The sequence below is a fragment of the Zea mays genome, chromosome 5 (assembly GCF_902167145.1).
Source record: "Zea mays cultivar B73 chromosome 5, Zm-B73-REFERENCE-NAM-5.0, whole genome shotgun sequence".
Taxonomy (NCBI): domain Eukaryota; kingdom Viridiplantae; phylum Streptophyta; class Magnoliopsida; order Poales; family Poaceae; genus Zea; species Zea mays.
This window is the reverse complement of record NC_050100.1, coordinates 160,582,722-160,726,900: the sequence shown is the minus strand read 5'-3', so window position 1 is coordinate 160,726,900 and position 144,179 is coordinate 160,582,722. Positions and strand designations below refer to the sequence as shown.

At 44.0% G+C, this 144,179-nt stretch overlaps 3 protein-coding genes across 10 annotated transcripts; 2 read left to right on the top strand and 1 right to left on the bottom strand.

The window, feature by feature from the left end:
• Window positions 1-23,968: 23,968 nt before the first annotated feature.
• Window positions 23,969-30,118, top strand: LOC103627127 (death-inducer obliterator 1-like). The gene is made up of 5 exons (NM_001346577.1): window positions 23,969-24,233; window positions 25,154-27,319; window positions 28,178-28,298; window positions 28,759-28,818; window positions 28,912-30,118. Exons 2-5 carry the CDS (start codon window positions 25,224-25,226, stop codon window positions 29,881-29,883), a joined length of 3,249 nt encoding a protein of 1,082 aa, NP_001333506.1. The 5' UTR covers window positions 23,969-24,233; window positions 25,154-25,223; the 3' UTR covers window positions 29,884-30,118.
• Window positions 30,119-35,969: 5,851 nt separating this feature from the next.
• On the top strand, window positions 35,970-50,437 carry LOC100216932 (NSP (nuclear shuttle protein)-interacting GTPase). Of its 2 annotated transcripts, none has more exons than XR_566524.3 (14): window positions 35,970-36,289; window positions 36,408-36,533; window positions 43,105-43,166; window positions 43,335-43,422; window positions 45,345-45,406; window positions 45,490-45,583; window positions 45,699-46,220; window positions 46,341-46,799; window positions 46,885-47,055; window positions 47,633-47,737; window positions 47,829-47,978; window positions 48,072-48,212; window positions 48,293-48,365; window positions 49,786-50,437. XR_566524.3 is itself a non-coding variant. In NM_001359522.1 (14 exons), the coding sequence occupies exons 2-14, from the start codon at window positions 36,435-36,437 to the stop codon at window positions 49,904-49,906; spliced, it is 2,127 nt and encodes a 708-aa protein (NP_001346451.1). In that variant the 5' UTR covers window positions 36,124-36,289; window positions 36,408-36,434; the 3' UTR covers window positions 49,907-50,313. The 2 variants fall into 2 exon arrangements, 1 of the variants encoding a protein (NP_001346451.1); NM_001359522.1 differs by having other exon boundaries at window positions 36,124-36,289; window positions 48,092-48,212; window positions 49,786-50,313.
• Window positions 50,438-64,174: 13,737 nt separating this feature from the next.
• LOC103627124 (beta-1,2-xylosyltransferease XAX1) lies at window positions 64,175-73,708 on the bottom strand. Of its 7 annotated transcripts, XR_002262404.3 has the most exons (11): window positions 73,320-73,680; window positions 72,959-73,246; window positions 71,440-71,550; window positions 71,136-71,224; window positions 70,928-71,047; window positions 70,656-70,851; window positions 68,533-68,727; window positions 68,175-68,365; window positions 67,919-68,077; window positions 64,572-66,791; window positions 64,175-64,444 (listed from the first exon to the last, which is right to left on the bottom strand). XR_002262404.3 is itself a non-coding variant. In XM_020538523.1 (3 exons), the coding sequence occupies exons 1-3, from the start codon at window positions 73,549-73,551 to the stop codon at window positions 71,608-71,610; spliced, it is 549 nt and encodes a 182-aa protein (XP_020394112.1). In that variant the 5' UTR covers window positions 73,552-73,708; the 3' UTR covers window positions 71,231-71,607. The 7 variants fall into 7 exon arrangements, 1 of the variants encoding a protein (XP_020394112.1); XR_004849591.1 differs by lacking the exons at window positions 72,959-73,246; window positions 73,320-73,680 and having other exon boundaries at window positions 67,919-68,097; window positions 71,440-72,236; XR_004849592.1 differs by lacking the exons at window positions 72,959-73,246; window positions 73,320-73,680 and having other exon boundaries at window positions 64,637-66,791; window positions 71,440-72,235.
• Window positions 73,709-144,179: the final 70,471 nt, after the last annotated feature.

Here is a 144,179-nt window from a genome sequence, read left to right as displayed (position 1 = left end):
CACATGGCTTTAATTAAACAACAAAATGATCATATAGCAAAATTAGATGCTAAAATTGCCGAGCATAACTTAGAGAATGAAAAATTTAAATTTGCTCGTAGTATGCTTTATAATGGGAGACGCCCTGGCATCAAGGATGGCATTGGCTTCCAAAGGGGAGATAATGTCAAACTTAATGCCCCTCCTAAAAGATTGTCTAATTTTGTTAAGGGCAAGGCTCCCATGCCTCAGGATAACGAGGGTTACATTTTGTACCCTGTCGGTTATCCCGAGAGCAAGATTAGGAGAATTCACTCTAGGAAGTCTCACTCTGGCCCAAATCATGCTTTTATGTATAAGAGTGAGACATCTAGTTCTAGGCAACCAACCCGTGCTAAGTTGGCTAAAAAGAGAACTCCTAATGCATCAAATGATCATGACATTTCATTCAAAACTTTTGATGCATCATATGTTTTGACTAACAAATCCGGCAAGGTCGTTGCCAAGTATGTTGGGGGCAAACACAAGAGCTCCAAAACTTGTGTTTGGGTTCCCAAAGTTCTTGTTTCTAATGCCAAAGGACCCAAAACCGTTTGGGTACCTAAAGTCAAGAACTAAACTTGTTTTGTAGGTTTATGCGTCCGGGGGCTCAAGTTGGATCATCAATAGCGGGTGCACAAACCACATGACAGGGGAGAAAAAGATGTTCTCCTCTTACGAGAAAAACCAGGATCCCCAACGAGCTATTACATTCGGGGACGGAAACCAAGGTTTGGTCAAGGGTTTGGGTAGAATTGCTACATCTCCTGACCATTCTATTTCCAATGTTTTTCTTGTAGATTCATTAGATTACAATTTGCTTTCTGTATCTCAATTATGCAAAATGGGTTACAACTGTCTTTTCACTGATATAGGTGTTACTGTCTTTAGAAGAAGTGATGATTCAATAGCATTTAAGGGTGTGCTAGAGGGTCAGCTATACTTGGTAGATTTTGATAGAGCTGAACTCGACACATGCTTAATTGCTAAGACTAACATGGGTTGGCTCTGGCATCGCCGACTAGCACATGTTGGGATGAAGAATCTTCATAAGCTTCTAAAGGGAGAGCACATTTTAGGATTAACCAATGTTCATTTTGAGAAAGACAGGGTTTGTAGCGCATGCCAGGCAGGAAAGCAAGTTGGAGCCCATCATCCACACAAGAACATCATGACGACCGACAGGCCGCTTGAGCTACTCCACATGGATCTATTCGGCCCGATTGCTTACATAAGCATCGACGGGAGTAAGTATTGTCTTGTAATAGTGGATGATTATTCTCGCTTCACTTGGGTGTTCTTTTTGCAGGAAAAATCTCATACCCAAGAGACCTTAAAGGGATTCTTGAGACGGGCTCAAAATGAGTTCGGCTTAAGGATCAAGAAAATAAGAAGCGACAATGGGACGGAGTTCAAGAACTCACAAATTGAAGGCTTCCTTGAGGAGGAGGGCATCAAGCATGAGTTCTCTTCTCCCTACACCCCTCAACAAAATGGTGTAGTGGAGAGGAAGAATCGAACTCTATTGGACATGGCTAGAACCATGCTTGACGAGTACAAGACTTCAGATCGGTTTTGGGCCGAGGCGGTCAACACCGCCTGCTACGCCATCAACCGGTTATATCTACACCGAATCCTCAAGAAGACATCTTATGAACTCCTAACCGGTAAAAAGCCCAATATTTCATATTTTAGAGTCTATGGTAGCAAATGCTTTATTCTTGTTAAAAGAGGTAGAAAATCTAAATTTGCTCCTAAGACTGTAGAAGGCTTTTTACTAGGATATGATTCAAACACAAGGGCATATAGAGTCTTTAACAAGTCCTCTGGACAAGTTGAAGTTTCTTGTGACGTTGTGTTTGATGAGACTAACGGCTCTCAAGTAGAGCAAGTTGATCTTGATGAGATAGGTAATGAAGAGGCTCCATGCATCGCGCTAAGGAACATGTCCCTTGGGGATGTATGTCCTAAGGAATCCGAAGAGCCTCCAAATGCACAAGATCAACCGTCCTCCTCCACGCAAGCATCTCCACCAACTCAAAATGAGGATGAAGCTCAAGTTGATGAAGTAGAAGATCAAGCAAAAAAGCCACCTCAAAATGATGGCAATGATCAAGGGGGAGATACAAATGATCAAGACAAGGAGGATGAAGAGCAAAAGCCGCCACACCCAAGAGTCCACCAAGCAATTCAACGAGATCACCCCGTCGACACCATCCTCGGCGACATTCATAAGGGGGTAACCACTAGATCTCGATTTGCACATTTTTGTGAACATTACTCTTTTGTTTCCTCTATTGAGCCACACAGGGTAGAGGAAGCACTACAAGATTCGGATTGGGTGGTGGCTATGCAAGAGGAGCTCAACAACTTCACTAGGAATGAGGTATGGCATTTAGTTCCACGTCCTAATCAAAATGTTGTAGGAACCAAATGGGTCTTCCGCAACAAGCAAGATGAGCATGGTGTGGTGACAAGGAACAAAGCAAGATGAGCATGGTGTGGTGACAAGCAACAAGCAAGATGAGCATGGTCTTCCGCAACAAGCAAGATGAGCATGGATGTTTTTGAAATCTTGAATCAATTTCTCTTGGAATGACTCTCTTTATGTCTTAACAAGTATGTTTGACTTAGAGTTAGGAATTTGAGGTCAATTTGCAAAAACAAATCAAGTGGTGGCAAAGAATGATCCATATATGCCAAATTTGATTCAAAATAAATTTGAGTTTTCATTAGCATTGATACTGCACTTGTTCTAGTTGCTTTATGTTATGTTGGCATAAATCACCAAAAAGGGGGAGATTGAAAGGGAAATGTGCCCTTGGGCCATTTCTAAGTATTTTGGTGATTGAGTGCCAACGCAAGTGCTTTTGTGTTGATCTATGCAATGTGGTGGACAAAGTGCAAATCATGTCAAAAGGTATGTTTCTAGACTTAGTACTTTGTTTTTTGGACTAATGTATTGTGTCTAAGTGCTGGAAACAGGAAAGATTGAATTGGAATTGAGATGGCTCTGTTCTGTCTAAGTCAGCTCGTTCTGGGTGCACCGGACTGTCCGGTGGTGCACCGGACAGTGTCCGGTGCGCCAGGCAGGCTCTTGCGAACTCGCTGCTCTCGGGAATTCAATCGGCGGCGTACGTGAAAGGGAATTAGGCTTACACCTAGTTCCTAAATAATTTTGGTGGTTGAATTGCCCAACACAAATAATTGGACTAACTAGTTTGCTCTAGTGTATAAGTTATACAGGTGCCAAAGGTTGACAACAAGCCAATTAAAAAGACCAATGTTGGGTTCAAAATAGAGAGCTAAAGGCATCCCGAAAGGCTCCCTGGTCTGGCGCACCGGACTGTCCGGTGCACCAGGGGACTTCGCACTGAACTCCTCAGCCTCGGGAATTTTCAGAGCCGGCGCGCTATAATTCACCGAACTGTCCGGTGTACACCGGACAGTGTCCAGTGCTCCAAGAGGACGCGGCTCTGGAACTTGGCAGCCTCGGGAATTCGCAACGGCTGCTCCGCTATAATTCACCGGACATGTCCGGTGTAACTGCGGGGCAACGACTACTTCGGCGCCAACGGCTACCTGCAAGTGCATTAAATGCGCGCCAGCGCGCGCAGAAGTCAGGCACGCCCATGCTGGCGCACCGGACACTCTACAGTACATGTCCGGTGCGCCACCGGACATCCAGGCGGGCCCAGAAGATAGAGCTCCAACGGTCAGAACCCAACGACTTTGGTGACGTGGCTGGCGCACCGGACATGTCCGGTGTGCACCGGACTGTCCGGTGCACCATGCGACAGACAGCCCCACCAAACGGCTAGTTTGGTGGTTGGGGCTATAAATACCCCCAACCACCCACCATTCATTGCATCCAAGTTTTCCACTTCTCAACCACTTACAAGAGCTAGGCATTCAATTCTAGACACACCAAAGAGATCAAATCCTCTCCAATTCCACACAAGGCTTTAGTGATTAGCGAGAGAGATTTGTCGTGTTCTTTTGAGCTCTTGCGCTTGGATTGCTTCTTTTCTTTCTCACTTGTTCTTGTGATCAAAACTCCATTGTAATCAAGGCAAGAGGCACCAATTGTGTGGTGGCCCTTGCGGGGAAGTTTTGTTCCCGGTTTTGATTTGAGAAGAGAAGCTCACTCGGTCGGAGGGACCGTTTGAGAGAGGGAAAGGGTTGAAAGAGACCCGGTCTTTGTGACCACCTCAACGTGGAGTAGGTTTGCGAGAACCGAACCTCGGTAAAACAAATCCTTGTGTCACACTCCTTATTTGCTTGAGATTTGTTTTTGCACCCTCTTTCGCGGACTCGTTTTTATTTCTAACGCTAACCCGGCTTGTAGTTGTGTTTATATTTGTAAATTTCAGTTTCGCCCTATTCACCCCCCCTCTAGGCGACTATCAGTACGGCTAAAATTCACCGGACTGTCCGGTGTGCACCGGACTGTCCGGTGAGCCAACGGTCGGCCGGGCCAACGGTCAGCCGCACGATCCGCGCGAGACACGTGGCCGAGCCAACGGTCGGGAGGGGGCACCGGACTGTCCGGTGCGCCAACGGCTCCCAGGCGCCAACGGTCGGCTTCGCCAAATAAGGAAGGAGATCCGCGCCGGACAGTGTCCGGTGGTGCACCGGACTGTCCGGTGCGCCAGGCGACAGAAGGCAAGAATTGCCTTCCCGGATTGCTCTCAACGGCTCCTAGCTGCCTTGGGGCTATAAAAGGGACCCCTAGGCGCATGAAGGAGTACATCAAGCATTCCTTGAGCACTCTTGATCACTCAAACTCCATTCTTGCGCACTTGTTCGACATTCTAGTGATTTGAGCTCCGTTCTAGTGTGCTAGTCTTTTGAGCTTAAGTCTGGGTCTTGTGTGTGCGCAATTGCTGCGATCTTTGTGTCTTGTGTGAGTTGCTAATCCCTCCCTTACTCCGTGCTTCTTTGTGAACTTCAAGTGTAAGGGCGAGAGACTCCAAGTTGTGGAGATTCCTCGCGAACGGGATTAAGAAAAGCAAAGCAAAACACCGTGGTATTCAAGTGAGTCTTTGGACCGCTTGAGAGGGGTTGATTGCAACCCTCGTTCGTTGGGACGCCACAACGTGGAGTAGGCAAGCGTTGGTCTTGGCCGAACCACGGGATAAACCACTGTGCCATCTCTGTGATTGATCTCTTGTGGTTATTGTGTTTTGTTGAGACTCCTCTCTAGCCACTTAGCGATTATTGTGCTAACACTTAACCAAGTTTTTGTGGCTTAAGATTCAAGTTTTACAGGATCACCTATTCACCCCCCTCTAGGTGCTCTCAATAACCAACCGATCTCATGTGATTAGATAGATAACCACGCACGAGATAAGGATGATCGCCTGAGTTAATCTAATCATGGGGCGCCCAGACTATCTGGGCCCTAGGGTTGGATCGTCCGCCACTTTTGATGCTCAACCCATGCCCCTGCATTTTGGTGGAGCCTGGCGAACCAAAAGCACCAGCGCACTTCGGAAACAATAGACCTCATGAGTTATTTTGTTCCCGAAGTAAGGACTCAGCTCCATGCAAGTCATTGACTCTTGTGATCAGATAATATAAATATTTGTCGCACAGAGGCAGTTTCGGATTACATTTGTCGGGGGCGATAATTAGGGACACCTGAATTATCCCCCTAGCAAACGCACTCAGAGAATATAAGGACTACACTTTCGAGGGGAGACAATCGAGCCACCTATAAAGATCCGAGACGTCCTCCCGAGGGTCTCCCACCTCGAGCAGGGCTCTGTCTCGCCTGAAGTCGACGCCAATCACTCTGCCTCGCCCGAGGGCGCCTGTGACGGAACCTCCCAAGTAATTAGGCCCACCTACAGTTGTCCTTGTCTCACAGACATCAGACAACCCTGTAGGTGCCCCTGAACTACTTGACAAGTTCGGTATCTTTCTTTACCTTACCAGGAACGTTTCACCCATCTTGTAGACATTACAGCACATCGGAGATAAAGAAATGCGGAAGCGAATTACATAATCTTACATTTATTTCAAAAGCAAGCTTGAGTTATGTTATTACAGACCAAACTAAAAGTGAGTGCATAGAAGTAATATTATACAAACCAGGGAGGCACAAACTCCTCCCGAGAAGCTAAAAGCAAAAGATCTTAAGTGGAGGACCGAGTCCTCCCGCACTTCAGTCTTGATTTTCTTCTTTTGGAACCACCTTGGCACAGAAGCAGCAAAAGTCTGCTACTTCCTCACCTAAAAACAACGAAGGGATAAACCCTGAGTATGGAATACTCAGCAAGTCTTACCCGACTAAAGAAAAGACTCTCAAGGGTATGCTGGTTATATGGGAGTCAAGGTAAGGCTTTTCAATATTCAAAGACTCTGTTTTGCAGAAATGCTTACTAAAGTGGATCCTTAAAAATCCAGTTTTAATTTGTCAAGTTAAGTAAAATTACCTGCACTAGAGTTCTTTCTACCCTAGTTCAATCACTGGTCCTGCACTAGCCATTTTCTTAACAAGAGCCCATCATCTTTAGTGGAAAGCTACGTGTAGGGCAGTGACCAAGTCTTCATAACCGCGAAGGTACGGCGATCCGAATCGATTATACTCAGCTGAGGATCTCCAATCACACGACATATGTAGCACTTAACCCTTGCATATGTCAACCCGCCACCGGGGTTCTTAAGACCGGATCAGGTTCACGCAAACCGAGAGCACAGCTACACCACCGTCCAGCCTCTTGCCACGGAGGGTACACGCTACTCTCGCCACCGCTCCACGCCCATTTCGTGTTATCTTATTCCGGCCTTAGTCTGCCCGAGGCAAGGCTTACCCATGACGAGGCATGTGACCAGTTAAAGGGTCCTCGATCATCAAGCCTACATCGAGACGGTCCTTAATCGACTCAGACGGAGACACTACACCGAGACTCTCTTCTCGTGCAAGTCACCCGCCCGGTCTCAGCTTAATCATTTAACCCAAAACTTGGTACCTGGCAGAGGTACATCTGTTTCGATGTTGAATCCATCACGGCCATGATGGATCCATCATCAAGTTTTATTTTTGAAAACATCCCACCCACTTTTGCCACAACATCTTTTGTAAAAACAAAACCTTTTGTTTTTCTAAAGCAAAGCTAAGCATCAAAAAGCTTTTGTAAAACAGGTGATTAAGGAAGGTAATCAAATTCAAGGAAGGTAATGCAGGAATGGTTTTAGCAATCAACTCCTATCACCTAATGCATCAAGCAAGTGAGAAAGATTTTAAAAGTATCAGGGGAGGTGGCAAATGCACCGGGGCTTGCCTTCGTTCACAGGTGAATCAGGCTCAGGTCCACAAATGTCGAAGTAGAAACTATTCCCGGCCTGAGTGTCCAAAGGTGGTTGTGGTGTCTCCTCTTCGGTAACTTCTACCTCTTCTTCTCGTTCTAATCATAACCATACATATGTATAAGAATGGATGCCATGGGATGCTCATGAGGATGCAAAGGCAACATAAACTTATTATTTATGTCTTGAATACAACTTTCCTTCACGGAGTTCCGGGAACTTAGGGTTTCCGGAGTTGGTAAAGGAGTTCATAGGGCAGGGGGGGTGTTTTGGGGTTTGGTGATCAAACAAGGTCCAAATCAATTCAAACTCTACCCAAGGCTTCTAAATATTATATAACACTCTTATAAAAATTTTGGGCATTTTAGGACTTATCAATTATTTTCTAAAAATCTATAACCAAGACTTTTAACTACTTTAAATACCCTAAAATTTCTTACTTTCACTAAAAATCACCAACTTATTTTTATTAAATACTATGGAAAATAACAAACCTAGGAAAATTAGTTTCATAATTTTAGCATTTTTCTACATTTTTCTACATATTTTAAAGCTCTGCTGGAAAAAGAAAAAGAAAAAGATTAAGGGGAACTGGGCCGGATTCAGCCCAGCGGCCCAAGACCAGGGAGGAAAGCGCCCGCGCGCGGCCGCGCCCTGGCGGCTTTGCACAGGGGACCTTGGGGTTTTGGTTAATTTGAAGCAGGTTTATTTACTGTGTTTCTCAGTCACTGACAACTTGCAAAAGAGACCTCCGGTTTCTGTTTCTTCGCAGGGGGAGGTCCCCGACGGTGCTCACGCGGAGGACGAACTCCGGTGAGCGCACAGACCGGCCGGATGGGGCTATTACCGGCGCTCCCGAGCGACGAACATCACATCGGGCCTACCCCGATCATTTTCCCAGACCTAATTGCACGAATGGCGACCTATTACGCTCTGTCCACGTGAACCGAGAACATTGCGGATGGGTGAAGGTGTTCCCGGTAATCCATGGTGGCTTGGTCCAATCAAAAGGGTCAGTGAGCATGTGGAAAGCCTAGGGACGTTAGAACAAGCAACGGTGCAGCTTGAACTAACCTGGGTTGAGCTGGCCGCGGTAGGGTGTAGTTCTTGGCGGCGGAGAGGGATTTGGGGGAAACCAGAAATTCGAGCGTGCTGGTGGAGGATTGAGGGTGGGAGCGGGTGCAATAGCTTCGGGATGACCTAGCGCAGCTGCTCAGAGGCTCAATTTATAGTGTTCGCGGGCGGTGGTGCTCAATTTGGATGGAGATGAGCGGCGGCCGGAGATAGGGAAGAACACAGGTGTGGTGAATGTGTGGCTATTGCCGTGGCAAGCTCCCCGGCGACGATGGGACGGGTAGAGGGAGTCATGGCGACGCTGTAAAACGGCTAGGCCACGCGGCGCACGGTCGGGAAGCGGCGGTCGACGGCGAACCTATCGGGTTTCCACCGCGGCAACTCTGTACGGTGGTCGGGTTTACTTTTCCGGCCGGACTTATCCACGGCAACGTGCACCAGGTGTTATCCACTTACCCCAAGCTCAAGTTGGACCGGCGGCGGCACGAATCGCGGCGGAAATCGGTCGCCGGCGGTAAGAGCAGTCGCACTGGCGTCCTGATCCATTCCAGTCTACTGTACCATGGTGGCCATCAATTAGAGCACCTGACAGACGATGTTCAACTTGAATTTTCTCCAAATTTGCTGTGGTAACCGATTCAATTCTCTGCATCAAGTTTATAGACCTATAGTCCATCTTCAACTTTGCCATGGAGCTTACCATAAAATAGTTACCAAATTCTATTCAAAATCGGGCTCAAAGTTTACCCCATCACACTGTTACTGAAGATTCAGTCCAGTGATTACCTGACAGCCTGACTTTGAGCTTAATTATCTCCAATTTACTATTAACAACTATGCTTACACTCTTAAGCAAAGTTGTTCTCCTATGATTGAGCTACAAACTTGATGTGGTGACCTAGGGCAAAAACCCTATATTCTGAAAGATACAAGGCTCCAAAGTTGAGCCAATATCACTAAAATCCAGACTTAGACTATATAGAGGTCAAGTGATACTTTTTGCAAATAAACCCAAAACTTAGGGTTTTGCTTTCAAGTCCACATATTTGTGAACCAAAGGACTTAAGATACTTATTTGGCTTGATTTTTGCACTTTAGTCCAAAAGTGGACTAATTTTGCATATAAGCCCCTAGGGTTTGGTTTTAGGGTTTTCTAGGGTTCCAATTAGGGTTTCTGGTATCTCAGGGGTACAAAAGTGATTCAAGTTTATTCTCTGGGGTCATTTTATGACTTTTACCCTAAAGCTTTAGGTTTTCTTAACTTGGGTTAAGTTTTACCCCTTTAACCACTATTTAGGGTTAAGTCCATTGACCAGGGTTTCATTTGCAAAAACATTAACAATACAACTTGTTTGAAATTTTTGCCTAGTGAATGCACTCTAGGTGTGTCAAACATATGCAATGCCAATGCTCATGATGTCATGCTCAGGTTTTAGTTATAGTAACACCAGGGGTGTTACATCCTCCCCCCCATAAAAGAATCTCGTCCCGAGATTAAAAGTCCTAGGGTAAATAATGGAAAAGGAAACGCGGAATACTTTTATTTCCTTAATTTTGGTACAAGGCAAGGGTGATGTGGGGGTTACTTCTTCATTACAACCGCTATACAGACTTTACAATTTACATGAGGCTAGGAAGTCTGGGAAATTTTTATTTAAAAAGTCTTGGGTTTCCCATGTAGCCTCATCTTCCGAATGCTGGTTCCACTGTATCTTGTAGAACTTGAGAGTCTTTCTTCGGGTGACCCTGTCCTTTTGATCCAGAACTCGAATAGGATGTTCCGAGTATGTTAAATCTGGTTCCAGGACAACATCAGTCACTTCAACGGTTCGATCAGGAACCCGAAGACACTTCTTCAGTTGTGACACGTGGAACACATTGTGCACAGCAGACAATGCTTCGGGGAGTTGAAGTCGATACGCCACTGGCCCATATCTTTCCAGAATAAGAAAAGGACCAATATATCGTGGTGCAAGTTTTCCTTTAACTCCGAAACGCGATACGCCCTTCATTGGTGAGACCTTCAAGTAGACATAGTCTCCTTCCAGGAAATATAAGGGCATTCGCCGTTTGTCTGCATAACTCTTTTGCCGTGCTTGAGCTTTCTTCATATTATGGATAATTCTCTGAACCTTTTCTTCAACCTCTTTCACCATATCAGGTCTAAAGAAGTATCTTTCTCCAGGTTCAGACCAATTTAGCGGAGTCCGACACCGTCGTCCATATAAAGCTTCAAAGGGTGCCATCTTGATACTTTCTTGGTAGCTATTGTTATATGAAAACTCCGCTAAAGGTAGACATTCATCCCATTTTAGTGAGAAATCCAGGACACATGCCCGTAGCATATCTTCAAGTATTTGGTTCACTCTCTCAGTTTGTCCACTGGTTTGAGGATGATAGGCCGAACTGTGGAGCAGTTTAGTACCCAGGAATTTATGAAGTTCTTCCCAGAATTTAGATACAAATTGAGGTCCACGATCCGACACTATAGTCTTTGGAACACCATGCAAACTGAGAATACGGGTAATGTATAACTCCGCATAGGTAATGACGGGATATTTAACTTTGACCGGGAGAAAGTGGGCGATCTTCGTAAGTCGATCGATGATAACCCAGATGGAGTCAAAGCCTTTTGCGGTTCTGGGCAATCCCACAATGAAGTCCATGCTGATGTCTTCCCATTTCCATGTTGGGATTGGCAAAGATTGCAATGGACCAGCAGTTTTCATGTGTATGGCCTTGACACGTCTGCAGGTGTCACACTTAGCCACATAGCGTGCAATTTCAATCTTCATCTTAGTCCACCAGTAATGTTGTTTTAAGTCTTGATACATCTTAGTGCTTCCGGGATGAATAGAATAGCGACTAAGATGTGCTTCATCCAGAATTTGCTGGCGGAGCTCTTCATTCTTTGGCACAACTATGCGGTTTTTAAACCATATCACACCTTGATCGTCTTCTTTGAAACACTTGGCTACTCCAGCCTTTATCTTCTCTCGAATGTGCTTCATACCCAGATTATCCTTTTGAGCATCACTTATCTTTTGCAAAATGATTGACTCGAGCTTTAACTGATTTAGAGTCCCTTGCTGAATGATCCCCAGGTTTAGCTTTTCCATTTCTTGACACAAAGTGTTCTCGAAGATCTTCGCCATAAGACAGTGGCAGGAAGTCTTACGACTCAATGCATCTGCCACCACATTGGCCTTACCTGGGTGATAATGGATCTCCAGTTCATAGTCTTTAATGAGCTCAAGCCATCATCTTTGTCTCATATTCAACTCTGACTGGGTGAAGATGTACTTCAAACTTTTATGATCTGTATACATGTGACAGATATTACCCAGCAGATAGTGACGCCAGATCTTTAGGGCATGAACCACAGCAGCTAGCTCCAGATCATGAGTTGGATAGTGCTCCTCATGCCGGCGCAACTGCCTTGAAGCATACGCAATCACTCGGCCCTCTTGCATCAGTACACAGCCGAGCCCACTGCCAGATGCATCACAATATACATCAAAAGGTTTAGTGATGTCCGGTTGAGCCAAAACCGGAGCAGTGGTCAATAGTGTCTTCAGTTGCTCAAAGGCTTCATTGCACTTAGAAGACCAATTGAACTTAGTGTCATTCTTTAACAAACTTGTGATTGGCTTCACAAGCTTAGAAAAATCTGGTATGAATCTGCGATAATACCCAGCTAGTCCAAGAAAACTCCGGACTTGGTGAACAGTTGTTGGGGGTTTCCACTCCAGAATATCTTTGACCTTGCTAGGATCTACCGCAATTCCTTTAGCTGATAATACGTGCCCCAAGAATTGAATTTCTTCCAGCCAGAATGCGCACTTACTGAACTTGGCATAAAGCTGATGTTCCCTGAGGCGCGTCAATACAATCCGTAAATGCTGAGCATGGTCTTCTTCATTCTTAGAATATATCAAAATATCGTCGATGAAGACTACCACGAACTTGTCCAACTCGGGCATGAACACCGAGTTCATCAAATAGGTGAAATGGGCAGGAGCATTTGTGAGCCCGAAAGACATTACCAGGTATTCAAACAATCCATATCGCGTAGTAAACGCGGTCTTCGGTATATCCTCGAGCCGAATACGGATTTGATGATAGCCCGACCTGAGATCAATTTTGGAAAATACCCTTGCCCCAATCAGTTGATCAAATAAGATGTCGATCCTTGGGAGAGGGTACTTATTCTTGATAGTGACCTCATTTAGGGGTCGATAATCCACGCACATTCTCAAGGTTTGATCCTTCTTCTTAACAAAAATGGCGGGACAACCCCACGGGGACGAGCTTGGCCGGATGAATCCCTTATTCAGTAGATCTTGTAATTGAATCTTCAGTTCCGCCAATTCATTAGGGGGCATACGGTACGACCTTCGGGATATGGGAGCCGTACCGGGCTTTAGCTCAATTACGAATTCTACATCTCTTTCAGGGGGGCAGTCCAGGCAAATCTTCCGGAAATACATCTGGAAACTCACATACTACCGGAATGTTCTTGATCTCCGGTACAATGGCTTCATAGACTCTACCAGAAGCTTTGGCTGGATTGGTTGCGGGGAGAGTCAAGAGAATCTCTTCTTGGTTATAGCTCAACCTGACGGTTCTGAGCTCAGTGTTGAGGATTGCCTTGTGTTGGGTTAGCCAATTCATACCCAAGATTACATCTATATCCTGGCCTTTCAGAACAATCATGTTAGCAGGAAAGTTCCGTTCGGCCATAGTTACTGGCACTCCATAGGCCACTTCTTTAGTATAAATGTGTCCCCCAGGTGAATGAATTTTAAATCCCTCCTTTGATTCATGGTATGCAATATGATGTTGTTCCACAAACTTCTTGCTAATAAATGTATGTGAAGCACCAGAATCAAAAAGAATAATTGCTGGGTGACTGGCCACGGGAAACGTACCCATCATCACCGGCTCTCCTTCCGGTGTAGTAGCCATTTGAGTATAATACACACGCCCCGTTTTCTTCATATTCTTCGCCGTAGCATTTCCTTTAGGCTGAACTGATTTCCCAGATCCTTGCGGAGCATTAGATTGATTTTGCCTAGGATATGGGCAGTCTTTGATGAAGTGTCCCGACTTGCCGCAATTAAAGCACCCAGTTGAGGAACTAGGCAAGGCAGGAAATCGAGTGCCTGGGGCACCCGGCTGTTTTGGGGTAGTGGGGGCATTACTGGGGCGGATAATGATAGGCTGCTTGAAGGGAAATGAAGGTGGACGAGAAAAAGTACGGTTTTGGCTAGAAGGCCGGATGACGAACCGTTGCTTCTTTGCCTGGCCCTGATTAGGCCGCTCACCACCGAATCCCTTATTCTTTCCAGAATTTGTGTATTTGGCTTCAACAGATAAGGCTGTGCTGACAGCCTTTCCATACGTGAGGTCTATGCATGTGGCCATTTTCCTTTGTAGCCGATCATTCAGTCCCCGCATAAAACAGTTCTTCTTCTTTAAATCCGTGTTCACCTGGTCAATGGCATACTGCGACAGGTGATTGAATTTGTTGAGATATTGAGTAATGGTATCTCCGCCTTGTTGTAACTTCATAAACTCCTCTTGTTTCATGTGCAGCACTCCTTCGGGGATGTAGTGTTCACGGAAAGCTGCTTTAAACTCGTTCCAGGTGACTTGATGGTTGTCAGGTTGAATAGCCATAAAATTTCCCCACCAGGTACTGGCAGGACCACGAAGTTGTTGTGCGGCGAACAACGGCTTCTGCGTCTCTGAGCAACGAAGAAGACCAAACTTTTGCTCGATAACCCGAATCCACTCGTCAGCTTCTAAGGGATCTTCTGCCTTGACGAATAGGGGTGGACGAGTTTCTGAGAAATCCAAATAGGTGGTCTCACGGGGACCCTGCGGATAACCTCTTGCTGCTTGCTGCTGGAATTGTTGCTGACCCGCCATTTCCCTAAGGAAGCGGGTATTATCGGCGGTGGCATTCACCAAGGCGGCGATCGCCTCGGCTAACGTGGGAGGAACTGGAGGTGGGTTTGGGGTAACATCCTGTCCCCCAGAAGTTCCTGCTGCATCCTGTCCTCGAGTCCTGGTCGGCATCTGTGGCAAAAACATTTGAAGTAAACATAATGTGCCAGAGAAAACCTTCCATTTTACATTACTATAAAAAGTAATGATACAGACTCGATATTACATAACAGGATACAATACCCATTATACAACAGTACATCCTACAATACCCTACAATACACTACTCTACTTCTATTACACCCTTATTCCTGCTTGCCATCAGTCTTGGCGGCTTCATCGTCAGGTGTGGGAGTCCAGACATCAACCAACCTCAAAGAAGGAGGGGGCTCAAAAAGGTCTAACTCCCCACCAGCGCACGTCCCGCAACGTGAGATGGTCCAGCTTCGGCCTCAGCAGGTGGTGCAGGCTCACTTGGGTGTAGTTGTGAGTATAATACATGGACTTCCTCGTGCAACGTATTGCAGTAAACCTGCAGGTCATCGACAGTCGAGCTAAGTTCTTTAATTCGGGCCTGAGCCCTTGCTTCCTTAGCACACATTAGCAAACGAGACTGTACGGCCCAGTCAAGTGCTAAGTCTCGATCAGCGAGTTGATCCTGCAAGTGTCGGATGTCCCTTCTCAGTTCGTTGATTCTATCTCCGTCAGCAACCCAAGCATCGGTCCTCTGTTGAAGACCTGCTTGAAGTCGACTCACACGAGCTTCAAGGTCTCCGATAGGGTCGTTGCTTCCACTGCTGCTACTTTCATGTCGGGGAGCCAATTGATGCCGAGGCACCCCAATTGGTCCCGTAGACTTGCGTGCCGTTAGCCTGGTACGTGGCGGCATCTTTTCTAAGGGGAAAATGTTATTAGTATGATTCTTAGCATGATGCATGTATAATTACAGAATCAACCTTAGTCGATTCAATCTTCTATATGTTGCACTCTTCCTATCTGGTCTTTAAGATAGACTTCTTCAGAATACTTAGGTAAGAAGAGAAAAGAATTTCTAGGTAAGACTTTTAAAAATCCTTTTGAAGATGCCTCATAATATCTGCCAAGAAGGGCTACGCTCCGATACCAGCTGTGACGGAACCTCCCAAGTAATTAGGCCCACCTACAGTTGTCCTTGTCTCACAGACATCAGACAACCCTGTAGGTGCCCCTGAACTACTTGACAAGTTCGGTATCTTTCTTTACCTTACCAGGAACGTTTCACCCATCTTGTAGACATTACAGCACATCGGAGATAAAGAAATGCGGAAGCGAATTACATAATCTTACATTTATTTCAAAAGCAAGCTTGAGTTATGTTATTACAGACCAAACTAAAAGTGAGTGCATAGAAGTAATATTATACAAACCAGGGAGGCACAAACTCCTCCCGAGAAGCTAAAAGCAAAAGATCTTAAGTGGAGGACCGAGTCCTCCCGCACTTCAGTCTTGATTTTCTTCTTTTGGAACCACCTTGGCACAGAAGCAGCAAAAGTCTGCTACTTCCTCACCTAAAAACAACGAAGGGATAAACCCTGAGTATGGAATACTCAGCAAGTCTTACCCGACTAAAGAAAAGACTCTCAAGGGTATGCTGGTTATATGGGAGTCAAGGTAAGGCTTTTCAATATTCAAAGACTCTGTTTTGCAGAAATGCTTACTAAAGTGGATCCTTAAAAATCCAGTTTTAATTTGTCAAGTTAAGTAAAATTACCTGCACTAGAGTTCTTTCTACCCTAGTTCAATCACTGGTCCTGCACTAGCCATTTTCTTAACAAGAGCCCATCATCTTTAGTGGAAAGCTACGTGTAGGGCAGTGACCAAGTCTTCATAACCGCGAAGGTACGGCGATCCGAATCGATTATACTCAGCTGAGGCTCTCCAATCACACGACATATGTAGCACTTAACCCTTGCATATGTCAACCCGCCACCGGGGTTCTTAAGACCGGATCAGGTTCACGCAAACCGAGAGCACAGCTACACCACCGTCCAGCCTCTTGCCACGGAGGGTACACGCTACTCTCGCCACCGCTCCACACCCATTTCGTGTTATCTTATTCCGGCCTTAGTCTGCCCGAGGCAAGGCTTACCCATGACGAGGCATGTGACCAGTTAAAGGGTCCTCGATCATCAAGCCTACATCGAGACGGTCCTTAATCGACTCAGACGGAGACACTACACCGAGACTCTCTTCTCGTGCAAGTCACCCGCCCGGTCTCAGCTTAATCATTTAACCCAAAACTTGGTACCTGGCAGAGGTACATCTGTTTCGATGTTGAATCCATCACGGCCATGATGGATCCATCATCAAGTTTTATTTTTGAAAACATCCCACCCACTTTTGCCACAACATCTTTTGTAAAAACAAAACCTTTTGTTTTTCTAAAGCAAAGCTAAGCATCAAAAAGCTTTTGTAAAACAGGTGATTAAGGAAGGTAATCAAATTCAAGGAAGGTAATGCAGGAATGGTTTTAGCAATCAACTCCTATCACCTAATGCATCAAGCAAGTGAGAAAGATTTTAAAAGTATCAGGGGAGGTGGCAAATGCACCGGGGCTTGCCTTCGTTCACAGGTGAATCAGGCTCAGGTCCACAAATGTCGAAGTAGAAACTATTCCCGGCCTGAGTGTCCAAAGGTGGTTGTGGTGTCTCCTCTTCGGTAACTTCTACCTCTTCTTCTCGTTCTAATCATAACCATACATATGTATAAGAATGGATGCCATGGGATGCTCATGAGGATGCAAAGGCAACATAAACTTATTATTTATGTCTTGAATACAACTTTCCTTCATGGAGTTCCGGGAACTTAGGGTTTCCGGAGTCGGTAAAGGAGTTCATAGGGCAGGGGGGGTGTTTTGGGGTTTGGTGATCAAACAAGGTCCAAATCAATTCAAACTCTACCCAAGGCTTCTAAATATTATATAACACTCTTATAAAAATTTTGGGCATTTTAGGACTTATCAATTATTTTCTAAAAATCTATAACCAAGACTTTTAACTACTTTAAATACCCTAAAATTTCTTACTTTCACTAAAAATCACCAACTTATTTTTATTAAATACTATGGAAAATAACAAACCTAGGAAAATTAGTTTCATAATTTTAGCATTTTTCTACATTTTTCTACATATTTTAAAGCTCTGCTGGAAAAAGAAAAAGAAAAAGATTAAGGGGAACTGGGCCGGATTCAGCCCAGCGGCCCAAGACCAGGGAGGAAAGCGCCCGCGCGCGGCCGCGCCCTGGCGGCTTTGCACAGGGGACCTTGGGGTTTTGGTTAATTTGAAGCAGGTTTATTTACTGTGTTTCTCAGTCACTGACAACTTGCAAAAGAGACCTCCGGTTTCTGTTTCTTCGCAGGGGGAGGTCCCCGACGGTGCTCACGCGGAGGACGAACTCCGGTGAGCGCACAGACCGGCCGGATGGGGCTATTACCGGCGCTCCCGAGCGACGAACATCACATCGGGCCTACCCCGATCATTTTCCCAGACCTAATTGCACGAATGGCGACCTATTACGCTCTGTCCACGTGAACCGAGAACATTGCGGATGGGTGAAGGTGTTCCCGGTAATCCATGGTGGCTTGGTCCAATCAAAAGGGTCAGTGAGCATGTGGAAAGCCTAGGGACGTTAGAACAAGCAACGGTGCAGCTTGAACTAACCTGGGTTGAGCTGGCCGCGGTAGGGTGTAGTTCTTGGCGGCGGAGAGGGATTTGGGGGAAACCAGAAATTCGAGCGTGCTGGTGGAGGATTGAGGGTGGGAGCGGGTGCAATAGCTTCGGGATGACCTAGCGCAGCTGCTCAGAGGCTCAATTTATAGTGTTCGCGGGCGGTGGTGCTCAATTTGGATGGAGATGAGCGGCGGCCGGAGATAGGGAAGAACACAGGTGTGGTGAATGTGTGGCTATTGTCGTGGCAAGCTCCCCGGCGACGATGGGACGGGTAGAGGGAGTCATGGCGACGCTGTAAAACGGCTAGGCCACGCGGCGCACGGTCGGGAAGCGGCGGTCGACGGCGAACCTATCGGGTTTCCACCGCGGCAACTCTGTACGGTGGTCGGGTTTACTTTTCCGGTCGGACTTATCCACGGCAACGTGCACCAGGTGTTATCCACTTACCCCAAGCTCAAGTTGGACCGGCGGCGGCACGAATCGCGGCGGAAATTGGTCGCCGGCGGTAAGAGCAGTCGCACTGGCGTCCTGATCCATTCCAGTCTACTGTACCATGGTGGCCATCAATTAGAGCACCTGACAGACGATGTTCAACTTGAATTTTCTCCAAATTTGCTGTGGTAACCGATTCAATTCTCTGCATCAAGTTTATAGACCTATAGTCCATCTTCAACTTTGCCATGGAGCTTACCATAAAATAGTTACCAAATTCTATTCAAAATCGGGCTCAAAGTTTACCCCATCACACTGTTACTGAAGATTCAGTCCAGTGATTACCTGACAGCCTGACTTTGAGCTTAATTATCTCCAATTTACTATTAACAACTATGCTTACACTCTTAAGCAAAGTTGTTCTCCTATGATTGAGCTACAAACTTGATGTGGTGACCTAGGGCAAAAACCCTATATTCTGAAAGATACAAGGCTCCAAAGTTGAGCCAATATCACTAAAATCCAGACTTAGACTATATAGAGGTCAAGTGATACTTTTTGCAAATAAACCCAAAACTTAGGGTTTTGCTTTCAAGTCCACATATTTGTGAACCAAAGGACTTAAGATACTTATTTGGCTTGATTTTTGCACTTTAGTCCAAAAGTGGACTAATTTTGCATATAAGCCCCTAGGGTTTGGTTTTAGGGTTTTCCAGGGTTCCAATTAGGGTTTCTGGTATCTCAGGGGTACAAAAGTGATTCAAGTTTATTCTCTGGGGTCATTTTATGACTTTTACCCTAAAGCTTTAGGTTTTCTTAACTTGGGTTAAGGTTTACCCCTTTAACCACTATTTAGGGTTAAGTCCATTGACCAGGGTTTCATTTGCAAAAACATTAACAATACAACTTGTTTGAAATTTTTGCCTAGTGAATGCACTCTAGGTGTGTCAAACATATGCAATGCCAATGCTCATGATGTCATGCTCAGGTTTTAGTTATAGTAACACCAGGGGTGTTACAGCGCCTCAGCTTAGTCTGTCTCGCACGAGCTAGCCTCAGGCAAATAAGACAAGGGCGCCCGAAAACAGGCAGGGGACAGGCACATTTAATGCATGTGCCAACCCGTGTTGTGGCAGCGGAGCACAGTGGTGGACAAGACAATAATCGTGTTGTGGCAGCGGAGTCGCCAAAAAGTATTTGGCGCTGATTTGATCACCGAACACTAGCATGAGCCGATGGCGGTGCTTGGCACGTTTAGATGATGTAGGGTCAAATAAAGTTGCAAATTTTTAGACCACCGAGTCACCTCTGATAACCACCACCTATTTGGGGCCAAACAGCAATGAACCCTAGGTCCTTCTCGTGATGAGCGATACCTTGGTTTTTGCTCGGCGAGGTGGATGGAGGCGGCGGTCTACGATGGGTCACTAGGTCGCCTAGCGGTGCTCCTTGCGTAGGCGCGGACGGTTCGTGGCACGGGGCCGGACGGTCCGCGACCTGGCGGAGGCGCGGACGGTTCGTGACAGCAATCTTCTGTAGGACCGGTAAGGCGACTAGAGGGAGTGAATGGGAGCCAATCAGATTTTGCTTCCAAACACTGAAAATGAACACTTCACTTCAATTGAGATGGAGCAAGTGTTCAAACCATGAACACATCAGCGAACGAGTTATATCATGATTACAAAACGTTCCTAATACTCACATGAGACCAACAAAACAAACGGATCGCAAATCGGACACCAAAAAGTCCAAAACGGTCCAATACAGTATCGTCAACAAGTGTTGTTTTCGGCAGTACGAAATTCCGTTCTTGAATTCAAAAATGAACCAAACGAACTCCGATTGAAATAAAATTTTACGCACACCTGAGCAAATACGTTTCCAATATCTTCCCAAATTTTGAGCTCAATCGGACTTGTGAATCACCCGCAGATTTCAAAATACAACCAGACACTGGGGTTTCGTTGGGGTTTTCTAGAACGAGTTTAAACTGAGTTTTTCTCGAATTGCGACCAAAATCTGCAACAACTAGGTGTATGCAGTGGTCCGAAGAGTGCAACTCACCACCAATCAATCCCAAAACCAAATCCTCTCATAGGAACCAAAGGTTTTTCACCAACAACACAAGATCGGGAAAATGAGAAACCAAGAATATAAAACTTTAGAAATTCCAGCAAGGGTACAAACTGAGATTTGAAGCAAAGAGCCATGTGGGCCGGACCGATACCCTTCCTCTGATTAAACTTGAAACTCAAGAACACAGTTGAAGTACAAAATCGCTGCGGAACCCTCGGCTCAACTGGTGTCTACCTAGAGAGAAAACTAAGAGCTTTAGAATGAGTGCTCAAAACAAATGACAACCAAGAGATGCTAAACTAATCAGCCCTCTCCTCTATTTATAGAGGGTTATTCTCACTTTCTAAACTATCCCTATTTACATAGAGCATATCCACTCCACCGAGGGCGAAATGGACCAACTCCTAGGTTTTCGATCCGACGACCACGTCCTTCACACGGAGTTGCTTCGCCTTGACGCACCCTCCGCGATCACGCCGCGTGCCGCCACCAGTTCCCTCCAGAACCGCCACCGCCGAGTTTTGAGGCCCAAACTCAGCAAAACCCACCATTCGTAGCGTTGGGTGGTTTTGAGGCCCAAACCACCAAACCTGTCGTGAGCACCGCACCTCGTGCACGTCCTCCACGATCAGACGCGTGTTCCTCCAGTCCTCGACCACGCCGACAACACGGTCCACTCCACCACATCCTCGCACAAGTGCGTGTCCCAGATGTCAGCCACCGCGGTTGGTCACCTGCACGAGCACACATGACCTTCACCTCAGCCGTCGACCACCGTTCCTGTGCTCCACACATGCACACCACAAGTCGACTGACATGGTTGCACAAGCATAATCTCACACTCTGGTCAGTCCACTGACTACCCTAGAGTGCTACCCATTGACAATTACTCATCATCAACTTGAACCACAAGGGACAAGTCAACCTTGTGTTCACATCTTCCCTGTGTCAAACCAGACGATTTGTGCTCTGGGTCGGACGGCCCGTGATGGCGCGGGGTCGTCTTCTTCCTTGCGGGAACCTAGATCCCGCCTCCTAGGGGGAGATCTTAGGGTGCTCTAGGTTGGTAGGTCACCCGGAGCGTCCCATACGACATAGAGTCTCTTAAGAGTTATGAGATCATTTGAGGAAGAGATCTTGAGTGAAGTAGATGAAGTAAATCTTGGCCCTCAGGAGGGGTAAGATCTTAGGGCTGTCTTGAAGTCGACAGACCACATAAAGACAGATCTAGACGACGTAGAGTCGGATATAGGTGGAGGTGGATATGTGGAAAGCTATAACTAAAGCTACGTCACATCTATTCCTATGACAAGAAAGGTAAATAAAATGGATTGATTTGATTGGAATGTGTCCAGTGGTTTTCAATCGGATGTACCCCTTCATATTTATAGGGAGAAGGTCCGGATCTGTTTGTAGATGACAACCAATAGACCGCACGTGATTTGATGGATAACCACGCACGAGATAAAGATGATCGTCTGAGTTAATCTGATCACAGGGCGCCGGAATCTCTGGGTCCTAGGGTCGGACCTTATCACTTTTGGTGCTCAAAGGGACTCGACACCCAAAATGGCAAATTTTGCTAGCTATGAACAGGGAACGATATGACAATAAAATAAAATGTCATATAGGCAGGTCGATAGATGGGTCATATGTCTGCACCATGCTGCAGGGTGCTAGGTAGCTAGGCTCCTGGTTAAATAATTCATCGAGCATAATCGAAGGCTAAGATACATCACGGTGACATGCCACCAAATGAGCGACAGCTCCTTGAAATGTAGTATTGTTTTCGCATGTTATTTTCAATGACTCATCCGTGTGTCCCAGTCTCCACTCTCCACTACATGTAAACATCAATCTTGGTAAGTAGGATTTAAAAAAAAGCTCGAGGCTCACGAGCTCGCTCAAGATCAGCTCGATCCGGAGAGGCTCGCGAGATTGAATGAGCTCGAGTCGGTACAAGCCCGATACAACTTAATGGCATGATGTTATATCATATTACATTATTATATTATTGATTTATTTTCTTATTTTTATAGACTCAATGCTAGATATATTTTAAAATATGTTGCTAGACTTTTAGTACATAATGTTTATTATATATATAAAGAAAATATATAATTTATACTTTAAATAAGGTTTAGTGTGCTGGCTCGTTCAGCCGATCTAAGCCACATTTTTTAGGTCATACTGCGACCAAGCCTAGTCTCATTTCGCCTCGTTTCCAGCCCTATCGGCCAGCAGTATGAAATGGTGTGGCTTAATACTAGGGGTGTGAGGTGTCCAATTAGCAATATAGCTAGATACATCGCACGAATCAGATAAGCTACCGTGTGTGGTTGCATAACAGCCTACTTTCCAGGCATCAAAAGGTCAAGGTTCACATAATACATATCACATCAGCGTATCTCGTTTCTTCTGGTCTGTTTATATTACTTTTTCTCTGAGTTGAACTAGCACTACTCCCTCCATAACTGTTTCCTAGCAACTTGCCTAGTGCCCACAACATGATTTCACCGTGTTTCAAACAGAATATTGTATAGGAATTTCCCCTAAAGAATTCAAATCCAATTAGATGTTTTTGAACGAAAGCAGCTGGTCCTAATTTCCAACTCAGTTAGGACATGTTAGTTTTAATCCCAATTCATATGAATTGGTGAAATTAAGTAGGTTTAAATTTATAGTAAGTCAAAAAATTCTCCTAATCCCTCTAATTCCTATAGAGGACTTGTTTGGTTAGGAGTGTATCGAGTGGGATTGGAGGGACTTCCAATCCACCTCAATCCGAACAAGCCTATAATGAGGATAACCGAAAGGCCTTGGTAGTGTGCGGGTCAGCGGGTGTGGACTAGACCATCATGGGCCACCCGACTCGACGCGCCCGAAAAAAGTTGGCCCGACCAGACCAATGCAACGACGGGTATGGGCCATAATTTTTGACCCGCAATAATTCAGGGGTCAGGTACAGCCTGTAATTTTTGACCCAAAACCCGACCAACTCGAAAAAAACCTAACCCAAACCGAAAAATCTGACCCGACACGTCAAATAGGGACTCGACCCGACACTAGACACGGATCAACCATGGACCATGATAAGTGGCTTATGATCCAACCTTAACCCGACTTGAACTCGATCAAAATCAGACCAGACGTTTGAACATGTCTAGAGTGGATGTCCAATTTCAAGACAGTCGGTGTGGAGAAATATTTGTAATTTTTTTGCTGGTTTCTAGACAGAGCACAAAATGATGCATGGAATAGAAGTCTTTTATTCTTTAATCACTTCTTGGGCCTGTAGTCCAAAAGGCCGAACGGTGAAGGCCCAGCTATCATTACAAGGCCGAAATAAAAGGATAAACCGCCTGGCTGCTTCAGAGATCGTGCTGCACGGCGCACGCTGTTTGCGCGCAGCACCTAGCAGGATGCGGATGCACAGACCTGCTCGCGCGTCTCATCCGCACGCACGCACCCACCCACAAGCAAATGGAAAAATAAAATCAACGAGACCTGCTCTCACATCGCTAACCCTAAACCCCCAAATCGCCCACCTTCCGATCGCCATCTTCGCCGCCGCCGCCACCACCACGGGGCTTACCGGCTGGTGCCGCTGAGCGCTGTGCTCGCCGCGGGCCACCGCCCAGCCCCACGGCTTCCCTCGAGGTACGGTGAAAGCCTATCCTACCAAACAAATCCGGTTTGCGCACAATCGGTGCTTGCAGATTCTGTTGCGTGTATGCCTCCGTGTGACGCTCCGTGTCGCGGGTTGGATGCGTGGAGCGGGGCGAATTTTCAGTTGGATTAGTGTTCGGGATTGTGCCTGGGGGATTTGGGGGGAGATTTTGCCTTGGGCTGCCATGTCTCGCGAAAATTTTCGTCATCAGCGCGTGTCTATGTTCCGTTCTAGAGTGGATGTGAGGTCGTGAGGACACCCGTTTTGCAACCTGGCGCGCGGCGCTCAAGTTATGTGGTGGTTTTGGGCTCGTGATGTTGCAGATGCTCTTTGTTGACGCTTTCGGCTATTTATTGAATATCTTGGGTCTTTTGTGGACTGGGAGCGTAGATTCAGCGTCTTTGCTATGTTGGGGATGTTCCAGATGCAATTTTTTTACTGTGCTATACTGTTGAAAGGTCGATCCTTTCTATGCCATGTTATCAGAAGAAACCAACCTGAGTCACATTTCTTTTTCGGCTAGCTATCGGAACTTCTAGTATCCTTCCTGTTTATGTTGAAAGTAGCATGACGCTTTTGCAGTACATGCTCATCTTAGCACAGTAGCTCTCTAAATGATGTATTGGTTTAATGGAATATTTTTACAATTAAACAGACTGCATTGTTTGTGTTCATCTTTTAGTAATTGCAATGCTCCACTCTACTGCCATTTGGGGTTCACACTATATGCCACATCGTCATATAAGACTGCTTTTGATTTCCTAGTTAGGGCTATTTGGACAAGTATTTAGTTAAAAATCTTAAATAATTTGACTTATGCACTTCAGACATTTGTGATGCAAATACTCATGTTTACTTTTTTTTTGTTCCATGAATCTAAGGTGCCTCCACTTATTTGACTCATTTTCAGATATCTGCATTTGAAGTTGCAGTAAACAACACTGCTATTTGTGCCAAGAATTTTGGGAGTTATTGGCATAATGGAGTTTTCAAAGCAAGGGCAGGCACCCGTGCCAAACAACATCGGATCACAACCGCTGCCCTCTTCAAATGTCCAATCTAATCAAACAGAGCGTCCATCAATGTTTTATCCATCATCATTGCCTGGTGACTGGAGTTCGCAGCAGATGTTCTCCATGGGAACCTCAGTACCAGTTAGCTCATATTGTATTGTCCCCATGAATCAGCAACCAGTCCAGCTAGGTGCTTCCAGGCCAGAGATTTCACGTCCTTTGGGGCCACAACCTTTGCTAAGTAGGGTATCATTGAGGCCACCCCAGCAGGTGCTAAATATTCATACATCTTTGCCAGGAATGGCTGGATCGCAACACTCACCATCTATGGCAGGCAGGAGATCACAACAGACAATTGGTTCTCCAAAGGTTCAAATGCTGAAATCTCCATCATTCCAGTCATCTAATAAGCGATCTGCACAGAAGGAGCCACCGTCAAAGGTTCAGCATCAGCAACTTGAATCTGTGAGGTCCAAGTTCAGGGAGTCACTTGTTGCTGCCCTGAGTTTGGATTCTGATCAGCAGAATAAGATTCAGTCTGATAATGTGCAGTCTGCTGGGTCTATAGATAATTTCAAACCAGGAGCAGGAGATGCGGTACAGGATTTAGTGGCAACCACATCAAAAGATGTGTGCACAACCAATTCAGGTGTAGACACAACTGTAGCTCCCAGTAGATGTGAGGAAAATGAGAAGTTAAGCAGTGATTTAGCTTTAGAGATGACCACAAGCATAAATGATGGCATGCAGCAACAGTCAATTCAGGTTTCCTCAGAAGATGACTTATTGGGTCAGTGTATGGTTGCAGATGAACTTTTGCAAGGTCATGGGCTTAGTTGGGTTTCTGATCTTGATGCTGGGATTTCTGAACTTAACGCAGAACCTAATGCTCTAAAAAGGCCGCGGACTTCTAATGTGGAGTCTGAGTCAAAAAGAATAAAGTCTGCCAATGAGTTAGCAATGGAGAAGGAGAAATTTAATCAAAGAGCTGAAATTCTGGCGTTTAGAATTGAAGAGGAGCTGTTCAAGTTGTTTGGTGGAGTAAATAAGAAGTACAAGGAAAAGGGCAGATCTCTTCTGTTTAATTTGAAAGACAAAAGCAACCCTGAGTTAAGAGAGAGGGTCTTGTCTGGAGATATTGTGCCTGAACGACTTTGTTCAATGACTGCAGAAGAACTTGCCTCCAAAGAACTCTCAGAGTGGCGGCTGGCTAAAGCTGAGGAGTTTGCACAGATGGTTGTCCTTCCGACTATGGAGGTTGACCCTAGGCGTTTGGTTAGAAAAACTCACAAAGGAGAGTTCCAAGTTGAAGTTGAAGAGCCAGATGGTTTCTCAGTGGAGGTTGAACTTGGGAGTAATGTTACTAATATTCCATCAAAAGCTGTTGAAGATCAGACAAAGTCTAATGGAACAGCTGGTAAAGTAGATGTTCAAGAAAAGGACAAAGCATCTGATAGCGCTTCACACGATGAGGATGGCAGAACAGGCAACAATGGTATACCAGGTGATGTAGAATGTATCGATAATGAGAAAGCTGATCTCATGCAGGAACTTATCTTGGATGATGTGAAGGACACTGTAAACCTCCCACCAATTCCTTCGTTAGATGAATTCATGCAGGGCTTAGATTCTGAGCCACCTTTTGTTGATATCTCAGTTGGGACTCCTCAAGAAGATGTCAATGACTCTGACGAACTTGACACCACCATGGAGCCTTCGGATCTTCCAGAGACAGAAGATAATGCATCTGCACCAGAAAAAACTGAATCTAAATCTGATAAGTCATCTGCACAGGTTAACAGCGAGCACAGGTTAGAGTCACCAGGACATATAGCGGTTCAAAATTCGGATCTTACTGAACCACGTGATGGAGAGCTGAGCAAATCCTCCCCATCCCCTGACAAAGATGAAGCAAAGAAAACAACTGTTGATAATGCCTCTAATTCCGATTCTGTTCATCACAATCAGGCAGCCAGTCTCCCTATGATACGTGAGAGCATTTGGGAGGGTGCAATTCAGCTGACCGTATCTTCGCTCTGTAATGTTGTTGCTATTTTCAAAAGGTATGTGTCATCTACATGTTTTGTTTTTTATGACTATTGTCATTTGTATGTAATGTTGATTTAATCCATTCTTCTTGACATCTTCATATTTTCTTCACTTTCAAATCAAATTGATTTTCTGCTATTTGTCTTGATATTCTTGTGGCCTTTGTTAGGTCATTGTTAAGTTTAGAACATCTGAGTAACATCTCTTGGCTCTTGCTTAGGAAAACAATTTGTAAACAAATGCTCATGTCATGGTCCTTCTGTTTAAAGTTATGCAATTGCACCACTTTATAAACGGAAGTTAAGCTACATTTTTGTAGTGCAACCAACAGAAATGGAGTTTTACATTTCAGCAGCTAAGAGTCACTCATAATGTCATTATCTCTTACCTTGATATTTGCTTTGACTTTCTGCGTTCTTTTGTTTATGTACCCCTGGACATTCTAAATTGGGCTATTTTTCTACCTAGCCTTGTGCGAACTTGGTAGATATCATATGCTGGTCCGTGCTAAACTGCTAATTCTAGTAAGGTCGAACTGTTTCCACATTTTTCCAACCAACCCAGTATTTGTATACTAACTCTTGTGAAGGAAACTGAGTGCAATTGCAAATATTTTAAATTATTATTATTGTGTTCACCCTAGTAATAGTTTTTATATAACATACCATGGATACATTAAGTGGTTTTAGGTTAAAAATGGATGCAGTTTGTGTTGTTTTGTGCTAAATATTGGTTACTTTGTATATGATTTTTTGTACTCAGTCTGAATTAATTGCTTGCAAACTATTGAGTGCATGGAAATGTGTAAATGACTGAATGTATTTGTTCTATTTGGACTGTGGCTAACATGTCTTAAAATTTGAACTTTTCAGTGGTGAAAAGCCGTCATTAAAAGATTGGCGTAGCTTTATTGAGATAAAGGGAAGAGTTAAACTTAGTGCTTTTCAAGAGTTTGTCGATCAGCTTCCCAAATCTAAAAGCCGCGCTATAATGGTATTTCTTTTTCTTGCTGTAGTCTGTTTATGTATTCCCTTCGTAACAGGTTTAATATGCCGAGGCTGGTGAAAATATCTTATCTTTGTGTCTAATTACCTCATGGATATTATTGCCATGTGGCAAAGTATTATATATATTCTGAGTTGGAGCACAAGCACTTATTTGATATTTGAGATTGAACAATGGTTGAACTTAGCTAGTTGGGATAATCAGTGCTAAAAAGAAAACCACATCATTGCTTGTCAGGTTTGTGTCGGCACACCTATATGCAAATGGAATTCTAAGCAATTACCAGTTTCTTAATACCTGGACTCTAAATTGACATCATGTTATATAATGTCATTTGGCTTTGTTAGCCAGAGTATTCATAGGGTCCTAGAAGATATGAACTGTTGTTTCAGATTAGCTGTTGGTTATCTATTTCGTCAATTTAACTACCCGCTAACTATTTTGATAGATAACGGAGCTGTGTTGGAAGGAGGGTTCATCGGAAAGTGGCCGCCAAAATATCTTGCAGGTTACATTCTACCTTTTGCCTCTCACTACTGTTGGAGCAATCTTAATAGGATATAGAGGATTGGGTATACTAAATTTGGTTCTTGTTGTGCAGACTATCGATGCATATATTTCAGATGAGAGAGTAGGATTAGCTGAGCCTGCAGAAGGAATAGAGCTGTACCTGTGCCCTCCTCATGGGAAAACCGTGGAAATCCTCTCACGGCACTTGCCAAAGGAGCACCAAGAGAGCCTTGCTGTGGCGGGATCATCCTTCATCGGAGTTGTGGTATGGCGGAGGCCCAGCATTTCCAGGGCACCCACCTCCCACCACAACAACAGGCATGATGGTTCCAAGAGGCAGTCGATCCTAGGGAAACCACAGGTTACAAATCCGGCCGCAAGGCCCTCCCTACCTCCCAACTCATACGGCGCACCACCAGGCTTTACCAGCCAGCGCGAAGAGGAAGATGTAACTGATGACGCCCCTCCAGGCTTTGGACCCGGTGTTGCTAGGGATGAGGATGATCTTCCTGAATTTAATTTTGTTAAATCGTCACACCATGCCGCAAATGTAACTGCGCATGCATACAAGGGCCCGTGGCCACATGTACCACCACCCTCTGCTCGCCCAGCAGAGCAAATGAGGGAACTGGTTCAGAAGTATGGTAAAAGATCATCTGTTCAAGAAGCCCCCCGTGCCTGGGATGACGACGACGATGACATACCGGAGTGGAACCCCACCCACCAGACGATTAAGCAGCCTCCACTGCCGCACGCCCCACAGCAACTGCCGTTGCCTCCGCCTCCCGTCCAGCAGATGAACGCCGCCTACCAGCAGCAGTACCACATCCCAAGTGCTGTGCAGCCTCAGGTTCCCATCACTTCGCTTCCCCATGCCTATCTCCGGACCCAGCAGCCTCAGCCTGGGCAGGCATGGCAGCAGCCGAGCAATGCTTGGTGGCCAGCGCAGGGCGTTGCTGCCCCTGCCGCACAGCAACCCCAGTATGGGGTAGTGCCTGGCAGCAGTGGCGTCCAGGGCTACGACTCTAGCAACGCGGGTGGTATGGCATGGAGGCCGAGATAGAGCATTGTAAAATTCAGCTGGTTTTCTATTGTAGCTGTGGTCAACCTGACGAGCGTCCGTTGTAGGGTGTCTTTTTTTTTTTATTATGGTTGGCTGTTCATGTAAGTATAAATGGTGTACAACCGTACAAAGGATGTAATCTTGATAGACTAGATAGATAGTTGCTGGTTGTACCCGTTCATCCGTTAGGACTTGCTGCAATCGTTTTGAACAGCAGTCGCTCTTCACTTAATGCTCTTATTAGGCACTGCCAACAATAGCAATAATGTACCGCAAAGTTTCTAAATCATTTTATGCATTGCATGGTATTTGGTGGACTGGGATATACGCATCGAGGAAAGGCATTCTGCCAGCGGCTGCTGCTGCTGCATTTTCACTATCTATTTAAGCAGTAGTTGTATGTTCAAGTGGAAGCCGGCTGAGGCTGTGGCCGCTAATAATGCCTTCCGGACGGATTTTGAGACGCTTTATCACTTGTGGGTTGTAACACATTCGTTTTCTCTTTTTTTCCCTAAGAAATGCAACTGGTATTGTTGGAACAACGGGTTTCTCCAATATAAATTTGCTTTACCATAAGTCGTGACAAATCCCCCGCGTTTTAAAGAGTGGTGATTTTCACAGGCTTGTTATGCGGTTATGCCTTTGGATGTAAAGTTTAGTTTAGAACTACATTTTCTCGAGAGATTTCTATTTTTCCCAATAAATTTCACGAGGAAAGCAATAAAGGCTAGTTTAGTTTAGAAACTACATTGTTCCAAGATATTTCCATTTTTCCAAGCAGAATTGGTTCATTTCAAACTAGCACTAAGCATTTAGCTTGTTCGGCAATATTATTTCCCCGCTTTTCTGTGAACAAACATTGTTTTTCTTTAAAAGATTAAAAAACATTACTTCGCCGGTCCAACACACTAATACACACAAGCTTTATAGTGGTTGTTCTAGAACTCTTCGCACTATTTTTTCGGTACCGCCAGTGCTAGGAGCCTTCCATTGGCGATTATTTTAAAACCTTTAGTGAAAATGCATTTTCCACTAGCGGTTTTCTTTATTTAGCCGCCAGTTGTAGTTTTTTCGACTTTTTCAAATTTTGAAACAAAACTATATATATATATATATATATATATATATATATATAACAACATAGAAATAAATTTATCATACATTTATATACATCAAATTCTTATATTTACAACCATATATGCATCACACATTCTATACATAAAAGTTTTCATCTAAGCTCTAATAACTATCTTGACTAAGAGATAGTCTACTAATTTCCACTAGCAGTTGCCTAGTCAGGCCCACCAGTTTATTATCACTTGCACGCGATAACTGAAACAACTTGTAAAAAGTTGAACGCACCGCATACCTAGAGCTCTTTTTTACTAGTGAACAATTTGGTTAAAACAGAAGTTCCGGGCAGTTAGCGTTAGAACAATATACGGAGTATAATCAATATGTGATGGTAGCGGTTTAGGTGTCTAAGTGCAACTCTAATAATTCTCTAAAACACTCGTAAATCAATAATTTAGGTAGTTAAACTAAGAGCAACTCCAGTAGTTCTCTAATAGACTTCCTAAATCAACAATTTAAGTAGTTAAAACAAAAACGCATCTCCAACAGTTATCTAAATGAACTTTCTAAATTTAACAACTTCTCATCTAACCTTATTTCCTCTCTACATTTGGCAACCATTTAGCAACTCACTAAACAAAAATGTTTACTGCATTATATAGATAATGAAGCTAATTGATGACATTTGTGACTTTATTTTTTATGTGGATAGATACAAAACAAAACTACAACCTATATTTAGAGAACTATTGGAGAACTCACATTTTTTTACTCCTAAAGTTATTTAGCAACTTCTTAAATCTGTGATTTAGAGAGCTAAAATTTACATAACTATTGGAGTTGCTCTAAAAACTCCTCTCCAATAGTTTTCTAAATGGACTTCCTATATTTAGCTAATTCTTATCTAACCATTTTTTCTCCATACATTTGGCAACCATTTACTAGTCACTAAAAATCTGGTTGTATTATGTAGGTAACGAAGGTGGTTGTTGAATTTATGACTTATTTTTTTACGTGAATAGATTAAAAACAAAACTACAACATAAATTTAGGAAACTATTAGAGAACTTATATTTTTTTACTCCCAAAATTATCTAGTAACTTCTTAAATCTGTGATTTAGAGAGCTAAAATATACAAAACTATTGGAGCGAACAACTCTAAGAGCACTGTTAAAGCAGCCGAAAAAGCAGTTTTATAGGTAAAAGCATGTTTCCCCGTTCCAACGGCTTCTTCAACTTTTCCCAATCTTTTCGCCATCACCAATCAGTTGCGTTGGGTCCCGCATATTTGCGTGAGGTGGGATCTCCCCCAATCCCCTCATTCGCGCGCGTCCCTTGATCCCAAAGCTTCGAGCTCGCACGGGATTCAATCGAGGACACCATGCTGAGCAGGAAGTCTCTCGCCATGCTGAGTAGGAAGTCTCCCACCATGCTGAGCAGGATCTCCGCTCCCCAGCAGACGCTCCTATATCTGCCGGTGGAGGTACCGCGAGAGAATTCTGGTATGATAGTTGGAGGAGTGATTCGTCGCCGAACCGGAATGTTATCATGGTTGATCTCGCCCCGCAGCTGCGTTTGAGTAGGAACCCCATGTCGACGTTTATCCTGCACAACACAGCTCGCGCGGCTTGGCGCCATGGCACGACACCGCTGTTCCATAGCCATGTCTCCTCTCTGGCTCCATGAATATCCTGTTTGTCCTGGCCCATCACATATGTAGCTTGTTTCAAACTTTTTAAGGGACTAGTTATTAGCAGTCTGCTGCAGATTTCAATTTTTTGGCGATTTTTTTACAACATCCTCCAACAACAATTTTTGGGGAGAATTTTTTTAGCAACCTTTTGAAGTTTCTCTAAGTAGTTTTTTAAGGATAGTTGGTTAGACAATGTGTATATGAACTATTAGTACATATTTATAATTTTAAATATGTTAATAGAACTAACGGTTGTTAGTGGCATTCTAGTTAATAGTTAGTTGTCCGTACATTGCTACGGTTTCTATATATTATATAGATAGATCTTAATTAAATGAAATATTTTTATTTAAACATAATATAATTTTTATTTTCAAATTACCAATAGATTTATATATTTACAAACACATTGAGACTCCTAAATCAATGTTTGTGCTGAGGCCATCGCGAAAAGTATACTCTATCCACCATTTCAGGCCACCCCACTGTCCCATTGACTATAAATTCATCTCCATCGTCTAGACACCTTGACACCGCCACCGCCAGTAAACCTCTTGTGCCGAGACGCGGTCAGAGCATCTCCTATGCTGCCTTCATGCCGTCGCCACGAGGACCTCCATGCACGGTGTGTGTTTGTCGCTACGACCGTCTGGTCTTCTATCGACAACTCTGACTTCCCAAGACGTTAGGGAAAGTTGTTAATACTGATTTCTGTCGCTAGCTCAATTAAAAATAGAAAGCAAACCGCTTGTTTTTTGTTGACATGGACAATTTAAAAAATTAGTAATTAATAAATAGAGAACTGTTGGAGCACAAATATTTTTTACTTTTTAAAGTATTTTAGCAACTTTCTAAACATAAAATTTTGGATCCTAAATTTACATAACTATTGAAGCTGCTTTAAGGGAGTATTTGTTTGAGATTATAATTTAACCAGATTATATAATCTAACTTATTTTTGAACTATCTTAGTTTAAAATAAGTTAGATTATATAATCTAGATAAATTATAATCCCAAATAAACAGACTCTTATATGTGACCATCAAAGAAAATACTCTATTATCCATACCCGATACACATCACATGTACAAAATTATTCCATATCCATTATCCACGTGGGTAACGGTTACCTACAGGATACCCGTAATCACATTATTTCAATAGACATGTTTATTTTAATCGTAACAATAAAATCAAATATAAAACACAGAAGTCTCAAACCTTATCAATAATGAAAGATGCTAGAATATTCAGCATAGGAGTTTAACATTTTATATAGAGTGCTTCTATACTCCAGACCTATATGTCATATGGTAGCGTCTTCACCATCAGATAGTGGTACAGGACAAGGGAGCGCATGCTCACACTCACCATACTCGATGAATGTAGAAAATAGCTCAATAACATACAACGTGGGCATCCAAATTCATCATATCTGTACCTAATAGGGGTTTTAAACCATCGAATATCAAGTACTCATTGACACTTTTAGGATCAAACGATCTTTGCTTGACCACTGTCCTGATTGCAGTTTGTTGATTGGGCCATCTCCAAGATGTTCACCAGAGCGAATTGTGATTACTAACGCATGTTCCATTGTCGACGACAAGAACTTTTGGGGGATGATTATCCTAAGTTTGCCAAAAAAACAGCTAAGGTCTTGTTTGTTTACACCGATCCAGGTCTAGATTAGCACAAATTTGAATTAAATTCATGTCATAATCCAAGCACCAAAATAATCTAAACATACTTAATTTTATATTCGATTAAACCCATAGTCCAAGGGTCTCGGAATTTTTTAAATTATGGAAGACATAGATTCTATCCATAGTTCATTAGGTATGGAACAAATCCATAAAGATATTGCACAAGTTTATATTAGATTTAATGGATCAAAATAATAACTAGTTTTGAGAGATACATGAATTAAATGATGGATTTAATCTCACCATGAAATTGAGTGTGAGGTATGGATTCACCCAATTCAGACTCGATTATATGGTGGGATTTCATCCCTTAGAACCGAACAAGACCTAACAATTGCCAAAGATCACAACCATACAGTCTGTACTACTTGCGGATAATGTCCTTGTTTGTTTCAGCATTTTGTGATAATGTCACTGTATAGTTTAATTATAAAACTAATTATAGAGATAAAGACTAAACGATAAGATAAACTTATTAAGACTATCTATAATTGCAAGTGGAGGGGAAAGTCACAAAGTTGAAAAAACGAGAGATAAAGTTACAATTGCAAGGCTCGAGAGAAGTATAGTCACAATTGCCATTTAAAAAATTAAACACACATCCACACAAGTAGGGATGGAGGTGAATATCCAATTGTTAGAACAAATCTAATATTTTAAAATAGATACACATAAAAATTGGCGATGATCTTTTATTATGTTATTAAGCATATTATTGCAAACAAGAATAATTTTTTCCATAAATTGTTTTCTGTGTTATTTGCTTCTCACAACGAAAAAGGTGAAAAATATATATGTATTTAACTCTGAATACAGATTTTATATTTATCATTTGAGAACATATATGGTAAATTTAAGACTTACTTTTTATGGATCTTTATAAACTTAATGCTTAAAATAAGCATACAAATTTGTGTAACAGATACTATATCATATCTCTCAAAGGAAAAAAACTAAAAATGATATTTGAATAAATAATAACGTTTCCATCCTGGTAGTCTTTCTCATCACCTGTCGGTAGGGCTGGAAATGAGCCGAGCCGAGCTCGGCTCGGCTCGGTGCAGCTCGGTGGCTGACCGAGCTCGGCTCGTCCATTTCACGAGTTGAGGAGACAGGCTCGGCTCGGCTCGAAGGTGGCTCGCGAGCCAGCTCGGTTCGGCTCGCGAGCCACACCCTGATATATATAATTGCATTATATAGTGAATTATTAGTATATAAATATAAAATATATAGATATCATTCATCATTATGAGTCATCTAAATTATCAATTGTCATATATCTATCATGAAACACCGATGAACAAACTGACTATCTATAAAATTAGTCAATATCCATCACTATTTTACATATTTAGTAATTTGGCAAAGCTCGCGAGCCGGCTCGGCTAGCTACCACAACGAGCCCAAAAGACAGGCTCGGCTCGGCTCGCTCGAGGCTCGAGCCGGCTCGCGAGCCTCGAGCTTATTTTCCAGCCCTCCCTGTCGGTGATTTAGCACTCCCGAGGCAGTTAGCTTCCCAAACCCAAAACAAGCAGGAATCACCACGTTCAGGTCCAGCTCACCGCGCACCCACCAAAACCGAACCCGAACTGTCTCTGCCACGCGGGTCCCATAAGCCCCGCACTCTAGAAACCGCCTCCCCGGCGACCGGCTGCACCCGGTCCCAGCCAGCGGCTGACCGGCAGCCTTCCCGCTCGGCGCTCCCTTCTTCTCACCTCTCCGCAAACCCCACGACGAAAAACTTCTTTTCCCCCTCCCCTGTTAAACACGCGCAGCGAAGCAACGCAGCAGCAACAAACCTTTTCGCTCGCAGCTGCCACCACCTCGTCGTCTCGCCTCCCCCTCGGCCTCCGCACGCGCGCGCGGGATCTCGCCCTCGCCCGCCTCGCCGCTCGCGCGCGCGCACCGAGGAAGGGCGCACCCACCCGCAGGTGAGGCTGGCTCGATTGGGCAGCGGTGATTCGGGGGCGGATCTGGCTAGCTTGCCGGATCTCGGGCCATTCCGTCCGGGGTTTTGTGTGATTTTGCTTGCTCTGCTGCGAGTTTCAGGCTTCCTGGCGGGCCGATACGGCGGCGATGGCGAGCCGGGTCAAGGAGGACGAGAGGCACGAGAAGATCCTTCGCGGCCTGCTCAAGCTGCCCGCCAACAAGCGCTGCATCAACTGTAACAATTTGGTGAGCCTCTCGTCTCGAGTTCTCTTGCTGAATGTGGACGGGTTTCGGGGCCTGAGAGCTAGCAAGCAGGTAGGAGCTGTTTTTAGCTTGTTTGGCTTCATCTGCCACAATGCTCTGTTGCCATGAATGGCGCACACACGGCATATTGGGAGGTAGCTGCAGAACTAGGTGTTTGACCGGAGAGCGCCGCTATATTGAGTGGGTTTCGAGGTCAGCAGTAGATTCCTCATTCAATTTGTGCCTGTAATGAAATGTAGCCTTATGCAAGCGGTTGGAATTCGGTCTGTCATTATGGTATCACACATTATTGTTTTATTACTGCAATGTAATTTTATAGTTGGTGATTGTAGCTACTGCTTGCAACAGAAGCAACCTTTATGATCCTGTCTCACTTCCACCGCTTTCCTTGATCAAGCTAACAAGAATCTAAGCTGATAGTTAGGGAAGTTTTATTGTGTTAGCTAACAGGAACCTAAGCTGATAATTAGCAAAGTTGTATTGTGGTTATCTCTGAGGCATTGGCTAGCAATGCAGTCAAATGTTAAGGTTGTGGATTGTGATGTTTAGGTAACAAAATATGGATCTTTCACTTATTTTGGGCATCACTTTCATAAATGAATAATGATGTGGAAATTTCAGAAAATGTATTTAAGAAAGGTCACCGTATCATCGATAAGTCAGATAGCATATCAGTTTCTTTTTCTTGATATAATTTGCCACATTTGTAGAGGATGTGGCACATGGATTAAGATAAAGAATAAACTGATATGTGAGCAACAGATCTCATGATGCCCGCTATCCGTGAACTGCATTTGATTGCTTAAGAACCTATTAAATTTGTTAGAGGTAAACAGAGTGGTTTTGCCGGAGGTACTAACCTCAGCCATCATTGCTTGATTATATAGAAAGATGAGATGAGTCATATTGATTACATAACAGCTCATTAGAGCTTAGCTAATCAGATAGGAGCCTTGGCAGCCGCACACACCTGTTGAGCTGCCCAAGGTCTTTAATGACTATAATTAACTAGCACAAGTAACTAGGAGAGTGCTTAGGAAACAGGACTTAATAACAACATTTCTCCCCCTAAGGCCTGTTTCAACTGATCTTGATCTCCTTGATCCCAATTCTGCTTCTCATATCTTCCAACTTGGTCTTGCCCAAGGCTTTGGTCAGTATATCAGCAAGCTGATCTGTAGTGGGAATAAATTCTGTTTTGATGCTACCTTCTTCCACACAGTCCCTGATGAAGTGATGCTTGATTCTAATATGTTTGCTCCTGTCATGGAAAACAGGATTCTTTGCCAAAGATAGAGCAGATTTATTGTCTACTCTAAGTTCCACCACCTCAACTTCTCTTCCCAATAATGCTGCAAACAACCTTGACAACCACAAGGCTTGGGTTGCAGCTGTTGTCATTGCCACATATTCAGCCTCACAGCTTGATAATGCAACAACTCTCTGCTTGATAGATTGCCAGCTGACCAGACTGTTTCCAAGGAAAAACAAACATCCAGTAGTGCTTTTACTTGTATCAATATCTCCAGCCAAGTCTGAGTCACTATAACCCACAAGTCTTGCCTTGCCTGTCATTCTAGTATAGCATAGCCCATGATCTAGAGTACCAGTCACATATCTCAAGATCCTTTTTACAGCCTGAAGATGTTCAGCTGTTGGCTTCTCCAGAAATCTGCTAACATACCCTACAGCAAAAGCCAAATCTGGCCTTGTGTGCACTAGATATCTCAGACTACCAACTAGTCTTCTATACTGAGTTGGATTTACCTCCTTTGCTGTACTTTCCTTGCTCAGTTTCAACCTTTCTTCCATGGGGGTGGTAGCTGGATTACAGTCTGCCATACCACCGAGCTCAAGTATCTTCTTAGCATAATGAGTCTGTTTCAGAGTAATGCTTCCCTCTGATTGTCTTACCTCAACCCCAAGATAGAAAGACAACAGACCCAAATCACTCATTTCGAATGTCTGCTTCATTTTTGCCTTGAAAGCTTCAATCTTCTGCTGATTGACTCCAGTGATGATCAAATCATCAACATAGACTCCAATTATCAGCAAAGAATCACCTGAACCTTTCCTGTACATGGCAGCCTCATATACATTCTGCTCAAAACCCATCTGCTTGAGAGTCAAGTCAAGTTTGGCATTCCACGCCCGATGAGCCTGTCTTAGGCCATACAATGCCTTGTGTAACCTGTACACTTTCTTCTCTTCTCCTGATACTTCAAAACCTGGTGGCTGAGTAACATAAACCTCTTCTTTGAGTTCTCCATTCAGAAATGCAGACTTCACATCCATGTGATGTACTGTCCAACCTTCTTGTGCTGCTAGAGCAAGTAAAACACGTACTGATTCCATTCTTGCAACTGGTGCAAAGGCATCTTCATAGTCAATCCCTTCCTTCTGAACAAAGCCACGGGCCACAAGTCTTGCCTTGTGCCTGATCACAACACCATGTTCATCCTTCTTCAATTTAAACACCCACTTCAATGAAATTGGGCGATGACCTGGACTAGGAGTAACAAGTTCCCAAGTCCCATTCCGCTCAACTGAGCTCAGCTCTTCCTTCATTGCTGCCTGCCAATCTGGATCATCTTTTGCCTCTTCATAGCTTGTAGGCTCACCGACATGAGTGAGGTTTAGTTCTGCAAACAACCTCTGTGCCGGCAAAGGGGTTGGCTGATTACCAATAATATCATGGACCTTCCTATAACGAAGCTCTTCACCATCATGATAAGCATCCACCCTTTCACTATCATTTTCCAGAGGAGTCACATGCTCTATCTGCGGGCTTGCTGGAGCTGGTGTAGGTGTTCTAGGTGACACAGGCACCTCTGTCTCCACTGCGGATTCCTCTGCTTCTGCTGCAGACTCTCCTGCACTCACCAAAGGGAGACTAGGTGATGTAGGATGTGGCTGAAGAGGTGGTGAGGGTAACACTGAACTTTCTGCTTCAGGAAACTCTTCTGCCCATGGAAACTCAACAACAAAATCGCTGCATGCTGCCTCTGAAGTACCTGCTGCCGCTGATGCCCAGTCCCAGCCACGTCCTTCATCAAATACCACATCACGGCTGACTCGCACGCGCTGGGACACTGGATCAAATACACGATATGCCTTGGCCCCTTCTGCATAGCCAATGAACACTCCAGCCTTACCGCGATCATCAAGTTTCTGGAGCTGAGTAAGCTGCCGGGTATAAGCCACGCAACCAAATACCTTGAGATGGCCAACTGTTGGTGCGCGGCCATGCCATGCCTCATACGGAGTTACATTCCTCAGTGCCTTTGTTGGAGATCGATTCAGAATATGCACAGCCGTCATCACAGCCTCCCCCCAAAACCGAGAAGGCATCTGGCGTTGCTTGAGCAGAGCTCGTGCCATGGCCACCACAGTTTGATTCCTGCGCTCAACCACACCATTCTGTTGCGGTGAATAAGGAGCACTGAAATGCCTTTTAATACCTTCATTGGCGCAGTATGCGGCGAACTCCGCGACGGTGAATTCCCCGCCATTGTCGGTGCGCAGGACCTTCAACTTGCGCCCACTTTCCACCTCTGCTGCCGCCTTGATCTTCTTGATTGCTTCCGCCGCTGCGTCCTTGGATGGCAGCAACACAGCCCACATAAAACGGGTGGCATCATCGACGAGCAGCAGGATGTAGCGGTTGCCCGCCGGTGTTGCTGGCGTGACTGGGCCGCACAGATCACCGTGCACCAATTCGAGTTGATTCTGGGCACGATATGCTGCTGCGGCCGGAAAAGAGCGCCGCCTCTGCTTCGTGGTGACACAAGTGTCACATACCTGCTCCACATGATCGACCATCGGCATCCCACGCGCCATCTCCTCCTTGCTGAGTCGTCGGAGTGCATCGAAGTTCAGATGGCCGAAACGTTCGTGCCACTGCCATGCCTCAACATCCTTGCGCGCCGCGAGACAGATAGGTTGTGCAGCCTCGAGGTGCAAAATGTACAACCTGTTCTTCCCTCGATGTACCTTGGCCAGCAATCGGTGATGATTGTCCCAAATGTGGAGCACGCCATGGTTAATCACAACCTTGGACCCTCCTTCATCAAGCTGTCCCAAACTTAGTATGGAGTTCTTCAGCGCTGGAATGTAGTAAACGCCGTGAAGAACTCTCTGCTCACCGGTCTTGGCTTGAAAAATGATGGATCCAACTCCCTTGATTTCCACCTTCGATGCATCCCCGAACCGGTCCGTTCCTCGAACGCCAGTGTTCAGATCAGCAAAGAGTTCCTGACGCCCGGTCATGTGATGTGTTGCGCCAGAGTCTAGGTACCAACCGCTGTCCATATCTTCTTCATCCACGCCAAGGTAGGCACATGCACGTGGCTCAGAAAGCTCGACGTGCTGCGCCGTGTAGCTGTGCGCCGGCGTGCTCTGCTCTAGGCTGATAAAGCCCTGTGCCAGAAACAGAGCACCATCTTCTTCACATTCGGCGTACTGGACGCGCGCCTCATGCCTTCCTTGGTTCCCGCCACGCTGTCCAGCCTGATTTCCACCGCCGCGACCTCCACCACGGTTGCCACCGCCGCGGCCAGCACGGTTTCCACCGCCACCGCCGCGCTCTGCATCCTCACGACGCGGCTGCGGACACTCACGTGCCCAGTGGCCTTCCTGGTTGCAGTTGAGGCAGGTGTTGGGGCCGACACGGCCAGCAACATTGCCGTCTCCTCGTCCGCCACCACGTCCACCTACTCTGCCTCGTCCTCGTCCACCACCGCGGCTGCGTCCACCGCCACCGCGCTGGTTCCTGGAACCAGAGCCACATGCATCGTCTCCCTTCTTTTCCTTTCTGCATCGCGCTTTCCACTGCTCCTCAGTGTACAACAGCTTGCCATTGATGGCCACCGGCTCAGTCAGTATTTGTTCTTCGCGATTGTCCACTGCCTTAAGCCTTCCAGTCACCTCCTCAAGAGTCAGTGCCTCAAAATCAAGGAACTGCTCAATGGCGACGACGATCTGCGAGTACTTGGCCGACACCGTGCGCAGGAATTTCTCCACCACGCGCTCCTCGGTGATGTCCCTATCGCCATGGATGACAAGCTGCTGGTGCAGAGTTGACAACCGCACAGCAAAGTCATCCACTTGCTCACCAGGATTGACGCTGATGTTCTCCCAATCACGGCGTAGGCGCTGCAGTGTTGCTCGACGGACCCTGTCCACGCCGATGCGGGTCGCAGCGATGGCGTCCCACGCCTCCTTCGCCGTAGCCTTGTCGAGCAGTGGGAGACCCATCTCCTTGGGTACAGCCCCGACGATCACCTCCAGTGCGCGTCTGTCATCGCGGAACTGGACAGGACCGCCTTCAATGGCGTCCCAGAGATCGCGCGCCTGCATCCTCAGCTTCATGGTCTGGCTCCACTCGTAGTAGTTTGTCTTGTCCAGCATTGGCCACGACGTGCCGCTGCCGGAGTCGCGGTACACCACCCTTCCTTGCGGCGACTCGTAGCGAGCGCCGCCACGGCAGCGCCTTCGGTCCCGTAGTGGTGACTGCGAGCGCCTCCTATCTCGCGGTGGAGTCCTCATCCGCCTGTTCCTCTCTGTCTCCTCTTCCTCCTCCCAGTCCTCCTCATCTTCTCCCTTCTCGGCGGCGATTTCGGCCCGCAGCTCCTGCGCCGTCCTTGCCGCTGCCTCTGCTGCAGCCGCTGCCTGCTTCGCTGCCTGGACTGCCAGCGCCGCTGCTTCCTCTGCAGCCTTCAGGCGTGCAGCCCTGCTGGAGAAGTCGCCCAGCTCTCCTTCGCTGGTTCCCTTGGCCTTGAGCCTGGCAGCGCGCTCAGCAGAGGTCGACATGAGTAGAGAAGAGAGGAGTCGGCCTTGAGACTCTCAGGTGTCTAACCTAAGCTTTGATACCAAATGTTAGAGGTAAACAGAGTGGTTTTGCCGGAGGTACTAACCTCAGCCATCATTGCTTGATTATATAGAAAGATGAGATGAGTCATATTGATTACATAACAGCTCATTAGAGCTTAGCTAATCAGATAGGAGCCTTGGCAGCCGCACACACCTGTTGAGCTGCCCAAGGTCTTTAATGACTATAATTAACTAGCACAAGTAACTAGGAGAGTGCTTAGGAAACAGGACTTAATAACAACAAAATTCATGTAGTTAGGACTACCCTACTGCTCTTTTCCTTCTTTTTCACTTTCTGTCTGGGGCTAAGTCATCCTGCGTGGTGAGAGGTGCACGCCTCACTTCAGGCACTGCACTTTAAGAACCTTGAAGTAACCCTACTCCCTCAGTGCTCAAGTGAATATTGTGTGTGCCTTTGACTGAACTGCTATCTTGTATCTCATCAAACTTTGGGCATTACTATCTTTCATATGTCCCATTTGCTTCGTAAAGTGAATACCTTGTTTATTTTCTTTCATCTTTTGTACTTATTTTTTTACCTTGTCGACTTAGAAGTGTCTTGGTTCTGGGATCTTCTGTACATATCTTGCTAATATATTATGAGAATAATGTTTTGTTATTGCCTTCCCTACTGTTCCACCTGAAGAAAAAAGCAAGAACACTGATATGCTGATTTGAACAGGGACCACAATATGCCTGCACAAATTTCTGGACCTTCGTTTGTACCAATTGCAGTGGAGCACAGTAAGTATTTTAGTGTGCCCTCTTTTAGTTTAGACGACCAATCTATCGAGCCTTCCCTTCTTTTTTGTTTAACAGTATATGGCATGATGGAGTGAATTATTGGGCACACCAGTCCCCTGGTGAAATATGCCAGTCTTTTTCCTAATATAAATCACTTTGTTTTCCTAGTCGGGAGTTCACGCATCGAGTAAAATCGGTTTCCATGGCCAAATTTACTGCACAAGAAGTTACTGCCCTTCAAGAAGGGGGGAATGAGGTAACATGTATCTGTTTTTTTTTCTACTTTTCCCATCAATCCCATGTCTTCTATTCAACACGGCATTGATTTTGAAGGAGAATAGAATTGGTGTAATTGAATGGATGTATTGCAATATTGCATTGAGCCCTTAGTCAGTTTATGTAGAGTACAAGACTTGGGAGACAAGGAACACATGGATACATGTGGCGGTCTACGATACACAATATCTAAACTACCAAATATACTCTAACAACCCTCCGCAGTCGTAGCGGGAACATCGCAGACGATTGGACTGGAGAAGAGGAGCCAAAGGCTAACATTCTCCTGAAGTCGTAGTGACATTGCAATGCAAATGTTGCAACTAGAGTAGAAACCAACAAGGAGCTTATGTGGTTGTGCCAATGCGAGGTAGCCGAGCATAAGGCACAATTGATGTGGTTGAAGGAGTCGTGCTGAAGATAGCGAGGCCGACATAGTTGTGGTGAGGTTGCTGTGTTGGTGTAGTTGCAAGCGCATAAGAGGTGTCAAGGAGATGATGAAGACATGTCTGGGTAGTCGTCGTGGAAGGAGGCTATACTGAGGTTCATACAGTCAGGGCTGCCAAAGACGAAGGTGAAAGGAGACGATGCAATCGAGGCAGATGGGGTGGGAACATGAGAGTTGATGCCGATGTAGATGCAGTCAAGTTGCCTGAACCGAGGCTTGGGCTGGATTTGCCAGACTCAGCAACGCGCCAGACACGAAAGCAAGTGTCGTTGTTGCCAATACCGGACGTACAAGGTAGAGGGACCATCATAGAAGTAGTAGCGTTGATTGTTGTAGAACAGTAGGGTAGAAGGTATGGATGCAGCACACAGTTAACGGAATAGACGAAGTGGTGGGGACAAGACGAAGATGCTGGTGATGTTGTGTTGGACGGAGAAGCAGTGAGGGAGTGGATGCGTTGAACCCGAAGGCAAGCAGTCCGGGCTGGCGATGGATGGGCAGCGGTGCTTTCGCGCACAAGGCCTCACGCTCACATGTAGTGCTCTAAGTCGACGACAAAGGCGATCAATAGGACAAAGGCCTTGTGCAGACGGATGGTGCAACAGATTGTGCAGCACAGTCATCGATGCACATGGGATGATGATGTATATGCAACCACCAAGCAGACCTTGATGATGGTGTGGCTCGACGAGGCGACACAGCAGCAGCCCTGTTGCTCGAAGAAGACGTGCATAGTACCCTGCGATGGACGTCACGGGAGCCAGGTGGACCACACAATCAATTGTAGGGAGTTGGGACCAAGTACGCGCGAGATGGAGCGACGACGGAAGAGGTCAGCAGAGGTGTCTTGAATCCTGATCTATGCTGGTGATGACAAACTGACAATATAGACATGCAGACGGGATGGTTGAGAAGCGACGTGGGAATGCATCCCCACAACATCGCACGCTTGGCCAAGCCGCACAGTCGAAGATGTAGATGCCGGTGTTGGAGTAGCACGTGAGGTTGGCAAGCAACGGGTGACTTAGTCCCGATTAGTGATCATGCAAACCAAAAAGGGTGCAACAGCAGCAGTGGGATCTTCCCTGTGCAACTCAACGGGTGCACCTACAACTTGATCGCAGACTAAACAGTGACAACGAGTGTCCAACGCCCGGCATGAAGAGGTGGGCGCCTAAACAGTGGCGTTGCCCCTGGTGGAGATAAATCTCTCCCCGGGGGTGCGTGGTGCAGAATCTATCGCTGGCTAGGGTTAGATCTAAACCGAACCCGGGCAATTGATACCATGGAGGAAAATAAAATTGTTGTAATTGGATGGATGCATTGCATTGAGTCCTTAGGTGGTTTATATAGAGTACAGGACTAGGAAACAAGGCAACCCATGGATACATATGATAGTCTACGATACACAATATCTAAACTACCAAATATAACAGATTTTACTTGACTTGTAGCGTGCTAGAGAAGTATTTTTCAAGGAGTGGGATCCTCAACGAAATGGATACCCTGACAGCAGGTGATCTTTTTTAGCAATTTCTTTTTGTAAGTCACAATGCTTAATTATGTATGGGAAGTATGACATGTTTCTTTTGGTCTCAGTAATGCTGACAAATTGAGAAATTTCATTAAGCATGTGTATGTGGAACGGAGATACACAGGAGAAAGAAGTACTGATAAGCCACCAAGGGCAAAGGTGATGTTGTATCCTTACCGCTTTAAATGTTTCTCCTCAGTAACCAATCCTTATTTCTGGAAATGTAATTTTCCCTTTGAAATTCACTGTGTGCTGGTTGATCGTCATCTTGCAGGATGACAAGGATGAGTATAGTGAAAATAGGAGATCTGATGGAAATTGGGGTGGTTCAAGAAGTCCGCCAGATGGAAGTTACTCTGATCGTCGGAGTTATAGTGGACGGAGTGATGACAGAAATTCCAGATATTCCTATGGGGACCGTAGTCCTGGCTATGACCAAAATGACTATAAGAAAAGTCCTCGCTACTTTGAGGTTGTCGATGATAGATCTGGAAAAACAACTCCAGTTCAAAGGTTTGAAGACCGTTGGTCTTCGGAGCCCAGAAAACCAGATAGTGGATCTCCAGATTTCCAGAAAGAAGCTGATGGTTCTAGTCCTGTTGTACGACCAGTTAGGGATATATTGGGTGACAATACTCCTCAACTTCGGGTTGGTGAACCGTCAAAGCCAGCTACTGAACCTCCAAAGCCAAGCGTAGTCAGACCAATTGATCCTCCAAAGCCGAGTGTAGTCAGACCAATTGGTCCTCCAAAGCCAAATGGAACCAGGGCAATTGATCCTCCACCACTGACAAAGGTTATTCTTTGTTACTCCTGACATTCCCCTTCTTTTGACATTGCTTTTGTACACTTGAAATATCATCGTGTTCTTGTGCATATGTTCGCTTAATATTCCTCTTGCTTGTTCATAATGTAGACAATATCTAGTGCCAGCAGCATTGGTTCTTCAGAAGGCACATCAGAACAGACAAAGGTGGCAAGTGCTGTAAGTTTAATTGATTTTAGTGCAGATCCTGAACCTGCGTCCACAGCACCACCACAACCCACCCCTATGCCACAACAACCTCCATTTAACGCAGCAGCACCACAGCCTATTCTTGAACAAGGGAAAAGTGATCCTTCTGTCAGTGGTGGTGACTGGGCATCTTTTGATTCTTTTGGCCAACAACAAACACCACAAACAAGCAGCAGTGTAAATCCTCTTGAGTCTGCACTTGCACAGCTGTCATTCTCTGAAGCACCCTCTGCACCAAATGCGTCAGCTTATCCTGTTTCTCTTGATCCCACTTTGAAAGCAAATGATGGAGGACATTCATCTGTGCTAGACCAGTCACATTCCTTGTTTGATGCGCCCTTTGGAATCTCAGGCAACCAGGTAGTTGTGTTTTCATAAATTTTTAAGCTTTATGCACCTGAGCCTTTTTTCCTAAAAAATAGTTTTCACTGGATTCCTTCCCCAGGCCTCAACAGTAATGTCCGGCCAAGGATCATCAGTTCAACAATCTCCTCTAGCTGCCCCAACAGCTGGACCTCCATCTCAAGCTACTGCAAATCCACAAGGAACCAGTGGTATTCAAGGAGCAGCCTCTTCTACTGACAGTAAATTCAGTAGCAGGAAAGAACTTCCAGTGGTATGTCATACATGATTAGCTGTGTGTTTTGCGTCTTCTAAAAAATAATGAGCATTTTCTTGATTGAATGTGATGTCACTTAGTGGAGTTTTATTTGACAAGCACTGTATATGTTATGAGGTAGTTAAGTGAAATCATGGTCTACATTGGATTCCAAATGAAAATGGGTAGCCACCATACAAATGTATAATGTTCAGCAATAATTGTAGTTTCTCTTTAGATTCATGGTTTTGTTTTGATGTGTTTCGTTTGGCTGGCTTATGGGAATGAACTAGTTGCTAGATTGAAAATAATTTGTGCAAACTTCATTTGCTTTGAGCCTTTGGTTTCTGTAAACTTATGGGTTGAATGCCATAAATGTTGTTAATGTTTTTGTACTTGTCAGTGCATGTGTTCTCACGGTCGTTCATTTGCAAGATCATTACCTATTATCAATAGAAGACAACTGGACAAGTTTCTTCTATTCGATTCTTTGCAGAGTGTTTTGGAAAAAAATGATGAACTGATGGATCTGACACTGCTTTCCAACGGACTCATTTGCATGAGCATATTTGACACTGGACAAAACTTATTGCAGGATATCTTTACTGCACTATATCCACCATCAACTCAAATGATGCCTGGCTGGCAGAGAGCTCCCCATTTTGGAATGGGATACGCCATGCAATATCCACCTGGAGTGGTATCCATGTCATTCTAATTTGTGTAACATATTATGCACCTGAGCTGTTACTGTCTTTTTATCTTACATAAGGAATGCTCTTCAATTCCAGGGATTGCAATCATATCTTCACGGAGCATTTCCTCAGCCTACATATCAGCAACCTGTATATTCACAACATGCATATTCCCACCCCCAACCTGTGAAAGCTTCAAACCCTTTTGATCTTGGGAATGAGTCAGCTCATATTCAAGCTCACATGGTATAACTAAAATGTCTACTGTAGACTTTGTTGTCATGCATATTCTGCATTCCTATTTTGTCAACATGCTCATTACTTCTCCAATAACATCAGTTTGTTTTATCTATGAGCAGCCCCCATCTGGGCCACCTGGAGCATCAGCAGGCTCAGCTCCCCAAACCTTAATTGGTAACTCTAGTTTTGGTGTTCCTCCACAGCAGCCTCACCAGCTCTATCAGTCAGAAGCGCATCTAAGTAGTTGCATATCTCGCCCTCACAATCTTTCTCTTTAGTACCTCCTTTTTGCGCACTGTGCTAATTATTGCTTCAATCAGGCCATTTTATGATGCAGCAAGTTCCGAACAGCATGCCCATGCCTGAACAACAACCTAATAGCATGCTTGCAACGTGAGTAAATGTTGTATTTACTATATCTTCCAAAGTTAAAACATGCAAATAGTGTTAGGGCCCAAGAGGGCCCGCTACAGTGCCACTACAGTTGTGGCGGTGCTGTAGTACGCCCTTAGTTTGGTTAGATAAAGATAAGGCTAGTTTGGGATAAGATTAGAATTAGAGATAAGATTAGATCTAGTGCTTAGAGCTCAAGTAACCCTCTCTATACAAGGAGAGGGATTATATCAGTTGAAGGTAAGCAAGAGATTAGAAGGAAATCCCTTCTCTCTCTTGCCGGCCGTGTGGAAATCCCTGCGGCCGGCCTCCCCAGCACCCCTAACCCTAGCCATCAAGCGCCCCTAACCCTAGCCGTCGCCCTCAAACCCCTCGCAGCCATCTAGTGAACCGCACTGCGGGTACTGCAGCACTGTTCATAAGGGCCTTTATCTCTTTAACAATTACCGCGCCTCCTCAGCCAACAGACAGACGAAGCTCAAGCGTCGGGGTCCTGGTCCTAGACCCCAAACCTACCACTCGTACTACCTCCGTAACCCTAGATCCATATCAGATAGACTGTTTAAATGAGGTGTCTAATTATTTATGATATGTATCACATCCCTTATATGAGGGGACCTTTACTTAAATTATAAGAACTGCCCTTGGATCAAGGATTTATGTATTAAAAAAAGGTCGACCTGCATGGGGTCGCAGATTTAAGTAGCTGATATCGACTACACAAAGTAGCCACATTTCACAATTGAAGTATCTAAACTTAAATTACCGGTTAACAATTCACCTATTCTGGTAAAAAGAACCGTTTTCCGTAGCTGTGGTGCTGTGACAGCCTCATTTGGCTTGTAGCAAGAGGAGATGAATGCGGGTGTCTGGCTGAACTTTTTTGCCTTTTGTAGTCATTTTTGTATAGACTTGTATCTGACTGGGTCTTTTGTTTCTTTGGTGTGCATCTCATCTGAACCCTGGGCATTCAGTGAGGACAGCAATAGTCGTTTCAGGGCTTTGAACGTTTTAAGTTTCACAAACTCTTGTAGTTTCGTTGCTCATGTGCAATGCAATTTAGTTAGTGAGGCGCAGTTCACAAACTGTGTTGGTCTATTTTAGACCTTTTTTCCCTATCTTAATATAATGTGGCGCAGTTCTCGTGCCCGTTCGAGAAAAAAAATCAGTTAGTCCGTTGTCGAAGAAAATTCACCTTCTATTCTAGTGGCATGGAAGTCCCTTGGTTTGCATCTTCAAAAAATTAAATACAGCAACCCAAGCTGCACTCACCAAATTGTGTCATCTGTGCGTCATGAAAGTAGACGTTTTTTTCACTGGTACTGGTGAACTTGGGATCTTAAGGGCCTTTATCTCTAACAATTTGGTTGCTTTAGGATGGTATATTAGCAACACTGATGTCTGATGTATGACATCGCAGGCAACAAGGTTTGGGTTCCTTCAACATGGGTTTTGATCAGGAAGCTCCTCTCGGATACCCCCAGGCAAACACCTCACCTTCCTACGGCTCCGTTGGTGGTGGTAGTAATCCATTTGGCTGAAAGAAGTGTGGAAATACCTGATCGTTCATCACTAGACGAAGGGTCTGCAGCACTCAGGGGGACAGACATGCATCGAAGCCCTGGAGAGATTGTGTTTCATACAACAAGGTGGTGTATCTTGTCGGCCGTAGTCTGTTGTACAACTTGTTTCCAAAGGCTTAATGATCGAATATAACTCTGTTTTGGAGGGCCTAAGCTGATTTCAGCCTCATTCCATGTACATTGTGTCTGGCGTTCTGCTTGGATTGCACAGTATGTATATTGTGTTTCTTCGTTGTTGTCATGGACAGTGTCAGCTCCTGTTTTAGTACAAGTTGTTTCTAGTGCACTTGATTATTCGATTTAATGTGGATGATTAGTACACTATAGATCAGATGTAGAATCGTGATCGATCAATTTTGTGGTTTCTTTTTACTTGCTATCTTAGTACCACTTAATTTTGTGGTGATCTTTTGTAAGGGTTATTTTCTTGTGGAACTCATTACTTGTTATCTACATTTTGTAATGCAATTCAAGGTATGTTCAACTTAACTAATTTCTCCCTCAGTTCCCTCTAATTTCCAAGAGGATTTGAGTTTCTAAACTACACGGTGTACAGTTTGGTCCAAATCCTAGAGTAGAGTTGGTCTTTGCATAGCGTCCTGTCGGCTGTCGCGGAGCTATACACCCCATAGGAAACTGTATGATTATTGTATCCCGTTTGTATCATGTAAGTGTTATGGGCTTTAGCCTAGTTCACGTAACTTTGATTTCTAATATACATGCAATTCCCAACATACTCTTGAGGGTTAGGGTTTTTTTTCTAAGGGCTAGTTTAGAAACTCTATTTTTTTCAAGGGATTTCTATTTTTTCAAGGGAAGATGAACTGATTTACCTTGAGAAAATAGAAAATTATTTAGAAAAATGAGGTTCCCAAACTATCCCTAATATGGTATCCATCTAGGGTTTCTTCTATCCCTCCCCTAGTAGTCACTATAGGCACTGTTGCCAGTCGGCTGCACCTGCCACCATGATCGGTCCTCCACCTCCTTTAGTTTTCCTTCCTCTCTTCTTATGCCTTTCTCGTCGATGGTCCTCGTTGGTTGCCGCCCCCTCCTCCCCTTCCTTTTCAGTTGTTATCGTTAGATCCACCCCTCTAGTCACTAGCTCGCTCACCCCCTCTTGAGGGTGATGGCTCCTAGGCCTGGTCGACCGTCGCTATCGTGGACCCAACCAGTGTGAGGCCTAGGCTTCCTGCATCGCCTCTCCCTCCATCAATTGGCCCACCTGCTCCCTCTCGTGCATGGCAGCTCTCAAGCCTGATCGGTTGTCGCTGTCATGGGCCAAGTGTAAGGGAAATGGACATCATACCATTTCAATATTGGTTTTGGTGTTTGATGACCAGACAACTAACTGGACTAACAACTTTGCTAAGTAATCATTTATATAGTCCAAAGGCTGGAGCATATACTTGGAGAAAATATGCAAAGCGATTCAGATCAACTTAGATCAAAAATACTTTAAGGGGCATATTGAATGTTTGTTAAGGTCACACAAAAGTCCAAGACACAATACAAAGCAAGCCCAAGCAAAAGAACTCGAAGAAACAACCCTGAACAACCCATGGAGCATCGAATGTATCCGATGGTGCACCAAATAGCTCATCGAATACGACTTGCAACGAAGGCTAAAAAATGGACTTCGGGAAGGATGAGCACCGAACGTATCTGGTGGCGCACTGGATGTCCCACCAGATATGACACTCAAAAAGGGTGTTAAAAGGACCAAGTCAGATAAAGGACAGCTGGCGTGTTTGGTGTAGCACTTGATGGCATGCCATACACGACACTCAGAGAGCTTGTATTTTGGACCAAGTCAGGCGATACGCACCTGACATATTCGATGGCGCATCGGATGCACAATGTCAATGGTCGCTTCGAGAAGATTTCAATGGCTATTTGTTGTGGCTTGTCCAATGGCACGCCGGACATATCAGGTGAACTCTGACAGCTGATGGACCGACAACTTTATCCAATAGTTAACTCTGAGACGGTGCCGGTCATGTCTGGTGCACCATCAGCATGTCTGGTGAGTATGCAAAAATATGAGTGGGGTTCAAACGACTATATTTAAGTTGAGAGCCTATATATACCATCCCAATCGGACACAACCCAATCTAAGAGCTAAGAAATATCAGATACAAGTGAAGGGATAATCTCCATGAAAACATCTAGGCCCCTGGTTGGTTTTAGTGATTAATGACAACGTAATGTTATATGTGACTAACGTGTGTTTTGTAGAGACAAATGGTAAGTTAGGTCGCATTACAGGTAGATGTACTACAACGGTGAAAACAATCCCGGAGATAAGAACTTGAAGCGATGGCTAAAGAGACGAAACAAAAAGTGAAGGTCTTCGTATTCCGAGTGTCAAGGAGTTGCGGACACTCGTGATATAGTTAGGTCTTTTATTTTGTTTTAGTCGTACTATAAAGAGGGGTTGTCGATGAGTATTTTGAACAAGAGAGTTCTAGTGTAGTGTTGGTGCATATTCACACTCACATATAGTGCTAGGTGTCACTCTAGAACATACTCACGAGTTAGAACAAAAACCGAATTGAAAAACAGCAAAAATAGAAATCAGGGTTTCTGTCTGTGGGGCACCGGACTGTCCGGTGCTCCCTCTGTCAGGTGGGGCCAGGCTGGCCTGGGGAAGGGTTTCCCCCTCGCAGAAACCCAAGAGCGCAGGGTTTGAGAGTTGAATTTTAGTGGCGCACCGGACAACGCACCGGACCGTCCGGTGCGCACGGACAGTAACTGTTCACTATCCGGTGTGCCATCTGCCCAACTGCTAGCTGTCAGAACTAGCCGTTGGAGTCAACCATTGGCACACCGGTGGCGCACCGGACTGTCTGGTGCGCCCATGCGCAGCACATTGCTGGTAACGGCTAGTTGGTGGGTGAGGGCTATTTATACCCCCTCCACCCACCATATTCATTGTCTTGCTTCCCACATTTACTCCTACACATTGGTAGAGCATTGCAAGCACCAAAAAGCCTAGTGAGGTGATTAGAGAATCTTAATCCCGCATTTGGACCTCATTAGCGCTAGCGAGAGCCACCTAGAGCACACACCACTTGCATTAGGCTTCTCTTGGTCAAGCGAAAGTCTACGACTTGTTACTCTTGGTGACCGGCATCACCTAGACGACTTGGTGGCGTTGGGAGCTCGGTGATCACCGTGGAGATCTTGTTGGTGACCCGACTCAAGTTTGTAAGCGGTCATGAGGGATCCACCGCGCCGGAGTGGCAAAGGATCATCTCATAGTGAGCACTTGGTTCTTGCAAGGACCAAGGGGGAGCGATACCCTTGCGCGGGTGCTCCAACGAGGACTAGCGGAGAGTGCTGACTCTTCGATACCTCGGGAAAAATTGGAGGAGTCTTCTAAACCTTGCTTTACATTCCACACTTAATTTAAGCATTTTACATTGTGTATTTGTTTAGCAAGTATTTGAAGTATTGTCTTAGCATTATTGTATTTCTATTATTATTCTCTTAGTGCTAGTTGTTGGGGTGAAGTTGGGCTCTTGCTTAGGTTTTAATTAGTGTTGATTTTTAGAAAAGCCCAATTCACCCCCCTCTTGGGCATCGTGATCCTTTCAATTGGTATCAGAGCCTTGTTGCTCTTAGATTAGCTTAACCGCTAGAGTAACGATGTCCGGTGGGGATGGACATCCTCCCGTTTTTGATGGTGACGATTTTCCATATTGAAAAATTCGTATGGAAGCATACTTAGAGGCTATAGACATTGGTGTCTACAAAGCCGCCACAAAAGGATTCCCCGAACCTAGAGATCCCACAAATCTTGTAGGTGAAGAGTTTAACTATGAGAAATGGAATGCTAAGGCCAAAACACCCTTTTTAGAGGCCTTTGCAAAGATCTGTTTAATAGAGTTAGAAACCATAAAATGCTCATGATTTGTGGATGGACATATGTGCTCTACATGAAGGAACTAGAAGTGAGCATGAAGAGAGATATCACATTGCTATGAGAAAATTAAATTCCTTTGAAATGCTTGCTAATGAAAATGCCAATGCTATGTACTCACGTCTCAATATTCTTGTAGAGGAAGTAAATGGCTTGGGGCTTACACAAATCTCACAACCGGATGTTGTGAGGAAGGTTCTTAGTGTCCTCCCAATTGACAAATATGGACAAATTGTCACTGTGCTGTATCAGATGGATCTTTCAGTTACCACTCCTACATAGATATTGGGAAAGATCAATGCTCATGAGATGTACATGCACATCAATGACAAGGATGAGTCATCTTCCAAGAGAAAGGATTTGGCTCTCAAAGCAAATCAAGAAAGAAAAGGAAAAGCTAAAGTACAAATTTAGGAAGAATCCTCAAGTGATGATGACCTTGATGCTAACATTGCCTTGATGGTGAGGAAGACCACCAAAATGTTTAAGAAGCTCAATAGAGAAGGCATCAAATTTGACTCAAGAAAGAAGAAATTCTTTTCCAGCAAAAGAAAGCCCATTTCTGAAATGGATTGCTACAACTGTGGAGAGCTTGGTCATCTTGCTCATCAATGTAACAAGCCCAAGAAGAACAAGTTCAAGGGCAAGAAAGAAGATGACAACGATGATGAGAAAAAGGAAAAGAGATTCTTCAAGAGGAAGGATGGGAAGCACAAGAGGTTCTGTAAAAAGAAAAATGGAAAGGCATATATTGTTGGTGACTGGCTTACTGACATTGAGTCATCAAGTGGATCTTCTTCAAGTGAAGAAGAAAATGATGAAAAAGTTGTCGCCATCGCTGGGGACTTCTCTTCACCACCACCATCGCCATCATCGACTTCTCACCTATGCCTCATGGCTAGAGGTGAACAGAAGGTACAAAATGATAATGATATTACTGATGATAGTGATAGTGATAGTGATGATGAATTTGCTTCACCTTCCTATGATGAACTAGCTGACTTGCTTAAAGAATACACTCAAATCATTAGGAAGTCAAAAGCTAAATGTGATAAGTTGAAAAATGAAAATGAATCTTTGAATGCCAAATATGACATAGTTATGAAAGCTAGTGATGAAATGAAAGAAGAAAACAAAAGTATGTCATCCACTGTAAATGAGCTTACATCCTTCCTAAAAGATGCTAAGGATAAATGTGACAAGTTAAATGAAGCTAATAGGGAGTTGAAAGATAGACTAGTGAAAATTAAGGAAGACTATACTAAGATTAAATTTGATCATGATAATTTTCTTGTTGAAAATGAACTTTTATCTTGCAATACACATGAGGCTATTAACCCTGTTGTTAAGATTGATGTAGCAACCTCATGTGATGATTTGAGTCAAGGTGATCAAACTAGTCTACATGATGAACTGACCGAAAAAGTTAAAGTCTTGACATTAGACAACAAAAAATTGAAGAGATACTTGACTAATGCAACTACTAGAGGAAAGGTTGCCGTTGAGAACAATGATTTCAACAATGAGTTGGCAGTGGATAATGAAAGGCTTAAAAATGAGGTCAAGAAACTTAAGAGTGAAAATGAACATCTTGCAACAAGTGTGCAAAAGTTCAACAAGGGCCAATACCTCCAAAATGAATTGCTCATGAACACTGTCATGAAAAACAACAAGAGTGGTATTGGATACAATTCTTTAGTGCAAAACAAAGCTACTACTCAATACAAGCCAAAGCAGACTCATAAGCCTATCAAATACTTTGAGTGTGGAAAAGAAGGTCACTTTGCCCACAACTGCAAAGCCAAACCACCAACTCCCTTGCCTAAGCACTCAAGACCATTTGATTTCAATGCTCATTATGTTCTAAGAAAAGTAGCAAATGGAAAAGTCAAGGTTACATTCCTAGGTCCACCAAGCAAGAGTAGACCTAGACAAATTTGGGTTGCAAAGTCCTTGATTGAGAAAGTCATTGGTCCTATGCAATATAGGGCCCTCAAAACTCAAGCTTGATTTGTCTGTGGATGTAGGTGAACTACAAGACCGGTGGGAACCATTGGGTTATTGACAGTGGATGCACACAACATATGACAGGCAACCCACGGATGTTCACCTCACTTGATGAGAATGTTGATGGACAAGACAAAATCACATTTGGGGATAATTCAAAAGGGAAAGTTCAAGGACTTGGCAAGGTGGCAATTTCAAATGATCTATCAATTTCAAATGTTCTCTTGGTTGCACCTTTGAGCTTCAACTTATTATCAGTGGGTCAACTATGTGATCTTGGACTTCAATGCTTATTCACTCCAACAGAGGTTATTGTATCAAAAAAGGATGATGAATCAATGGTGTTCAAAGGATTTAGATACAACAATCTCTATTTAGTGGATTTCACCTCTGAAGATGCAGACCTAAGAACTTGCCTCTTTACCAAAGCATCACTTGGATGGCTATGGCATAGGAGGCTTGCACATGTTGGAATGAGCACACTCAAGAAAGTATTAAAGAAGGACATGGTTAGAGGATTAAAGGATGTTGTATTTGAAAGGACAAGCCGTGTAGTGCATGTCAAGCTGGTAAGCAAGTTGCTAACACACATCCTACTAAAGCTTTCATGTCAACATCAAGGCCACTGGAACTACTTCATATGGATTTATTTGGACCTACAAATTATGTAAGTCCTGGTAGCAACCTCTACTGTCTAGTGATAGTTGATGATTTCTCAAGATACACTTGGGTGTTCTTTCTCCATGATAAATCTGAAGTTGCATCTATATTCAAGAAATTTGCCAAGAAAGCTCAAAATAAATTTGATTGCAAGATCAAGAAGATTAGAAGTGATAATGGTAAAGAATTTGACAACACCAACATACATGAATACTGTGATGAGATTGGGATCAAACATGAAGTATCTGCAACATATACACCTCAACAAAATGGAGTTGTTGAAAGGAAAAGCAGGACCTTGATCACACTTGCAAGAACAATGATTGATGAGTATAACACATCGGAGAGGTTTTGGGCAGAAGCTGTCAACACTGCATGTTATGCATCAAACAGGCTATTTTCTCACCGACTACTTGCGAAGACTCCCTATGAACTGCTAAATGGGAAAAAGCCAGATGTCTCCATCTTCCGGGTGTTTGGATGCAAATGCTACATTTACAAGAAACGCCATCACCTAGGGAAGTTTCAAAGACATTGTGATATTGGTTTTCTATTGGCTTATTCATCAAAGTCCAAAGCATATCGAGTATTCAATCATGCCACTGGCGTGGTAGAAGAAACATATGATGTGGAATTTGATGAGACTAATGGCTCCCAAGGAGCACTTGAAAATCTTGATGATGTAGGTGATGAGCCACTTAGGGAAGCCATGAAGAACATGCCAATTGGAGCTATCAAACCAAAAGAAGATGAAGAAGAGGTGCAAAACATTGACAGACCTTCTTCATCAAGTGTACCACAAGATGATGAAAAAGATGAGAGGCATGCAAATAAAGATACATTTGTTTCTCATGAACAAGCAAGGGTACAAGCCGAAGATGTTGATGTTCCAGGATCTTCTTCCCAAGTGGTTGACACGAGAAACTCATCACTACTTCAAGCACACCCAAAAGACCAAATCATTGGGAGTCCTTCACAAGGGGTTATTACTCGATCACATAAACATGCTTTTTTATTGAACATCACTCCTTTGTTTCTTGTGTTGAGCCTACATGTATAGATGAGGCGCTACAGGATCCGGACTGGGTAAACGCCATGCATGAAGAACTAAACAACTTCACCCGTAACCAAGTTTGGACCCTGGAGAAGCCCCCACAAGATGCAAGAATCATTGGAACAAAGTGGGTGTTCAGAAACAAACAAGATGATCAAGGCGTGATTGTAAGGAACAAGGCAAGGACTTGTTGCAAAGGGATTCTCTCAAGTTGAAGGCTTAGATTTTGGAGAGACCTTTAGACCAGTTGCTCAACTGGAAGCCATCCGTATCCTACTCGCATATGCATCATGCTATGATATAAAGTTTTTATCAAATGGATGTAAAAAGTGAATTTTAAATGGTTTCATAAATGAACTTGTATATGTTGAGCAACCACCCAGGTTTGAAGACCCTAGATATCCTAACCATGCTTACAGGTTGTCCAAGACGCTATATGGGTTAAAGCAAGCTCCAATGGCTTGGTATGAGCGTCTTCGCGACTTCCTCATCGAAAAGGGCTTCAAGATCGGGACCGTCGACACAACTCTATTCACAAAGAAACATAACGATGATATTTTCATTTGTCAAGTATATGTTGATGACATAATCTTTGGCTCGACAAATAACTATCATTGCAAGGAATTTGGTGAGTTGATGTCGAAGGAGTTCGAGATGTCAATGATTGGTGAGCGGACGTACTTCCTTGGCTTTAAAGTCAAGCAAATGAAAGATGGTAACTTCCTCTCATAAGAGAAGTATACCAAGGACTTGTTGAAAAGGTTCAACATGGAGAAGTGCAAACTAATCAAGACACCTATGCCAACAAATGGACATCTCGACCTAGATGAGGGAGGTAACCCAGTTAATCAAACTCTCTACCGTTCTATGATTGGTAGTTTATTGTATCTTACCACATCTAGGCCCGATATCATGTTTAGTGTCTGCATGTGTGCTAGATTTCAATCAAATCCTAAGAAAGCTCATCTTCGCGCTGTTAAAAGAATTCTTAGGTATCTCAAACACACCCCAAGCGTTGGCCTTTGGTATCCCAAAGGAGCTACTTTTGACTTAATTGGCTATTCCGATTTGGATTATGCCGGTTGCAAAATTGATAGAAAAAGTACTTCTGGGGGATGCCATTTGCTTGGGAGATCACTAGTATCATGGACATCCAAAAAAGCAAAATAGTGTTGCCTTGTCAACCGCCGAAGTGAAATACATTGCCACAGGTGCTTGTTGTACACAAATTTTATATATGAAACAAACTCTTCTATACTATGGCGTAGTTCTAGAAAAGGTACTGTTGGGGGTCTACTTCGTCGCCGAAGGTCCTGTGAGAAGAAACACCTTCGGGAGATCAAAACAAAAGCGGCGCCGAAGCTACCAATCGGGGAGCTTCGGCATAGTGACACGCCTTGAGACGAAGGGTGGCACCGACTTAAAGATGAAAAGACTGATTGGCCCATGATAATCTGTGTCATGATTGTAATCAGTTATAAAGGACATGAATGTAAATCCACACAGGTTGCATCCTGTGCCTATAAATAGATGAACAGTATCACTGTACTGTTCACGCTGACTTGTATTCACTCGCACGTCGCACTTGGATTTTTACCTTCTATCAAGCCAAAGGTATAAATGTAATTCAATATTGTTTATATTCATTCATGATTAAATAACAATAAATATATATTATAACATCATTTCATTATTCATGTTGTTTCCCATGTTTTATATGCTTCGTCTTTCATCTAAGTATACTATGATCATGAAGGTATGTCCTTCATGACCTTCGTCTGAAGACCGTTATATCCTCAGGGAAATAATGTTTCGAAGGACGAAGGGTATTAACCTTTAACCCATTTTTTGTGTTGCCTTGTTCTTAATTCATAGCAATTGAGAACAAGTCCCCAACATTGGCGCCCACCTCCGGTGAACTCACTTCCACCGATTGAGCTGATGGCTTCGTCCAACAACCAAGCTGAAGTAGCTTCGGCTACGAAGCTGCTGGTGCTTCTGATAACAGGCGGCTCAGGTTCAGAGCCGGCTAACAAGAAGCAGAAGAAGGAAGCACAGAGAAGGGTGCAACATGTTGGGGTGCAGGGACCCTTCATCAAGTCAAAATGGTCCCACATCCCAATCACCTTCTCCTAGGAGGACCTTAAGCTCAAAGATTACCCTCATTATGATGCTATGGTTATATCTTGTGTCATTAAGGGATTTTTTGTCCATAATGTTCTGGTTGATACAGACAGTGCAACAGATATCATATTTGCTAAGGCTTTCAGACAGATGCAAGAACCAGAGGACAAGATCCATGATGCTACACATCCTCTATGTGGCTTCGGAGGAAGACAGATTACATCACTCAGCAAAATCACAATGCCAGTTACCTTCGGCTTTGTTCATAACACAAGAACCGAACAGGTCATCTTTGACATTGTTGACATGGAATATCCTTACAATGCAATCATTGGTCGTGGAACACTGAATGACTTCGAAGCAATACTTCATCCAGCATATCTATGCATGAAGATACCTTCGGAACAAGGGCCCGTTGCTGTTCATAGAAGTTAGGAAGCTGCCAGGAAAGCCGAAGGAAACTGGACAGATTCAAAGGCAATTCATAACATAGATGGAGTCGAAGCCTGTGAACAGTACAAATACAAAAGAGAGAAGGCTGCTTCAGTGGATCAGCCGAAGCCTATGCTTCTATGTGAAGACATAGTAGAGCAAAAAGTACTGCTGGGGTCTCAGCTATCTGAAGAGCAAGAGAAAACTTTGATAAGATTTTTATTTAACAATAAAGATGTCTTTGCTTTGTCAGCCAATGATCTTTGTGGTGTCAACAGAGATGTCATTGAACATTCACTCAATGTGGACCCATCCTTCAGGCCAAGAAAGCAAAGGCTTCGGAAAATGTCTGATGATAAAGCCGAAGGTGCTCGGAATGAAGTGAAAAGGCTTCTCAGTGCTGGTGTAATCAGAGAGGTGAAATACCCAGAGTGATTAGCCAATACTATCATGGTGAAGAAGGCCAATGGCAAATGGAGAATGTGCATTGACTTCACAGATCTTAACAAGGCATGCCCAAAAGACGAATTCCTGCTACCAAGAATAGACTCTCTTGTAGATGCAGCAACTTCTTCAGAGCTCATGAGTCTATTGGATTGTTATTCAGGCTATCATCAAATCTGGATGAAGAAGGAAGATGAGCCGAAGACTAGCTTCATAACTCCCAGTGGCACCAATTCCTATCTTCGGATGCCTGAGGGGCTCAAGAATGCTGGAGGAAGCTTCAGCAGAATGACAACCAAGGTCCTTCATTCCTAGATAGGCAGAAATGTGCTGACCTATGTTGATGATATTATAGTGAAAAGCACGAAGCAAGAAAATCACATTGCTGATTTGCAAGAAACATTTGCCAATTTCAGGCAAGCTGGCCTGAAATTAAATCCAGAGAAATGTGTTTTTGGAGTGAAGAAAGGCAAGTTTCTTGGCTGTCTGGTATCAACAAAAGGAATTGAAGCTAACCCAAGCAAGATTGAAGCTATCCTTCGGATGGAGCCACCAAGCACGAAGAAAGGGGCTCAACGGCTGGCAGGAAGATTAGCATCATTAAACAGATTCATATCCAGATCAGCGGAAAGAAATCTGCCATTTTTTGAAATACTGAAGTCAGCCGAAGTCTTTCAATGGGGCCCGGCACAACAAAAAGCTTTTGAAGAATTGAAACAATATTTGATTGATTTAACAACATTAACTCCACCCGCGCTAGGGGCTCCATTGCTCTTATATGTGGCAGCTTCGCATTCTGCAGTGAGTGCGACACTGGTACAAGAGAAGCTAGATGGTCAGGCTAAAAAGCAAGCACCAATATACTTCATCTCTGAAGTTTTAAGTCCATCAAAGAAAAATTACATAGAATTGGAGAAGGTATTATATGCTGTGTTAATGGCCTCCAGAAAGCTTCAGCATTATTTTCAAGCATACCACATAATTGTTCCTTCGTCACAACCTCTAAAGGACATCATGAGGAACATAGAGGCTACTGGAAGGATTGGAAAATGGGCTGCAGAGCTTAATGAATTCACCATTGATTATGTGCATAGATCTTCAATTCAGTCCTAGGCGTTAGCAGACTTCATCGCTGACTGGACGCCAGAGGCTCTGGAAGAAGAGATAAATAAAGATGCCGAAGCTTGGACAGTGTTTTGCGATGGTTCTTGGGGAACCTTCGGTGCAGGAGCAATTGCTGTTCTAGTAGCACCTTCAAAAGTCAGAACATGTTATGCAGCCAAGCTAGAGTTTAGTTGTACAAATAATATTGCCGAATATGAAGCACTCTTGTTGGGGCTTCGGAAGTTAAGGGCAATGGGAATAAGAAGGGCTATTCTAAAAACTGATTCTCAAGTCATTTCTAGCCATGTAGATAAAAGTAGCAAGGCAAGAGATCTGAAACTTGAAAAATATCTGGATACAGTCCGAAGGCTAGAGGCTTCTTTCGATGGTTTCTCTGTCAAGAAAATTCCAAGAGGCGAAAATGAGCATGCAGATCTGTTAGCCAAATCAGCGGCTCAGGGGCTCCCTCTACCTTCGGAAGTATTTTTTGAAACAATAAAGGCACCTTCGGTTGAACTCATTGAGAGAGCAGTGCTCGCCATTTCTCCAGTACACAGTGAAGATTGGAGGACTGAAATCATATCTTTCCTCCAGGGTAATTGCCTTTCGGACGACGAAGTTTATAATAAAAGAATAGAAGCAAGAACAAGACCGTATATCATAATAGAAGGGGAATTATACAAACATGGAGTTTGCTTCCCCCTTCTCAAGTGTTTATCCAGAACCGAAGGTATAGAATTAATGAAGGAGATACATGCAGGATTGTGTGGATCTCATATTGGGTCTAGGCCTTTGCTGGGAAAGGTTTTTAGACAGGGATTTTACTGGCCGAAGGCAACTTCGGATGCAGCAGATCTGGTCCAGAAGTGCGAAAATTGTCAAAAATGTGCAAGAGACCAAAAACAACCTTCGTCATTAACTCAGTTAATACAACAAACCTGGCCATTGCAAAGATGGGGCCTGGACTTGTTAGGCCCACTTCCACCAGCACAAGGTAATTTGAAATATGTCGTGGTGGCTGTAGAATATTTTTCTAAGTGGATTGAAGCAAAGCCTTTAGCTACAATAACTTTGGTTACAATCCAGAAATTCTTCTGGCAAAATATCGTTTGTCGCTTCGGCGTGCCGAAGGCTATAACTGTGGACAATGGAACACAGTTTGATGCCGAAAATTTCAAAGATTTCTATGACCAGATTGACACGAAGATTCATTTTGCATCAGTTAGGCACCCGGAGTCAAACGGGCTGGTCGAAAGAGCAAATGGTATTATAATGACAGGAATAATGAAGTTAATCTTCAATCAACCCAGAGGAAAGTGGCCAGATGAGTTGATTAAAGTGGTGTGGAGCCACAATACAACTATATCAAGGTCAACAGGTTTTACACCGTTCAAGTTATTGTTTGGTGACGAAGCTATAACCCTAGAAGAAGCTAAGGCAGGGTCAATTAGAACAGTAGCTTCGGCAGAGGACGAAGCTGATTATTCTGTGGCAAAAGATGCTATAGAAGGGACCAGACTTTAGGCTGTGGAGAATATCAATAAATACCAAGCCAAAACAATAAAATGGCGTGACAGAAAAGTTCGGCTGAAAAACATTAAGCCAGGGCATTTGGTACTTCGGAGAGTGGCCAATCCAGATACAGTAGGCAAGCTACAACTGAAGTGGGAAGGACCCTTTCTGGTGGTATCTTCGTCAAGACCCGATTCTTACAGATTAAAGGATATGGATGACAACAACATTCCTAGATCTTGGAATGCGGATGAGCTTCGACGATATTATGTGTAACTTGATGTAATCTTTTCCATTTTTCCTATGGCACCCTTTTCCTTTCCAAAGGGGGAGAAAGGTTTTTAATGAGGCCATAGTTTGTAATTTTTCCTTTCTTATCCAGCTCTACGAGAGTAAAATCCCCCAAAATTATGTAAAATGTAAAAGCTGAGCATGGACCATCGAGTGCAGAAAAGAAAAAAATAGGGAGAAGCTCGAAAGTCGTCCCTAAGGGGATGCAGAGCACGACGAAGCTATAAAAAGTCGTTCCTAAGGGAGCGCAGCGTAAGTTTTCTGCTCAAAAGTCGCTCCTAAGGGAATACAGAGCCAAATACCGCCGAAATATAAGGCGAAGAAGTTCAAAAGACGTTCCTAAGGGAATGCAGAACTTACACCGAAAAGTCAATGGTGATACCGCTGAAATAGAAGGCGAAGAAGTTCAAAAGACGTTCCTAAGGGGATGCAGAACTTAGACCGAAAAATAAGCGGTGCAGCCGAAAAATAAACGACAAAGAGATTTCAGTCATTCCTAAGGGAATGAGGAGTTTTGATGTGGCTTCGTAAGCGTGTGTCTGGACATTCATTTGCACAATACATCACATCATTCATTGCATTCATATACATTCACTAGGTGAGTGCCCGTGCGTTGCAACGGGAATATATAATACTATAATAACTTATGTATAAACATGTGTTATATTGTTAAGATAAAAATGTTTCGTAATCCATTTATGATCCTATCTATATATAAATTTTATTATCTTAATCTAGCTATTTCACCACTACATAGTACAGTGTTAGTTGTTGTCTCTCTTTTCTTGAAAAGCTATTCTATTCTTAGTGCCTTAGCCAATCTAGGTCCCAAAGTCTTGCTGCTCGTCCGGCAAGTCAGGGGCATGCTTAACGTGCAACCTTATATGGTTAACAGACACAAACTCATCACATCCTTCATTGTCATCATGAGTCCTGATGTTTGCTGGAAAAATTTCAAGGGTACTCGAGGTTAGACGAGATTCACCAAAACATATGGTACAACGACAATGTACAGATATCTATAAGGTTAACAGTGGATATGCGAAATGAAGAAAGCACACTACTTCTACCTTAATATAATTATGATCAAAGTGGTAAAGACTTGTCATAATCATTCTTCAGACATGTGACCAACCTTGATGATTTTCAGTGCGAGAACACGTATGAAAAAGTTTACCATTCTCTGTAGCAGGTGATATTATATTCAATGTGTGACACAAGGTGCTAGCATGACCAAAAAAAACTCAGCAAGATTACAAATACACAGTATCAGGAACCTGAAAAAAGTAGAATTCTTAAGTAATGAAATGTGAAAGAGAAACATGTCAATATAGATGGAAAGCTGTGGATTCTACCTGATTTTCAGGTCACACAAGATCACACACCCTGCATCCTTCTGAACACATTATAAACAGATGAGGGATCTACATCACACCTGACACCCTCACCTCCATACTGTACAGAGGTATTCTCTCGAAGACACTTGAGGGGGCAAAAGATCTGATACCAGGGCTAGATCTTGGTCGGGAAGTAAAGATTCCCTTTGGTTTAAAGGCCATGGCTGCATGAAAAAATCAGATTAATTTGAGTAGTTTGGTCAATCAGGCAATAGTTGCAGCAGATTCACACCAAGAATCGAACTCAAATTAGTAGTAAATAGAAATAGTTTCACCATGGTGTAAAAACGAAGAAAAGAAGCAGCTTGGGGGCAATATTTACCTACGGACTGTAAAAACGAAAAAAGGAATAGGATTCCTGTCAGGGAGAGAAGAAAATGAAACTTGCCTTGAAGCGAATGGGAGAAAATGAAGATGCCTTCCAGCTCTGCTGGACGAGTGGCCGAGCAGGCTGACCGGCGACGTGGGCAACAGGAAGCGGGAGGTCTTGGTTCTGGGCAGCAAGAAGCGGGAACTGAAGATTGGGATGATTGCTTCCCGCCTTTTCTTGCTAAAACGGTTGATGGAGGCCCATTTTAGATGGTTTGTTGGAGAACCAACAATTTGGGTCCCCATTTCAGCAGACCCATTAAGACGCATACGGCGTATGGGTCTCCTGTTTGAGACTCCACTATTGGAGACAGCCTACCTCAGGAAGGTAGCATACAATCAGGTTAAAGTTAGAGAAAAAGCAGGTACCCCATAAACTAAATGCAACATTAAAACTCTAGTCCAGGAGCCAAGAAAATATAAATGTCTATAAATTTGCTGTTTATTGACTAATACTCCCTCTGTTCCTTCCACGAAAAATTAAATCTGCATGCAGGTGAGCATGCGAGCGTGAGTACTGAGTATGATGCAGCATCAATTGCACGGAGCAGAAAAAACAAGGATTAACTCAGCGTTAATCTCATCCTTGTCTGTGCACTAAGACAAATATGATATCTAAATAAAAACGAAGGGAGATGTCAAAAATCCATAGATATCTAAACTGACCACTATAATTCCTGACCCAAGCTCAAGCATATAAATTAGGATAAACATTTTCAAAGAGAAATAATGGCACTTATTGTTTAGTATATTGCTGCTCAGAATATGATGCACAAGGATAAAGATAGGATCATTAGAGGCTTAAGACTTAGGAATCATAGGAGAATAACTAACTCCAATCATGACATTAGAGCAAGTTAATAGCTCACCACTTGATCATCTCCAGTTCTGATCACTGAAATAGCTTGATATCTCAAATAGCAATCACGATATATGGAGAATAGAACAAGAAAGGAGCGCACTAATTGAGTAGTCGGCATAGAGAAAACATAAAAGATTAATTGTGTTTTCATTAATGGTCGGGTAGGTTGGTAAATACCATTTCGAAAGCTCATTGCTCATATTAATAGCACACAGACACAAAGGAATCATTTCATAACTCAGCAGAAACGCAACTGACTTCATGATCATCGAACTATATATATTCCCAGGTAAAAGGTTGAGCTTTATTTTTAAAAATATATCTGCTATAAAAGAAAAACAAATGAATTTCAAGCCTTCATCAAAATACATCACTGTCACATCTTCAAACAACTATTGATGTTTACATAGGGATGCATAGGATTTAAAATCTCAGTTAGATTATTTAATCAGCAAGACTGGAATATGTATCCAAAATTCCAAATTGATAACCTACACACCTCCCGACACTCCAATAGAAATCTATAGCCCTTCTTAGTTGTCTTAAATTTCTTACCTTCACAAGAGCATCGATCACACCCAGGCTGGTAAGCTTCAAGAACTCATACTCTCTTGTTTTGTAGACAGTGTTCAAGAAAGGGTAAAGGTACAGTGCAACCAGTGCTGCAAGAAGAGATAGTTACTGAAAAATGTATGTTATAAACCAGAAGACTAAAAAGTGAAAAGTAAAATCAGTGCAGGGGAAATTTTCTACAGGAAACACTATCTATATGTGATACATACTTTCTACAACTTAGAATCAAATCTATGTTAAACAAGAGAAAATCGGGGATAACAGGGGCACATTCTTTAAAGTACACCATCATAAAGGTATTCATATTTTTGTCATAAGCATGGTAGCAGTCATTACCATTTACGAATGGCATCCTAATATCAAGGTGCAATGGTCAGGCGGTCAGCAACCCCAGACGGAACAATTAATTTATGCAAGTTATGAAACAATAGTTACAAGTCATTTGTTTCTATCACTTTTCTGGTTTAATAGGTGAGTGCCCGTGCGTTGCGACAGGAACATATAATATCATGATTATATATATGTGCGTGTGTTATACTAAAAGTTTTCGTAATTCATTGGTGATTCTGGTCATGTAAATTTTGTTATTTTAATCTATTTGTTTCACCACTACATTGCAATCATCAATATCACGCAGGCTTCTATATATGATAGTTAGATGCTCATTAATAAAACGTTAGTGCACAACGATTACATGAAAAAGAACAACACATTATCATCAACCTCAATATCTCACTATTGTTTTGCAAACAACCAATACAGAAATACACTGGAACAAATCAAATTATACTGCAATGTGAAATCTCAAAACAATACGCTAGCCAAGTTCCAATTCTTTTTGCTTAGTTGCAACCATCATATCTTTCCAAAGCCCTAACCAATATCTGGTTTCTTCGCCCTTCCCAATAAAATAAGTTAAAGTAATTTTGGATGCTTGACCATGATCTGTTGCTTCATTTTAAAATGATTTTGTTGCTAACCCGAGCATTTTTGCATTTGTATATAAAAAATAAACAAAATATAATGGAAGTATAGGTATGAAGTAGGTCCAGTGAGAACTGGGAAACAGATAGGCTGTGAAAACTTGAAATGCAGTAAGTGACATTCTTCTATACAATGAGCACACTGAATATGAAAAAAATAAGTTACTTGAAGCAATAAATTCACAGTATATGACGATGATCACAAGAGTTAAAAATAATAGAATGTGTCATACATGTATCTGGTAATAGATGGGAGCACCCAACTTTTCTTGTATATGGACTTCATCATCTACAAGCAACCAAGAACATTGGACTACAACTCCACCAGTGAGGCAGTGAACCAGTTGGTTCCATTAAAGCTTCACACTATATGGCTAAAGTGGAAGAACAACCTTCAACAGTATAATTAATTCTAATAAGATTATAGGACCAAAATCTCAGTAAGGATCTGTCTGGCATTGTATAGTGGCTTTATGTATGTTGTTATACCTGTTGTCCAGTTGTTAGACGTGGAATTTAGTGATGGGGTTCATGTCGAGAATACGAAGAGATGTCAACATCTCCCCTTATCCCCACAGCTGCAACACAGGCCCTTGGACATTGCCTTGTGTATACTGTATAGTTTAATTCATTGTCCAAATCAACTCCATCCTCCTCATCTCCCCAAACTTGAGTGCTTCCTAAATTTGAACATGGAGATTTTAAAGACCACATAGTGATGATGTGCATAATTTATTTTCCATTAGAAAATTTAAACAGATGTTTGCAATATCCAGTAACAGATTTCATCAAGCAGTTTGAACTTGCAAAGTATTGAGTAAGCTCAGTATGTACACAAGAAACAGACCTTTGTGCCTCTTGTATCTAGTTTTGCATTGAGGACAACATTGATTCCCCTCTTTGCGCTCATACTCATAGCGTGTCCGACACACAGGGAAGGCACATTCGTTGCACGCAAAAAAATATCGCCTGTTGCTAAGAACCCGACAGTGTCACCATAGATTTGACATTTGTGTTCATTCACATTCTTCAACTGCTTAGCCTGCACACCAACAACGTAGATGTAGGTGAGATTATGACAGCAACAAGACCACAATCAGAGATTTTGTATAAGAATATCATAAAATCTAACAAGACTGCAATCAATTCCCCTCATGGCCCACAGATTTAGGAGAAATGGATATATTAATTAAGACCAAAGTTTGATGCATTAGCAGGTCAATAGCTTCTTAATATCAACAAACTGGAGCGTTTGAACTATGCCTAGAAAGTACAGATGACAAACCGAAGCGAGTTGAATAATCCATCTCAACCAAATCCTCTCTACATTTCCTTACAACACCGTCGCGAGCAGGTGTCAAAGGGAACACTGAAACTAATAGACTCGTCAGCGACCAGCACACCGCCCCGAAAACCCCCCACAATTACATGTACCTATTGCTGGACTCAAAGATAAAATCGTGCTTCGCAAGTTATGTAGTGTGAAAATGAAACTCCTTCCTACAAAACTTGGAACATGAGAATATGTTAATCACTTCGAATATATTTAACATTATATAGGAACTAACCATCACATTCACATGAAAATTAGAACAAAAGCATAGTTGAAGCAGAAACCATCACATTCACATGAAAAATAGAGAAAAAACATAGTTCGGAGCAGTAAGGTAGACCATAGAACAACACCTGAGATGACTGCAACTGTCATACGAACCGTGCACGACATCAACATGAAGAACGACCTTATTCTACACAAATTTTAGGGGAGTTTTTGTTGTGGTCTTTTGACTCCTTTATCTCTTTTAGAACTGGATGATAGTGATTAGACACGTGTGTTAGGACTTTTCCGGATGTTTGGAAGTTCAGTTATAGCAACAATTATAGATCATTTTTCTCCTTTTTATGTAGTATGAGAGTAGCTATCTAAAATGACTAAACCAAGTAAGTAATGTTGCTGAGTACCTATATCCATCATCAAGCGATTATATTTAGATGGCTAAAGTGTCTAACAACAGCTGCTTCAGTGGGCTTTAGTTAGGTAAAGATTGGCTCACTTTTTTCTGTTTCGGCGACACACTTGTGACCTTTGAAATTCAATGTTCCAGAAGAAGATTTTTTTTGAGGCTGCCATGATTTGATCAGGGTTAATCTACAGACGATATATACTCCATACCCGACAAATACCAAATAATAAGGAAATAAAATTTTAGTATCATAATTTCCAAAGGACAAGGAGTGCAGCAGAGTCAACTACAAGAATACATGTCACAATTCATTTTAGATGTGAGATATTTGAATGCTCCATAGATACACAGATATATAAATCCATCAAATCTTCAAAATTTATTGTATAGGGACTTAGAGACTCGAAATTTTGAAAGCTAAGGTAGTTGGTACAAACCAGTTATCAAGTTCCAAGTTTTTTGAATGTATGAATTCCTAGCCAAACCAAGGTTAATTAAATTAAAGAACCATTGTTGTACTAAAGACAAAATTCTCTAACTGGTTTGAAGTGTGTGCACAAGAGGAAAGTGTGTTCTGTTCCTAATTAAGTGCGGCCTTGGTGCATATAAAGATCTAACCTAACATAATTATAAGGGGACAAAAATAATATAATAGCACAAGAAGTGTTGTAAGAGTATGCTGTAAAAAACCAAATCATGTGATAATAGACAAAATCATTTTCACCCATTCACTTCCTTGGCCTCAAATTAACATAGGGCAACAATCACACACATGGATTTTATTGAATGGAAGGAAATTGAATCAGTAGCAGAAATCTAGTGAGCGGAATATGAGGATTGAGGATCCTAGTACCAGAGGTTCAAGTAACATCGATAGCCATAGCAATCCAGGTTTAACAAAAACCAGCGACTTTCTATTTACCTTCGACCTAGTTGGGTATGAATGAATAAATTAATATGACGATGCAAAGAAATAATAGTGCAACAGAGCCTTATGGAAATGTACCCTCTCCACGAGGTTATGACAGTCCATCGCCTCGCCATGCCTTGCTCGCCACGCCTTGCCCAGACATGGATGTAGTCCTTGGGCAGCTAGGGGGGCTTCGTTGCGTTGTCCTTCCCCTGCTTCTTTCCACCATTCTCGGGTTGTCCTTCGTGCCACCGCGCTTGGTCGATCTGCACCGCTTCCCATTGGATTCCTCCTGTAGAAAACACAACCAGAATGAAATACAACAGGATGATTTTTTGCTTCTATTGTTGATCAAGCAAGAGATAAACCTCATATTTCAGATAACATTCGAGAACATCTAAAAACATTGGACTACTTTTAGCACTCTTGCTCCCCTCAGCTTCACTTTTGTTAGAGAAGTCTTTCAGTTCATTCTATCAGAAGTCCGGCTGATTTACAAACAAAACGGGGAAACATATTAATGGATATTGATATCCAAAATATAAAAATGAAATATTATGAATGGTCACCAGTTACCAGGTTACACTCTGGAAAGTAAAGTTTCATTGTGTGACTTAGTTGTGGTCACTCCAAGTATTCACAAACAAGTGCAGTCAGTAACCAACCTGCAAGCAATAGAAATCTTAGAATGTAAAACCATTCCATGTTATGAGCAGCTTGCAAAACGCATGGCTAAACTTAGTATTGAAGATCATTTAAAGCCAGCATAACAACCCTAAACATTTGAGATATCCTAGTTGGGACTTAAAAACAACATAAACATTAACAACTGAATACAATAGGGGAATGCTTCTGGGACAAGGAATACCAATTTTGTTACCTTTCCAAGGAGCTGCACACTGGAGGCCCTAGAGTAGGACATGCCGATCTCGAGGAGGGTGCCCCTCATACATGAACTCAGCACAGCTAGTGCTCATAGAAACTCATCATGCTGGACATTAGCACATTATCTGTTACAACCTATGGGACTAAGCTTGTGAAATGTATCTCAAGTTATTGATTTGTTATGCCAGTCACCTATAAGAAAGGTACAAAGTCTTAAAAGCCATGCTTAAATTGGATGTCACTGTTTAGGTCTATTTAAAGGGTGAACATGTTGGACAATGATATCACAGTTAGGAAGCCCATCGCCAAACTACGTAACTTTAGTTTAAGAATTGGTCACGAAGACGTGAACATGATGTATCAAAGGAAGATCAGCAACGAAAGTATACAATCCAAAAAGGGCTTAATCATCATTCAAGGATTAAAAACATAGTATCTACTGTCATATGAACAAGTATCTGCATTTAGCATGTACGCCAATACAAATGTCGACCAACTGATACTTGACACTTAGGCATCAACCATATCCAATGTAACATAGAATTTTTTAAAAATGCATGGTCTAGCATATACATCACCTTCTAGGGAGAAATTTCGTCAGGTAATAAGGCTTAATAGATAGAATGAAAAGAAGAGAGGGGCATAGATTCACACACTGTGCCAATTGCCGAACCTCCTATAAATTACTACTGAATAGGTAGCACATCCCGTAAAAAACAGAAGGAAAGAGTCGGTATGGCTCCTAGTATGAGATAGAGATTTGAGTTCTGAACCTGGCAGAATGAGCAATTATCTAAGAGAGATAGTAATCCACTATGCGATTGAATTCTTTCGTAACTAAATTTTTTCTTAAAGCCTTCTTAAAAAATATCTGCAAATTATTATTCAATAGGCGGTTACAACTTACTAACAACGAAAAAATGATGCACTGCTACACCAGTTCAGCAATCTACCAGAACATACTTGATATTTTTTCCTTCAGATTTTCGCTATTCTGAAAAAATAGATACACGACAGATGTTCATGATCTTCAATTTTTTTGACAGGTTCATCTGATCTTCCACCCGAAACCATGATGCATAATGTTTGAAACAAATTATTCAGAAACAACAAATTACATTATTTATTGATGCAGTGTATTTGCACGCATAGTGAAGTATGCTTAGTCAGAACTTCTGAAATTTTGTCCAAAAGTTGTACCCCCACCAAAAAACACGCCTTTGCCGTTAATGAGTATAATTCATACCGTCCAGGTTGAATGGAAAAAATCTCCGAGCTTGCGAATCGGATCTACTCGTTACACAAAATTTGCTACTGATGTTCTAACGTCGAAAGTTTATTTTGCCAGCTAACAAGATTTTTTTGGCAATTACAGAACTTTATTAAAATTTTGGATCGTTTGTTGCCACTGCCTTGCTTCCATTTAAAGTTGTGTTGTGCGATAAATAAAAAAGGTTCCCATTTGTTAATGCAAGGAAAAGGAAAGGGAAAAGAGAGGTGATATTAGTACATACATGGCTTGGTGGTGGGCTCGGACGCTGCATCCTCGTCGTCGTCCTTCCTGGTGGGCAAGCCATCCTTGTTGGAAACCGCCGCCATGTCCTTCCTCATAACGGCAGCTTCTGGCAAGCCGGGTTCCTCGGAGCCTGTAACACTCTCACGCGGATCGACGAGATCTATGTTGTCGTCGCCGCCGCCTAGCGTCTCTTGCGGCGGGATGGTCTCCGTCTCCGGCACGGGCGACTTGGACAAGTTGGGAGGCGAGTTCTGCTGCATCAGCGCAGACGTGTCGACTGGGCTGGCTGAGAAGAGAGGAAGGCAGCTACGGTTAGATTCATGGGGAGGATGGATAAAGGGGAACTCGAGCGCACGCACCGAAGTCTGCGAAGAGCTTAGCGAGGGAAACCTCTGCGATCAACTGGATCCGGTAGGGCACAAACTCCCCAGCCCCTACACCCGCACCGCCACGGTCGCCGTTGTCAGAGCGCCCGCTGTTGGGGTAGGTGGCGGCGGTGCCGAGGAGCACCACGCTGCACGCCAGGTTATTACGGAAGGAGGAGGTACTGGGAGGTGAGCGAGCGGTGATGAGCATGGATCTGAGAAGCATCGCCAGTCTTGGCCGCTTGCAGTTCTAGGCCAGGTGGGAGCGGAGTTGGACGGGAAGAGGTGGAGGATGCGGGCATGCGGGGCGTGGACGGTTCTGCAGAAGTGCCGAGGCTGAAACGGCGCATGGTCGTGGTCATGGGGGAGGAGGTCAAGGTCGTGGGCAGAGTGCGGCGCGCCGTCGTGGAGTGGAGGGCACCACCGCACCGAAGAAGATGACAGGCGCCGTAGTCTGGGCTGCACAATGGGCCGCGCCAACTGTTGGGCCGCACGAACCACTGGCTGCATAAACCGCTCGAACACAGACGCTGCTACGGGGTTTTTTATTAGTGCCATACCGGCCACTGAAAGCTTTGAAACGTAGCTTATAAACGTCAGTATGTGTTGTTTGTTGTTCATACTAACGTCTCTAGTGCCGCATCAAAATGATTTTTTGGCTTGTACGACCGTCGGTGGCAGAACAGGTCGGTGGCAGAACAAGTGAGAGGCAGAACATGTCAGAGGCAGACTACTATTGCTTACTTAATAGGTAGTAGAGATTTAGACATACATAGGATCATCATCATCATATCATACAAATACAGACAATTGCTTCGGCTCTAATGATAAGACTTCGGCGAAAGGAAAGGAAGCAGATTTATGCTTCGTTGTGTACGAAAAGAAGGGAAGGTGTTTTTCGCCTTCGGCTCAAAAAATAAAAGTTTCGTCCACATCAAAGCAGTTCATACATGGACAGAAAGGTAAAAATATATTACAAGGTATGGACAAATTTACAGAGTAGTATCTGATTCTTAAATTACAATATTCTTTACAAGGATAATTCAAGAGTTTCTCTAGAGTTTTTTTCACAGCAATGTCTTCGGCTTCATCATCATCCATTAAGCTTCGGATCATCCGCCAAGCTTCGGATCATTGCTCTTTGGCTTCGCCATCCTGTACATAACAAAGCGTTATAAGGTAAATTCAAGTTTCAAAGAAAAGGTATGCATAAGGTATGAGTTTATTACCGGCTTAAGGCGACTTCGAGCTTCGTCACCAACCAAGCTTCGTCCACCCTTTGGCCAAATTTGAGTTACGAATCTGTTCCCAATGCTTCGGGCCAGGCCGAGGATGTCATTCAAGTCCGCTGGTGATAAGCTGAAGTTCGGCCTGTTTACAATATTCCCGTGCGTGCAACCAGCCTTCATAAAAGCAACAGCTGTGCCACGAGAAGCTAGCAGAGCGATGAAGTCACCATGCCCAGCTATGACTTCATCAAGAGCATCAACTTCGCCTTCAATATGATCAAAGACGCCTGGCAGGTTTTCAGCTGAAGGTTTAAACTTTTCAGAACTGGCTCCAACAGAGTTGAATACCTGCTTCAGTCGTTGCACGCAACGGTTGCCAAAGTTCAGACATTTATCTTGAAGTTCCTTCAATGACTTCTGCAAGTTCGAACTCTTTGCAAATTCAGCTTCAAGCTTTGCATCAAAATCCTTCCTCTCTTGTTTGAAGCTTTTTGATTTCGTGGAGAGTTCACTGTTTAATCTAGCAATCTCGGCTTGGGCTTTTGCCAGCGAACCCTCCATTGTTTGAAGCACGAAATCCTTCTTCTCCAGAGCAGCTTCGTGATCTTTAATTTTGCCCTCTAAGCCCTCAATTATAATCTCATTTTTCTTGTCCTCGAGGTTTTGTTGCATCCTCAAGGTTTTACTTTGTAGTAGACTCTGAAAAAATAACCTTCATCAGAAGTAACCTTCATCTCAAAAACAATAAAAAGTTAAGGTAAGATCTTTACCTTGAAATTAGAATAAAACAAGCTGCCGGCGATATGCTGCCGCCAGTATCTGCTGAGGTCGGCCTCAAGTTTCGGAAAGCCAACACTCTTCGATATAGTGCCGACAACCTTCGCTCCAGTCCGAAACTCTCTTTGTCAACGCCACCGAAGAGCAATGCTCCTGGTTGATAGCCGCATGATATTGCATAATCCCTCAGCTCTTCTTTCTCAGCCTTAGACAACTTTTGACCAAGTATGTTTTGAAAATTAAAATTCTTTTCCTCCGAAGTATCTTCGGCAATCTCCTTCTCTTTCCCGGGCACTAGGGCCAGGGTCTCTTCGGCAGCTGTAGCAGCTTCTTCCGCGACCATGTTCAAAAGCATCTTATCAATATAAGAAAAAGTGCCCTCCAGATTTATATCTTCGGCCGTCTCAGCTTCGGCAGTTGCAGCTTCGGCGGGGGCAACCTCGGTAGCTGCAGTGTCTTTGGCAGTCGGTGTTTTTGACGCCGAGGCCGGCGGTGGCGTTTCTTCAATAGCATCAATAACAGTAATGATCCTTCGCCTTTTTTCAGCAGGCTTCTTGATTGCCACAGGCTCCTCCTTCTTCTGTAAAAGCCTCATTAGATGTGGCCCTAGTGGACTTAGCTTGAGAGGTAAAGATTCAGCCATTACCTTTAAAATTTCCTCCACGTCAGCAGCAGGAGGCGTTGAAGGAATTTCTTCCTCTATATCAGTTGTTTTTGGCTTCGCAGCCAAAGCTTTTCTTTTCTTCGGAACAACCACCTTCGGCTCAGGGCTGGATTTTTTCTTTTTCAAAGCTTTCTCATCTTCTTCTATCATTCTAGCAGCTTGCCTCTTCATAACACTGACAACTCTTTTTCGCTTTGGCCCTTCGGCACCCTTGCTTAACCGTTCATAGTTAGGGTATTCAAATTTCAGGGCGTCCATTACTCGGTTCAGCCTTCATTTCGATCGGGTGCCGAAGGCCGCGTTCATCAATTGATCTTCTTTCTTAGTATAGTTGCCCAAAATTTCATTGCACGTAGCTTCAATCAGTTCCAACCATTCTTGGCAAGGCTCTTTGAAATGTTTCTTGAACTTGAAGTGATAGGGCAGTCGAACAAGTTCATTCTTTTTCTTTTCTCCTTTAAGCTTTGGCATATTCCATTCCTTTAATGTCGGAAATACTCTATTGGGTAAGTATTCCTGTACTAAATCTCTAGTACCGATATGCTCAGACATAACTCGGAATTCGCCCACAGCTGTTCGGCATGGTGACCCTTGCAGCATGTCGCACAGGGGCCTAGTTAACCCGAAGGTTAGGTCCAGTGGGCTCTGAACTATCTTCTCCTTCTTCTCATCAACCTGAACATAAAACCATTCATTCTTCTAACCGGTTCGCCATTTGGTACGATAGCTGACCACTGGAGTCTTCATATCTTTGCGATAAGCAAAGTTGTAACAGCCGAAATTCTCGTGTAGCCCATCTTCTCTAGCCTTCGTCTGATAATGAAGCTCGTGCACTCGACAGAAAGCTTCAGCAAGCGGGTCCACTCCTTGGCTTCGGAGAGCCCAGATAAAGACGTTGTGCCTAACGATTGCGTTAGGAGTCAGCTGATGAAGATAAATTTTGAAATCTTCCAAAACATCCCCAATCATTTCATGCAAAGGAAACCTCAATCCTGCTTTGAAGAAACTTCTAAAAACTAGCACCTCATCATTTTCTGGCTTCGGAGTGGTTTCTTCCCTGCCAAAATGAATCAGTTTCTTCTCGGCTTCCCCGAAGTATCCTAGCTTTATCATCATGGGCATATCAGCTTCGGAGACAGTAGACTTTCCAAAGTCCAAGTGGCTAGGTTTGGATGGCATAATGATGTTATAATTTCTCTTCTTCAGCATCACCCTCTTCAATGTCAGCCTGTTCAGCTTCGGCAGCAGGTGCACCTTCGTCAGAGGCACCCTCTATCACAACCAGTCCTGATCGCCTCATTACTTTGGAGATTGGGGCAGTCTTAGCAGCTTCGGCCTCCTCTCCGTCGCGTGTAACTCTAGCTGTTGAACGCACTCTAGCCATTTGATACTGAATTCCTTACGGTTTTGATGAATGACTTTTTGCAATTTTGCCGAAGCTCCCTCTTATGACGAAGCTAAAACAAGACGATGCTTTGATTGAGAATACGATGAATAAGCTTCGGCTTTGGTCAAATTTTTCAGCACCACAACAGTGCAAATAGTAATAAATGCTGTGGTAACTTCACACCTACCCGTCTGTTTATATAGTGCTGCAGGTGGGAACGTGAATCGTCAAGCCGCTCGCACCGGCTGAACAGTCGCCCGCAACCACTGAACGGTGGGCCATAATGCGCGAGAAGGTGAATCACCAGATCACGCATGCCCGTTGTATGGTGGGACGACCTCGCACTCGAAATATTTAATCGTTTCTCGACAACGAGCTCAGGGAAGGTGTTTTTTGAACCTTCGGCATTCTGAAGCCTAAGAGAATTTTTCACGGGTCGAGCTCGTTACGAAAAACGATCTGGCACCGTGAAGGGGCTACTGTTGGGGGTCTACTTCATCGCCGAAGGTCCTGTGAGAAGAAACACCTTCAGGAGATCAAAACAAAAGCGGTGCCGAAGCTACCAATCAGGGAGCTTCGGCATAGTGACACGCCTTGAGACGAAGGGTGGCACCGACTTAAAGATGAAAAGACCGATTGGCCCATGATAATCTGTGTCATGATTGTAATCAGTTATAAAGGACATGAATGTAAATCCACACAGGTTGCATCCTGTGCCTATAAATAGATGAACAGTATCACTGTACTGTTCACGCTGACTTGTATTCACTCGCACGTCGCACTTGGATTTTTACCTTCTGTCAAGCCGAAGGTATAAATGTAATTCACTATTGTTTATATTCATTCATGATTAAATAACAATAAATATATATTAACATCATTTCATTATTCATGTTGTTTCCCATGTTTTATATGCTTCGTCTTTCATCTAAGTATACTATGATCATGAAGGTATGTCCTTCATGACCTTCGTCTGAAGATCGTTATATCCTCAGGGAAATAATGTTTCGAAGGACGAAGGGTATTAACCTTTAACCAATTTTTTATGTTGCCTTGTTCTTAATTCATAGCAATTGAGAACAAGTCCCCAACATGTACCTTTGTTGTGTGACAATGAGAGTGCTGTTAAAATTGCTAATAACCCTGTACAACACTCTCGCACCAAGCACATTGATATCCGTCATCACTTCCTTAGAGATCATGTTGCTAAAGGAGACATCATTTTAGAAGGAGTGAGGTCGGAAGATCAATTAGCAGATATTTTCACTAAGCCACTTGATAAAACCCGCTTTTGCTTGTTGAGGAACGAATTAAATATACTTGATCTCAGAAATTTTATTTAAGATCTCAAATGGTGTTGTCAAGCTTGCATTGCATATTTAAATTTCTTGTATTGCATCTAGGGAATGTCTAACCTAGTTAAGATAACCACCAACAAAGCGAGTGAAAAAGCTTAACTCGGGCTCAAACTTGACAAGTCTTAGTTTTAAGCTTTTAGTACTTAAATTCCTACTTACCTTGCAATTGTTGGTTCCTTGTTGGCCTCCAACGGCTCCTAGCTGCCTTGGGGCTATAAAAGGGACCCCTAGGCGTATGGAGGAGCTACCCAAGCATTCACTAAGCATTCTAAGTCTCCCACACTCCGTCTCCGCGCACTTGATCGATTGTGTTAGTGATTTGAGCTCCGTTCTAGTTGTGAACTCTTTGTGCCTCATTTTGAGCTCAAGTCTTGGCTTGTGTGCGTGTGTGTGTGCTGCGGATTTGTGTGTGTTGCTCCCCAACCTTACTCTTGTGCTTTCATTGTGATCTTTGTTGTAAGGGCGAGAGACTCCAACTTGTGGAGATTCCTCGCAAACGGGAAAAAGAGATAAGGAAGAAAAGCCGTGGTATTCAAATTGATCATTGGATCACTTGAAAGGGGTTGAGTGCAACCCACGTCCATTGGGACACCACAACATGGAAGTAGGCAAGTGTTACTTGGCCGAACCACGGGATAAAATCGTGTGTCTCGTGTGATTGTTCCTTCTTTGATTGTCTGTGTTCGCAAGAGCTTGTCTCATTGACTTGATTAACCCGCACTAATATTTTTATAATCTAGGTTGTTCGAATTTAGTGTTGAATTCTACAGGATTACCTATTCACCCCCCTCTAGGTGCTCTCAAGTTGCTCCTGGTACAGCTCACGTCGCGGCTTTGTTCCGACCGCCCTTCTCAGATGGGTCGCGACGTTCTCCGACAGATTTCACTACAGCGGCCAAGTTTTTATATCAGCTCATGAGACGGACGCTTCTGCCGCAGATGGGTTATAGGGAGGCTGCCACTCATATCCAGCTCTGGCTACTTGGTGCCCTGGTCTCTCACTCAGAGTTTGATGTTGTTGATGTAACACCCCAGGTGTTACCCAAGGGCCTGGCTCAATACATGCACTTATGGCCTATTATCACAAGTGTTTAAGTGGGGGAGAAGGGGCACCAAAACTTTAGAAACCATGGATTAATTAAGGAATGATCATGACAAAAGAAATACCCAATATTTTCATGCATCTTCACCTTGGAAAAAGATGCTCACACCCTAGACCCCCTCTTGAGCCATTGGACCTCCAAGCATGGGATTAGTGGGAAAGCTATGCAAATTACCATTTCATGACTTAAGTCCTTTACCAAAGTTGAAGTACATTAATATATCTACAAGAAATAGTAAGGAAGGTATTCCAAAAAGGTCCCACAAAATTCTCAAATTCAGCCCCCAAGTGAAGAGCACTCAAGACTCATGAGCAACCAAATTTTCTCTAAGTTAAAAATCAGCCCTCTTCCAAAGATCAGAGATGTTCACTTAGTTGCTGGCGCCAAATCCATATGGTCCAATTGACAAAAGGGAGCCAAATTACCCAAGGCACACCTCTGAAAATTTTGAAACCAATCCAGAACCGTTTGACATTGTTTGACACCAGTTTTGTCGTGGGTTGAACAGTGCCGACACTACTGACTTGGCGCCATCATATCTCCCAAACCAGACCCAATCTTCCCTTGGAACTCACATGAACTAGGTAGCCCTAGGTGTAGAGATGAGATCTCACAAAAGTCTTATGGCGAGATTCGCACGTTTGGCTGCTCAGCAAGGGACAAAACTCGGGCAGAAAGAAATGGCCACGTGTTCGACGCGCCCTGGCAACACCAGAGCACGCCCCGGCGCTCGGCCCCGCACGCGCCGTGCCACACCACGCCAGACCCTGTGCCAATGCCCGCGCCCGCGCCTATAAAGCCAACCTCGGCCTTGACCGTATGCCCCCGCTCGCTCTCAACCCCGCCCGAGCGCAAGTTCACCGGCGATCGCTCTGCGCACGTTGTGGCAGCGGCCGCCCGAGCCCTGACAACCGTGGACCGACCACTCTAGCCCTACTCCATCCCAACCAATCCCTCAGCTAGCCTCCCTGGAACTCAGCAAAGCTCCCCGAGCCCTTGGACCGAGCACCACCTCACCGGAGGTGCCGGATTAACGTCGCCGGACTTCGCCCGACCGTCGGCGTGCGTAGACCAAGCTACACGGTGAGCCGCTCTTCGATTCCGTGCGCATACAACACTAGTGACCTCCCATGAAGCTCCCCGTGCGGTTTAATTGAACTCTACCACCGTGAGCAGGCCAGAGCATACGCCGCCGCCGAGCCTGACCGCCTGCGCACGTGGCCCGACTGATTCCGTCCATCACCGTCGATGAGCCGCACCTCGACGTGACCGTCAGGACCTCTCGGAGCTAACCCCACCCCTCACCGGACCTTCCTCGCCGCAGGTAAGCCGCGCCACCCTGTTTAATCCCAGTGGTTACTGTTTTAAAGGGGGAGGGAGCTCAGGGAAAAAGAAGAAGAAGAAGCTGAGGGGTTTTTTGAATAGTCAGTGACTCATGTGAATAGTCCCGCAGGGGTATAAGTTAAAGATTTGGTTTAGGAAAAGCCCAGGGGTCTCGGTGTAAACTGGTTTTTCTTAAAACCTTTAAACATTATTCATTTAAATGTAGACAGAGCTTGTAAAATTCATAACTTCAGTTTTGTTCAAACAAATCTGGTCAAACTAATTTTGCTAGGTTCTAAATAATATGGACTACTTAGGAAAAATACCAAACACCCTAAGTATTGCAGGAAATTTTAAAGTTTAGATTTAAATAGTAAACTGGCCAAAAGCTAAATAAAGAAGGGAACAATAGCTACACTTTTAGACTGGGGTTAAGAAAAATCAGAGAGCTACTAAACCACCACCTAGCCTGTTTAAAAATAATAAACCCCTCAGTACACCAGATTAGGGAAGGGTTTACCATTTAAATTTACTTTGGTTCAAAACTATAGAAAATAGAAAAGGGATTTTAAAATAAGAACCAGGGGCAACCACATTTTTGCTAGCTTACTTCTTACCATAGTTCACTAGAAAATTTTGTTAAGCCCTCTGTTAGTACAAAAGAAGTGCACCACATTTTATTTTATGAAAACAAGAAAAACTCAGAAAAATCATAGAAAAATAATCCTGAGGAGAACCCACCCCAATTCTTGAGATAACTAATAATATGCTTATATGAATCTAGGAATAATATGAGTTCTGTTGTTTGATATTTTTTAAATAACAAGTTAGTTATAAGTACCTTTTTAGCATTAAATTTAGAAAATCACAACTAAATAACCAGTGGGTCTTTTTCTGTGATTTTTTAACACAAAGACCTATTATCACCTAGGGATCATTGCAAAAATAAAATTTAGTCCAGAAACCTCACCTAAAGCAGAGCTATAGTGTAAAGTACCCTTTTACCCTTACTTTTGTTAATTTTTCACAAGGAGTATCTGAATTAATTTCAACCTCAAATTTTTAGAATAAACCACAGAGGCCAATGTTTAACCATTGTAATTTTTTAACCTTTTTGGAAAATGTTAACTTGCCATGATAGTTCAAAGGAACTCAATAAGAAAACCAAATAGAAAGTAAAATGGTAATTTTTTTGGGGAATTTAGTGGAGTGCAACCTTAATTCCTCGAAGAGCCACAACAAAAAAATCCAAGGGATGACTGAAATTGTAAGTTCAATCAAGACCCTAAAAATGAATGCATGAAACTCTTAAGGCCAACAAAGGAAACCCTAGTATACCACTTTTTTGGTACTGATTTACTATACTTAGTATTTACAAAATGCCATATCATTAATATGCATATATCTTATTCATTGCATTCAATAGACTGTAATCTCGCTGACGGAGAGTGCATCCTCGTTCTGGAGCAAGGAGTTGCTCAGGAGGTAGTCCAGGAGCCAGCACCAGAGCCTGCCATCGAGGATCTGCCTACCCCAGCTGTGGAAAGGCAAGCCCCGGTTTTATGCATAACCATTATATATATGCTATTTTACTGCACTTAATGATTGTAGGCTTGTATTGTGCACTTAAGTGTAGGAGTTGTCTGAAACCCTAGTGGCATGATCTCAGGAGTCCTTTTGAGATGGATACTAGTATGCTAGGTCGAGTAGCTGCTTTACTAATTAGGGATCTCGGTAGAAGTCGAGTGATTTTTCTAGCACTCACGCGAGGTCAGGACTTGGTTGTATACATTTTGATATCGTAATGATGATGGTCTGTGGACAACGATACATGGGGATGCTTGTCTACGAGACGGAAATTGGAATAAGGATTAAGGTGTGGTACCGTGTGTCAAACGTTTGAACGTACTAAGCACATGCCGAGAAATATGGTAAATCGGTAAGCCTAGTACCTAAGTGAACCTGCCCGCAGATTGCCCTCCTCACGCGACCTGAGACGTGGTCTCCCATTCCGGTTATGGTGGGTACAAGTGCGATCACTGCACGACGACATTCGGGGTCAGTGAGGCATTGTACGCCAAGGAGGTGAGCCCCTTTCTGTTGCCAGGGGATCGATGGGGACAGTTGATGTGTGTGGGGACGGAGTGCCTCGCCACATCGTGTGTTTAGGTTTACCTTGCAAGGATAAAAACTTGATTCGAATCATCTGCTTCTCGCAGCTAATGAGACTGCTTGATCCATGCTGCTACATTGAGTAACAAGTGGAAATGTGTTGATTTGGCAAAAGATATTGATTGCTAAATGTTTGATACCATGTATGATTAGCTAGGTACACATTTAGTCTTAAGAGAGTCACATTAAAACTTGAACAGCTAAAACTTGATTTTAGACTCAGCTAGTGCTTTTGGCAAACCAAACCCCTCAGCCAAACAGTTGCATGTCTAGAGGTAGAGGAGTAGACTCCTCACACCGGGTAAGTCTAGCTGAGTATTAGTATACTCAGCCTTGCTTGTGGCATAATTTTTTACAGGTTCTCTGGAGGACATGGTTGCTGGAGTGACTTGGCTGTCCATCTTGCCACCGGGGTGGACAGTCGAGTGGGACCCTACCTCGGCAGAGGAGGAGCATGAGAAGTGATGGGCCAGGCTTCCCCATCCCTCCGTTTATTTACGTTAGTTATATTCCGTTGCATTCCGAACAATGATCACTTCTTTTGATAAACTTCAATAATGTTGTAATAAATTAAGTACTCCTTAATGTTTGGTTTTATGCTTTATTGTATTTGCTCTGTGCCTCACCTTCGAGTGAGTACGTGGTACTTGATCCTGTTAGAGGCCTCGTCGGACTAGATCCGAGGGACTGACTGTTTATTCCTATTTAAGTGGGGTCTAGCCTCCAAGGCGGGACTTAGGTACTTAAGTTGGAATAATTCGGGCGGTTCCGCCACAGCTGGTATCAGAGCTTGTACCACCACAGATGAATCAATAAACCGTAATTACCATCCTTTTCAAAAAGTAAAACTTGTTAGAAACCAATGTTGGTAGATCGGTAAGGCGACAAGGATGGACCTAGAGCGTGAAGCCTTAGGATACTAGATGGGTAGCTAGGTGGCTATTTGAATGTGCCCTACAGGCTACTATAATGGATGGAGATTTCTATCCTTATAGGTTGATGTGAGGTCGCTTAGAACGAGCATGCATGCATCATTATGTTCTAACTACTTAGTAAGTGGTCAAGAATTTTAAAAGCTATGTAATCCAAGAGGCACCGTAATAAAAATTAAGTATACCTCAAGGATCTCAACGTAACCTTGGGATAGCCAAGCAATAATTCCCTTTTATTTTTGTAATTCTTTTCTTTTTCGCTTACGCAGGCTTACCCTTGCACAGATGACTTCTCACGAATCCTCGAAAGGAGGGAACGCACATTCCCACACAGACGGACTCGCACGAGAGGGTTTTCCCCGCATTTTGTGGGAGGTGCTGCAGGGAGCCGGGTATATGACGCCTCCCCGGTATGCGGTGCAGTTGTTCGAGGAGCACCGAGTACCCCCACTGTAGGGTGAGGATGACCTTGGAGCCTCATCCCTTGCAGCCGGGCTGGCGTTCGTTGGACTCCGAGTCTTTTGGGTTCAGGGCTAAAGATACCATCGAGTCCATTGCTCTCCACGGGCTGATGACCTTTTGTGTCTTTCACCCCTTGGAGCTGTCAACTCATCCCATTGGCTTATTCCCCGCTGAAAAGGAGGACGACCCAATGTGGAAGGATAGAGTGGAGCATGCTAAGGATGTGTGGGCTCTTTACCCAGGGCAGACTGCTCACCTGACAGTGCGATGCATGAATGCCCTGTATCGTTTGCAGGCAGTGCGAGGTGAGGCAATGTCACAACTGATGGGATTGGTTGAGTCTACCAAGATCACCCTAGATAACAGGGAGGACCTTGTGGTAGACTTGTCCACCGAATTGGTGGAAAAGGACCTCCAGGTGGAGCAGATGGCCACCCAAATCCAAGAGCTTGAGGAGCAAGTAGGAGCCAGGGAGAACACCATCGAGGTTCTCGAGGATCAGCTCCTTACTACGCAACAACAACTTGAGGAAGCCAACTAGCACTTGGATATGCACCATCAGAAAATTCAAGACATGGAGGCAGAAGGAGCCGACGAGAATGTCGACATCGAGGGAGGAGAGGAGCCGGTGCCAGCATCCAGCTTGGACACTGCTGGCTCAGGAAGACCACCTTCCCCCGAGTCTAGTGTTGCCTCATTTGCCCATTAGGTTTCAGAAATTGGGATAGAAGAGTGCGGCAGTAGAACTCCTCGAAGCTAGCTTAGCTTTTGCACCTTTGGGGTACTAGGCTAGAAAGAGTTGAGTCTTTTGAACACTGTTGTAACCGTTAGAAAACTCTTTTGGATTTATGAATGATGGATGATGTCAATTTTAAGTTATGAAGAAGATTTAGGTCATGTGGTACCTCTTATGAAAATGCAAGGAAATGTTTGACACTTTACAAACTTTGTCCTTTAAAAATCTCTTACCATGTACAACCCCTGATTTCCAAAGCATGATATTATGAGCATCCTAAATTCAAATGGCAGGAAGAGCGTGCCGTGGACAGAATGAGCGCATTCCTCCACCACCGCCGTCGCCTCCTACCATGCAAGAACTGATGGCTCAACAAAATGAGATTCTGCGATAGTTAGCTCAGCATCAGCCACCACCCCAGCACTATGGTTGTGGTGATCACCATCAGCGACCACCTATCAGGAGTTCCTAAGCACTCAACTTCCCTTGTTCACTAGGGTAGAGGATCCACTTGATGCTGATGTATTGCTCAGGGTGGTGGAATCCAAATTCCCACTGCTTAATGAAGTTTGTTCAGATGTGGCCAAGGTTCGTTTCGCCACCCAGCAGCTTCGCGGACCCACGCGAACATGGTGGGATCACTTCCTCGCTATGCAGCCAATTGACCACTTGGTGGAATGGGGATAGTTCAAGGCAACATCCAGAGGGCATCACATACCGGCAGACATCATGGACTGCAAGCTCAATGAGTTTCTGGCACTCACTAAGGGGAATCGTACAGTGTTGCAGTACGCCCAAGCCTTCAATGACATGTGTCAGTACACAGGTTATCATGCTGACATAGATGAGAAGAAGAGGGACATGCTTATGAGGGGCCTTAGTACTAAGCTCCGCGACCGTCTCAACACAGTCAGGGCCAACAGCTACAATGAGTTAGTCAACATGGCCATTTCTCAGGAAGACTACATCACAGCCCGCCAGGAAGAAAAGAAGAGGAAGACCCCTATGGCAAGACCTTCAGCTCAGCCTCAGCGCTTCAGGATCGTGTCCGACACTCAGAGTAGGGGACCTCAGCAGCAAGGCCAGTGGGTGGCACCCAACCGCTCTCAGCCCTCAGTTTAGAGGAACAACAACCAGCCACAGCAGCAGTACCGTCAGGCCAATGACAATAGATGTTTCACTTGTGGCAGCACTGGACACTACGCCAAGAATTGCCTTAAGAACCAGCAGAGGCAGGGGCAGAATTCCAATCAGAACCAACGCAAGAGGCAGAAGGTGCAAGTGAGGCAAGGCAGGTTGAACTTCACCACTATGGCTGACATTCCAGAGGGAGCACCCGTCATGACCGGTATCTTTTCTGTTTTGAATTATCCTACAACCATTCTTTTTTATTATGGTGCATCACACAGTTTTATCAGTGCAAAATTTAGTGCCAAATGTTAGTTACCTTTCCATCACACAAATGGGGGCATTACAATTTCAACACCAGGAGGCAGGGTTGCCACCTATCAAATCAACAGGCAGGTGCCTATAAAATTTGGTAGTCTTGTAATTAGAACCACCCTCCTTATCTTGGGATTGGATAGTGTGGATATCATATTAGGAACTGACTGGTTATCAAGGCATCAGGCAGTGATTGATATCGCAGCAAGGGCCATTGAGATACACTCACCTACTTGTGGTGAAATCACGTTATATTTGCCTAACCAGGGTTGTACCCGTTCCTGTGCCGTCGCCCTAATAGAATCACCTATTGAGATAATTCTAGTGGTCTGTGAGTACCCAGATGTTTTTCCAGATGAGTTGCTAGGGATGCCGCCCGACAGAGACATAGAGTTTGCAATTGAGCTACAACCCAGAACTGCACCTATATCCAAGAGACCCTATAGGATGCCTCCAGTAGAGTTGGCAGAATTGAAAAAGCAGTTACAAGAGTTGTTGGACAAGGGATTCATTCACCCAAGTACTTCACCATGTGGATGTCCAGCCTTGTTCGTGAAGAAGAAAGATGAGAGTTTGAGATTGTGTGTTGATTACCGCCCTCTCAATGCGGTGACAATAAAAAATAAGTATTTGTTGCCTCGCATTGATGTATTGTTTGATCAGTTGGTGGGAGCCAAGGTGTTTTCTAAGATAGACCTTCGCTCTAGCTATCATCAAAATCAAGATCCGAGCTAGTGATATTCCGAAGATAGCTTTCTCTACCAGATATGGACTTTATGAGTACTTGGTGATGTCATTCGGGCTGACCAATTCCCCGACATATTTCATGTATTTAATGAACTCAGTGTTCATGCCAGAACTAGACAAGTTTGTGGTGGTTTTCATTGATGACATTCTGGTATATTCAAGGAATGAATGGGAGCATACTAAGCACTTGCATACATTACTTCAAAGACTGCACGATCATCAGTTGTATGCAAAATTGTCCAAATGTGATTTCTGGCTAAGGGAAATTAAATTCTTGGGTCACACCATTTCTCAGGATGGGATATTTGTTGATCCTGAGAAAGTACAAGAAGTGATGAATTGGAAGCCTCCTACCACCGTACGACAGATTCAGAGTTTTCTGGGATTGACAGGATATTATCGGCGATTTATTCTGGATTTCTCCAGGATTGCAAAGCCAATGACTGAATTGTTGAAGAAAGGAGTAAAGTATGAATGGAGTCAGAAATGTGAAGATGCCTTTCATACATTGAGGCAGAATTTGACAACAGCACCCGTGCTAGCACAGCCTGACAACACCAAATCTTTCGATGTTTATTGCGATGCTTCAGGCACTGGATTGGGATGTGTCTTGATGCAAGACAATAGAGTTATTGCCTATGCATCCCGAGCACTCAGGCCTCATGAGCAGAACTACCCCACCCATGATCTGGAGTTAGCAGCCGTAGTTCATGCTCTGAAGATATGGAAACATTATTTGATGGGAGCTCATTGTAATATCTATACTGACCATAAGAGTCTCAAGTATATTTTCACTCAGGCTGATCTTAATATGAGGCAGAGAAGATGGTTGGAATTGATCAAGGACTATGATTTGGAAGTGCATTACCATCCTGGCAAGGCCAATGTTGTGGCAGATGCCTTAAGTCGAAAGGCCCAGTGTAATTGTGTAACTATGGACTCTAAGGTCGCCACTCTGTGTGATGAGTTGCGCAAGCTGAACCTGGAAGTTATTTCCCTAGGTACCTTGAGTTATATCTCAGTGGAACCCACTCTACATGAGCAAATAGTCCTGGCACAGATTGGTGACAAGGGTGTTCAAGTCATTAAGGATATGCTCGAATAAAAGGTAGATAAGTACAAATGCTTTCGTCAGGACAACAAGGGAGTTCTATGGTTTGAAGACCGATTGGTTGTTCCTAAGAACCCAAAACTCAGGCGGAAAATATTGGATGAAGCTCATCTTTCAAAATTTTCCATGCAACCCGACAGTAATAAGATGTATCATGATCTCAAACCTTTGTATTGGTGGACCAGAATGAAGAGGGAAATTGCTAAGTATGTATCCGAATGCGACACTTGCCAAAGAATCAAGGCTAGCCATTTGAAGGTAGCATGTACCTTACAGCCTCTTCCCATACCATCTTGGAAATGGGAGGACCTCAGCATGGATTTTATTGTGGGTTTGCCCAATACCTCCCGACACCACGATTCTATTTGGGTCATTGTGGACAAGCTAACTAAGACAGCTCATTTCTTGCCAGTACATACCACCCACAGGGCAGAAAAGTATGCAGAAATCTATATTGACCAGATAGTGCATTTGCATGGAATACCAAGGACTATCGTGTCAGACAGAGGAGCACCGTTCGTAGCACATTTCTGGGAGCAACTGCAAGAGTCACTTGGAACCCATGTGATAAGAAGCTCATCATACCATCCTCAGACAGATGGTCAGACAGAAAGGGTAAATCAGATTTTGGAAGACATGTTGAGGGCATGTGTGTTGCACTATGGGAAGAATTGGGATAAATGCCTTTCGTTGGCAGAGTTCTCTTATAACAACAGCTACCAGTCCAGCCTAAAGATGGCACCTTTTGAGGCCTTGTATGGGAGAAGGTGTAGAACACCGCTAAATTGGTCACAAGCTGGAGAGAGGGAAATTTTTGGACCAGACTTAGTACTTGAAGCTGAGGAGAAGGTCAGGGTCATTAAAAAGAACTTGGAAGCTGCTCAGGCCAGACAGAAGAGCTATCATGATAAGAGAAGGAAACTTCTACAATTTGAAGTGGGAGATCATGTATACCTTAAGGTGTCACCCACCAAAGGTGTTCAGAGGTTTGGAATCAAGGGCAAGTTAGCTCCTCGCTATATTGGGCCCTATGAGATCAAAGAGACTTGTGGACCTGTAGCATACCAGTTGAAGTTGCCACCTCATATGTCAGCAATTCATGATGTATTCCACGTATCTCAGCTATGGAAGTGTGTCTGCTTACCCACGGAAATGCTACCTGAACCAGAGTTGGAGATAGAACCGGACTTGTCTTATAAAGAGCACCCCATCAAGGTATTGGACCAAAAAGAAAGATCCACTCGAGCAAGGTCAATCCAAATGTATAAGATTCAGTGGAGCAACCATTCAGTAGAAGAGGCTACGTGGGAAACTGAGGATTTTCTACGCTCTCGCTTCCCTAACTTTCTGCCTAAAGGAGTCGGTACGTAACCCAAAACACTGTAGAGCCCAAAAATTTGTATCAAAGAAAAACAAGGATATAAATAAATAAATAAATGTAGTTATAAGTTAATGTCTTGAGAAATTATGGAACCCTGAGAGATTAATTGAATTTCTTCTATGTGTGCATATTCAATTGATGGGATTATATTGCTCAAATAACAAATAAATAATGAAATATGCATCTCATGCCGATAATTTTGTCGTGGTGCATTTTGTTTGAATAAAGGAATCAAGATTTAATTTGACCTCAAATGATAAATGAGAATATATAAAAAAATGAATAAAAAAAGGAATTTTTCTTTTAAGAAAACCACTTATACCTCCCATGAAATAAATAACAAGGAGAAGAATAAATATTGACATTGTAAACAATAAAAGTTATATTCACATACTAGTAATAATTTAATTTTCTAAAGAGAAATAATATGGGTGCATGTGGGATTATGTTAGGGAGCGTTTAATTCAATAAATACTAATATAAGTATAATACAAAACCTTTGCATTTTTATGCTGGAGTCTATACTGTGCATAGTAATTTGAATTGAAAACTGGAAACCTAGGTTTAAAATTTGGATTTAATCCATATTTAAACTTGAGGGAAATAGAAAAGTAAAAATGAAAATAGGGAAAAGAAAAGAAATGGCGAACCGGCCAATTGGGCCGAATTTCATCAGCTGGCCCATTTCCACCGCCGTGCTCCACTATTGCCGAGTCGTTGACATGTGGGGCCACCCCGTCGGTCACCTTTTCTGTCGCATGGGCGGGTGCGCGCCTGGTTGAGTTATCACTGGCTCATGGGGCCCACCTCGTCATTCTCACGCGCCTCCACTCGTTTCTCTGCCATGTGGGGTCGCACTATCAGACTTCCTTCAACCTCCCACCGTCGAGTTTGCCGCGCGGATTCCCCTCCCCGTATCTCGCTCCGGCCGGGTATATCGGACTTCCCTGACCCTATAAATGTCGCCCGGGGTCGCCTCCGCATTCCACCGTGGCCATATCATTTCGGTTCGTGGAGTCCTGTGGGTACCGGAGGGAGAGAAGGGAGCTTTGGAACGCCGCTTGGGAGCTGTCGTCGCGCCGCGCCCAGTGACTCAGATTTGTTCTTGCCGGTCGCTGCGGAGCTTCGCCCGTGCCCCGGGGACAGTATTTGGGATCTAGCTATGGAGGTTTGGCGATTGGGGGCCAACAACGTCGGAATCGCTCGCCGTACCTCAAGCGCCGCCGCGGTGCCGCTTCAGGTCGTGGTCGGAGTCTACGGCTGCTTGGCGTTCGGTAAGGTATTTCCCATATTCTTCGTCATCCTCTCGGCTTTGCGTAGAGCCTAGCGGGGTTGTTCTAGGGCATCGAGATGCCGTAACCCCATGTTCGAGTCATGGCGCCGCCGCGACGGTATTATTGTCTCCGCGGCGGGGCGTCATGGGGACGACGATCTGTGGGCCGTTGATCGGGCCATGTACGGGTAAGATTAGAAGGATGGGTTGGGGGGCTTTCGACCGCGGATCGATGATCTTGCGGCTAGGATTAAATGGGCGATACCGGTTCGGTGGGGTGGATTTGCGCCGTTCGATCTGAATTGGGCGCACCGAAATCAACCCGAGTGTTTTAAATCCTAGGCGTTGGTCATTGATCTGACGACACACGCTGCATGCCGTTTCAGATATGAGGACTTCTAATCTGGGCCCTCGGTTTTGGATCGAGCGGCCAGTGGTATTCCATACCCCTTCGCCGAGCCTGTTTTGTAAATGAGCCTCTCACCTTTTAGCGAATCAACCCGCCGTCCACGCCAGTAGTTTTCTGTGTCTTAAGCAAACTTACCTCGAGACCCCTGGGTTTCTCTGGATTTGAGGCCCAGTCCAGAAACTCGAAAAACCAGAGAAAACAAATAGAAAATAGATTTTTAATATAAAAATAATTCCAGAACAGTGTTTAATCTCTAGAAAATTCATATTAGCTCCTTTTTAGTTCATTCTAGTGCCTATAATTTGGTAGTAACATTGTCTATTACTGAGTAACACTGTTATAGCATGAAACTCATATTAAAATTTATCACACAATTATTTTTGTACCAAACACAAAAGAACTTCAGAAAATCATAACTTAATAACCGTAAATCCGAATTTAGTGGTTCTCGTTCCTACAACCTGGTAGCTTCGTGTAGATTATTATTACTCAGTTATTCTTATGCTTGGTGTGATGTTAATTTTGCCTATACATGTTTGTTTGTATTACTACGACTAGCGCGAGGAGACGTGTCCTCTGAAAAGCAAGTTGGTACCTGGAATCTCAAGTGCCAGGCAAGTTGTGCCCTTGATCACTTCTTTTTACCCAGTCATGTTCTAATTAATCATAATGATCTGCATAGGTTAATTTTGATGGGACCCAATAGGTTACCCTAGTTTGATTATCTTTATACCTTGACTCCACTAAACTTTTTGGGTAGTACCTGCTATTGCTTTATGTGGTTTTGGGTATGAAGATTACACTATTCATGATTATACTTTTGTTATCAGTTGCTATTTACTGTTCATGATAAGATCATTATGTTAATTGGAACATGGAGAACCACCCGGGAAAACAGTGCTACCACAAGGGTTTAATGGGACGCCCTTGGCCGATTAATTAGGAAAGCTAGTGGAAGACTACCTTACCCGAAAGGGGCAAGGGCAGTAGGGGAGTGGTCAGTGTAGGGAGGCCCTCGGGAGGATTTTGCTGCGATGGCGGTCCTGCAAGGGATTCCTGCATTGGAGCTTCCTATAAACTGTAGCGGGTTTTCTGAAGCTAGTGGAACTTTGTAAAGGCCTCGTAGTGTTAACCTGCCTCGCCTCCTCGGTAGAGGTGTATGGGAAGTCGCGATCCCTTGGCAGATGGGTAACATGACTTGTGGGTAAAGATGCGCAACCTCTGCAGAGTGTAAAACTGGTATACTAGCCGTGCTCACGGTCATGAGCAGCTCGGACACTCACATGATTAAATTATGGAACTTAAACTCAATTTGTCATATGCATTGCATCGCAGGTGAGGTTGTTACTTTTGTTCTACTACTTAATTGGGTTGGTATTTACTTATACTTAGTAATTGCTAATAAAATTTTGACCAACTTTAAAAGCAATGCTCAGCTCTAACCATTCTCTTTGGTAAGCCTTACACTTCACGTGAGCTCCCACCTTTGGCGAGTTCATGCACATTATTCCCCACAACTTGTTGAGCGATGAACGTATGTGAGCTCACTCTTGCTGTCTCACACCCCCCCCACAGGTCAAGAACAGGTACCGCAGGATGAGGCGCTTGGAGGATGCTGTGATGAGTTCGTGAGTGGTCTAGGTCGTCGTCTCCCAGTCAACTTTGGGTTGCTGGACCGTTGTCTCCGTATAATGTAATTATTTATTTTGTATAGAACTCCTATTATATAGTAAAGATGTGACATTCGATCCTGTGCCATGATTCATCATATGTGTGAGACTTGGTCCCAGCACACCTGGTGATTATGTTTACGCCCGGGCTTTGGACCCCTAAAACCCGGGTGTGACAGAAGTGGTATCAGACGAATGTTGATTGTAGGACGAAACCTAGATAGAACTAGACAACCATTGTCTACTTACCTTTGCTACTCTGATCTTTTCTAAACTTTCCTTAATCTTTCTCATCTATTTCCGCTTGACTCTGATTATTCTTACCTTTTCATTCTAAAGACAAATGTGGATTTCACACTTTGAAATCCCGTACCTAAAGTGACATTTAGGAATAGGAGACCTAATCTTAGGAACAAAAATAAAACTATTTTTTTATCTATATGCTTGAATGCTTGTTCTTATGATACTTGTCTGATTTGGATCTTTGATTGAGTGTGATGAGTTGTGGAGTAATGTCCACAATTACATCTGTATATACATATAGGCATAAATATAAATAAATAAAATTCATAAGATAAAAAAAACTAGATTATCCTCCATTAAAGTGTATCCATTTTAATAAATACATCTTATCTTAAAGGGTTCTCTCTTATCTTAATAGATCTGTCTTATCTCGAAAAGATTCTATCTTATCCTAACAGATCTAACGTGCCTCAAAAGATTCTACCTCATCTTTATGGATTCATCTTGCCCTAATTAGCATATTTATCCCACTCTAGAATAACAATCATGATCTAATCCAAAGTAATCATATATTACCTAGTCTAACCTAGTTATACCAATCTAATCTAGATCCCATCTAATCTAATAGGGTCCAATCTAAAGTGAGTTACTTAATGGAGCAGTTAATACTTGTGAAATAGATTAGACCATATCCACATGTTTTAACCTAGTTCACCCTACACTAAATAAAGAATGATAGACCAACCCAACCAATAGAGTCATGATGGATTGCATAATCTGCCTATCCCCACCTAACATTAAGCAAACTTTTGACCTACATAATGTAGTCTATCTCCTCCATATCTATCTTAACCATATTCCCCAACCGATGATATACACTAACAATGAATCAATGAGACCAAGACTGGAGAAGAAAAGATCAATCTCGTCAAGGAAGGAGAGAAGTCAAACTCAACCTTCAGATGCATTACCACCCAGCACGGAGTTCTTCCTCACCACAAACTTTTTCACCTCTAGCTATTCATGCCCTAACCTATCCATCTTTTATCCCACATAATAAGTAATTGGATAACTATGCTCCCCTAATCACCCACTAATGACTAGAAAAAAATGAGACTCTGGATTTTTGAACCAATTATAGATTAAGAGCTTAAATTACCAATCCTTCTGTATCCCTTTTCTTACAAATCTCGAGGACGAGATTCCTTTTAAAGGGGGTAGGATTTGTAGAGCCCAAAAATTTGTATCAAAGAAAAACAAGGATATAAATAAATAAATGTAGTTATAAGTTAATGTCTTGAGAAATTATGGAACCCTGAGAGATTAATTGAATTTCTTCTATGTGTGCATATTCAATTGATGGGATTATATTGCTCAAATAACAAATAAATAATGAAATATGCATCTCATGCCGATAATTTTGTCGTGGTGCATTTTGTTTGAATAAAGGAATCAAGATTTAATTTGACCTCAAATGATAAATGAGAATATATAAAAAAAATGAATAAAAAAAGGAATTTTTCTTTTAAGAAAACCACTTATACCTCCCATGAAATAAATAACAAGGAGAAGAATAAATATTGACATTGTAAACAATAAAAGTTATATTCACATACTAGTAATAATTTAATTTTCTAAAGAGAAATAATATGGGTGCATGTGGGATTATGTTAGGGAGCGTTTAATTCAATAAATACTAATATAAGTATAATACAAAACCTTTGCATTTTTATGCTGGAGTCTATACTGTGCATAGTAATTTGAATTGAAAACTGGAAACCTAGGTTTAAAATTTGGATTTAATCCATATTTAAACTTGAGGGAAATAGAAAAGTAAAAATGAAAATAGGGAAAAGAAAAGAAATGGCGAACCGGCCAATTGGGCCGAATTTCATCAGCTGGCCCATTTCCACCGCCGTGCTCCACTATTGCCGAGTCGTTGACATGTGGGGCCACCCCGTCGGTCACCTTTTCTGTCGCATGGGCGGGTGCGCGCCTGGTTGAGTTATCACTGGCTCATGGGGCCCACCTCGTCATTCTCACGCGCCTCCACTCGTTTCTCTACCATGTGGGGTCGCACTATCAGACTTCCTTCAACCTCCCACCGCCGAGTTTGCCGCGCGGATTCCCCTCCCCGTATCTCGCTCCGGCCGGGTATATCGGACTTCCCTGACCCTATAAATGTCGCCCGGGGTCGCCTCCGCATTCCACCGTGGCCATATCATTTCGGTTCGTGGAGTCCTGTGGGTACCGGAGGGAGAGAAGGGAGCTTTGGAACGCCGCTTGGGAGCTGTCGTCGCGCCGCGCCCAGTGACTCAGATTTGTTCTTGCCGGTCGCTGCGGAGCTTCGCCCGTGCCCCGGGGACAGTATTTGGGATCTAGCTATGGAGGTTTGGCGATTGGGGGCCAACAACGTCGGAATCGCTCGCCGTACCTCAAGCGCCGCCGCGGTGCCGCTTCGGGTCATGGTCGGAGTCTACGGCTGCTTGGCGTTCGGTAAGGTATTTCCCATATTCTTCGTCATCCTCTCGGCTTTGCGTAGAGCCTAGCGGGGTTGTTCTAGGGCATCGAGATGCCGTAACCCCATGTTCGAGTCATGGCGCCGCCGCGACGGTATTATTGTCTCCGCGGCGGGGCGTCATGGGGACGACGATCTGTGGGCCGTTGATCGGGCCATGTACGGGTAAGATTAGAAGGATGGGTTGGGGGGCTTTCGACCGCGGATCGATGATCTTGCGGCTAGGATTAAATGGGCGATACCGGTTCGGTGGGGTGGATTTGCGCCGTTCGATCTGAATTGGGCGCACCGAAATCAACCCGAGTGTTTTAAATCCTAGGCGTTGGTCATTGATCGGACGCCACACGCTGCATGCCGTTTCAGATGTGAGGACTTCTAATCTGGGCCCTCGGTTTTGGATCGAGCGGCCAGTGGTATTCCATACCCCTTCGCCGAGCCTGTTTTGTAAATGAGCCCCTCACCTTTTAGCGAATCAACCCGCCGTCCACGCCAGTAGTTTTCTGTGTCTTAAGCAAACTTACCTCGAGACCCCTGGGTTTCTCTGGATTTGAGGCCCAGTCCAGAAACTCGAAAAACCAGAGAAAACAAATAGAAAATAGATTTTTAATATAAAAATAATTCCAGAACAGTGTTTAATCTCTAGAAAATTCATATTAGCTCCTTTTTAGTTCATTCTAGTGCCTATAATTTGGTAGTAACATTGTCTATTACTGAGTAACACTGTTATAGCATGAAAATCATATTAAAATTTATCACACAATTATTTTTGTACCAAACACAAAAGAACTTCAGAAAATCATAACTTAATAACCGTAAATCCGAATTTAGTGGTTCTCGTTCCTACAACCTGGTAGCTTCGTGTAGATTATTATTACTCAGTTATTCTTATGCTTGGTGTGATGTTAATTTTGCCTATACATGTTTGTTTGTATTGCTACGACTAGCGCGAGGAGACGTGTCCTCTGAAAAGCAAGTTGGTACCTGGAATCTCAAGTGCCAGGCAAGTTGTGCCCTTGATCACTTCTTTTTACCCAGTCATGTTCTAATTAATCATAATGATCTACATAGGTTAATTTTGATGGGACCCAATAGGTTACCCTAGTTTGATTATCTTTATACCTTGACTCCACTAAACTTTTTGGGTAGTACCTGCTATTGCTTTATGTGGTTTTGGGTATGAAGATTACACTATTCATGATTATACTTTTGTTATCAGTTGCTATTTACTGTTCATGATAAGATCATTATGTTAATTGGAACATGGAGAACCACCCGAGAAAACAGTGCTACCACAAGGGTTTAATGGGACGCCCTTGGCCGATTAATTAGGAAAGCTAGTGGAAGACTACCTTACCCGAAAGGGGCAAGGGCAGTAGGGGAGTGGTCAGTGTAGGGAGGCCCTCGGGAGGATTTTGCTGCGATGGCGGTCCTGCAAGGGATTCCTGCATTGGAGCTTCCTATAAACTGTAGCGGGTTTTCTGAAGCTAGTGGAACTTTGTAAAGGCCTCATAGTGTTACCCTGCCTCGCCTCCTCGGTAGAGGTGTATGGGAAGTCGCGATCCCTTGGCATATGGGTAACATGACTTGTGGGTAAAGATGCGCAACCTCTGCAGAGTGTAAAACTGGTATACTAGCCGTGCTCACGGTCATGAGCAGCTCGGACACTCACATGATTAAATTATGGAACTTAAACTCAATTTGTCATATGCATTGCATCGCAGGTGAGGTTGTTACTTTTGTTCTACTACTTAATTGGGTTGGTATTTACTTATACTTAGTAATTGCTAATAAAATTTTGACCAACTTTAAAAGCAATGCTCAGCTCTAACCATTCTCTTTGGTAAGCCTTACACTTCACGTGAGCTCCCACCTTTGGCGAGTTCATGCACATTATTCCCCACAACTTGTTGAGCGATGAACGTATGTGAGCTCACTCTTGCTGTCTCACCCCCCCCACAGGTCAAGAACAGGTACCGCAGGATGAGGCGCTTGGAGGATGCTGTGATGAGTTCGTGAGTGGTCTAGGTCGTCGTCTCCCAGTCAACTTTGGGTTGCTGGACCGTTGTCTCCGTATAATGTAATTATTTATTTTGTATAGAACTCCTATTATATAGTAAAGATGTGACATTTGATCCTGTGCCATGATTCATCATATGTGTGAGACTTGGTCCCAGCACACCTGGTGATTATGTTTACGCCCGGGCTTTGGACCCCTAAAACCCGGGTGTGACAAACACCCACCCCACCTGCCCTTTGAATCTAAATATAAGAGAAACCTAGTTAGAAGGAGTAGAGTAAGTTGTGAAAATAACTCTAGAAGGACTTCCTTCTGAAGTTGCAAAGAGGATGACATTCGAAGAGCAGTAACTAGAGAAACTTGGTTAAAAAAACTGCAACACCACACAAGCACGCACCTTCTTAGCACCCCTCTAAAGGATCCCTATCCAAATCTCGGGGCGAGATTCCTTTAAGGGGGGAGGGCTGTAACACCCCAGGTGTTACCCAAGGGCCTGGCTCAATACATGCACTTATGGCCTATTATCACATGTGTTTAAGTGGGGGAGAAGGGGCACCAAAACTTTAGAAACCATGGATTAAATAAGGAATGATCATGACAAAAGAAATACCCAAGATTTTCATGCATCTTCACCTTGGAAAAAGATTCTCACACCCTAGACCCCCTCTTGAGCCATTGGACCTCCAAGCATGAGATTAGTGGAAAAGCTATGCAAATGACCATTTCATGACTTAAACCCTTTACCAAAGTTGAAGTACATTAATATATCTACAAGAAATAGTAAGGAAGGTATTCCAAAAGGGTCCCACAAAATTCTCAAATTCAGCCCCCAAGTGAAGAGCACTCAAGAGCAACCAAATTTTCTCTAAGTTAAAAATCAGCCCTCTTCCAAAGATCAGAGATGTTCACTTAGTTGCTGGAGCCAAATCCATATGGTCCAATTGACAAAAGGGAGCCAAATTACCCAAGGCACACCTTTGAAAATTTTGAAACCAATCTAGAACCGTTTGACATTGTTTGACACCAGTTTTGTCGCGTGTTGAACAGTGCCGACACTAAGGACTTGGCGCCACCATATCTCCCAAACCAGACCCAATCTTCCCTTGGAACTCACATGAACTAGGTTGCCCTAGGTGCAGAGAAGAGATCTCACAAAAGTCTTATGGCGAGATTTGCATGTTTGGCTGCTCAGCAAGGGCCAGAACTCGGGCAGAAAGAAATGGACACGTGTTCGACACGACCTGGCAACACCAGAGCACGCCCCGACGCTCGGCCCCGCACGCGCCGTGCCACGCCACGCCAGACCCCGTGCCAACGCCCGCGCCCGCGCCTATAAAGCCGACCTCAGCCTTGACCGTACGCCCCCGCTCGCTCTCAACCCCGCCCGAGCGCAAGTTCACCGGCGATCGCTCTGCGCACGCTGTGCTAGCGGCCGCCCGAGCCCCGACAACCGTGGACCGACCACTCTAGCCCTCCTCCATCCCAACCAATCCCTCGGCTAGCCTCCCTGGAACTCAGCAAAGCTCCCCGAGCCCTTGGACCGAGCACCACCTCACCGGAGGTGCCGGATTGACGTCGCCGGACTTCGCCCGACCGTCGGCGTGCGTAGACCAAGCTACATGGTGAGCCGCTCTTCGATTCCGTGCACATACAGCACTAGTGACCTCCTGTGAAGTTCCCCGTGTGGTTTAATTGAACTCTACCGCCGTGAGCAGGCCGGAGCATACGCCACCGACGAGCCCGACCGCCTGCGCACGTGGCCCGATCGATTCCGTCCATCACCGTCGACGAGCCGCACCTCGACGTGACCGCCAGGACCTCCCGGAGCTAACCCCGCCCCTCGCCGGACCTTCCTCACCGCAGGTAAGCCGCGCCACCCTGTTTAATCCCCGCGGTTACTGTTTTAAAGGGGGAGGGAGCTCGGGGAAAAAGAAGAAGAAGCCGAGGGGGTTTTTGAATAGTCAGTGACTGATGTGAATTGTCCCGCACGGGTATAAGTTAAAGACTTGGTTTACGAAAAGCCCAGGGGTCTCGGGTAAACTGGTTTTTCTTAAAACCTTTAAACATTATTCATTTAAATGTAGACAGAGCTTGTAAAATTCATAACTTCAGTTTTGTTCAAACAAATCTGGTCAAACTAATTTTGCTAGGTTCTAAATAATATGGACTACTTAGGAAAAATACCAAACACCCTAAGTATTACAGGAAATTTTAAAGTATAGATTTAAATAGTAAACTGGCCAAAAGCTAAATAAAGAAGGGAAAAATAGCTACACTTCTAGACTGGGGTTAAGAAAAATTAGAGAGGTACTAAACCACCACCTAGCCTGTTTAAAAATAATAAACCCCTCAGTACACCAGATTAGGGAAGGGTTTACCATTTAAATTTACTTTGGTTCAAAACTATAGAAAATAGAAAAGGGATTTTAAAATAAGAACCAGGGGCAACCACATTTTTGCTAGCTTACTTCTTACCATAGTTCACTAGAAAATTTTGTTAAGCCCTCTGTTAGTACAAAAGAAGTGCACCACATTTTATTTCATGAAAACAAGAAAAACTTAGAAAAATCATAGAAAAATAATCTTGAGGAGAACCCACCCCAATCCTTGAGATAACTAATAATATGCTTATATGAATCTAGGAATAATATGAGTTCTGTTGTTTGATATTTTTCAAATAACAAGTTAGTTATAAGTACCTTTTTGGCATTAAACTTTAGAAAATCACAACTAAATAACTAGTGGGACTTTTTCTGTAATTTTTAACACAAAGACCTATTATCACCTAGGGATCATAGCAAAAATAAAATTTAGTCCAGAAACCTCACCTAAAGCAGAGCTATAGTGTAAAGTACCCTTTTACCCTTACTTTTGTTAATTTTGCACAAGGAGTATCTGAATTAATTTCAACCTCAAATTTTTAGAATAAACCACAGAGGCCAATGTTTAACCACTGTAATTTTGTAACCTTTTTGGAAAATGTTAACTTGCCATGATAGTTCAAAGGAACTCAATAAGAAAACCTAATAGAAAGTAAAATGGGATTTTTTTTGGGGAATTTAGTGGAGTGCAACCTTAATTCCTCAAAGAGTCACAACAAAAAAAATCCAAGGGATGACTGAAATTGTAAGTTCAATCAAGACCCTAAAAATGAATGCATGAAAATCTTAAGGCCAACAAAGGAAACCCTAGTATACCACTATTTTGGTACTAATTTACTATACTTAGTATTTACAAAATGCCATATCATTAATGTGCATATATCTTATTCATTGCATTCGATAGACTGTAATCTCGCTGACGGAGAGTGCATCCTCGTTCCGGAGCAAGGAGTTGCTCAGGAGGTAGTCCAGGAGCCAGCACCAGAGCCTGCCATCGAGGATCTGCCTGCCCCAGCTTTGGAAGGCAAGCCCCGGTTTTATGCATAACCATTATATATATGCTATTTTACTGCACTTAATGATTGTAGGCTTGTATTGTGCACTTAAGTGTAGGAGTTGTCTGAAACCCTAGTGGCATGATCTCATGAGTCCTTTTGAGATGGATACTAGTATGCTAGGTCGAGTAGCTGCTTTACTAATTAGGGATCTCGGTAGAAGTCGAGTGATTTTTCTAGCACTCGCGCGAGGTCAGGACTTGGTTGTATACATTTTGATATCGTAATGATAATGGTCTGTGGACAACGATCCATGGGGATGCTTGTCTACAAGACGGAAATTGGAAAAAGGATTAAGGTGTGGTACCGTGTGTCAAACGTTTGAACGTACTAAGCACATGCCGAGAAATATGGTAAATCGGTAAGCCTAGTACCTGAGTGAACCTGCCCGCAGATTGCCCTCCTCACGCGACCTGAGACGTGGTCTCCCATTCCGGTTATGGTGGGTACAAGTGTGGTCACTGCACGACAGCAGTCGGGGTCAGTGAGGCATTGTACGCCAAGGCGGTGAGCCCCTTTCTGTTGCCAGGGAATCGATGGGGACTGTTGATGTGTGTGGGGACGGAGTGCCTCGCCACATCGTGTGTTTAGGTTTACCTTGCAAGGATAAAAACTCGATTCGAATCGCCTGCTTCTCGCAGCTAATGAGACTGCTTGATCCATGCTGCTACATTGAGTAACAAGTGGAAATGTGTTGATTTGGCAAAAGATGTTGATTGCTAAATGTTTGATACCATGTATGATTAGCTAGGTACACATTTAGTCTTAAGAGAGTCACATTAAAACTTGAACAGCTAAAACTTGATTTTAGACTCAGCTAGTGCTTTTGACAAACCAAACCCCTCAGCCAAACAACTGCATGTCTAGAGGTAGAGGAGTAGACTCCTCACACCGGGTAAGTCTAGCTGAGTATTAGTATACTCAGCCTTGCTTGTGGCATAATTTTTTTACAGGTTCTCTGGAGGACATGGTTGCTGGAGTGACTTGGCCATCCATCTTACCACCGGGGTGGACAGTCGAGTGGGACCCTACCTCGGCAGAGGAGGAGCACGAGAAGTGATGGGCCAGGCTTCCCCATCCATCCGTTTATTTACGTTAGTTATATTCCGTTGCATTCCAAACAATGATCACTTCTTTTGATAAACTCCGATAATGTTGTAATAAATTAAGTACTCCTTAATGTATGGTTTTATGCTTTATTGTATTTGCTCTGTGCCTCACCTTCGAGTGAGTACGTGGTACTTGATCCTGTTAGTGACCTCATCGGACTAGATCCGAGGGACTGACGCTTTATTCCTATTTAAGTGTGGTCTAGCCTTCAAGGCGGGACTTAGGCACTTAAGTTGGAATAATTCGGGCGGTTCCGCCATAGTTGATTTCCTCATTTGTGAGATAGAGGACACCATATTGGATGGTCTTCGTGCCCGGCAATAGCTGCCCTATGCTCGCTATCTCTGCCACATCTTCGCTCAGCTGATCCAGCCACCCCAGTTCTAGGGCACCCTTGAGGCCTCTCGCCTCCTCTTTGGCTCTTATCGTCCAGCCCCTAAGGATCTAGTGCCAGCACTTGATCTAGTGATTGACACTTAGGCAGAGGATACAACTTACCATCAGTTTGAGACTTAGGGCGCAGCAGTCCCTGATGATGATGATGATGATGATGATGATGATGATGATGATGATGATGATGAGTTTGGGATTCCGCCTCTGCCTCCCCGCTCACATGATCATGAGGCCGAGAGTTCCAGTGCTGTTCCCATTGCCCCTCATGTGGTTGATGAAAGGGAAATAGGCTCAAACCTTTTCCCTAAGGCCCCGTTGGTTTCATTGGAATTGAATTCCATTTTAATAATTATAATTTAGATAAAACTAATTAAGTTCATATATTTATATATATATATATTATATTTGTATATTACTCTAAATCATATGAGAGTGATAGTTATATACTACATTTATGTTATAGCGAAGCAAGTAGAAGAGTGTGCTATAAGTTGTACATTGGGAAAATAGCATGTAAATCTACATAATCAATTTCCATCTCTCACCCCATGAATTTGAGAGACTTATATGATAACTTTGGAAAGTGGTGGAATGTCACATTTTAAAAAAATAGCCTATTCTATTAGTAAGATTCCAATTCCTCAAAATGAAAGGAAACAAACGGGACCTAAATGATTTTGGTGGTTGAATTGCCCAACACAAATAATTGGACTAACTAGTTTGCTCTAGATTATACATTGTATAGGTGCCAAAGGTTCAACACAAACCAATAAAAAGAACAAGTTAGGGTTCAAAAGAAAGGAGCAAAAAGGAAACCGAAGTGCTCCCTGTCTGGCGCACCGGACAGTCCGTTGCACCACCGGACAGTGTCCGGTGCATCAGGGGTCGTACACTCCAAACTCTTCAGCTTCGGGTTTTCTAGGCGCAGCTCCGCTATAATTCACCGGACTGTCCGGTGTACCAGCGGAGCAACGGCTACCTGCGCGCAACGGTCGACTCTAACAGATCAACAATGCAGCACAGTGTCGCGGCAGAAGTCAGAGCAGCAGGTCAAAAGGGCACCAGACTGTCCGGTGTGACACCGAACTGTCCGGTGCCACATGAGGACAAAGCCTCCAACGATCGACCAGCTCCAAGCCCTAACGACAGGGTGACGTGGCGGCGCACCGGACACTGTCCGGTGGCGCACCGGACTATTCGGTGTGCCCATCGCCAGCAGCCTTCTCCAACGGCTACAATTTGGTTGGTGGCTATAAATACCACCCCAACCGGCCACTTCAAGGTGTGGGAGCCCAAGCAACATTCCAAGTCATATAGTTGACATATCCAAGCCCTCCCAACCACCTCTATTCATTGATCCATCCTATACACAAGATTTAGACCACTACAACCAACACAAGTGCCACAAAAGATAGATCAAGCAAAAGAAAGCTACTCGTGTGAGTTTAGCGCTAGTGCCTTGTGAGATTCATCAAGAGAAAGTGTGTGCCACATCTTGTGTTCATTTGTGCGTGGAGTTTTGACTCCCATTGAACTTCCTCCAAAGTTTGGGAGGCTTGTAAAGCTAGCAAGAGACACCTAAGTGTGTGGTGATCCTTGCGGGGTCTTAAGTGATCCTTGAGAAGAAGAAGAGCTCGCCGGTCTTGGTGATCGGTGGAGAGAGGGAAAGGGTTGAAAGAGACCCGTCCTTAGTGGACTCCTCAACGGGGGCTAGGCCTTCGAGGGCCGAACCTCGGTAAAACAAATCACTCGTGTCTCTTGTGTTTATTGCTTGTGATTTGTTTGTTCTCTCCCTTTATAAGTTCTCTTGTGCTACTCTTTACTAATATTATTTTGTGTTGCTTCAAGTTAAATTCTCATTTAAGGAAGCAACTCCTTGCAAGAAAGAACTTGTGTTTATCCTCTTCGTATCTAAGCCCTCTTGCATTATTCACCGCTAACATTTCTAGTAGTATTGCTACTGATTAAATTCCGCGCTCTTTGAAAACAATACTCGTTGCAAGCAAAGGACTTAGTTTTATTCTCCGATAATTGTGAATCTTGTTCTAACCACTAATCAAGGGATCTAGTTTGAATTTAGAATTATAATTTTCATGTTTCGCCTATCCACCCCCCTCTAGGCGACTTTCAATTGGTATCAGAGCTAGACACTTCATATTGAGTCTAACAACTCGAAGTGATGGCTCGTAGAAGATCCCAAAAGAACAAGAAGACACCTCCAAAGGAAACAATGAGGTAACTCTTGAGATATTACTTTCCGATTGTTCTAATTATGATTCATGGTCTACTAGGGTGATAAATGCTTTTAGAACCGTAGATCCACAATTAGAACAAATTTTAGACAAGAGTATTATACCCTCTAGTTATAATGGGAAAAATGCTTCCGAGGAAGATCAAAGATGTATACGCTTAAACTACGTAGCTTATGACATCTTAAGTAATTCTCTTAGCAAAGAAGATTATCGTGCCTTCATAATGAATTATAATGAATCTATTCGTGATGCACATGATATTTGGACTAGAATTAAAAATAAATTTGATGAGTCCAAACATGATGGTTCATTTTGTGCTTCTACTTCCTTTGGTCCTTGTGAAACTAACCCTTTGAAGGAAGAAGAAGAAAGTGAACGTTGGAGACCAAACGATGAATATACCTCTCCAAAAGGTTTATCTTCCCATTTCGATTCCCACATATGTTGTGTGGCTAATGAAAATGATAGCAGTAGCACAAATGAGGATGAGGAGGATGAAAGAAGCTTCATGCAACTCTACGCTCGTCTAAGCCTAGAAGATAAGGCGGTCATGCTCAAACTTCTAAAAAGAGCGAGAGAGGAAAGCAAAGCTCGTCAAATGCTAGAAGATATTCTCTCCATAAAAATGCTAAGCTTTGATGAGTTGACTAAAGAACATGAGAAGCTAAAGTTCTCTCATGTTGATTTGGTCCAAAGGTATTGTTGGGGCCTTCGTCCTCCGAAGGTCCTCAAAAACGTAATTTAACAGTGTTTTCCAAGCATGGTTTATAGACAGGTACCTTCGGATTCAGGATTAAAGGCATATACGATGAGAAGGACATGATCGTGACGAAGGTTGTCGTTACTTCGAAGCTATGCAGAAAGGAGCTTCGGTTCAATCGCGGGAAAAGGAACCGACTTAAAGGGGAAAAGGCTATTCAGTCCTCATAGATTTTTATATAAGCCAATAGTGTGGCGGAACTGCCCGAATTATTCCAACTTAAGTGCCTAAGTCCCGCCTTAGAGGCTAGACCACACTTAAATGGGAATAACCCGTCAATCCCTCGGATCTAGTCCGACGAGGCCACTGACAGGATCAAGTACCACAGTCTCACTCGATGGTGAGTCACAGAGCAAATACAATAAAGCATAAAACCATACATTAAGGAGTATTAAACTTATTACATCATCATCGGAGTTTTAGCAAATGTAGTCATCATTGTTCGAAGTGCAGCGGAATAAAACTAACGATAAATAAACAGAGAGATGGGGAAGCCTGTCCCATCACTCCTCATGCTCCTCCTCAGCCGAGGCAGGTTCCCACTCGACAGTCCAACCTAGTGGCAAGATGGACGACCAAGTCACTCCAACAACCATGTCCTCTAGAGAACCTGTAAAATTATGCCACAAGCAATGCTGAGTATACTAGGGTTTCAAACAACTCCTACACTTAAGTGCACATTCAATCCTACAATCATTAAGTGTAGTAAAATAGCATAATAAATAGGTTATGCATAAAACCGGGGCTTGCCTTCCAAAGCTGGGCAGACAGATCCTTTGGGGCAGGCTCTGGTGCTGGATCCGAGGCTACCTCCTGAGTAACTCCTTGCTCCGGCACGAGGATGTACTCTCCGTCTGCGAGGTTGCAATCTATCGAATGCAATGAATAAGATATATGCATGCTATGATATGTAGAATTTAATAACAATTATGCCTTAGTGCAGAGAACTGAGTTAGTTAATCATTTTAGGGTTTCTTTGTCATAAGAGGCTCTTAGGGTTTTAGGCTTATTAATTTAGGTTTGAGGTTCTTGCCTAAGCATAATGGATTAATACTTGGGATGCCCCTTAAATGTTTTAGTGGGTCAAGGGGTTTTGCTGGTTTAGTTAGGGTAACATTAGTCTCCACTATTATTTCCCCTTTTTCAATTTCTATTTATGAATTCTAGTGTGGGTTTGAACTACAACAGTGATTCAACTCCTTCCAAAAATTCTGAAAAATTTACAGTGGGTTACTATTGCTCACTGTAGTCTGTCCTATAAATTTGAGGTCCAGAATAAATAAAATATGCCATGGACAAAAATAACAAAAGTTGGGGCAAAGGGGTCACTTTGCACTACAACTCTTAACTAGGGGTGGGTTCTTTCCTAAGGGTCATTTTTGCTGGTGTCTAAAAGTAATAACATGCTTCTGTGCCAAAAATCACAGAAGATTATTTGGTGGTTATTTAATTGTGATTTTCTAAAGTTTAATGTTAAAAAGGCACTTACTACTATCTTGTTATTTGAAAAATGTCAAACAACAGATTTCATATTTTTCCTATGTTCTTAATAACAAAACATTAGTTACCCCAAGGTTTGGGGTGTTTTCTCCTTGGGGTTATTTTTCTGGGGTTTTTCTAAGGTTTCCTTGTTTTTTTCTAAATTAAAAGGTATTTCCTTTCTTGTGCAGTAAACAAAGGTATAATAAATTTTTCTAGTGAACTATACTGAATAGGGGGCTAACAAAAATGTGGGTGCTCCCTGGTTCTTATTTTAAACCACTTTTAGTATTTTCTTTAACTTTAAGCAAAAAGTGATTAAAAGGGCAAACTCTGCCTTAAAGGGGTGTACAGAGGGGTTTATTATTTTTAAACATGTTAGGAAGTGATTAAGTACTTCTCTAAATTTTCTTAACCCCAGTCAAATAGTGTAGCTACTTTTCCTTATTTCTTTTAGCTTTTGACCAGTTAATTATTTAAATCATAACTTTAAAGTTTTCTGCAACACTTAGGGGTTTTATATTTTTCCTAAGTAGTTTACATTATTTAGGATCTAGCAAAGTTGGTTTGACTCGATTTGGGTAAACCAAACTGAAGTTATGAATTTTTCAAGTTCTGTTTGGATTTAAATCAGAATATTTTAAAAGGTTTCCTGGAATACTACTTTGCACCGAAGACCCTGGGTTCTTTCTAAATCAATCCATTCATTTCTACCCCTGCGCTACTATTCCCCTGAGTCACTGACAGCGCACAAAACCCCCTGGCCTTTTCTTCTTCCCCCCCCGAGGTCCCTCCCCTTATGTAAACAGTACCAGCGGAAAGGAAAAGGGCGGCGCGGCTTACCGGCGGTGAGAGAGGTCCGACGAGGGGCGGGGTTGGCTTCGGGAGGTCCTGGCGGTCACAGCGAGGTACGGCTCGACGACGGTGGTGGCCGGAATTGACTGGTCCACGTGCGCAGGCGGGTGATCTCGTCGGCGGCGGGTGTTCCGGCCTAACCACGGCGATCCAGCTCAATTAAATGGCACGATGAGCTCCACAGGGTGACGTAGAGGCTATGCATGCGGGGAATCGGAAAATGGTGCGGAGACTTACCCGGTCTACGTTCACCGGCGATTGGGTGAAGTCCGGCGACCGTGGACTGGCTTCTCCGGCGAGGCAAAGTCCGATTCCTTGCTCGGGGAGCTTCACCGAGGCATGCACGGTCTCTTCCGAGGGTCGGGCGTGGCTGGGAAGGGCCCTGCAGGCCGGTCTACAGTGGCGGGGGATCGAGTGGCCGCGGGCACGCCGTTTGCAGGGCAAACGCCGGTGATCACTGGCTCCGGTGAGGTCGAGCGTGCGTGGAGGAGTACGGTCGACGTCTATGGGGGCTTTATAGGCGCGGGCGCGGGCAACGGCGCCGGCTCGGCTTTGGCACGACGCGGGGCATGCGGGGGCGCGCGCGGGTGTGCTCTGGTGAGCTCAGAGCGCGTCGAACACGTGGCTCTTTGCTTCTGTTCGTGTTCTACCCTCTGCTGAGCGACCAAAACGTGCGAATCTTGCCCTAAGACCTGTGAGAGATCTCTTCCCTGCACCTAGGGCTACCTAGTTCACGTGAGTCCCAAGGGGAGATGTGGTCGGGTTAGAGAGATATGGGGGTGGGAAGTTGTCTCTGTCCTAGCTGTCCAAACCGAGACAAAACTTGTGCCAAGTAGTGTCAAACGACTTAGGGTTGGGTTCAAACTTCTCCACGGTGTTCTGGAGGTATTTTGGCGCCACTTTGTCAATGGGGCCAAATGGTTTTAAGTTTGGGATCAAGGTGAACATGTTTGATCTTTGAAAAGGGGGTGGTTTTGGACTTAGAAGAATTCTGATTTTTTTTGTGCTTAACCCTTTGGTGAACCTTTTGGGGTTTTTCTGAATTCTTTTTGGGGTCACTTTCTTACTATCATTTGTGGGGTATCAAGTGTACTACATCTTTTATAATTGGCCCAAGTCTTGATCATGTGGTTTTCATACCCTTTTGTTCATGCTTACTTCTAGTGCTCCACTTGTCCAAAAGGGTTTGAATTAGGGTTTGGGCAATCCTCCCCATTATATGTGCATAACAAGCCAAGGTATGACTTCTAAGGTGGGTTGCACTTACTTAGGATCTTGAGCTCCAACTTTGGTGTACTTTTCCCAACTTAAGTCACATGTGATGATGGCTTACTTGTGTAGTCTTGAGTGAAAACCGTAAGTAACACCTGGGGTGTTACAGCCCTCCCCCCTTAAAGGAATCTCGTTCCGAGAATTTAAGTAGAGTCCTTTGGAGGAGTGCCATGAAGGTGTGTTGGTGTGTGGTTTCTTCCTTTATCCAAGTTTCTCTAGTTAACTGCTCTTCGAATGTCATTCTCTTTGCGACTTCAGAAGGAAGTCCTTTTTAAGTCATTTCTAAAGCTTACTACACTTTTAGCATCCAAGTTTTTCTTATATTTAGATTCAAAGGGCAGGTGGGGGTGGGGTTTTAGGTTACGTACTGACTCCTTTGGGCAGAAAGTCGGGGAAGCGAGAGCGTAGAAAATCCTCAGTCTCCCATGTAGCTTCTTCTACTGAATGGTGACTCCACTGAACCTTATACATTCTGATCGACCTTGCCCGCGTTGATCTCTCCTTCTGATCCAATATCTTGACGGGGTACTCTTGATAAGATAAGTCTGGTTCTATCTCAATTTCTAGTTCAGGTAGCACTTCAGTGGGTAAGCGGACACATTTCCGTAGCTGAGATACATGGAACACATCATGAACAACTGACATGTGGGGTGGCAACTTCAATTGATATGCTACAGGTCCACAAGTCTCCTTGATCTCATAGGGTCCAATGTAGCGAGGAGTTAACTTGCCCTTGATTCCAAATCTCTGGACACCTTTGGTGGGTGACACCTTAAGATAAACATGATCTCCCACTTCAAACTGCAGGGGCTTCCTTCTCTTGTCATGATAGCTCTTTTGCCTGGCCTGGGCAGCTTCTAGGTTATTCTTAATAACTCTGACCTTTTCCTCTGCTTCAAGTACCAAGTCTGGTCCAAATATTTCCCTTTCTCCTGCTTGAGACCAATTCAGCGTGGTCTTACACCTTCTTCCATACAAGGCTTCAAAAGGTGCCATCTTCAAACTGGACTGGTAGATGTTATTATAGGAGAATTCTGCCAAGGAAAGACACTTGTCCCAATCCTTTCCATAGTGTACCACACAGGCTCTCAACATGTCTTCCAAAATCTGATTTACCCTTTCTATCTGGCCATCCGTTTGAGGATGGTATGCTGAGCTTCTTCTTACATGGGTCCCAAGTGATTCCTGTAATTGCTCCCAAAATTGTGCCACGAATGGTGCTCCTCTGTCCGATACTATAGTCCTTGGTATTCCATGCAAGCGAACTATCTGGTCAATGTAGATTTCTGCATACTTCTCCGTCCTGTGGGTGGTGTGCACTGGCAAGAAGTGAGCTGTCTTGGTCAATCTGTCCACAATGACCCAAATGGAATCATGGTGCCGTGAGGTATTGGGCAATCCCACGATAAAATCCATACAAATGTCCTCCCATTTCCAAGATGGTATGGGAAGGGGTTGCAAAGGGCCTGCTACCTTCAAATGACTGGCCTTGATTCTCTGGCAGGTGTCACATTCGGATATGTACTTGGCAATTTCCCTCTTCATTCGGGTCCACCAGTATAAAGATCTGAGATCATGATACATCTTGTTACTGCCAGGGTGCATGAAGAATTTTGAAAGGTGAGCTTCATCCAATATCTTCTTTCTGAGCTCAGGGTCCTTGGGAACAACCAATCGGTCTCCAAACCATAGGATTCCTTTGCTGTCCTGACGGAAGCATTTGTATTTTTCTGCTTTCTACTTGATCATTTCCTTAATGACCTGAACACCCTTGTCTTCAATCTGTGCCCTGACTATTTGCTCTTGTAATGTGGGCTCCACTGAAATATAATTTAAAGCACCCGAGGAAACAACCTCTAGGTTTAGTTTGCACAACTCATCACACAGGGTGGCGACTCTTGCATCCATGTTCATACAATTGCACTGGGCCTTCCTGCTTAAGGCATCTGCCACAACATTGGCCTTGCCAGAGTGGTAATGCACCTCCAAATCATAGTCCTTGATTAGCTCTAACCATCTCCTCTGCCTCATATTAAGATCCGCTTGAGTGAAAATGTATTTGAGACTCTTATGATCAGTGTAAATGTTGCAGTGAGCTCTCATCAGGTAATGTCTCCATATCTTGAGAGCATGAATCACAGCTGCTAATTCCAGATCATGTGTGGGGTAGTTCTGCTCATGGGGTCTAAGTGCTCGGGAGGCATAAGCAATCACTCTATTGTCTTGCATTAAGACACATCCCAATCCAGTACCAGAAGCATCGCAATACACTTCAAAGGGCTTGGTGTTGTCAGGTTGAGCTAGCACTGGTGCTATTGTCAAGTGCTGCCTTAGTGTATGAAAGGCATCCATACACTTCTGGCTCCAATCATACTTGACTCCCTTCTTCAACAGTTCAGTCATTGGCTTGGCAATTCTGGAGAAATTCGGAATGAATCGTCGATAATACCCTGCCAATCCCAGAAAACTCTGAATCTGTCTCACTGTGGTAGGAGGTTTCCAATCCATTACTTCTTGTACCTTTTCAGGATCAACTGATATCCCATCCTGAGAAATTGTGTGACTCAAGAATTTAATTTCCCTTAGCCAGAAATCACACTTAGACAACTTAGCATAAAGACGATGATCGCGCAGTCGCTGAAGCACGATGTGTAGATGCTCAGTATGCTCGTCTTCATTCTTGGAATAGACTAGAATATCGTCAATGAAAACGACCATGAATTTGTCCAGCTCTGGCATGAATACTGAGTTCATTAGGTACATGAAATAAGCCGGGCATTGGTCAGCCCAAAAGACATCACCAAGAATTCATAGAGCCCATATCTGGTAGAGAAAGCCGTCTTGGAAATATCGCTGGTACGGATCTTGATCTGATGGTAGCCCGAGCGAAGGTCTATCTTGGAGAACACTTTGGCTCCCACCAACTGATCAAACAAAACATCAATGCAGGGCAGCGGATATTTGTTTTTTATGGTCACCGCATTGAGAGGGCGGTAATCAACACACATTCTCAAACTCTCATCCTTTTTCATCACAAATAAGGCAGGACATCCCCACAGTGAAGTACTTGGGCGAATGAACCCCTTGTCCAACAACTCTTGCAGTTGCTTCTTCAATTCTGCCAATTCTGCTGGAGGCATTCTATAGGGTCTCTTGGATATAGGAGCAGTCCCGGGTTGCAATTCAATCGCGAACTCGATGTCTCTATCAGGTGGCATCCCTGGCAATTCGTCAGGAAAGACATCTGGGTAGTCACAGACCACATGGATTCTTTCAACCGGCGACTCTACCATAGTGAATGCACAAGAACGGGTACAACCCTGATCAGGCAAATATAAAGTAGTCTCGCCATAAGCAGGGGAGTGAATCTCAATGGCCCTTGCTGCAATATCCAATACTGCCCGATGCCTGGATAACCAATCCGTTCCCAATATAATGTCCATGCTATCCAACCCTAAGATGAGAAGGGTGGTTCTAATCACAAGACTACCAAATTTTATAGGCACTTGCCTGTTGATTTGGTAGGTGGCAACCCTGCCTCCCGGTGTTGAAATTGTGATACCCCCATCGGTGTGGTGAAAAGGTAATTGGCACTTGGCACTAAATTTGGCACTGATAAAACTATGTGATGCACCATAATAAAAAAGAATAATAGCAGGATAATTCAAAACTAAAAAGATACCAGTCATGACGGGTGCTCCCTCTGGAATATCAGCCATGGTGGTGAAGTTCAGCCTGCCTTGCCTCACTTGCACCTTCTGTCTCTTGCCTTGGTTCTGGTTGGTATTCTGTCCCTATCGCTGCTGGTTTCTGGGGCAATTCTTGGCATAATGTCCGGTGTTACCACAAGTGAAACACCTATTGTCATTGGCCTGACGGTACTGCTGCTGTTGTGGCTGATTGTTCCTCTGAACTGGAAACTGGGTGCGGTTGGGTGCCTGCTGCTGCTGCTGTGGCCGGATCACCCAACGTCCTTGTTGCTGCTGGGGTCCCCTGTTCTGAGTGTCAGACACGATCCTGAAGCGCTGTGGCTGAGCTGAGGGTCCTGCCACAGGGGTCTTCCTCTTCTTTTCTGCCTGACGAGCTGTGATACAGTCCTCCTGAGAAATGGCCATGTTGACTAACTCATTGTAGCTGTTGGCCCTGACGGTGTTGAGACGGTCACAGAGCTTAGTGCTGAGCCCCCTCCTGAACCTATCCCTCTTCTTCTCATCGGTGTCTGCATGATATCCGACATACTGGCATAGGTCATTGAAGGCCTGAGCATACTGTAACACTGTTCGGTTCCCTTGAGTGAGTGCCAGAAACTCGTTGAGCTTGCGGTCCATAATGCCTGCTGGTATATGGTGCCCCCTAAAAGCTACCTTGAACTCTCTCCATTCCACCTCACGGTCAACTGGCTGCATAGCAAGGAAGTGGTCCCACCATGTCCACGCGGGTCCGTGAAGCTGCTGGGTGGCGAATCTGACCTTAGTCACCTCTGAAAAATTTCCATGGAGTAGCAGGAATTTGGATTCCACTACCCTCAGCCATACATCAACATCAAGTGGGTCCTCGGCCCTGGTGAACAACGGTGGCTGGGTACTGAGGAACTCCTGATAAGTGGCTGCTATGGGGTGACGTTGATGATCACCACCACCATAGTGCTGAGGTGGTGGCTGACGCTGAGCCAGCTGTCGCAAGATCTTGTTCTGTTGAGCCATCAACTCTTGCAGAGTAGGAGGCGGTGGCGGTGGTGGAGGAACACACTCATTCTGACCACAACGCGCTCTTCCTGCCATCTGAAAAATCATGTATATTCTCAATACAACATTTCTGAGGTTCAAGGTTCAATCGTGGTGAAAGAGTCAAAAAGGGTAAAACCAATAGATTTTTGCATAATTATAAAAGGTCCCACATGGCATAAACTTTTTCCTCTTAAATCTAAAAACTGGCATCATTCATCATCCATGCTTCCAAAGAGTTTGCCATGATTACATCAGTAACTCAAAAGACTCAACTCTATCTAGACTAGTACCCCAAGGGTGCAAAAGCTAAGCTAGCTTCGAGGAGTTTTACCGTCACCGACTTCTAACTCTATCCCTGCGACCTAGTGGGCAAATGAGGCAATGCTCGACTCGGGGGAAGGTGGTCTCCCTGAGCCAACAGTGTCCAAACTGGAGGCAGGCTCCTCTCCTCCCTCGATGTCGACATCATTGGCCTCCATGTCCTGGATCTCCTGGTGGTGCATATCCAGGTGCTGGTTAGCCTCTACAAGCTACTGCTGGGTGTTGATCAACTTATCCTCGAGAACCTCGATGGTGTTCTCCCTCGTTCCCACTAGCTCCTCTAGCTCTTGGATCTCATTTGACAGTTGCTCCACTTGTAAGTCCTTTTCCACCATCTCAGTGGACAAGTCTACCACAAGTTCCTCTCTGTTATCCAAGGTAATTTTGGTAGCCTCCAATAATGCCATCAGATGGGACATTGCCTCTCCACACATCACTTGCAGACAATACAGGGCATTCATGCATCGCACCGTCAAGTGAGCAGTCTGCCCTGGGTAGATAGCCCAGATATCCTTGGCATGCTCCACTCGGTCCTTCCACATTGGGTCGTCCTCCTTTTCCGCGGGGAACAAGCCAATGGGGTGAGTGGACAGCTCCAAGGGGTGGAATCCGCAGAAGGTGGTCAGTCCGTGAAGAGCAATTGCCTCCATAGTGTCCTCAGCCCTGTATCCAAAAGACTCAGAGTCCAGCGAATACCAGCCTGGCTGTAGGGGATGAGGCTCCAGGGTCATCCTCACCCTACAGCGGGGCACTTGGTGCTTCTCGAACAGCTGCACCGCGTACTGGGGAGGCGTCGTGTAACCAGCTCCCTGAAGTACCTCCCACAAAATACAGGGAAAACACTCTCGTGCAAGTCCGTCAGTGTGGGACTGTGCATTCCCTTCGTCCGAGGATCTGTGAGAAGTCATCTGTGTACGGTTAAGCGTAAGTAAAAGAAAAAGAATTATAAAAAGAAAAGGGATCACCACTCAGCCTCTCTATAGCTACGACAATGGTACTGGGGTACTTAGTTTGCCATCATTTTGTATTAAAGTTCTTACCCAATTATCCATTAGTTTAATTAAGGATGCATGCATGCTCGTCCTGAACGACCTCACATCAACGTAGAGGGAATAGGGAAGAATTCCCATCCTTTATAGTAGCCGGTAGGGCTTACTCAAATAGCCACCTAGCTACCCATCTATTATCCTAAGGCTTCACGTCCTAGGTCTATTCTTATCGTCCTGATGATCTATCCAACATTTGTTTCTAACCTGTTTTACTTTGAAAAAGGATGGTATTTATAGTTTATTGATTCCTCTGTGGTGGTACAAGCTCCGACACCAGCTGTGGCGGAACTGCCCGAATTATTCCAACTTAAGTGCTTAAGTCCCGCCTTAGAGGCTAGACCACACTTAAATGGGAATAACCCGTCAATCCCTCGGATCTAGTCCGACGAGGCCACTGACAGGATCAAGTACCACAGTCTCACTCGATGGTGAGTCACAGAGCAAATACAATAAAGCATAAAACCATACATTAAGGAGTATTAAACTTATTACATCATCATCGGAGTTTTAGCAAAAGTAGTCATCATTGTTCGAAGTGCAGCGGAATAAAACTAACGATAAATAAATAGAGAGATGGGGAAGCCTATCCCATCACTCCTCATGCTCCTCCTCAGCCGAGGCAGGGTCCCACTCGATAGTCCAACCCGGTGGCAAGATGGACGACCAAGTCACTCCAGCAACCATGTCCTCCAGAGAACTTGTAAAATTATGCCACAAGCAAGGCTGAGTATACTAATACTCAGCTAGACTTACCCAGTGTGAGGAGTCTACTCCTCTACCTCTAGACATGCAGCTGTTTGGCTGAGGGGTTTGGTTGCCAAAAGCACTAGCTGAGTTTGTAAATCAAGTTTTAGCTTTGTCAAGTTTTAGTGTGACTCTCTTAAGACTAAATGTATACCTATCTAATCATACACGATATCAAACATTTAGCAATCAACAACTTTTGCCAAGTCATCTCATTTCCACTTGTTACTCAATGTAGCAGCATGGATCAAGCAGTCTCATTAGCTGCGAGAAGCAGACCATTCGAATCGAGTTTTTATCCTTGCAAGGGAAACCTAAACACACGACGTGGCGAGGCACTCCGTCCCCACAAACATCGACCGTCTCCATCGATTCCCCGTCAGCAGAGAGGGGCTCGCCGCCTTGGCGTACAATGCCTCACTGACCCCTACTGCCGTCGTGAAGTGACCGCACTTGTACCCACCATAACCGGAATGGGAGACCACGTCTCAGGTCGCGTGAGGAGGGCAATCTGCTGCCAGGTTCAATCAGGTACTAGGCTTACCAATTTACCATATTTCTCGGCATATGTTTAGTACGTTCAAACGCTTGACTCACGGTACCACACCATAATCTTTATTCAAATTTTTATCCCGTAGACAACCAATCCCCATGGATTGTTGCCCACAAACCAACCTCGTTATGATATGAAAGTGAGTACAACAAATTCCTGACTTCGCGCGAGTGCTAGAAAAATCAGTCGACTTCTACCGAGATCCCTAATTAGTAAAGCAGCTACTCGACCTAGCATACTAGTATCCATCACAAAAGGATTCCTGAGATCATGCAACTAGGGTTTCAAACAACTCCTACACTTAAGTGCACATTCAATCCTACAATCATTAAGTGTAGTAAAATAGCATAATAAATAGGTTATGCATAAAACCAGGGCTTGCCTTCCAAAGCTGGGGCAGGCAGATCCTCTGGGGCAGGCTCTGGTGCTGGATCCGGGGCTACCTCCTGAGTAACTCCTTGCTCCGGCACGAGGATGTACTCTCCGTCCGCGAGGTTGCAATCTATCGAATGCAATGAATAAGATATATGCATGCTATGATATGTAGAATTTAATAACAATTATGCCTTAGTGCAGAGAACTGAGTTAGTTAATCATTTTAGGGTTTCTTTGTCATAAGAGGCTCTTAGGGTTTTAGGCTTATTAATTTAGGTTTGAGGTTCTTGCCTAAGCATAATGGATTAATACTTGGGATGCCCCTTAAATGTTTTAGTGGGTACTCAAGGGGTTTTGCTGGTTTAGTTAGGGTAACATTAGTCTTCACTATTAATTCCCCTTTTTCAATTTCTATTTATGAATTCTAGTGTGGGTTTGAACTACAACAGTGATTCAACTCCTTCCAAAAATTCAGAAAAATTTACAGTGGGTTATTATTGCTCACTGTAGTCTGTCCTATAAATTTGAGGTCCAGAATAAATAAAATAGGCCCTGGACAAAAATAACAAAAGTTGGGGCAAAGGGGTCACTTTGCACTACAACTCTAAACTAGGGGTGGGTTCTTTCCTAAGGGTCATTTTTGCTGGTGTCTAAAAGTAATAACATGCTTCTGTGCCAAAAATCACAGAAGATTATTTGGTGGTTATTTAATTGTGATTTTCTAAAGTTTAATGTTAAAAAGGCACTTACTACTATCTTGTTATTTGAAAAATGTCAAACAATAGATTTCATATTTTTCCTATGTTCTTAATAACAAAACATTAGTTACCCCAAGGTTTGGGATGTTTTCTCCTTGGGGTTATTTTTCTGGGGTTTTTCTAAGGTTTCCTTGTTTTTTTCTAAATTAAAAGGTATTTCCTTTCTTTTGCACTAAACAAAGAAATAATAAATTTTCTAGTGAACTATACTGAATAAGGGGGCTAACAAAAATGTGGGTGCTCCCTGGTTCTTATTTTAAACCACTTTTAGTATTTTCTCTAACTTTAAGCAAAAAGTGATTAAAAGGGCAAACTCTGCCTTAAATGGGTGTATAGAGGGGTTTATTATTTTTAAACAGGTTAGGAAGTGATTAAGTACTTCTCTAAATTTTCTTAACCCCAGTCAAATAGTGTAGCTACTTTTCCTTATTTCTTTTAGCTTTTGACCAGTTAATTATTTAAATCATAACTTTAAAGTTTTCTGCAACACTTAGGGGTTTTATATTTTTCCTAAGTAGTTTACATTATTTAGGATCTGGCAAAATTGGTTTGACTCGATTTGGGTAAACCAAACTGAAGTTATGAATTTTTCAAATTCTGTTTGGATTTAAATCAGAATATTTTAAAAGGTTTCCTAGAAAACTACTTTGCACCGAAGACCCTGGGTTCTTTCTAAATCAATCCATTCATTTCTACCCCTGCGCTACTATTCCCCTGAGTCACTGACAGCGCACAAAACCCCCTGGCCTTTTCTTCTCCCCCCGAGGTCCCTCCCCTTATGTAAACAGTACCCGCAGAAAGGAAAAGGGCGGCGCGGCTTACCGGCGGTGAGAGAGGTCCGGCGAGGGGCGGGGTTGGCTTTGGGAGGTTCTAGCGGTCACAGCGAGGTACGGCTCGACGACGGTGGTGGCCAGAATCGACCGGTCCATGTGCGCAGGCGGGTGATCTCGTCGGCGGCGGGTGTTCCGGCCTAACCACGGCGATCCAGCTCAATTAAACGGCACGATGAGCTCCACGGGGTGACGTAGAGGCTATGCGTGCGGGGAATCGGAAAATGGTGCGGAGACTTACCCGGTCTACGTTCACCGGCGATTGGGTGAAGTCCGGCGACCGTGGACTGGCTTCTCCGGCGAGGCAAAGTCCGATTCCTTGCTAGGGGAGCTTCACCAAGGCATGCATGGTCTCTTCCGAGGGTCGGGCGTGGCTGGGAAGGGCTCTGCAGGCCGGTCTACGGTGGCGAGGGATCGGGTGTCCACGGGCACGCCGTTTGCAGGGCAAACGCCGGTGATCACTGGCTCCGGTGAGGTCGAGCGTGCGCGGAGGAGTACGGTCGACGTCTATGGGGGCTTTATAGGCGCGGGCGCGGGCAACGGCGCCGGCTCGGCTTTGGCGCGACGCGGGGCACACGGGGGCGCGCGTGGGCGTGCTCTGGCGAGCTCAGAGCGCGTCAAACACGTGGCTCTTTGCTTCTGTTCGTGTTCTACCCTCTGTTGAGCGACCAAAACGTACGAATCTTGCCCTAAGACCTGTGAGAGATCTCTTCCTTGCACCTAGGGCTACCTAGTTCATGTGAGTCCCAAGGGGAGATGTGGTCGGGTTAGAGAGATATGGGGGTGGGAAGTTGTCTCTGTCCTAGCTGTCCAAACCGAGACAAAACTTGTGCCAAGTCATGTCAAACGACTTAGGGTTGGGTTCAAACTTCTCCAGGGTGTTCTAGAGGTATTTTGGCGCCACTTTGTCAATGGGGCCAAATGGTTTTAAGTTTGGGATCAAGGTGAACATGTTTGATCTTTGAAAAGGGGGTGGTTTTGGACTTAGAAGAATTCTGAATTTTCTTTTGTGCTTAACCCTTTGGTGAACCTTTTGGGGTTTTTCTGAATTCTTTTTGGGGTCACTTTCTTACTATCATTTGTGGGGTATCAAGTGTACTACATCTTTTATAATTGGCCCAAGTCATGATCAAGTGGTTTTCATACCCTTTTGTTCATGCTTACTTCTAGTGCTCCACTTGTCCAAAAGGGGTTTGAATTAGGGTTTGGGCAATCCTCCCCATTATATGTGCATAACAAGCCAAGGTATGACTTCTAAGGTGGGTTGCACTTACTTAGGATCTTGAGCTCCAACTTTGGTGTACTTTTCCCAACTTAAGTCACATGTGATGATGGCTTACTTGTGTAGTCTTGAGTGAAAACCCTAAGTAACACCTGGGGTGTTACAAATAGTAAATGTAAAGGGCATGACTGTAATTTTTCATAGGCTGTGTCCTATGCTTATAAATAGATGAATAGTACCCTCGTACTGTTCACACTGACTGGTACCTGCTTTTGCGTCACGCTTGTACTTTTTTGCCTTCTGACAAGCCGAAGGTACCTTTGTAATTCAATATTGTTCCTGTCTTTCCATGATTATATAATAAGAATGAATTAATACTGTTATATGATCGTTTATGTTGCTTCTTATATGTCATAGGCTTCTTCTTTTATTTAACACATATTGCGATGATGAAGGTATGTCCTTCATGACCTTCGTCTGAAGATCATTATATCCTAAGGGAAATAATTCTTCGAAGGACGAAGGGCATTAACATTTAACATCTTGTGTTGCCTTGTTCTTAATTCATAGTATTTGAGAACAAGTCCCCAACATTGGCGCCCACCTCCGGTGAACCCTTTTTTCGACCACCTTCGGCAAGCACTGACCTTCGTCATGCCGCCAAAGAAAGTTTCAGCGCCAGGGGCTACCGCACTACAGCCACTGGACCCAAATCAGGAGACCCTCTCTCTCCGAGAGGCCTGAAGCTAGAAAAGGAAGGCCACCAGTCCAACACTCCAGGAGGAGAAGTTGGACCAAGAGATCAGAAACATGGAGATAATCCATTAGCAAGTACAAAGGAAGAAGGAGAAGATGGCCCGACTGGCCAATCTTCAAAGGCAGATCGACGAAGCCACTGAAGAAGTACGCCATCTTGCTCAAGACGAACAAGATCGAAGGCCCCAACACAGGGAGCTTCATCAAGAAGGCTTATTCAACGAGGATGGATGGTATGATGATTTTAATCATGATACCTTTACCTTTGATGATGCTTCTCCATTGGCAGCAGAACTTCAGGCTATCCCATGGCCTCCATCATACAAGCCACCTCAGCTCCCCATGTATGATGGGCATTCAGATCCAAAGCAGTTTTTGATGAGTTATGAAGCAACTATATCTTCATATGGAGGCAATGCAGCTGTCATGGACAAGTCCTTCGTCATGGCAGTTCGGAATGTGGCCTAAACATGGTACTCTTCTCTTCGGCCAAGGACTATTAGTTCGTGGCAGAAGCTCAAGGATATGCTAGTGATATGTTTCCAAGGCTTTCAGACGAAGCCAGTCATACCTCAGGCCCTGTTTCAATGCACGCAAGACCATGAGGAGTATCTCTAGGCATATGTCCGAAGGTTCTTGCGTCTGAGAGCACAAGTGCCTATAGTGCCCAATGAAATTGTCATTAAGGCCATGATCAAGGGGCTTCGTCTAGGACCTACTGCCCAGTGTTTCGCTAGAAAACCCCCACAGACTCTGGAGAAGCTGCTTCAAAAGATGGATGAGAACATCCAGGCTGACAATGACTTCCGTCAAAGAAGGGAGGAAGCTTACAGGTTCTCTGAGATGACCAGGGGCTTCGGAGGAAGAATCCACCCGAGGCATGTCAGGTCAATTCACAACTCCACTCAGAGTGATGACAGAGGAAGTCAGCTGCAGAGACCACAATATACTTCACAATCTTCGGGGCAGCAACAAAGCTCTTTCCGGCCGCCAGCTCCAAGAGGCAGAGGCGCCAGGGGCTTCGGAGGAAGATATGGGGATCAGCCCAGGAAGATCTATTGCCTATTTTGTGGTGAAGACAAGGGCCATACTACAAGAATGTGCCAAATCACCATCCAAAAGTAGAAGGAGATCGCAAAAGCTGAAGCCAGTCAAAGTCAACCGAAGCAGGTCCTGCACACTGCTTCGTGTCACTCGCCCTACATACCAGAATATGTGGGTAATCATCCTGCAGCTTCTGTTGCTTCGGCTAGTCAGCCACAGGCTTCTTGGCCACATCTTCCACCTCCGCCACCACTACAACCTGCCTATTCATGAGGTCAACAGCCAAAAGGGAGCCAACAGACCCATCAGCAGCGAGATTTCAGGGAGGAATCCGAAGCTCGCATAGTCAACAGTACTGTGCCAGAATCAAAACACATCTATTGAGAGATATCCTACCTCTGAAACATTTTTACATTCATTGTCATTTTCTTTTTAATAAGGAACAATCAATGTAAACCTAGTTTTCTTGTCATTTTTAATTTCTTGTAATAGCTTCGCTTTTGTCAGAATGAAATATATCTTCTTCATAGACTTACGAAGCTCAAAAAATTGCTGAAGCTCAAAAGACGTTCCTAAGGGAATGCAGAGCTAAAAATCGCAGTGCAAGTTTCACCGAAGCTACAAAAAGTCATTCCTAAGGAGCGCAGCGTAAGTTTGCCAAAGCTATAAAAAGTCGTTCCTAAGGGAGCGCAGTGTAAGATTTCTGCTCAAAAGTCGTTCCAAAGGGAATGCAGAGCCAAATACCGCCGAAATATAAGGCGAAGCGCAAAAAGTCAACACGAATACCGCCGAAATAGAAGGCGAAGAAGTTCAAAAGACGTTCCTAAGGGGATGCAGAACTTACACCAAAAAATAAGCGGTGAAGCCGAAAAATAAGCGGCAAAGAGATTTTGATCGTTCCTAAGGGAACACAGAGATTGTGTTGTAGGTGGGTGTGTCTTCGCAATTAGCATCATTTTTTGCATCATATCATCGCATCATATCGCATAGCATCACATCATACATCATATCACACCAATGACACGAATTGGAAATGAAGTTGATCTTCGGAGAATGCTTTACAAAAATGAAAAGGTGCCAAGGCACAAAATAAGCTGAGAAGCACATCTTCATCAGCTCTGATATGGAAGAAGAGATCTAATGTTTACAAAGCATTGAAGTTTTTACGGAGCTTGGATGTTCTTTACGAAGTATGGATATTCTCACGAAGCATAAACACTCTTCTTTACGAAGCATGAAAAGAAGGGAAGTTGTTTTTTCGCCGAAGGCTCAAAAACGGTATGTACACAAAGTTTCATGCATCGCAAAGAACTGAATTACAAACAATTTACATATTAGATTCAAAACTATAAGCATCAAATATTACAGACTTAGTTCAGCAAATGTTACATTAATATCCTAGAAATGTTTTTACAATAACTACTATTCTTCCTTCAGAACTTTCTCTGCAACTTCGTTAAGCAGTTTGATAACAACTTCGTCGACAATAGCTTCGATCATATTAATTATTTCTATTGCTTTCTTCGTTTCTGGGTCGGCCAGTGGGTCGAATGGCTCTGGTGGAGGAGGTAGTTCAGCTGCGGTAGAAAACATTAATTAGTTCGAAGTCACGAAACAAATGACGAAGCTAGAAGCTATTAAACGATACCTATCCGTCTCTCGCGTTCGGCAGCTTCTTCAGCTTTTTTTGCCGCTTCTCGAGCCTCATAAATATTTTTTCACTTTTCTTCATTATTTCGTGAGCCATTTCTCGGTCGCCATTTTCCCAGATATCAGTGAAAAATTTTCCGCCCATAAAACTTGCTTCGGCCGAGGGATCCTTCGTGTCATCCACAGAGAAAGCAGCTTCAGCCTGGGCCAAAGTTTTAACATGATCACAACCCGCCTTCTCCAAGACGACTGCAACTTCTCTCGCACCAGAGAATGCACAGACGTCCCCACGATCACTTAAAATTTCATCAAAAGCTTTGGCTTCACCACTGATCCACTCGATAACGCCCTCAGGATCGCCTCGTATGAAGTTGTCTTGGTTTGAATAGGCGCCCACGTTGGCGAAGCTAGTTTTCATCTTTTTCACGCACTCCACAGATTTTTTTAAAACATCTTTCCTTGGAGGCGCGAAGCTCTGCAACTGTCTTTTCTAAATAACTTTTCCAATATTCGCTGGCATCTCGATTAGCTTCAGCAACAGCGCATTTTTCTTTGGCCTCCGCTAATTGTCTCCGAAGGTCTTCAATTTCACTCTTTTGGGCCTCAGCTTGAACTTTGGAACTAGCTTCGTGTTCTTTTATTTTGTTTACCAATGAAATTAATATATTATCCTTTTCAAGGCCTTCGTTCCTCAGTTCAATCACCTCTGAACGAAGATTGTTCAGAGCCATTGTACACCCTTCATCTTCGATGTTTTTCTTTGCTCTGAGGGCATTGCTAAGGATCAAGCCCTGCAAGAGGAGTACAGCATTAAGTATAAATAAATGAAGTAATTTGTTTTCAAACACAAAATTGATTTTCATACCTTTATGCTATTATATGCTAAACTGTCAGCCAATTCATCCTTTGACAATACTGAGAGGCCATCTTCTAGCTTTGGAAAACCGAAGCTTCTTCCTATCTCCCGGCTGACGGATATCTCTTTGTTATCCGGGAGACAGTACAAAAAATCTTCTTTCCCGCTGCCATTAAACACTAATGCCCACTTCGGGTATTTCAGTTTTTGGGCATAATGTTGAGCTTCTTGTTCTTCTTCTTTAGAAAGTACCTTTCCCGAAGCATGGCGGATGATATAATCAATGCTCTCTTTCAAAGCTTCGGGAGCAGGAGTAGCAACCTTTTCAGGCGAAATTTGCTCTGTGGTTTTTTCTTCTGTTGCCTTTTCTTCAATTTCCACAGGCTTTATCTCAGCGGGCTCCAAAGGCCCAGCTTTGGTACCGGCTTGGATTACTGCAGCTTCAATTTCGGTCTGCTCTGTTTCAACTTCAGTTTGCGCCTTTGAGGCTTCAGCAATTTTCTTTGAAGGAGTCAAGTTCAAAGTCTTTACTGTTTCTAGCACATCTAGTACATTAGCCATCCATCTTCTCTTGGGAGTTACCGCAAAACTTTTTTGTGCCTTCGGCACTATTACTTCTGACAAAGGGCTAAAAATTTCTAACATTTTTGTTCCTTCAATTTTTGGCTCTTCAGCCTTATCTTTATCAGTCTTTGACTCAGCTAGCTCGGCTGAAGGTACCTTCGGCATTATAGCCGAATCTTCAGCCTTCTGCGCAGGAGGAATGGGCTCCGTTGGTTCAACAACCGAAGAAGTCTCCCCGCCAAACTTAGGCACCACGGTCGATTCAATATAGCGTGGCCGGTGGGTAAGGACTTTCAACTTTTTGCTCTTCGGCGCAGGCTCATCTGGAGTGGCCGAAGCAGCAGCTTTCCTCTTCTTTCCCCGTCCTCGCAGTGGGTAGCAGTAGTCGGGTAAACAAAACCAATGGCATCAAAAACTTTGTTCAATCTCTTTTTTCCTCGACCCCCGAAGGATGTGGATAATGCATTATCTTCTGCTTTGGAATATGGCCCAAGCAGTTCATCACTTGTAACTTCGATACATTTCAGCCAGTCATCATTTGGTTCATCAAATTTATCTCCATATCTGAATGTATATTTCAGTCGAACCAGGTCACCTTCGCTAGACTCGGTGACAGTCTCCTTCAGCATTTCCTAGTTCTCTACAAGCGGCCATACTCTGAATGCTTTATGTTCTTGAATCAAGTCTCTTGTGCCAATAAAGAAGCATACAGTACCAAAGGCCTTCTGGCATGCTTCGGCGGCTTCATCGATTTCAACCTTCGGCTTTTGAAGGCCGAAGCGGGACCATATGGGACGCATAATAACCTCCTTAACATCCTCCCTCGCTACCAAGTCATTCTTCACATAAAACCATTCCTCCATCCAATTTCCCGGCCACCTCTTCCGAAATGTTAGCACTAGGTGACTTGCGTTGGGACGGGCGATAAACCCGTAACAACCGAAGTTGTTGTGATATTGTTCCTTCCTCGTGGCCTTCGTCTCATACATAAGTTCGTGCATGCTGTAGAAGCATTTTGCGCTTGGTTCTATCCCTTGGCTCCTTGCTGCCCAGACGAAGACTCCCATCCTCAATATGGCTTCGGGGGTCAGTTGATGAAGGAAAGTCTGGAAGGTTTTCAACACTTCAACTACAAACCTGCTTAGTGGGAACCGAAGCCCAACTTTAAAGAAGCTTCGGAAAATTACAACTTCATTCTCCTCAGGCGCAGGAGTGTTATTGTCTTCGCCAGCCCTCACAATAGACATATCTCGAAAGTACCTCCCCCTCATGCTCTCAAGGTGACTTTGCTTGATGGTCGACTTTCCGAAAATTGTATGGCTTGGCCTCCACGGTCGATCTTCGGAATCTTCACCCCCACTTTCTGCATCATAGTTGTCACCGTCACCAGTGTCTTCAGACAGGCCCTCCAATATCTCTTTTGTAATCTTCTCTGTATTTGATTTTGCCATTGATTCTAAAAACCCAGCTATATAAGGATTCGCAGCCTTCTTCTGCTCAAAGAGCTTCTTCTCTTCGGTTAGCTTCGTCTCAGCAACAATCTTCCTGTCTTGAGACATCTTTTCTTCGGAAATGACAAAAACGTGTCCTTCGAACCGAAGCTTAGAAAGCTTGAGAAACTAGCAAGCGTTGGTGAGCAAGAGCTATAAAATTGAGAAAACAAAGCAAATGGCGCAAGCAGCGTACCAAATGTGGTTGGTGCAAGTTCTTATTTATACTCTCGGCACGCCCTGAGTTGGAGGGTCCCGTCTGTCATTGACTGTTGCTATTCTAGCATAGGGAAGGTGTTTTTTCGGACCTTCGGCTTAAGGCCTTCGTCCATGTCGCAGTCTGAATTCGTTATCTTAAACAAATTAATACTGCGAGGGGCTACTGTTGGGGGCCTTCGTCCTTTGAAGGTCCTCAAAAACGTAATTTAACAGTGTTTTCCAAGCATGGTTTATAGACATGTACCTTCAGATTCAGGATTAAAGGCATATACGATGAGAAGGACATGATCGTGACGAAGGTTGCCGTTACTTCGAAGCTATGCGCAAAGAAGCTTCGGTTCAATCGCGGGAAAAGGAACCGACTTAAAGGGGAAAAGGCTATCCAGTCCTCATAGATTTTTATATAAGCCAATAGTAAATGTAAAGGGCATGACTATAATTTCTCATAGGCTGTGTCCTGTGCCTATAAATAGATGAACAGTACCCCCGTACTGTTCACGCTGACTGGTACCTGCTTTTGCGTCACGCTTGTACTTTTTTGCCTTCTGACAACCTGAAGGTACCTTTGTAATTCAATATTGTTCCTGTCTTTCCATGATTATATAATAAGAATGAATTAATAATGTTATATGATCGTTTATGTTGCTTCTTATATGTCATATGCTTCTTCTTTTATTTAACACATATTGTGATGATGAAAGTATGTCCTTCATGACCTTCGTCTGAAGATCATCATATCCTAAGGGAAATAATGCTTCGAAGGACGAAGGGCATTAACATTTAACATCTTGTGTTGCCTTGTTCTTAATTCATAGTATTTGAGAACAAGTCCCCAACAGGTATGAAACTATTTCAATTGAGCAAGATAACTCTTTACATTGTATCGCTCAATTAGTAAATAGGAATGCCTTGCTTAAGGACCAAGTAGAAAAGCTAAAAGTTGAAAATCTAGCTTTTCAAGAAAAATATGATATGCTTCTATGTTCTCATGAAAATATTATGGATGATCATATCATGTTAAATATTGCTCATGAGGTTGTGATAGAAAATTTAAAATTCCAACAACCTCACTCATGCACATGTACTCAAATTGAAACTATATTACCATGTGTTAATGCTTGTTGTCCGTCGACAAGCAAATCCTCTTTTGAGCTAGAATTTGCAGGAACAAAAGATGATACATGTCAAGAGCTCAAAGAAGAAAATGAGAGGCTAAAATGAGCTTGACACAACTAAAAGGGAAGTGCATTGCTCAACCTTCTCAAGATAACCGTGATCACATGGTGAAGAAGCTTGAGACGGGATCAACCATGGCATGCACCAAATCCCTTGAAGAAAATGTCAAGTACTTGAGGATTGTCAAGAGGAATGAACATAAGAAGAAAATCAATACCTCTTCCAAAAGCCTCAACCGTGCCTCCATGCAAGGTAACATCCAAGGTAATAATCAAGCCACACTTCACACTAAAAGAAGTAAGAAGTGTAGTGAATGCTTTGAAAAGGGACACTCGATTAGATCATGTCTCTATATTAAAAATAGCTTGATTATTAACAAGGATGATAAACTTTGTTTTAAATGCTCAAAGAAGGGACACTTAACTAGGTCTTGTCCCCATTTAAAACAAAAGGGCATAATGTTAGAAAAGAAAATATTCACTAACCATGTAGCAAGCAAGAAACAAGGAAAGAAGAAATCTTCAAGACTTGAAGATCGCCTATGCTACATATGCCGAAAGAAGGGACATCAATGCAAGGATTGTCCCATTGGTAACTATCCCACTCCTAGCTTGTCAATTATTTCTCATATAACTAGGCAACCCAAAATTGCAACTTGTGCTAGAAAGGTAATGAGTTTACCTAGTGCTAACACAAAGGACTTTTGGGTTCCTAGATCTTTGTTGACTAACCTTGATGGACCCATCAAACGATGGGTACCAAAACATGCTTAACAAGCTTTGCAGGAGAAGGATATGATATGAAGCTTTGGGGTGCTTGAGAGAGTCAATTCAATTTTTATTAACTCAAGCTATCAATCTTCAATGATCTATATATCCAAGATTGACCCAAAGTTATTTTGAATTGTTATGTCTAAAACTCATATCATCTCGGGGGGAAGATATTGATGTTGTAGGAAATAAAGAATTATCCTGTGCGGAAAAATCAAGGCCTACAACATGGAGGAAAGCCAAAGGATGTGGCAGAACCGCCCGAATTATTCCAGCTTAAGTGCCTAAGTCACGCCTCAGGGGCCGTAACACACTTAAATCGGAATAACCCGTCAGTCCCTCAGATCTAGTCTGATGAAGCCACTTAACCAGGATCAAATTCCACAATCTCACTCGAAGGTGAGTCACAGAAGAAATACAATAAAACAGGAAACCTCAAATTAAGTACTGAGTTATTACATAAATCGGAGTTTTTGAGTAGCAAATAAAGTTCACAAAATAAAGTGCAGCGGATAATCGATGTCGTCGGTAATGAGGAAATGGGCAAGGCCTAGCCCACTACTCCTCATGCTCCTCTCCTGCCGGAGCAACATCCCACTCGACCGTCCAACCCGGTGGCAGGGTAGTAGGCCAAGTCACACCATCAACCAAATCCTGCATGGTACCTGCAAAAATGGTGCCACAAGCAAGGCTGAGTATACTAATACTCAGCTAGACTTAACCGGTGTGAGGAGTCTACTCCTCTACCTCTAGACTATGCAGCTGTTTGGCTGAGGGGTTTGGTTTGCCAAAAGCACTAGCTGTTTCTAAAATCAAATTTTAGCTTTTCGAATTCTACCATCATTAACTTAGCTAGATTTGCTCCTTCTAAGCATTCATGGTAACAATCAATTAGTTCAACCAACAAGTTATCTCATATAACCACATTTCACTTCTTACTCGATGTAGTACAAGGAATCAAGCAGTCTCATTAGCTGCGAGAAGCAGACGATTCGAATCGAGTTTTAACCTTGCAAGGTAAACCTAAACACACGTCAAGTCAGGGTACTCCGACCCACACAAGACAACCGTCCCCATCGATTCCCCGTTCGCGTCCAGGCCTCACCGCCTTGGCATACAATGCTCCACTGACCCCGGCTGCCGCCGTGCAGTGACCGCACTTGTACCCACCATAGCTAGCATGGGAGACCCAGTCTCAGGTCGCATGAGGGATAAAGTCCGCGCCCGGCTTCACTCAGGTACTAGGTTTACCGTTTACCATTTTTCCCGGCATGTGCTTAGTACGTTCAAAAGCTTGACTCAGGTATCCACACATTAATCCTTAATTCATTTTTCCCGTCTCATGGACAAGGCATCCTCCCTGGATCCAAGTCCATAGACCAACATAAATCCAGTTATCAAGATGAATACAATCAATTCCTGACCTCGCGCGAGTGCTAGAAAAATCACTCGACTTCTACCGAGATCCTGATTAGCAAGCAGCTACTCGACCTAGCATACTAGTATTCATCTCAAAAAGGAATCCTAAGTTCATGCAACTAGAGGTTTCAAGCAACTCCTACACTTAAGTGCACATTACAATCCTACAAGCATTAAGTGTAGTAAAGTAGCATATAATAATACGGTTATGCATAAAACCGGGGCTTGCCTTCAATTGCTGGGGCTGCGGGGAGATCCTCAATAGCAGCCTCTGAAGCCTGCTCCTGGTCCTCCTCTTGGACAGGTCCTTGCTCGGGGATGAGCACGTACTCTCCGTCGGCAAGATTACAATCTAATGAATGCAATGCGTAAGATATATGCATGATAGGATATGTGCCTTTAGAAATTACAACCTTAACGGTGTATGGGCTTTTGAGTTTAAACAAGTTAACTTTACTTATGTAAAACCCTTGGGTGGTATACTTGGTAAATTGGGTTAAACTTAGTTAAGGTAAGGGGGTAGGTTTACTTTTGGGGTTCCACTGAATTCTTTTTAAGTCTTAGTGATAAATGATAAGTTCTCAAGTTAGACTTATTGAGGTGGGGTTTATTTCTTCTTTCCTCTTCTTTTATTCTTTTAATGTTTTGGGAGTAGGTTTGAACTACAAGTTGCTTTTATAAAATTCTAAAAATTCTGCAAAAATTACAGTGGCTTGTTACTGGTGTATGATTTTCTGTCTCAAAATTTGGGGGTCAGAAGGTGAATGGTTTTCTCTGGACAAAATTACCAAATTTTAGGGCAGAAGGGGTACTTTGAACTACAACTATTATTTAACAGTGGGTAATTCTCCAAAACTTATTTTTGCTGACTTTTAGGTGTCATAACATGACTTGATACAAATTTCTAGTCATTAACACCTTTTAATTCTTTTCCTATGGTTTTCTTAAGGTTTCTAGCCAAAGGGGTGCTTTCTACTACCACTATATTTGAAAAACATCAAACAACAGAGTTCTTATTTTTCTTAGTTGGTATTTTGTGCAAGAGCAATCATTCTGAAGTTTGGCTTCTATTTGCTTAAGGGAAGGGGTGGTTTGCATTATTTGAATTAAGTGGTCTTTCTCTTTAATCACTAGCAAAAGGTATGAGTTTACTTCTTTTTCATGGGTTTGCATTTTTCTCTGGTGGATTGTCTCATCATGGACTTAGCTAATTTTTGGTTGCCCATTATCACATTAAAAGGGGTTGTTTATGATTTATTGGAAAAATGCCTTATTATCACTCTGTATTTGTTTTCCCTACTTAAAAAGTTGGGCTGAGGTGTTCTGTATTTTTGTAGTGGGGCTCTGGTGGTTATAAGTTCACTGGATTTTTACTAACCACTTTGGTTATAGTTTTGCAATTATAATAATTGATTTTCAGTCTATATAAGGTTAATTAAATCATCTTAATTAAGAACTGGTCCAAATTAATGGTCTCTGTATTTTTCCTAGGTTCTCTGTTGCATAAGTAAACTAGGAAAAATATTATTAATCACTGTTCATTAATCTCTAAGGCCTTTCTGATTTTCTCTAAGTTTTGGGCAAAATAGCTTTAAATAAACAACTACCTCATATTTTCCAATGCTGGTGTTCCTACTATTTTTAAACAGTGTCTAAATAAGGTATAAACATCTACAAATTTTCTTAAGCTCAGCACAAAAGAAAAACTAATTTTCCTTAATTAAATAAGGTTTAGGGGGTTTCTGTTTTTAATTTTAAACTCTAAAATTTAGAACAGAAAGCATAGGGTTCACTATTTTTAAATGACAGATTACAATATTCCAGAGCTAGCAAAATTGGTTTGACAACTTTTTATTAAGATTTCATCAAGTTATGGATTTTCTAAGTTCTCTGGTCATTTTAAAAAGAATAGCAGAATTGATTAAGTGGAAATCCACTTTGCACTGGGGTCCCTGGCGGTTTTCTAAGTTTCCTTTGCGAATCAGTCCTTAGGTTACTATTCACATGAGTCGCTGACATTACAGAAAACCCCTCGGGTTCTACAGAACCTAACCCGAGGTCCTTCTTCTACCTTAAACAGTAGCTGCGGCGAAGAAAAGGGCGGAGGGGCTTACCGGCGGCGAGACTGTTCCGGTGAAGTGGTCGAGGGTGAAGGGGAGGTCGCGGGGATCACAACGGTGTGCGGAACGCCGTCGGAGATGGCCGGAGTCGGTCGGTCCACGCGCGCAGGCGGGGATGCTCGTCGGCGGCGAGGAGACCGGCCTGGTCACGGCGAGATAGTTCAATCAAATAGGTCAGGGAGGTCCACGGGATGCCAGAGAAGACATGAGCGAAAGGAATCGGGCGGAGACTCACTAGATAGCTCAGTCCACGCGCGGCGGCGGAAGACCGAAGTCCGGTGAGGTCGATCTCGGGCCTCCGGTGAAGTCCGGTCGGGTCCGAGGGCTTGGCAAGCTTTACGGGCTACTGGCGGAGCTAGCCGAAGCACTGGCTTGCCCAGAGGATGGCTGGGGTGGGCTGGCCATGGTGGCCGAAGCTCTGGCGGCAATGGCGGGTGGATTTAAGCTCGCCGGAGCTAAGGGGAAGTGGCTGGCCGGTGAGGGTGAGTGCGGGGCGAAGTGGGGCGCGCCTGGGAGGGCTTTATAGGCACGGCGCGGTGCACGGGCGGTCGTGGACCGGCGAGTGCGCGCGGGCGTGCACTGGGAAGGCGCGGTGCGCGAACGGGCGTGAACCGGGGGTGTCAGCCGCGGTCGAACACGTGTTCCCGTTGCCTCTGCCCCTGTTCAAGCGCCGATTGGGAGCAAATCTTCGCGAATTTGGGCAAGATCACTGCAAGGGATTTGTTCACCAGACCAAGCTTTGTCTTTTGTGTATGGACGACGTGCGGTTTTAGGCTAGGGACAGGGAGTTGTAGCGTCACCAAGGTGCCAGTGTCAGAATGCCTGGTCCCGAGGTTGAGCTGCGCCAAAACCGTGTCAAATGAATTTGGTTTGAGTTCAAACTTTCCCAGAATGTGTTCAAGGTAATTTGGCACGACTTTGATATTTGGATCTTCTGGCTTTGAGTTTGGAAAAGCAGAGAACACAGATGATCTTTGAGAAGAGGTCTGAAATTCAGAAATTCAGAAATCTGAATTTCTCTAAGGGTTCATTGATCAAGGGCTGATTTGGGGATTTATTTGAGTTATTTTGGCTAAGCCTTCTTAATCTTTCTTGTTGCTCATTAAGTGTACTTTAATTTTTATAATTGGCTCAAGTCAAAATTTTAAACTTTTCATTCCCTTTTTCTTACATTCTTGAATTTTGTTCATGGGGTTTACTTAGGGTTTTGAATTAGGGTTGCACATTCTTATCTTTCAAAAGTCTCAATTGTTTTGATCATGACACTTTTAAGTATATACTTGGTGAATTCTTTATTACTTAAGTTAATTTGATGCCCATGCTTACTTTGATTCACATGAAATAATGGTTCTTGGTTTGGCTTTTTAAGAGAAACCCTAGGTGACACTGGGGTGTCACAGCCTTCCCCCCTTAAAGGAATCTCGTCCCGAGATTCGGGCCAGAGTCCTCCCGGGGTGAAGCGAAGGGTGAGACTGATAGGAAAAAGGGTGGTGATTGTTATTATTAGGGCAAAACTGCTCTTCGAATGTCACTCTCTTTGCAACTTCAGAAGGAAGTCCTTTTAAGTTTTATCTTTTAGTTACTTCATTCTGAATTAAGATCATATTTTTGAAAATTAGATTCGAAAGGCAGGAGGAGGGGTTGGGGGTGATTACATACCAACTTCCTTAGGTAGGCAATCGGGGAAGTTGGATCTTAAGAATTCCTCGGTTTCCCAAGTAGCTTCCTCCTCTGAGTGATTACTCCACTGGACCTTGAACAGCTTGATCAATTTAGCCCGAGTTGATCTTTCCTTGCAATCCAGAATCTTGGAGGGGTACTCTTGGTACGAGAGATCTGGCTCTATCTCCAATTCTGGCTCTGCTAGGATCTCAGTCGGCAATCGAACACACTTCTTCAGCTGAGATACATGGAATACACTGTGAATGGCAGACATCTTTGAAGGTAACTTCAGCTTGTATGCCACGGGTCCACATGCTTCTATGATCTCATAGGGTCCAATGTAACGAGGGGCTAGCTTGCCTTTGATCCCAAACCTCTGCACTCCCTTGGTGGGTGATACCTTGAGGTATACAAAACTTCCCACCTCGAACTGGAGAGGTTTCCTTCTATCATGATAGCTCTTCTGCCTGGCCTGAGCAGCTTCTAGATTCTTCCTGATTAGCTTGACCTTCCTTTCGGCTTCAGTCACTAAGTCAGGTCCAAAAACTTCTCTTTCACCAGGCTGAGACCAATTGAGTGGTGTCCTGCACCTTCTTCCATAGAGAGCTTCAAAAGGTGCCATCTTTAGGCTGGATTGATAACTATTGTTATAAGCAAACTCTACTAAGGAGAGGTGCTTATCCCAGTTCTTGCCACAATCGATCGCACAAGCTCTCAGCATATCCTCCAGAATCTGGTTTACCCTTTCCGTCTGACCATCAGTCTGTGGGTGGTAAGCTGAACTCCTGATTAGCTTGGTTCCCAAAGACTCTTGCAATTGTTCCCAAAATCTGGCAACAAATTGGGCTCCTCGGTCAGAAACAATGGTCCGAGGTAATCCGTGCAAACACACGATCCGGTCAATATACAATTCTGCATACTTCTGAGCCTTATCAGTGGTGTGCACAGGAAGAAAATGTGCTACTTTCGTCAATCGGTCCACAATAACCCAAATCGAATCATGATGACGAGAGGTGTTGGGCAGACCCACAATGAAATCCATGCTGATGTCGTCCCACTTCCACGAAGGTACGGACAGTGGTTGCAAAGCTCCAGCGGACTTCAAGTGGCTTGCCTTAATCCTCTGACAGGTGTCACACTCTGATACATACTGGGCTATCTCCCTCTTCATTCTGGTCCACCAGTACAAAAGCTTCAAATCATGGTACATCTTGGTGCTTCCCGGATGCATAGAGAATTTGGAGAGATGAGCCTCATCCAAAATTTTCCTCTTGAGCTCCTGGTCCTTAGGAATCACCAATCTGCTTTTGAACCATAACGCACCTTTCTCATCCTGGCGGAAACAATTATACTTCTCAACCTTTTGATGAAGATTCTTCTTGATAATCTGCACTCCCTTGTCACTGAGCTGGGCCATGATAATCTGGTCTTGCAAAGCTGGCTCAACAGCAATTTGAGACAAAGAACCAGAAGGAATCACTTCAATTTGCATCTTGCTCAACTCATCACACAAGGTGTTAACGCGAGAATCCATCAGAATACAATTGCATTGCAACTTCCGACTCAAGGCATCTGCTACTACATTAGCCTTCCCTGGGTGATAATGTACCTCCAGGTCATAATCCTTGATCAGCTCTAGCCATCTTCTCTGCCTCATGTTGAGATCAGCCTGAGTAAAAATGTACTTAAGGCTCTTATGATCAGTGAAGATGTTGCAGTGGGTTCCCATTAGATAGTGCCTCCACATCTTCAATGCATGAACCACTGCTGCTAACTCAAGGTCATGAGTGGGATAATTTTGCTCATGAGGCCTGAGTGCTCTTGAGGCATAAGCAATGACTCGGTTGTCTTGCATCAAGACACAACCTAGCCCGGTGCCAGAGGCATCACAATACACATCAAAAGGCTTGCTGCTGTCGGGTTGCGCCAATACTGGTGCCGTGGTCAGATGCTGCCTTAATGCATGGAAGGCATCTTCGCACTTCTGACTCCACACAAATTTGACTTCTTTCTTCAGCAACTCAGTAATAGGCTTCGCAATTCGAGAGAAGTCCGGAATAAATCTTCGGTAATAACCAGCCAATCCCAGAAAACTCTGAATCTGGCGAACAGTCGTTGGTGGCCTCCAGTTCATCACCTCTTGCACTTTGTCAGGATCAACAGCTATTCCAGCCTGAGAGATAGTGTGACCCAAGAATTTGATTTCCTTTAGCCAAAAATCACACTTGGATAACTTGGCATAAAGGTGGTGCTCTCGCAAACGTTGAAGCACTACATGCAAATGCCCGGCATGTTCTTCTTCGTTCCTTGAGTACACCAGAATATCATCGATGAAAACCACCACGAACTTGTCCAATTCCGGCATAAAAACAGAATTCATCAGATACATGAAATATGCTGGTGCATTTGTCAGCCCGAATGACATCACCAAGAATTCATATAACCCATATCTGGTTGAGAATGCCGTCTTCGGTATATAACTTGCTCGTATTTTGATCTGATGGTAGCCAGAGCGAAGGTCTATCTTGGAAAACACCTTGGCTCCGACCAACTGGTCAAAGAGACCATCAATATGAGGCAAAGGATACTTGTTCTTGATAGTTACCGCATTAAGAGGGCGGTAATCTATACACAGCCTCAAGCTTTCATCTTTCTTCTTCACAAACAGTGCTGGACATCCCCAAGGCGAAGTGCTTGGACGAATGAATCCCTTATCCAGCAACTCTTGCAACTGCTTCTTCAACTCTGCCAACTCAGCGGGTGGCATTCGGTAGGGCCTCTTGGAAATTGGGGCCGTTCCCGGTTGCAACTCGATAGCGAATTCAATATCCCGGTCCGGTGGCATTCCTAGCAATTCATCAGGAAAGACATCTGCATACTCACAGACCACTGGGATCTTCTTTAGGGGTAACTCCGTCATAGAGAAAGCACATGACTGAGAAGAACCCTGACTAGGCAGAATCAAAGTGAAATTCCCGCAGAAAGGAGAATTAACTTCCACGGTACGACTGGCTACATCAAGCACAACTTGGTGCAAGGTCATCCAATTTGCTCCTAGAATAATGTCCACATTTTCCAATCCCAATACAAGAAGAGTGGTTTTGATAATGTGGCTTCCCAGTTGAATAGGCACACTTTGGTTTAATTGATTAGTTGCAATTTTACCCCCAGGTGTGACTATCACGAATGACCCTTTTGAGTGAGAGAATGGCAGTTTGCAATTAGCACTGAACTTTTGGCTAATGAAACTATGAGACGCACCAGAATCAAACAGAATTAAAGCAGGTTGATTATAAACTGAAAAGGTACCGGTCATGATAGGAGCTCCTTCTGGCACTTCCTCTAGAGCAGTGAAGTTGAGCTTCCCTTGCCTGACTTGCACCTTCTGCTTTCTTCCCTTGTCTTGATTTGGTGCTGGCATCTGCCTCTGCTGGTTCCTGGGACAATTCTTGGCATAGTGGCCCACATTGCCACAAGTGAAACACTTGTTCCCATTGCCCTAGCGGAACTGCTGCTGCTGCGGAGGCTGATTGTTCCTTGGGGCGGGAGCTGGATAGCGGTTGGGTGCCGGCTGCTGCTGCTGAGGTGGCCTGATCACCCATCTGCCTGCCTGCTGCTGAAAACCCCTGCTCTGATTGTGAGAAACAATCCGGAACCTCTGAGCCTGAGCGGATGGTGCTGCCATTGGTGCCTTTCTCTTCTTCTTTGCCCGGTGAGCAACAATGCAATCCTCCTGAGAGATGGCCATGTTGACCAACTCATTGAAGCTATCAGCCCAGACAGTGTTGAGTCGTTCCCGCAGTTTGGTATTGAGACCCCTGCGGAAGCGATCCCTCTTCTTCTCATCAGAATCAGCATGATACCCTGCATACTGGCATAAGTCGTTGAAGGCTTGCGCATACTGCAGTACCGTGCGGGTTCCTTGATTGAGGGCCAGGAATTCATTCAACTTCCGATCAAGAATGCCAGCTGGAATGTGGTGTCCTCTGAAGGCAGTCTTGAATTCCTCCCAAGATACTTCACGATCAGCGGGGAGCATAGCACGGAAGTGGTCCCACCAAGTCCGAGCAGGGCCGCGAAGCTGCTGTGCGGCGAAGCGAGCCTTGGCCTCATCAGGGCAGTCTCCTGTGAGGAGGGGAAACTTGGACTCGACGACGCGAAGCCACACGTCGGCGTCCAACGGATCCTCTGCCTTGGTGAACAAGGGCGGCTGCGTGCTCAGAAACTCTTGGTAAGTTGCCATAGCCGGAGGTCGCTGATGCTGGCCTCCACCATGATGCTGCTGGTGGGGCTGGCGCTGCAAAAGCTGTCGCAGAATCTCATTCTCCTGGGCCATCAGCTCCTGCACTGTGGGAGCTGGAGGAGGTGGCGGGGGAGCTTGCTCATTCTGCCCGCGACGCTGCCTAGCTGCCATCTGAAAACAGAGATTGTCGCCATTGTTATCCCTACTCATATTTCCGAATGACAAGATATCACCTCATATGGAAGGAAAATGCCATAATCATAATGTTAGGTTCGAAATGAAGATAACATGGTGACAAGGATCCCACAGATATCAAAAGTTTACAGGGTTACATCAATCAGGGGAAGGTACCCATAAGCCTAGTCCAAAATGTGATACTACTAAGCTCGCATAGGTCTCTATCCGCCTAAAAAAATGTCAAAGTGACTGCTTAACCCTGAGCGGTGGAAGCGACACTGGATACGGGTGAAGGAGGCATCGCGGAGGTAGTCCCATTGGCACCAGGGGCTGGTCCTAGCTCTTCGGGAGCCTCTTCTCCCTCGCTTCCTGCTTCATTGGCCTCCATCTCCAGGTGGTGCATGTCCAAGTGGTCATTGGCTTCCTCGAGTTCCCTCTGCACGTCGTGAAGCTGGTTCTCCAAGACATCAATAGTGTTGTCTCGGATCTCCACTTGCTGCTCTAGGGTAGCGATATGCTGGCTCAGCCTTTCCACCTACAGATCCTTCTCCACCAACTCTGTGGATAGGTCGACCACAAAATCTTCCCGACTGTCGAGAGTGAGCTTGGCAGTCTGAGCGGTGTTAGCAAGAAGTGTCATAGCATCGCTCTGGAGGGCCTGAAGGCGGTACAGCGCACTCATGCACTGAACAGTGACCCTCCCAACCAAGTCAGGATACATTGCCCACACATCCTTCACATGGCTCACGTGGTTACACCACATGGGATCATCCTTCTTCTCAGCAGGGAAGAGTCCCAAGGGGTGCATCACCATCTCCAGGGGATGGTAGCCATAGAAAGTCGTCAGAGTCTTCATGGCTGCTGCCTCAACGGTGTCGTCCGTCCTGAGTCCAATCGTCTCAGAGTCAAGAGAACGCCAACCCGGCTGAAGGGGATGAGCCTCCAAAGTTAGCCAGACCCGACAACGAGGTACCCGATGCTCCTCATACAACTGCACCGTGTACAAAGGGGGCGTAGGGTAACCGGCGGAGTTAAGCACTTCCCACAAGATGGAGGGAAAGACATCGCGAGAAAGGAAGTCAGAACTGAAACGAGAGTCTCCTCCATTGGCGGGGGTGGGTGAATTCATCTGCGGAAGGGAATCAAAGATAAAGATTATGGTGGAAGGAAAAAAGAAAAAGAGAGCCCGGATGATTTTAAAGAAAAGGGGTTAGCTCAAATTTTAATTCCACTTTGTGTTTTATAATGTATGCATGCTGTAAGAAACGTTGCCTCTCAAAAGAAAATAGGGTGCCTTTTTAGGGCATCCTTAAAAATACAAGTATTGGCCCACAGGGCCTAATTAATTAGCCACGAAATTCTCCCTCTATGCCTAAGGCCTTTCGTCCTAGGTCTAGCGATCTAGTCCTGACGATATGTAGTAGTTTCTAGGCAAGTTTTAGATTTTAAAAATCGGTATTCATGGTTTATTGTCCTTCTCTGTGGTGGAATTTGCTCCGATACCAGCTGTGGCAGAACCGCCCGAATTATTCCAGCTTAAGTGCCTAAGTCACGCCTCAGGGGCCGTAACACACTTAAATCGGAATAACCCGTCAGTCCCTCAGATCTAGTCTGATGAAGCCACTTAACCAGGATCAAATTCCACAATCTCACTCGAAGGTGAGTCACAGAAGAAATACAATAAAACAGGAAACCTCAAACTAAGTACTGAGTTATTACATAAATCGGAGTTTTTGAGTAGCAAATAAAGTTCACAAAATAAAGTGCAGCGGATAATCGATGTCGTCGGTAATGAGGAAATGGGCAAGGCCTAGCCCACTACTCCTCATGCTCCTCTCCTGCCGGAGCAACATCCCACTCGACCGTCCAACCCGGTGGCAGGGTAGTAGGCCAAGTCACACCATCAACCAAATCCTGCATGGTACCTGCAAAAATGGTGCCACAAGCAAGGCTGAGTATACTAATACTCAGCTAGACTTAACCGGTGTGAGGAGTCTACTCCTCTACCTCTAGACTATGCAGCTGTTTGGCTGAGGGGTTTGGTTTGCCAAAAGCACTAGCTGTTTCTAAAATCAAATTTTAGCTTTTCGAATTCTACCATCATTAACTTAGCTAGATTTGCTCCTTCTAAGCATTCATGGTAACAATCAATTAGTTCAACCAACAAGTTATCTCATATAACCACATTTCACTTCTTACTCGATGTAGTACAAGGAATCAAGCAGTTTCATTAGCTGCGAGAAGCAGACGATTCGAATCGAGTTTTAACCTTGCAAGGTAAACCTAAACACACGTCAAGTCAGGGTACTCCGACCCACACAAGACAACCGTCCCCATCGATTCCCCGTTCGCGTCCAGGCCTCACCGCCTTGGCATACAATGCTCCACTGACCCCGGCTGCCGCCATGCAGTGACCGCACTTGTACCCACCATAGCTAGCATGGGAGACCCAGTCTCAGGTCGCATGAGGGATAAAGTCCGCGCCCGGCTTCACTCAGGTACTAGGTTTACCGGTTACCATTTTTCCCGGCATGTGCTTAGTACGTTCAAAAGCTTGACTCAGGTATCCACACATTAATCCTTAATTCATTTTTCCCGTCTCATGGACAAGGCATCCTCCCTTGATCCAAGTCCATAGACCAACATAAATCCCGTTATCAAGATGAATACAATCAATTCCTGACCTCGCGCGAGTGCTAGAAAAATCACTCGACTTCTACCGAGATCCTGATTAGCAAGCAGCTACTCGACCTAGCATACTAGTATTCATCTCAAAAAGGAATCCTAAGTTCATGCAACTAGAGGTTTCAAGCAACTCCTACACTTAAGTGCACATTACAATCCTACAAGCATTAAGTGTAGTAAAGTAGCATATAATAATACGGTTATGCATAAAACCGGGGCTTGCCTTCAATTGCTGGGGCTGCGGGGAGATCCTCAATAGCAGCCTCTGAAGCCTGCTCCTGGTCCTCCTCTTGGACAGGTCCTTGCTCGGGGATGAGCACGTACTCTCCGTCGGCAAGATTACAATCTAATGAATGCAATGCGTAAGATATATGCATGATAGGATATGTGTTGGGGACTTGTTCTCAAATGCTAAGAGTTAAGAACAAGGCAACATAAAAAGTGTTAAGTGTTAAAGTCTTTCGTCCTTCGAAGCATTATGTCCCTTCGGGAAATAATGAGTTTCGGACGAAGGTCATAAGAGACATACCTTCGTAAACATAACAAGTAATGACGAAGGATTCATATAAAGCATGAAATATAATATAAGCATCATCATAGAATCATTTCTATTTTATTAACATGGAAAAATAGAAATGATTTCAAATTACAAATGTACCTTCGGTCCTGAGAGAAGGTGAAATGTACAAGCGTGACGCAAAAGCAAATGCCAAGTCAGCGTGAACAGTACGGGGATACTGTTCACCTATTTATAGACACGGGACACAGCCCTTACAAAATTACATTTATGCCCTTTACATCTGACAATAACTCTATAGTAATCCATCGAGGTCCGAATAGCCTTTTCATCTTTAAGTCGGTTTCCTTTCCTGCCACCATGCCGAAGCTTTTCTGCTCACAGCTTCGGTGCTGTATCAACCTTCGTATGCTTTGAGCTTCTCCCTCTGTGATACCGATTCGAGTCCGAAGATACCTGTTTGCACATTATACTCCAGAAACACTATTAAATCATGTTTTTGAGGACCTTCGGACGCCGAAGGTCCCCAACAGTAGCCCCTCGCAATATTAATTTGTTTGAAATAATAAATTCAGATTGCGATATGAACGAAGGCTTTATGCCGAAGGTCCGAAAAAACACCTTCCCTTTGCTAGAATAGCAACATTCAATGACAAGTGGGGTCTTTCAACTTTCAACGCATCAAGCGTATAAATACGGCCATACCGCAAACTTATTTTGCACGCTTTCTGGCCAACCACTCCTGCTCACTGATTTTTTAGCTCTTGTGCACTGTGATCTGCTAAGCTTTTAGCTTTGAAGCTTCGGCTTTGAAAACAGTTTTTTAGTGTTTCCGAAGATGTCTGAAGCTGCTAAGAAGGCTGCTGCTGAGATGAAGCTGAGTCTTGATGAAGAGAAGAACTTAGGGTTTCTTATAGCAATGTCGAAGACCAACACAGAAAAGATCACCAGGGAAATTCTGGAAGGGCTGTCTGAAGATACTGGTGACAGTGACAGTTTTGATGTGGACAGCGGTGGCGAAGACTCCGAAGATCGCCCCTGGCGACCAAGCCATTCAGTTTATGGTAAATCAACTATCAAAGAGAATCATCTTGTTAATATGAGAGGAAGGTATTTCCGGGATCTGTCCATTGTGAGGGCGGACGAAGGGGAAAAGACTTGCCCAGACCCCGAAGAAAATGAAGTCGTGGTATTCCGAAGCTTTTTGAAGGCTGGGCTGCGATTGCCCTTGAGCAGCTTCGTCGTGGAAGTGCTGAAGATCTTTGAAGTCTATCTTCACCAACTTACCCCCGAGGCAATTATAAGGCTGAATATCTTCGTGTGGGCCGTGCGAAGCCAGGGTCTGAAGCCTGATGCAAGAAGCTTCTGCAATATTCACGAATTATCATACGAGACAATACCTTGGGGTAAGGAACAGTATCACAATAACTTTGGCTGCTACAAATTTGTTTCTCGGTCTGGGTCAAGCTGCCCCGTGCCAACTTTTCGGAAAAAATGGCCCAGCGGCTGGATGACAGAGTGGTTTTATGTGAAAAATGATCTGAAAACACGAGAAGACATCAAAGGTATAATCATGCGTCCTATTTGGCAAAGCTTCGGCCTTCGGAGGCCGAAGGTTGAAATGAATGAAGCCGCCGAAGAGTGCCAAAGAGCCTTCGGCGTTGTCTGCTCTTTTATGGGAACAAGGGACTTAGTACAAGAGCATATTGCCTTCAGGGTGTGGCCGCTTGCGGAGAAATGGGAAATGCCACAAGAAACCATTAAAGAGGCCGACGAAGGTGGACTTGTCAGGTTTAAGTACACTTTTAAATTTGGAGATAAATTTATTGAGCCAGATGATGAGTGGTTGAAAAGCATTGACAATTTAAGTGTTGAGCTGCTTGGGACCTACTCGAAGGCCGAAGATACTGCAATGTCAGCAGCCTTCGGAGGCCGAAAAAAGAAAAGGCTGAATCGGGTATTTGATGCCATCGGGTTTGTCTACCCTGACTATTGCTACCCCATTCGAAGGCAGAAGAGAAAAAATACAACCTCTGCAAAAGAAGAAACTGCAGCTGCTCCTAGCGAGCCAGAACCAAAAAGGAAGAAGATAAAGGTTCTTACGCATCGGCCGCGTTATATTGAACCAGCTTCGGTGCCTGAGTTTACCGGAGAGACTTCTTCGGCCACCGAAGCTGAAAAACCAGCCGAGCCAACTTTGCTGCCAGAAGTCGCAGAAACAGCCGAAGTACCAACGAAGACAAAATTGGAGCAATCAAAAATTTTGTTACCGGAAACGAAAGAGAAGGCCGAAGCGCCATTCACAGAAAAAATGGAAGAGGTAAAGGAAGCAACCGAGGACTCCAAAACATCAGAAGTTTTGAGTCCTTCAGCAATTATTGGGACATCAAAAAATGAAAAAGTGCCAGCTGCAAC

What these genes read in the sequence shown, in the direction of transcription:
- LOC103627127 (NM_001346577.1), top strand. Translation starts at nt 25,224, where the DNA reads ATGGAGTTTTCAAAGCAAGGGCAGGCACCCGTGCCAAACAACATCGGA. An exon ending in GTTGTTGCTATTTTCAAAAG is followed by an intron (nt 27,320 to 28,177) that starts GTATGTGTCATC and finishes TGAACTTTTCAG; the next exon opens with TGGTGAAAAGCCGTCATTAA. An exon ending in CTAAAAGCCGCGCTATAATG is followed by an intron (nt 28,299 to 28,758) that starts GTATTTCTTTTT and finishes CTATTTTGATAG; the next exon opens with ATAACGGAGCTGTGTTGGAA.
- LOC100216932 (NM_001359522.1), top strand. Translation starts at nt 36,435, where the DNA reads ATGGCGAGCCGGGTCAAGGAGGACGAGAGGCACGAGAAGATCCTTCGC. An exon ending in GCATCAACTGTAACAATTTG is followed by an intron (nt 36,534 to 43,104) that starts GTGAGCCTCTCG and finishes TGATTTGAACAG; the next exon opens with GGACCACAATATGCCTGCAC. An exon ending in CTCATATTCAAGCTCACATG is followed by an intron (nt 47,979 to 48,091) that starts GTATAACTAAAA and finishes ATCTATGAGCAG; the next exon opens with CCCCCATCTGGGCCACCTGG.
- LOC103627124 (XM_020538523.1), bottom strand. Translation starts at nt 73,551, where the DNA reads ATGCTTCTCAGATCCATGCTCATCACCGCTCGCTCACCTCCCAGTACC. An exon ending in TAAGCTCTTCGCAGACTTCG is followed by an intron (nt 73,247 to 73,319) that starts GTGCGTGCGCTC and finishes CTCTCTTCTCAG; the next exon opens with CCAGCCCAGTCGACACGTCT. An exon ending in CGAGCCCACCACCAAGCCAT is followed by an intron (nt 71,637 to 72,958) that starts GTATGTACTAAT and finishes CCTTTCTTATAG; the next exon opens with GTGACTGGCATAACAAATCA.